General features: G+C 42.3%; 11 protein-coding genes and 1 pseudogene across 12 annotated transcripts; 9 read left to right on the top strand and 3 right to left on the bottom strand.

Moving 5' to 3' along the window:
- The first annotated feature begins 7583 nt into the window (after window positions 1–7583).
- On the top strand, window positions 7584–8603 carry LOC147314043 (lysophosphatidic acid receptor 6-like; annotated as a pseudogene).
- Window positions 8604–9833: 1230 nt separating this feature from the next.
- LOC147314042 (lysophosphatidic acid receptor 6-like) lies at window positions 9834–10807 on the top strand. Its single transcript, XM_086262757.1, has one exon. It carries the CDS (start codon window positions 9951–9953, stop codon window positions 10797–10799), a length of 849 nt encoding a protein of 282 aa, XP_086118883.1. The 5' UTR covers window positions 9834–9950; the 3' UTR covers window positions 10800–10807.
- An 854-nt stretch (window positions 10808–11661) lies between these two features.
- LOC147314041 (lysophosphatidic acid receptor 6-like) lies at window positions 11662–12650 on the top strand. Its single transcript, XM_086262756.1, has one exon. It carries the CDS (start codon window positions 11679–11681, stop codon window positions 12525–12527), a length of 849 nt encoding a protein of 282 aa, XP_086118882.1. The 5' UTR covers window positions 11662–11678; the 3' UTR covers window positions 12528–12650.
- A 31333-nt stretch (window positions 12651–43983) lies between these two features.
- LOC147314040 (lysophosphatidic acid receptor 6-like) lies at window positions 43984–55432 on the top strand. Its single transcript, XM_086262755.1, has 2 exons — window positions 43984–44053; window positions 54264–55432. The coding sequence occupies exon 2, from the start codon at window positions 54342–54344 to the stop codon at window positions 55197–55199; it is 858 nt and encodes a 285-aa protein (XP_086118881.1). The 5' UTR covers window positions 43984–44053; window positions 54264–54341; the 3' UTR covers window positions 55200–55432.
- A 4534-nt stretch (window positions 55433–59966) lies between these two features.
- LOC147314039 (lysophosphatidic acid receptor 6-like) lies at window positions 59967–61030 on the top strand. The gene has a single exon (XM_086262754.1). It carries the CDS (start codon window positions 60063–60065, stop codon window positions 60909–60911), a length of 849 nt encoding a protein of 282 aa, XP_086118880.1. The 5' UTR covers window positions 59967–60062; the 3' UTR covers window positions 60912–61030.
- Window positions 61031–69734: 8704 nt separating this feature from the next.
- Window positions 69735–71106, top strand: LOC147314038 (lysophosphatidic acid receptor 6-like). The gene has a single exon (XM_086262753.1). The coding sequence runs from the start codon at window positions 70023–70025 to the stop codon at window positions 70869–70871; it is 849 nt and encodes a 282-aa protein (XP_086118879.1). The 5' UTR covers window positions 69735–70022; the 3' UTR covers window positions 70872–71106.
- A 5675-nt stretch (window positions 71107–76781) lies between these two features.
- Window positions 76782–79756, top strand: LOC147314037 (lysophosphatidic acid receptor 6-like). Its single transcript, XM_086262752.1, has one exon. The coding sequence runs from the start codon at window positions 76844–76846 to the stop codon at window positions 77690–77692; it is 849 nt and encodes a 282-aa protein (XP_086118878.1). The 5' UTR covers window positions 76782–76843; the 3' UTR covers window positions 77693–79756.
- Window positions 79757–81086: 1330 nt separating this feature from the next.
- On the bottom strand, window positions 81087–86531 carry itm2ca (integral membrane protein 2Ca). The gene is made up of 6 exons (XM_086260823.1): window positions 86260–86531; window positions 84470–84613; window positions 84068–84256; window positions 82930–83040; window positions 82298–82448; window positions 81087–82135 (listed from the first exon to the last, which is right to left on the bottom strand). The coding sequence occupies exons 1-6, from the start codon at window positions 86350–86352 to the stop codon at window positions 82044–82046; spliced, it is 780 nt and encodes a 259-aa protein (XP_086116949.1). The 5' UTR covers window positions 86353–86531; the 3' UTR covers window positions 81087–82043.
- A 1726-nt stretch (window positions 86532–88257) lies between these two features.
- On the bottom strand, window positions 88258–102455 carry cab39 (calcium binding protein 39). 2 transcript variants are annotated; one of them, XM_086260820.1, is made up of 9 exons: window positions 102230–102455; window positions 99382–99537; window positions 99068–99232; window positions 96620–96738; window positions 94811–94979; window positions 93608–93667; window positions 93102–93167; window positions 92547–92690; window positions 88258–90532 (listed from the first exon to the last, which is right to left on the bottom strand). In XM_086260820.1, the coding sequence occupies exons 2-9, from the start codon at window positions 99493–99495 to the stop codon at window positions 90344–90346; spliced, it is 1026 nt and encodes a 341-aa protein (XP_086116946.1). In that variant the 5' UTR covers window positions 99496–99537; window positions 102230–102455; the 3' UTR covers window positions 88258–90343. The 2 variants fall into 2 exon arrangements, with proteins under 2 accessions (XP_086116946.1, XP_086116947.1); XM_086260821.1 differs by lacking the exon at window positions 102230–102455 and adding an exon at window positions 101365–101510.
- On the top strand, window positions 100974–107320 carry her8.2 (hairy-related 8.2). The gene is made up of 5 exons (XM_086260822.1): window positions 100974–101412; window positions 105520–105834; window positions 105950–106045; window positions 106125–106203; window positions 106625–107320. Exons 2-5 carry the CDS (start codon window positions 105772–105774, stop codon window positions 106957–106959), a joined length of 573 nt encoding a protein of 190 aa, XP_086116948.1. The 5' UTR covers window positions 100974–101412; window positions 105520–105771; the 3' UTR covers window positions 106960–107320.
- Window positions 107321–111320: 4000 nt separating this feature from the next.
- her13 (hairy-related 13) lies at window positions 111321–113586 on the top strand. Its single transcript, XM_086260819.1, has 4 exons — window positions 111321–111702; window positions 111973–112059; window positions 112170–112251; window positions 112841–113586. Exons 1-4 carry the CDS (start codon window positions 111613–111615, stop codon window positions 113308–113310), a joined length of 729 nt encoding a protein of 242 aa, XP_086116945.1. The 5' UTR covers window positions 111321–111612; the 3' UTR covers window positions 113311–113586.
- A 3907-nt stretch (window positions 113587–117493) lies between these two features.
- LOC147314032 (period circadian protein homolog 2-like) lies at window positions 117494–137334 on the bottom strand. The gene is made up of 22 exons (XM_086260817.1): window positions 137176–137334; window positions 132810–133360; window positions 130485–130577; window positions 130123–130277; window positions 129871–129992; window positions 127755–127956; window positions 126876–126927; window positions 126114–126256; window positions 125276–125354; window positions 125068–125174; window positions 124823–124976; window positions 124619–124727; window positions 124263–124542; window positions 123966–124122; window positions 123707–123843; window positions 123424–123630; window positions 123083–123328; window positions 121748–122778; window positions 121382–121601; window positions 121054–121285; window positions 120790–120940; window positions 117494–120439 (listed from the first exon to the last, which is right to left on the bottom strand). Exons 2-22 carry the CDS (start codon window positions 133250–133252, stop codon window positions 120284–120286), a joined length of 4476 nt encoding a protein of 1491 aa, XP_086116943.1. The 5' UTR covers window positions 133253–133360; window positions 137176–137334; the 3' UTR covers window positions 117494–120283.
- Window positions 137335–142089: the final 4755 nt, after the last annotated feature.

The following is a 142089-nucleotide window of genomic DNA, read 5'->3' as shown; positions in this document are numbered from 1 at the left end:
GTGTTGCGGGAACCCGGCCTGTAGGTTATGGTAAACTGAAACCTTGTGAAAAACAGGGCCCACCTAGCTTGGCGAGCATTAAGCCGTTTGGCTGACCGGATATATTCCAAATTCTTGTGGTCTGTCCAAACTACAAATGGCTGGGCAGCGCCCTCCAGCCAGTGACGCCATTACTGGAGCTTAATAGCCAACAGTTCCCTGTCCCCAACGTCATAATTTTGTTCGGCAGACGAGAGACGGCGAGAGTAGAAGGCACAGGGATGGAGCTTGCCTTTCTGTTCCTGGGATAGAATGGCCCCCACCCCAGTGTCCGAGGCATGCACCTCCACAACAAACTGCAGGCCGAGGTCAGGATGAACCAGGATGGGTGCGGAGGTGAACCGATCCTTCAGGAGATTGAAAGCCTTTCGTGCTGACTCCTCCCAGCAGAAGGGAACCTTAGGAGACGTGAGACGAGTTAGTGGGAGAGCCAGCCTACTGTAGTCACGGATGAAGCGTCTGTAGAAATTAGCAAAGCCCAGGAAACTTTGGAGTTGCTTACGGTCTGTCGGGACGGGCCAATCTACGACCGCCTGGACCTTAGCCGGGTCGGGCCTGAGGTTACCTTGTTCAATGATGTAGCCCAAAAATGAAACAGTGGTCACATGAAATTCACACTTCTCGCCCTTCACAAAGAGACGGTTCTCGAGAAGACGTTGCAAAACCAGCCGGACGTGGCGTTCATGTTCAGAGACGGAGCGTGAAAAGACGAGTATGTCGTCAAGGTAGACGAACACAAAGTGGTTAAGAAAGTCCCGAAGCACGTCGTTGACAAAGGCCTGGAACACGGCTGGGGCATTGGTTAAACCAAACGGCATGACGAGGTATTCGAAATGGCCCAAGTGTGTGTTAAAAGCCGTCTTCCATTCGTCCCCCTCTCGTATCCTAACCAGATGGTACGTGCTACGCAGATCTAGCTTAGTAAAAACTGTGGCCCCTTGGAGCAGGTCATAGGCTGAAGTTAGCAGTGGTAGTGGGTATTTGTTCTTGATGGTGATATTATTGAGACCTCGATAATCAATACAAGGCCGTAGGCTCTTGTCCTTCTTAGCAACAAAAAAGAACCCGGCCGCAACAGGGGAGGATGATGGGCGGATCAGACCTGCGGCGAGTGACTCGTTAATGTACGTCTCCATGCTATCCCGTTCAGGCTGAGAGAGACTGTATAAGCGGCTGGTAGGAAGTGGGGCGCCTGGGAGGAGATCGATTCCGCAGTCGTACGGCCGGTGAGGGGGAAGAGAACGTGCTCTATCTTTACAAAAAACTTGCTCAAGATCGTGATAGACTGAGGGTACAGACGAGAGATCGGGCGGCTCAGATGGTGGGGGGTTACTCAGAGGGTTCGCGGGTGGAGTTGCGGCTTTTAGACAAGACATGTGACATTCCTCTCCCCACCCCAGAATGCTTTCCCTCCGCCAATCCAGGACCGGGTTGTGTAGAAGTAACCAGGGGAATCCTAAGACCAGCGGTGTAAGAGGAGCCTTAAACACAAACAGCTGCAACGTCTCGGAATGGTTGCCAGAGAGGGTTAACGATATTGGCTCCGTAATATGGGTGATATCCGGGAGACGCTGCCCACTGAGGGCGGTAACTTGGAGTGAGTGAGGCAGCGGTTCAGTGTTTAATTTTAATTCCCGAGCAAGGGACTCGTCAATGAAATTCTGCTCTGCGCCTGAATCGATTAGTGCGTGGAGTGGATGAGAAACTGAACGAACCATTAGCTTAGCCGCAAGCATCAAGCGAGGGGGAGATGGTGAACAGGAAACCTCGCCCACCCGTACTCTCCCCTCTACTGGCGGGCGCGGTCTTTTGGCTGGTATGGACAGGAAACGGCCATATGACCTTTACGGCCGCAGTAGAAGCACTCACCAGCCCTCCAACGCCGTTGTCGCTCTTCCGGCGTTAATCGGGAGCGCCCTATCTGCATGGGTTGCTCACCCTCGTCTTCATAGTTCCGGTCCCATCCTCCCATTCCACTCGCCGTACCTCCGCCGGAAGCCGTCTCCTCTCGTCCTAGAGGCTTCTGGGAATTGTAGTCTCTAGTGCCGCGTCGCGCTCGTATGTTGTCATCCACCTTCACACAAAGGGTCATAACATCAGGAAGAGTAACAGGTAATTCCCTCATAACCAGCTCCCGTTTTAGCTCGTCACACAGGTTATTCAACAGAGTACTTATCAGTGCCGACTGCCCCCACCCGGTCTCCTCTGCCAGAGTCCAAAACTCAATCGAGTAGTCGGCCATGCTCCGTCTTCCCTGCTTCAAATTAAGCAGTTGGTGAGCCGCCGCTTCGGCCCCGGTGCCTCTCTCAAAGACATTCTTAAACTTAGCGAGAAAATCGGCATAGGTTATTTCAGGATCCGTTCTTAATACAGCCTGCGCCCAATTAATGCTTGACCACGTAGCAACTGAACAAAAAAAGCAATCTTAGCTGCATCGGTCTCATAAGTCCGCCGTAGCTGGTTGAACTGTAATGTCACTTGCGTTAAAAAACCCGCAGTCTTGCGGAACTCACCAGAGAATGGTTCCGGTACGGGCAGCGACCGCTCTGGAGGCTCCGCATGGGCCGGCGGTGGAGGAGCGGAGGTCCCGGGCACAGAGGGCTCGTGAGCCGGTAACCGTGGAACAACGGGCGGAGATGTAGTCGGCGGGCTTACCAGCGGTATCTGTTGAGCGATGGCTTGAGTTAGCGCTGTCAGCTGCTGATTAATGTGCAGTAACATTTGTTCGTGGCGGTCCAAGATAGCCTCCGTGGAGATGACCGGCTGCTGGGTGGCTGAGTCCGCTGAGTCCATGGTGTGGCTGGATCGTTACTGTCACGACGTACGGGGTGGACTCACGCGCTGGACTCCGGGGATGATGCACACAAGGAAATTTATTGTAGAACAATGTCCAAAGAGAGAGTATATACACAGATATGAGGCAGTGCTATTTACAAGGGGGTGCGAGGCAGTGCTATGTACAAAAGGTGAAGGGGGCAGGGCTCCGGGGAAAATCCAGGGGAACACGCTCGTCTTACTCCACACAATCCAGACACGAATCCACTCGCACACCCGAGGAACAGTCCAGGGAATCTGTACACAAAGAGACGCTTGTTAAATGCTGAACACATACACTGCATGGGAAAATACTTGCTGGGGCGCTTGACTTTCACTGACGCGATTCTCGCAATGATCCAGCGAAGAACAGCCGTTGCTTCCCCTCTTAAATACCACACTGATAAGGCACAGGTGTTTCTTCCTCCGAGGGCGTGGGCCAAGGGCGTGAACCCATAATGAGTTCAGCCCTGGCGAGAAAGCGGAGAAGAGAGAGAGAGAGAGGACTAGAGAAAAAGAGGGGGAGACAGCTGATCAGCGACCAGCTGAACCCCCAGGCCGTGACACCTGTAGTACCCCCGACCTCTGCTCCCCCAGATTCTTCCTCAGGCTCGGTCAGACAGTCTGAGGTGAGTAGCCACAATTGCGGGGAACAGCACGCTCCACAGCTGATCAGCACTCTAACATCCATCACTTGCCATGCCCTGCTGAATCCGGACCAGTCGCTAATGCTCAGCTTGCCATATTCAGGCCATGGTGTTAGTGCTTCCTTGAGTCATTGTCAGGGCGCCAATGCAAAAAGGGGGGGTAGATGTGGCCGGATGGGTTGTGTGCGTCTCTCTCGCTGGTTCTTTGCTTGCTCGCTTCACCTTCTCTCCCTCTATTTCCGATGCACTCGCTCCTTGTATCATGTGATTGGGATAATTAGGAACCCACCTGCATATTGATTACAGGGTGGTGACTGTCTGTATAAAGGGAAGCCGTTTTTTTTGTTGGTTCATTCCTCCCGAGCTTCTGGCGCAACACAGCAGTAAATGCTGGCCTATTGTTTAATTTACCGAGGCGATCAGATAGTGTGGCCCGCTACAGCACGGCTGTTTCTCTTTTCTTTACTCCAGCCATGGTGGAGAGACACGTTTGAGTTGCGTCCACCGTGCAGTACAGCGCCTCCAGTCTTGGGGTAAGCCGCTTATATTATAGCTGCTTGTATTTGTAAATCAGAAGATTAAGGAGGAGCCAGCTGAGGTGGTTCGGGCATCTGACAAGGATGCCCCCTGGGCGCCTCCTGGGTGAGGTGTTCCAGGCATGTCCCACCGGGAGGAGGCCCAGGGGCAGACCCAGGACACGCTGGAGAGATTATATCTCTCGGCTGGCCTGGGAACGCCTTGGTATTCCCCCGGACAAGCTGGAGGAGGTGGCTGGGGAGAGGGAGGTCTGGGCCTCTTTGCTTAGGCTGCTGCCCCCGCAACCCGACCCCGGACAAAGCGGATGACGATGGATGGATGGATGGAAGATTAAGGTTATCTTTGCCCTTTTGTTTGTAGGGTTTGATTGCTGCCGCACCCTCTCAGGGACCAACTGCCTGATTTTAAGCGAAGAATCGAGACGCCTGCCTAGCTGCTGTCTTGTCTTGTTTTGCTTTGTGTTCCGTTCTGTTGGCTGTCCAGTTTTGTTCCTGCTACTTTGCCTCGCCTCGCCCCTGGGGGCTTTGGGTCTCACTCTAAGCCCCTTCTAGACTATTGTTTCACTCCAGCTTTTGCGGCTGGCTATGGCGATCCTCAGCTGGATATCGGGCTGGTGCTACAAAACTGGTACTGCCTCCCCTTTTTCTCCCAGTTGTGGAGAGTTGCATGAGACTGAGTGGGGCTACGGGCAATCAAAACCTGCACCAGCTGTGGGCTGGCTCGCAGAGTCGAACTGAGGATCTACCAGCGGCCGTGGCAAAATTCCCCCCTGGTGGTACTGTCATTTTATTATTTCTTTCATAACCCCGCCAACCACTTGGTTACACTAGATAGACTTTGGTAAACAGGTATTACAAAGAGGTCATATATAAAATTTAAAAATTACCTGTTTCTCAAGTATCTTTGTGACTCTCTTATTGTACTTACATTATAATCAATCAGCTCCCTTTTGTCAACTTAAAATATATTTACAGAACTATTTTTGCATTTGTTGCAATTTCAGCTGTCCTCTTGGCCAGATTACTCTTAAAAGAGACATTTTTAATGTACCCCGCCTCTCGCCCTATGACAGCTGGGATAGGCTCCAGCGACCCCTGCGACCCTGAAAAGGATAAGCGGAAGCGAATGGATGGATGGATGCACAAATGAAGGATACATAAAACTCACTGCCAAAAACTGATTGCGGCTTCTACCTTATTACAGGAATGTTGTTTATTGCTCAAGACGATGTGATGTTATTAATGAGGGATATATTTGACATATGTTTCACATATTATACACCAAAAGTTATTTATAACAGTTTAAATACAAGCAATAAGTTTTTGGCAAATACCGGAAATCAGTTTTTGGCAGACAATCACTTTTTGGCACAAAACCAGCTGTATGCATACAGCAACCGTGTGTGAAAAGTGGTCCGTAAAGAGATGCTGAAAAGCATGTACAGTGGGGCAAAAAAGTATTTAGTCAGCCACCGATTGTGCAAGTTCCCCCACTTAAAATGATGACAGAGGTCAGTAATTTGCACCAGAGGTACACTTCAACTGTGAGAGACAGAATGTGAAAAAAAAATCCATGAATCCACATGGTAGGATTTGTAAAGAATTTATTCGTAAATCAGGGTGGAAAATAAGTATTTGGTCAATAACAAAAATATAACTCAATACTTTGTAACATAACCTTTGTTGGCAATAACAGAGGTCAAACGTTTACTATAGGTCTTTACCAGGTTTGCACACACAGTAGCTGGTATTTTGGCCCATTCCTCCATGCAGATCTTCTCGAGAGCAGTGATGTTTTGGGGCTGTCGCCGAGCAACACGGACTTTCAACTCCCGCCACAGATTTTCTATGGGGTTGAGGTCTGGAGACTGGCTAGGCCACTCCAGGACTTTCAAATGCTTCTTACGGAGCCACTCCTTTGTTGCCCGGGCGGTGTGTTTTGGATCATTGTCATGTTGGAAGACCCAGCCTCGTTTCATCTTCAAAGTTCTCACTGATGGAAGGAGGTTTTGGCTCAAATCTCACGATACATGGCCCCATTCATTATGTCCTTAACACGGATCAGTCGTCCTGTCCCCTTGGCAGAAAAACAGCCCCATAGCATGATGTTTCCACCCCCATGCTTCACAGTAGGTATGGTGTTCTTGGGATGCAACTCAGTATTCTTCTTCCTCCAAACACGACGAGTTGAGTTTATACCAAAAAGTTCTACTTTGGTTTCATCTGACCACATGACATTCTCCCAATCCTCTGCTGTATCATCCATGTGCTCTCTGGCAAACTTCAGACGGGCCTGGACATGCACTGGCTTCAGCAGCGGAACACGTCTGGCACTGCGGGATTTGATTCCCTGCCGTTGTAGTGTGTTACTGATGGTGACCTTTGTTACTTTGGTCCCAGCTCTCTGCAGGTCATTCACCAGGTCCCCCCGTGTGGTTCTGGGATCTTTGCTCACCGTTCTCATGATCATTTTGACCCCACGGGATGAGATCTTGCGTGGAGCCCCAGATGGAGGGAGATTATCAGTGGTCTTGTATGTCTTCCATTTTCTGATGATTGCTCCCACAGTTGATTTTTTCACACCAAGCTGCTTGCCTATTGTAGATTCACTCTTCCCAGTCTGGTGCAGGTCTACAATACTTTTCCTGGTGTCCTTCGAACGCTCTTTGGTCTTGGCCATGGCGGAGTTTGGAGTCTGACTGTTTGAGGCTGTGGACAGGTGTCTTTTATACAGATGATGAGTTCAAACAGGTGCCATCCATACAGGTAACGAGTGGGGGACAGAAAAGCTTCTTACAGAAGACGTTACAGGTCTGTGAGAGCCAGAGATTTTCCTTGTTTGAGGTGACCAAATACTTATTTTCCACTCTAATTTACGAATAAATTCTTTACAAATCCTACCATGTGAATTCATGGATTTTTTTTTCACATTCTGTCTCTCACAGTTGAAGTGTACCTCTGGTGCAAATTACTGACCTCTGTCATCATTTTAAGTGGGGGAACTTGCACAATCGGTGGCTGACTAAATACTTTTTTGCCCCACTGTACATGCAAACATCATCGGGTCTGCCGTAGTATGTTTACAATGGGACTTCTGCTCCCGAACCTCTGCACACAGCGTCTGTAAATCGGGGCTGTACGAATTCACTTTCATCTTTACGCAGGACTGTAAGTTGTCATCTGTGAGGCGTGAGCGGTGTTTGTTTTTAACATAGTTCACGGTGGAGAATAGCTGCACTTCAGCTAAATACATCTAATTTATTTTCCCAAACCACACGGAGCCACAGTATAAGGACTAAAGAGCCGCATGCGACTCCGGAGCCGCAGGTTGCCGAACCCTGTGCTGGGGCAATCTGATTATTTCAGACCTGCTGTTGGTCATTATCATCTCTTACTTTCATCTTGCCATAATTCATATCCTAATCAGTAGAGTTGTTAATATCAGCTGGTGTGTCATGTGTTGCATTTGAAAACAGCAAACTTAATTTACGTCAGCAACCACAACCAGAGTTTCCTGTTCCATGCTAGCTCTCCTCACGTAGCACAGATGAAGAGCACATAAGGACATGTTCACTGCTTGGCTGCAATACTTCATAAAGGACCAAAAAGAACGTCTTTTCTCATCATGAACACATCAAACAGCACCACAGAAGGTGAACAGGTTTATGCTTGGGTCTTTGGCTGCATTATGGTGATAGGTCTACCTCTCAATGCAGTCGCACTGTGGATTCTTCTTTGCCGCCACAACCTCAAATCACCAAACGTTGTCTTTGTGGTCAACCTGGCATTCTCAGACCTGCTACTCATCATCTCTTTACCCATGAGGATCTACTTTCATGCCACAGGCACCTGGCCTCTGAGCAATATGGCGTACCTCATCATTACGATGCTCTGGCTGTGGTTTATCCTCTGAGGTCACGCCATTTAAGAACCTCGTCCAATGCCTGGAAAGGAGCAGCATCCGTCTGGAGTTTTATGCTGGTGGTGAATATCCCAGAGAGTTTGGACTTTCTAGAACATTTGCAGAACCACACTCAACCTACCTGTTTTAAATCTTATGGCTCTTACGAGCTTTTATTGAGTAAAACTCGATTAGCAATTATTTACCTTCAGATTGTGTTACTGGTCACAATGCTAACAGTCAACATTGTTTGCACCGTTATGGTGTCTTGGACTCTGCACAGACACCTTATGCTGGTCTTTGTCATGAACTTGGTTTTGTTTGCCATGTTCCATGATCCTCTGCTGTATTACTTTTCTTTTGACTCCTTTTGGAAGAAAATGGAAGATGCAACGAAGGGAGGAGAAATGTAGATGCTAGACATGAATTTTTTTCTTTTTTGTTTTTGGTGAACTAACTTGTTATTGCACAAAATGCTCATTTAGTTCAAGCATAATATCCCAATTCCTAAGTTCTGAAACTGAGCTTATTGTACTATTGTGTGTCTTTTGACTTGCCTCTCTCTGCTTTCTTGTCTTTCCACTCACCCCAAAATGATTTGTGGCAGATGGCTGCCCTCCCTGACCCTGGGTTTGTAGGAGGTTTCTTCCTGTTAGAAAGGGACTTTTTTTCTACCCACTGTTACCACAGGTTTGATCAGAGTCATGCAATTTTGGGGGTTTCATTCTAATATTATTTTATAATATAAAGCACCTTTGGGTGACTGTCGTTGTGAATTGGAGCTATATAAATAAAATCGAACAACATTTTCACCAGTAACTCAACAATAATTGTCAGTTAAATGTACTTGTGAAGCTTAGGCAGTGGGATACATAGAGAAAAGACTTGTTAGCTTCACAGTTTCATAAAACTATTCTTTAAATTTAAAGCTTCAGGACTGTAGCTGATTTATTGTACATTTTGTACACTTGACGACTGAGGAAACAACCTGTCTTTATCTGCTGGAGAGTTTAAAAAAGACCTCCGGAAGTCCATACCGCAGAACAAGATACTGTCAAGCACGTAAAACAAACCACATTGTAAGTGAAACTTTTTAACTCTTCACACACTGTTCATCACAATGCTCTTTAACAACATCCTCTCAGTGAAAACATCATCCCCGTCATCAGCTTGGAACATCTGATGGCTCTGGTTTTTCCTTTGACGCCATGCCATCTTAGACCCTTGTCCTGTACCTGAAAAGGATCTGCGCTCGTCTGGCTCATTTTGCTGGTAGAGAAACTACAGACGATGTGAGGTTTTGAAAGCTTTTGAGCAATCTTGAATTTCTCAAGGCTCTAAGAGTCATAAAAAGGTTAATCTGCATCATCAAAGCTTTAAATAGCAAAAGAATCTAGGCTGTTTTATGAGAATTCATTCACTTTTTGCTAATTATTTGTAACATTTTATGAAATAAGCTTATTTGTGAAAAACAGGAAGTCTCAAGTTTACATGTCTCTATGCAAAATCCAAATCGAGAGCTCATAACACAACTACTGGAAAAAACAGGAAATAGCTGGCTCCGTAACTGTGGAAACACTTTTGTGCGTTGGTGTAGACCTGCAGCCTGTTTGGTTTGTCTTTTTCATGGTAAAACTAGTTTATAGCTGTAAAATAGTAAAAAACATTGTAAAAATTTGCAACTGGTTTTAATGCTACCTGTTTTTCATTGGGAGTTGGGAAAAATACAGCTTTTACAGTTAGCCTAGGCCACGGATGTTAATAGTATTGGTTCTAAATGTTGTCAGATTGTATAAAAAGTATGTTTGTTATTTGTCAAACACGATATTTCATTTAAAAATGTTATAACTATTAACGTCAGTGGCCACGATCTAATTGCACCACCAGATTTCCTGTTGCAATATTTCACACTCCCTAGTCTAATCTACCCTCACGTCACACAGATAATCATCAGAGAGTGGAAGGTTTGCTGCTCAGCTGCAATTCAGTTAATAAGGAGGCAGAAACTTCATCATGAACGCATCAAATGTCACTACAGAGGACAGGGTTTACGCTGGGGTCTTTGGCTGCATTATGGTGATAGGTCTGCCTCTCAACGCAGTCGCACTGTGGATTCTTCTTTGTCGTCACAGCCTCCAATCGCCCAACGCTGTCTTCATGGTCAACCTGGCAGTATCAGACCTGCTGGTCATCATCTCTTTGCCCATGAGGATCTACTTTCATGCCACCCGCAGATGGCCTCTGAGCAATAAGGCGTGCCAATTCATCACAATGCTTTTTCGCAACAACCTATGCTCCAGCGCCTTCTTCATTACTTTCATCAGCGTGGACAGACTTCTGGCTGTGGTTTATCCTCTGAGGTCACGCCATCTTCGAACTTCATCCAATGCCTGGAAAGGAGCAGCAGTGGTCTGGCTATTTGTGCTGGTATTGAATGTTCCAGAGACTTTGGACTTTCCAAAAAGTGCCAACGACAGTTGGTGTTTTGATTTCAGTCCTGAAAGGAAACCAGGTTTAACTAAAGGTATAGCAAATGTATATCTTGTGTTAATAGTCGCAATGCTAGCAGTCAACATTGTGTGCACCGTTATGGTGTCTTGGGTACTGCACAGACATCTCAGTGACTCTGCAAAGGTCAGCAACAAGATGAACGTAATGCTGATATTTGTCATGAACTTGGTTTTGTTTACTATCTGTTTCCTACCTTTGTCAGTAGGTGTAGTTACAGTTAAACCTACTGAATTAAAGCCATTGATATGCCTTAGTGCTGTGAACTGTTGTCTAGATCCATTCTTATATTACTTTTCCTTTGATGGCTTCTGGAAGAAAAAAGAAGATGCGGATCCGCCAAGAGAGCAGTGACCTTAGAACATGCTATTTCAACTTATAATTCCAGTCACATTAAGGTTTTCCTATTTTCCAAAAAAAAGTGATTGTGTGTGTGTGTGTGTGTGTGTGTATATATATATATATATATATATATATATATATAAAATATGAAACCAGAAATATAAAGCATCTTGCAGCATTGAACAAAAATTGATAAGAACTACTTGTTCAACAGTTTATTACAAGTTCTACTATGAAATTTGATCCCTGGCTTTTTATTCCTTAATAACCATTAGTGTCAATTATTTCTAAACTTTGTTTGATCTTATAAAACTATGTTAGTTTTTTTGTATAAGAAGATATTAATTAATAAAAAATTCTAAACCATGTGAAAAACAAATTGTTTTATTCTTTTACGTAAGTAATATGACTGTTAGATTGTATCATTACATTTCCTGTTGCAATACTTGACTTTTTAACCTCTCCAGTCATCTCACTTGACACAGCTAAAGACCACAGAGATACATGTGTGAGTGTTGTGCTCAGCTGCAGTTTTAATCAAGGGCATGTATACATTTCTTTTATCGCCATGAGCTCATTAAACATTCACTATGGCCGCACAGGTTTATGCTGGGGCAATCTGATTTTTTCAGACCTGCTGTTGGTCATTATCATCTCTTACTTTCATCTTGCCATAATTCATATCCTAATGAGTAGAGTTGTTAATCACAGCTGGTGTGTCATGTGTTGCATTTGAAAATAGCAAACTTAATTTACGTCAGCAACCACAACCAGAGTTTCCTGTTCCATACTAGCTCCCCTCACGTCGCACAAATGAACAGCACATAAGGACATGTTCGCTGCTTGGCTGCAATACTTCATAAAGGACCAAAAAGAACGTCTTTTCTCATCATGAACACATCAAACAGCACCACAGAAGATGAACAGGTTTATGCTTGGGTCTTTGGCTGCGTGATGGTGATAGGTCTACCTCTCAATGCAGTCGCACTGTGGATTCTTCTTCGCCGCCACAGCCTTAAATCACCCCACGCTGTCTTCATGGTCAACCTGGCATTCTCAGACCTGCTACTCATCATCTCTTTGCCCATGAGGATCTACTTTCATGCCACAGGCACCTGGCCTCTGAACAATATGGCGTGCCTCATCATTACAATGCTCTTTCGTGACAACATCCGTTCCAGCGCTATGTTTATCACCTTCATCAGTGTGGACAGATTGCTGGCTGTGGTTTATCCTCTGAGGTCACGCCATTTAAGAACCTCGTCCAATGCCTGGAAAGGAGCAGCATTCGTCTGGAGTTTTATGCTGGTGGTGAATATCCCAGAGAGTTTGGACTTTCTAGAACATTTGCAGAACCACACTCAACCTACCTGTTTTAAATCTTATGACTCTTACGAGCTTTTATTGAGTAAAACTCGATTAGCAGTTATTTACCTTCAGATTGTGTTATTGGTCACAATGCTAACAGTCAACATTGTTTGCACCATTATGGTGTCTTGGACTCTGCACAGACATCTCAGTGACTCTGCAAAGGTCAGCAACAAGATGAAAGTTATGCTGATCTTTGTCATGAACTTGGTTTTGTTTGCCATGTTCTTACCTGTGCCTATAGGAATGGCTGCACATGGCAAAGAAATCATGCCGCTGGTGTGTCTTACTGTTTCTAACTGCTGTTTGGATCCTCTGCTGTATTACTTTTCTTTTGACTCCTTTTGGAAGAAAAACGAGAACTGTAGATAAAAGACCTGCTATTTCCAAAAGTTGGTATTAGATTTACAATGGGATCTATATTTTTTAAGAGGAACAACGTGTTTGTTCACAAACTTTTCTGTAGTTCAACAATTTGTATGGCTTCACCAATAAACCAACATTAACATGTTTGTGAAGCTTTGCGTGTGAGACAGAGGGTGAAAAGGCTAGTTGAAGTAGTGGTTTCGTATTTTATTTAGACCTATGCTGCAGCATGACAGCGTCAACCACCAAAAGAATGGTTGCTGTATTAGAAACTGAAGCTTAAAAAAGACAGCTGCAAAGCTTTTTTTAGTTTACACATTCAAGAGGTTACTACTTGTTGTCAGCTTAAGAACTTCAAGCAATATCGTTTGTTAATTTTTTCACTTTTAGTTTGACTATTTGGATCTATTCATGTGCAAAGTTTAGTGCGCTTCTGTTATTTTTCTCCTAAACCCTTCTCTTGGATGATTTTTCTAAAAAAGAAAACAAAAACAAAAACAAAACTAACTGCTTGTCTTTTTCAAGTAGTTGAAAAAGACAGTGTGAGAAAAGGGTGTTGATTGAGAGCCTATTTTACATTTTGCTCATTGTTCAGTTGAGGAAGCAGACTGTTTTCATCTGCTGGAGAGCTAAAGAAAAAAAAACATCATGGTTTGTCCTCCGGAAGTCACTGCTGCAGTACAAGATACAGTAGGGCACAGGTTACAAACCACATTTTAACAGAAATGTTTCAACTTTTCATTGCAAGGCTTGTTCAATACAACATCGTCTCCTATGCTGCCTTTAGCAGCTTGCAACATCTGCTCGCTGTGGTTTATTCTCTGAGGTCAACTTCAAACCTATTTCTGTGTCTGAAATGGAGCTGCACACGCCTGGCTGATCTTGCTGGTGGGGAAAATCACAGAGGGTGTGAGGTTTCGAAAGCAGTTAGGCAATTTTGAACTTTCTCAGGGCTCTAAGCATCATGAACAGATTCTTGCTGCAACATCAAAGTGTCATAATTTGGCTGTGGAGTGGGCATGGAGTGGACCCACGTGCAGGACATATTGCTGATGCTAACCTAAACTGATACTAACTCAGGGAAGTAAGAAATCGGGAACTTATAAACTAAGGAACTACGAGGAAAATGGGGAACACACAAGGCAAATGACACACAACATTAAGGGACAACATGACAAATAATTGAGGAGAATTTAGAGCGTAAATACACACGAGGTCGCAAAGCAGAGTGGATTCACCTGGGGAACACAGCTTGGCAGAATCTAACTAGTGTGACAAGGGGAAGCAAAACTAAACATGACACACATGAGACGGGGGACTGTCAAAACAGAACAGGAAACATAATACTGAGACAGAGACAAAGACACAGACGAAAAGATAAACAGACACAGAGACACGACTTACTTGACATAACTAAACAGCGAGACCAGAAAACAACAGAGAGAGATTATAGACAGAGAGACATAGGACACAACTGGGGAACAAACAGCGATCACAAAGAGAACTAACAAAATTATAATAAACAAAAGCTAGAAAAGGCACAAAAACACTAAAGTGTGTGCCTGAGGCAAAAAGAAAAAACCCTAACCCAAAACTACCATCAGAAGACTAAAGACCTAAATATAAATCATTTCTTAAAAGCAAATCATTAACTCAAAAGAAAAACTCAAAACCGTGGATCCAGGACCTAAGGACCCTGACACAAAGTTTCAAACGCAAAAAAAACAAAACAATCCAGGCTGTTTTATTCAGTATTCATGCACTAATTAGTACATTCACTAATAATTTAAAACATTTTAGGAAATAAGCTTACTTGAGACAAACATGATGTCTTAAGTTCAAAATTTTATGGCAAATACAAATACAGAAGCATAAATATGGTACAAAAACTGGAATAGGAGAGACACCCATTTAGTATTAAATGTAAAAATGATCTAAATGTTTGGCCCTGTGGGAAACACTTGTTTGTTTTCTTGCAGAACCACAGCATGGGTTGGTTTGTTTTTTTCTACTTGCTGCTAAAAAAACAGAAGAGTCAAACTCAGCACCTTCTTGTTGTGAGGTAACGGTGCTAACCACTGTGTCACCGTACCCCCCCCCCACAAAATATACAAACATTTTTCATATGCAATATGAACTTGACTGTTAATCAGCTTATATCACCATAAATAACCATAGTAAAATTTCCATAATTGATAACCTATTGCAATAAGCCAGCCACAGAGTGCTGACCCACACAGGTGTGCACACGGGCATACGCTGTTCATAGACACAAACTACACCTATCTTGGCTGCTACCTCAAAGCACATTGTGCGCTATCGGTCTTTAGTATTTACTGTTATTCCCATATGGAAAAGAAATAGAAAAAACTTATAAAAGACTTGCATAAGATTTGGCTTACTTCATATAGTGAATCATGTAAGGCTTATATGATTTACTCATGAAAGTGGCCACTTTCACATTACTTTCATATATTGTTTTAGTAAGTATCCAAAACATACAAGTTTCATTTATATAATTTTTCAAGGGATCTTATATCCGTTTTCACTCTTGTATGCTTTTCATACAAGTTTCATGCAAGACAGATACAAAGTTTATAAGATTTATATATATCTTTTTCCAAATGGGTTTACATTTAGCTAGATTAATGCGATGGTGTTGCGTTTATTATGTTGCTCTCTTTTTTGCTTGTTTCCTCTTTTTCTCCCTTTTTTCCTCTCTCAACAGGTGATCCAAGAGATTTTGGTCTTTTTTAATGGCCTTTCTCACTGTCCCTCTTCCCCTCTGCCCCCCCCCCCCCAAAAAAACAAACAAACAAACAAACAAACAAACAAACAAACAAAAAAACAAATGCTGAGTCTACAAGAGTTTCTCTGAACTGGTGTTCAGAAGTTAGTCTTCTACACAGTGCAAGATGTGACCTTTGTTGATGGGGTGTAAGAGGCTACTGGGATCCCTGGAGGCAGCCTGTTCATTAGTGATGTGTCAGTCACGAACGAAACGGCTCTTAGGCTACGTTCACACTGCAGGCGAAAGCGCATCAAATCCGATTTTTTTGACCCTATGCGACTCATATCCGATCATGGTGTGACAGTGTGAACGGCACAAATCCGATATTTTCAAATCCGATCTGGGTCACTTTCGTATGTGGTACTGAATCCGATACATATCCGATGTCTCAGAAAGCGACTGCTGTGTGAACGGTCAAGTCGCATTAAATCCGTCTTTTACGTCACTGACACAAGACAGACGCCAATTATCAGCGCCAGAGAAGACATCGCGAACGCTTTCTGGCCATCCGGTGAAACTGCTGGGAAGACAACGTTGGAGAAACGTTAACATTTTATTTGTACTGCATAACCTGCAGGTTCTGACAGAAATCTGCAACTATCCTTTGAAGCACCGCTCCTCTAAAACAGCAGTAAGGATCATTATTAGGTTATCTACATTATTATGTAAATAACAAAATAACTTAAAGCAAAAATCGGGAAACATGAAGTCCGAAGTCTTTATATTAAGGGCCATCAGTCAAACAATATAGTTTGTTCTGGGTCTAAACAGAGCGCGTTGTGTATGACGTCTTCTTTTGCGCATGCGGGCCGCTTTGAGCGTTCACACTAGAGAGCGTTTGCTGTCGCATTTTATTTGTAGTGTGAACGAGCAGACAAAAAAATCGGATTTGATCAAAAAATCGGAATTGAGCATTAAGACCTGCAGTGTGAACGTAGCCTTAGAGCTGGTTCTTTGACACGAGCCGGCTCCTTATTGGGAGCTGTGGGGTTTTTTTCTTTCTCTCCCCCACTCTCTCGCACTTTTTTCCCGCTTCACTCCGCACGCAAGCCTTGTGCTTTGCGATGGGAAGAGGGGGGAGGGGCGGTAGTTACACTGGCAGTAGCACAGGAACAGAGCAGGAGGGAGAGAGAGAGAAAGAGAGCCAGGAACAACAACGTCACATTAGAAAGGTATAGTAATCATCCACAACTATTTTCAGTTGCGGATGATAAAGGATTCAGGAAGTTTATTCATGCAGGCCCATATGACAGAGAATGTGCATCTTCTTTTTGTTTTCATATTTTAATTTATATTTAATTGTGTTGTGGTTTGCAGTGTTTTGTGTTGTTTCACTTTAAATTGGTTTAAAAGGAAAAAGCTGAAAATTTAAATAGTTAAAAGTTGAACTGTGACTAGTAGGTTTTTGTATTATATGATTTATTTATTACATTTTATGTGGAGTGAATAAATAAAAGTATATTTACGGTGGCCCCTACAGACAAAGCACGTACAAACTCCAAAACATGTACAAACTCCGACGCCCGTACAAACTCCAAAACACGTACAAAAGACAACAGAAGTGCTCCAGGATGCTGGGCGCAGTGTTGAGCTTTTGTTACCTAGTGGCTACACAAGCCAGGAAGTACCAACGGCCGGATTCGGTGTGTGGTAATAACAGGTAAACATTTTTTTTTATTATTTGAATATATATGAGTGCTTGTGTATAAATACACAAACAATACACATATGCTTTCAATTGTGTAATTTAAGTGATCTAGGTAGCTCTGTTTTGGAAGTTCAGTTAACACTAGAAATGTGTTTTGGAGTTTGTACGTGTTTTGTCTCTAGGGGCCACCGCATATATTCATATATAAACATATATAAATAAAATGACTTTTTTTTTTACATTAGTAATTCCTTTTGTGCATAATTTTATATTATTGTTAATAATAAATTAATTAAAGCAACAAAACAACCTGAAGAGCCGTTTCGGAGCCGAAAGAGCCGGCTCGTTTTAGTGAGCCGAGCAAAAACAGCCAGAAATCCCATCACTACTGTTCATGGTGAGAAAATCTTTTTTGCCTGAGGTTCTTTGTTAGCAGGCCATCAATGGCACCCTTCATAGGCTGCGTCCACTGAGAATGCTGTCACGGTCCGCTGTGACGGACCGAGTGGAAAGTGCGTGGAGGACTCAGGTGCAGACACGAGTGATAAGGAAGTGGACTTAAACAAAAGCGAGCCTTTTATTCTGGCTGATGAATACAACAGAAGCAAACCAGAATAAGGGCAGCACAAGAGCAATAACTAAACAGAAACCTAAACTGGGAATAAACTAAGGTAAGGCTATGACTTGGAATATAATAGACCGGGCATGGAAACACGGAGGGTGGGAACACAGACGACGCGACACAGACTGTACGAAACACAGAGACTAAATACACATGAGGGATGATCAGGGGAAGTGGATGCACACGGGGAACACAGGTGACACTGATAATCATAACAAGACACGGCAGGAGTGAACGTAACACTGATGGGAGATGGGCAAAGTAAAGCAGGAAGTACACAGAGGTTCAAACAGGAGGAGAGAGAGCACGGGGAGAACGCAGACATAACGGGCTGGGGAAAACATAGAATAAAGCACAAAGAGAGACGAGGGCTCATAAATACACAGAGGGGCACACAGGGGGTAAGAGTCACGAAGGGAAAACACATAAGGAACAACGTAACAGATCAACCCAGGAAGCATGGCCTAAATAAAGAACAAAATACAAAAATACATGAAAACTAAGAATACTGGGCCCACATGGCCCAGGACCATGACACCACCCCCCCCTAAAGGGCTGGCTCCCGACAGCCCAAACCCGAGAAACAAAACACAAGCGAAACAGAAAACACCCCACCCAGGGCGGGAGGCGGGGGACCAGGACGGAGGGAACAAAACGAACCAAAAACAAGGAGCACGAGAACAAAACTGAGTCCACAAATACACAAAAGAGTCCAGAACAGGAAGGCGAATGTCCAAAGAGGCCCGAAGGCCAACCCGAGAGGCGACAACACAAAAGTCCAGTCCAACCGTTCCGGAGGCCGGCCACGGGAAAGGTGGCCACGGTGACAGAACAGATCCGGAGGCCGACCGCGCGGAAGGCAGCGGCGGCGGCGGAGCAGTTCAGGGGGCCGGCCGCGCGGAAGGCAGCGGCGGCGGCGGAGCAGTTCAGGGGGCCGGCCGCGCGCAAGGCAGCGGCGGCGGCGAAGCAGTTCAGGGGGCCGGCAGTGCGCAAGGCAGCGGCGGCTCTCCAGTGTCAGGCGTACTGGCCGAGGCCCGGTGGGCACAGGACCAGTCGAGGCGGGACCAGGCGAAGCACAGGCTGAGGCGGGACCAGGCGAAGCACAGGCTGAGGCTGCAGCGGACGAAGACTCTGAGGCTGCAGCGGACGAAGACTCTGAGGCTGCAGCGGACGAAGACTCTGAGGCTGCAGCGGACGAAGACTCTGAGGCTGCAGCGGACGAAGCACAGGCCAGAGCTGCAGCGGACGAAGCACAGGCCAGAGCTGCAGCGGACGAAGCACAGGCCGGAGCTGCAGCGGACGAAGCACAGGCCGGAGCTGCAGCAGACGAAGCACAGGCTGGACCAGGCGTAGCAGAAGGTGGCTGGATGGGCTCCTCGGGCCCTCCAGCAGACGAGGCGTGAGGCCGGATGGGCTCCTCGGACCCTCCAGCGGAGACAGAAGACTGAACGGGCCCCTCGGACCCTCCAGCTGACGTGGCATGAGGCTGGTGCGGTTCTCCAGAACCCCCAGCTGACGAGGAAGGTTGCTGAACGGGCCCCTCGGACCCTCCAGCGGAGACAGGAGGCTGAACGGGCCCCTCGGACCCTCCAGCTGACGTGGCATGAGGCTGGTGCGGTTCTCCAGAACCCCCAGCTGACGAGGAAGGTTGCTGAACGGGCCCCTCGGACCCTCCAGCGGAGACAGGAGGCTGAACGGGCCCCTCGGACCCTCCAGCGGAGACAGGCGGCTGAACGGGCCCCTCGGACCCTCCAGCTGACGTGGCGTGGGACTGGACGGGCTCCTCGGGCCCCCCAGCTGACGTGGCATGAGGCTGAACGGGCCCCTCGGACCCTCCAGCGGAGACGGGAGGCTGAACGGGCCCCTCGGACCCTCCAGCGGAGACGGGAGGCTGAACGGGCCCCTCGGACCCTCCAGCTGACGTGGCATCTGAGGAGGCCCTGGGGAGAGTCTTAAGCTCAGAAGCGACTGGTGAGGCAGCACATAGAACACTGTTAGCATGACAAGCTTTGAAAACATAATTTCTCAGGTCATGAACACTTTCGGTAACTCGAGTAGTAGATGCCAACTCCCTGTCGGTATTGTCAACACAATAGTTCATGGTAGGATTGCACATAAGTCCGTAGCTGGATTCAGAGTCACATAAAGAGGCAGGCATGCTTATGGCTGGCCTAACAGTCTGCGACTGAGAAGCAGTAGCATCAGAGCTCACGTTCCTGTGCATTTGGTCTTGAGCACTGTCTGCAATCCCACCATCAGGGAATACGGAACTAGACTCCACTACGATCTGCACGCGGGGGTAACACTCCGTCTCGGCTGTACGAGTTTGCTGCAGTAGATAACAGTCTGAGGCGGAGAGAAAGCTCACGCCATTCCTAGCAGGCTCAGAAGCAGACTGTACAGTCGACGTGTGAATCCCTTTCGCTGTCTCATGAACCTTTGCTCCATGTGGTGCGGCTATGGGAGCAACACTAGAAAAAGTCCTGGATTCTACAGAGACAAGAACATGGTCTGTGGTTTCGTTGTGTGCTCCTTCAAAACAGTTACACACAGTTTTTTCAGCTCTGGAGCCCAATTCCGTTATAGTCTCCGGTCCCGGCAAATCAACACTCATCTCACTCTGCTTCATAGAAGGGATGTGAGGCGCAAAAACGCAGTCACTCACCGGAGTTAGTGCGGTGCAACGCCGGCGCCGGCGCCGCCCCCTTCTGGTAGCTGGCGCGATGGGCGCTGATGCCACCACTGCAGAGGGTGGCGTAGCGGCAACATCCTCCTCTGCCCATATCCTCGCTAACGGCGAGGCAGGGGAAGCGAAGTCTGAGCGGGTTGGAGACGGCGAGCGGCAGGTAGGCGGTGCAGCAGGTGAGAGTTCCTCCTCTGGGATGAGCCAGGGTTTCCACCGGAGCTCGTCCTCCCGATAAGCCCGTAACACCTGCTGACGCTCATCGTCCCCGAAGTCCTCCACCGCCTCCGTGTGCCGGTTAGTGCAGCATGACGGTGGCGGAAACGAGGAAGCCGATCCACGGTGAGGCGATGGCTGAGTGGAAGTGGGCCTCAGCGTTCCCCCTGTCGCAGCCTCTGGCTCATGAGGCAGCGGCGCCGACACCCATTTACGGGGTGGAGGTGTGGGTGCTGAGGCGGCATCCAGGACCCTCTGGGCCAGCGCACGGGCACGAAGCTCCTCCTTCAGGGGGCCCAGGGAGTCAAATGCCTCGACGAGGCGGGGGAGCTGTCGCAACCGCGGCTCCCGCAACATAATGGCGTCCACGGCCGCCAATCCCGTGGAAACCACTCTCGGATCCGTGCATCCGATGATGCGATCCATTACGCGGCAGAGCCTGTTCAGCTCCTCTCCCACCTCCTCCGAAATGTCCGCTGAGTCCGACATGGTCGCGTCGTACTGTCACGGTCCGCTGTGACGGACCGAGTGGAAAGTGCGTGGAGGACTCAGGTGCAGACACGAGTGATAAGGAAGTGGACTTAAACAAAAGCGAGCCTTTTATTCTGGCTGATGAATACAACAGAAGCAAACCAGAATAAGGGCAGCACAAGAGCAATAACTAAACAGAAACCTAAACTGGGAATAAACTAAGGTAAGGCTATGACTTGGAATATAATAGACCGGGCATGGAAACACGGAGGGTGGGAACACAGACGACGCGACACAGACTGTACGAAACACAGAGACTAAATACACATGAGGGATGATCAGGGGAAGTGGATGCACACGGGGAACACAGGTGACACTGATAATCATAACAAGACACGGCAGGAGTGAACGTAACACTGATGGGAGATGGGCAAAGTAAAGCAGGAAGTACACAGAGGTTCAAACAGGAGGAGAGAGAGCACGGGGAGAACGCAGACATAACGGGCTGGGGAAAACATAGAATAAAGCACAAAGAGAGACGAGGGCTCATAAATACACAGAGGGGCACACAGGGGGTAAGAGTCACGAAGGGAAAACACATAAGGAACAACGTAACAGATCAACCCAGGAAGCATGGCCTAAATAAAGAACAAAATACAAAAATACATGAAAACTAAGAATACTGGGCCCACATGGCCCAGGACCATGACACCTGCTTGAAAACATGTATTAGACTTCCTGCCTGTAAACACACACGGGGGACAGGGGGATAGCTTGGGACTGCAGTTCCAAGAGGCAGCATTTCCAGAGTGTCTGCATGTGACATAAGACTAGCTCCTTGGTCTGACCTGTCACTATCACTGCTTTAACTCTGTGTTAAGCAGGAGATCAAGAACTGTGGGAAGCTTTACTTCAGACTGCTTCAGGTTTTCCGATGCAATGGAAATTCCAGCAGTACACCCTAGTCGTGCCCTGCAACTAAGAAAGATCTGTGGAAACACGAGTGCTTCTGGTCCATTTTGCCTGGAAATAGAAGCCCTCATGCTATCAAACATGTCAATATGCTGAGATTTGTTTTAAACCAGTCATTTTTACAGGCGATCCAAATACCAGTAAGTAGTCCACACTAAAAAATGCTGGGTTAAAAATGACCCAATTTGTAACCCAACGCTGGATCAAATATGGACCGAGCCAACGCTGGGTTGTTTCAACTTAACAGGGTTGGGTTACTGGTTTGACCCGGTTAGGATAACTATCCAAAAATTGGATTAAATTGACCAATGTTTAAAGTTGAGGTTACCAAAAATTGAGTCGAAACTCAGAACCCATCACAAGGGTTATATTACCATTAACGTTTGGGTTAAGATTCCTACTTAGTATAAAATTCAGCATATAAAAACTAGATTCAAAACAGATTTTCTCAAAAATCTTTTTATTGCCATATGATACATAGAACATAGACAGCAAAATTCATAAAAAATATATCATCGAAAGTAAAAAGCAAGTAACAAAAAAGTAATTAATTCATTATATCATATTCATTACTTCAAATCAGTCTTTGGTTACAGCACATACACATGTTAAGACACATAAAGACATGCTTTGTGAAGTTGACTCTGTTTTTAGAACAAATTACATTTAAAAACTCTTAAATTGATAAATTGATGATTTTTTTTCAGCCCCCAATATTTAGGTTTTTTAATTGTTGTTGTGTGTATCCATTGAAGTGTAGATACTTACATATCCGGTGCTACAGCAGTCCTTTAAACATGGACACTGATCTAATATTGATGATGCCAAAATTGCCTTTATTCCTGAAGTTGGGCTGCAAGCAAAAACAGTTGCATTTCATAAAATTGGATAAACAAAAACTTTACTTTTCTGTAGATTTCTTGTAAAATAAACAAATACCAAGAGCAGAAGCTTTGGAGAAAAAAAAAAGAAATCCAACATTTAGACTGATCCTCTTTGTTTTCATCACACAGCACACACACTTAAGGAACTGCCACTGGAATCATTTTACTTGGGCCAGCACAGGGCAGTGTCCCTGACGTTCTGGCCAAGAAGCCTAAATGTAGAGACAGTGAAAATGCCGCACAAACTACCACCACCACCACCAACAACAAAACCTATAACTGATTTCGTTTATGTACAAGAAATACTCACTTTTCTCCATAGTCCTCTATGAAGTGTAAAATAAGTATCCAGATCCTCCATCTTTCATGAATGGATATGTGCTGGTGTTCCTCAAGACTGGCAACTAAAGATATCCCCTCAGGTGCATCTTACGGATGTTCTAAAGTTAAATAATTAAGGTTAAAACATTTTCAATGTTAATTTTAGAATAATTTAATATACTTGTGATGGCTGCAGTTACAGCCACACAGTGGTAATATCTACTGAACATCAGTGTACATGTACAAACTCCAAAACACGTACAAATTCCGAAGCACGTACAAACTCCAAAACACGTCCATTCACCAGCCTCTTTCCTGGCAGCTATGTGGTCAGAGGATGAGGAGGTGGTCTCTGTCCTCCACTGGTTCCTGTTCCCTCATACCGCAGTAAACGGTGCCCTAGCCACTGCCACTCCTCTCCTCAGTCATCTGTTCTGCCACCTGTTCCGGCTGCAGGGTCCGAGGGGCCCGTCTGGCCTTTGTCTGTTGTTCCCGCTGGGGGTTCTGGAGAACCGCCTCAGCCTTCTGTCTCCGCTGGAGGCCCTGAGGAACCTGTCCAGCCACCTGTTCCTGCTGGAGGGTCCGAGGGGCCCGTCCGGCCTTCGTCTGTTGTTCCCGCTGGGGGTTCTGGAGAACCGCACCAGGCTTTGTGTGTCTCTGCTGGAGGGACCCAGGGGTCTGTCCAGCTGTCTGTTCCTGCTGGGGGTTCTGGAGAACCGCTCCAGCCGTCTTCCGTCTCCGCTGAAGGGTCCGAGGGGCCCGTTCAGCCTTCTGTCTCTGCTGGAGGGCTTGAGGAGCCTGTCCAGCCACCTGTTCCTGCTGTAGAGACCGAGGGGCCCGTCTGGCCTTCATCTGTTGTTCTCACTGGGGGTTCTGGAGAACCACTCCAGCCGTCTTCCGTCTCTGCTGAAGGGTCTGAGGGGCCCATTCAGCCTTCTGTCTCTGCTGGAAGATCCGGAAGGCCTATCCAGCCTTCGTCGCCTGCAGCACCACCACCTGCGGCTTCCTCGCCGTCGCCTGCAGCGTCACCTTCTGCAGTTTCCACACTGCCGCCTGCAGTGCCACCACCAATTCCATCGCCTGCGGTTGCCGTGCTGCCATCTGGTCCTGCTTCGTCTCTGCCTGAGGCCTCTGCACGGGCTGATTCCGCTTCGTCTGCACCAGAGGTCTCGGCGCCACCTCATCCTGTCCGGCCTGCACGTCCTCGTCCTGTCCAGCCTGCACATCTTCGTCCTGTCCGGCCTGCTCATCCTCGTTCTGTCCGGCCTGCTTGTCCTCGTCCTGTCTGGCCTGCGCATCCTTGTCCTGTCCGGCCACTTTCCAGGCTGGACATCATTGCGGCCGGCCTTCAGATCTGCTCCGTTGCCGCCGCTGGCTTCGCGGCCAGCCTCCAGACCTGCTCCATCACGGTCGCTGGCTTCGCGGTTGGCCTCTTGAACTGTTTTTTGGACTTTTGTGTTGTCGACCTCCAGGCTGGACCCCTGAACTGCCTGGTTCTGGACTCTTGGGCCATCAACCTCCCGGCTGGCCCCCTGAACTGCCCAGGTTTGGACTGTTGTGCCGTCAGCCTCCGGGCCGGCCCCCTGAACTTTTTTGGAACTGTTTTCCTGGTCGCCTGCACCTCTCGTGAGCCTGTTTTTGTTTGGTTTTTTTTGTTTCCTAGGCTCCTCTGCTGTTGCCCTCTGGGGCTTCCATACTCTTAGGGTACCTGGGTCGTTGACCCAGTGGTTTCAGGTTTGTACCTTGTAACATTGGACCCGATAAACATACGCTGGAGCGCATATGATGACAGCAGAACTTTTTATTTGACACTGTGGTTTTTGTATTGTTCATTGGGACACAGACACTCCTGCTCTCTCTGCTGTCACGTCCGCTCCCCCTCCGACTGTCACTGCCAACATATAAAGAGACACAATCACTGTCAGATCCCAGCACACCTGTTCACCCCACCCCTGCACCGCCCCGGGAGCTCACTGCGTCACCCCTCCTCTGCAGCTGGCCAGAGACCACACCCACGCCACATACCTTTTTATTGGTGTTCTTATCTTAGTTTATTTTTGTGAAGGTTTTGGTTTCTGTTTTGCATTTCTATTTTTTCCGTAGTTCTTCTTGGTGTGTGATTATGTGGTTCTCAAGTTTTGGTTTCCTTACTCCCTCTATTCTGTGTCCAGTCAGTGTCCGTGTCTGCCCTGGTCCCACGTCTCTGTTCCCTCTGTTGCAGTGCCTGCCTGTGAGTCTGCGTCTCTGTGTTATGTTTCCTGTTTTACTTTGAAGGTCCATGTCTTATGTTAATGTATCTGATTTTGCTTCCCCTGTTTCGTTAGGCCCGATTTGCCCCAGGTGTGTTTCCCTCCTGTTACCCATTCCCTGATTGCTCTCTCTGTGTATTTAAGCCCTGTGTTTCTCTGTGTCCGTGTTGTGATCTCCCTTATCTACCCTCATCTTACACTTTGCCAAAACAATGTCGGACTCTGTAGTTTTCTCTGGTCCCCTCCCCAATCAGACCAGGAGTGACATGTTTAGCCGCATGTTCTCCTTAAATTGCTGGCTGTCTGAGTGGTGTCCCAGAAACGATGTGGGCTTCATAGATAATTGGCAAACCTTCTGGAGGAAACCTGGTCTTGTTAGGAGAGATGGCATCCATCCCACTTTGGATGGAGCAGCTCTCATTTCTAGAAATATGGACAAATTTGTTAAACCCCCCAAAATATGACTATCCAGAGTTGGGACCAGGAAGCAGAGTTGCAGTCTTACACGCTTCTCTGCAGCTTCTCTCCTCCTGCTACCCCCCCAAAAACCCATCTCCATAGAGACTGTGTCAGCTTCCAAAAAGACAAAAAACAAACTAAAAACCAGCAACAAACAACTTAAACATAAACAATCACAAAGAAAGAACAATACAGTATCCACATCTGAACCAAAGAGTAAAACAGTGAAATGTGGATTATTAAATATTAGGTCTCTCTCCTCCAAGTCTCTGTTAGTACATGACTTAATAATTGATCAACAAATTGATTTACTCTGCCTTACAGAAACCTGGTTGCAGCAGGATGATTATGTTAGTTTAAATGAATCAACACCCCCGAGCCATTCTAACTACCAGAAATCTCGAAGCACAGGCCGAGGGGGCGGTGTGGCAGCAATTTTTCACACCAGCCTATTAATTAATGAAAGACCAAGACAGACTTTTAATTCATTTGAAAGCCTGATGCTTAACATTGTCCACCCCAGCTGTGAAACTCAGAAACCAGTCTTACTTGTTATCATCTATCGTCCACCTGGGCCTTACACAGAGTTTCTGTCTGATTTCTCAGACTTTATATCTAATTTAGTTCTGAGCTCAGATAAAATAATTATTGTGGGTGATTTTAACATCCATGTAGATGCTAAAAATGACAGCCTCAACATGGCATTTAATCTGTTATTAGACTCAATTGGTTTCTCTCAAAATGTAAAAGAACCCACCCACCACTTTAATCACACTCTAGATCTTGTTCTAACATATGGCATCGAACCTGAACATTTAACAGTGTTTCCTGAAAACCCTCTCCTGTCTGATCATTTCCTGATAACATTTACTTTTACAATAATTGATTACACAGCGGTGAAGAGCAGACTTTATCAAAGTAGATGTCTTTCTGAAAGCACTGTAACTAAGTTTAAGAATATAATCCACCCACTGTTATCATCTCCAATGCCCTGTACCAACACAGAGCAAAGCAGCTATCTGAACGCTACCCCAACAGAGGTCGATTATCTTGTTAATAATTTCACCTCCTCACTACGTACGACTCTGGATACTGTAGCTCCTGTGAAAACTAAGGCCTCAAATCAGAAGTACCTGACTCCGTGGTATAATTCTGAAACACGTACCCTAAAGCAGATGACTCGTAATCTGGAGAGGAAATGGCGTGTCACAAATCTAGAGGATCATCATTTAGCCTGGAGAAATAGTTTGCTGCTTTATAAGAAAGCCCTCCGCAAAGCCAGAACATCTTACTATTCATCACTGATTGAAGAAAATAAGAACAACCCTAGGTTTCTCTTCAGCACTGTAGCCAGGCTGACAAAAAGTCAGAGCTCTTTTGAGCCAACCATCCCTTTAACGTTAACTAGTAATGACTTCATGAACTTCTTCACAAATAAAATTTTTATCATTAGAGAAAAAATTACCAATAATCATCCCACAGATGTAATATTATCTACAGCTACTCTTAGTACCATTGATATTAAGTTAGACTCTTTTTCTCCAATTGATCTTTCTGAGTTAACTTCAATAATTACTTCCTCCAAACCATCAACGTGTCTTTTAGACCCCATTCCTACAAAACTGCTCAAAGAAGTCCTGCCATTAATTAATTCTTCGATCTTAAATATGATCAACCTATCTCTAATAATCGGCTATGTACCACAGGCCTTCAAGCTGGCTGTAGTTAAACCTTTACTCAAAAAGCCATCTCTAGACCCAGCAGTCTTAGCTAATTATAGGCCAATCTCCAACCTTCCTTTCATATCAAAAATCCTTGAAAGAGTAGTTGTCAAACAGCTAACAGATCATCTGCAGAGGAATGGTTTATTTGAAGAGTTTCAGTCAGGTTTCAGAGCTCAGCACAGCACAGAAACAGCTTTAGTGAAGGTTACAAATGATCTTCTTATGGCCTCTGACAGTGGACTCATCTCTGTGCTTGTCCTGCTAGACCTCAGTGCAGCGTTCGATACTGTTGATCATAATATCCTATTAGAGCGATTAGAACATGCTGTAGGTATTACAGGTACTGCACTGCAGTGGTTTGTATCATATCTATCTAATAGACTCCAATTTGTGCATGTAAATGGAGAGTCCTCTTCACACACTGAGGTTAATTATGGAGTTCCACAGGGTTCAGTGCTAGGACCAATTCTGTTTACATTATACATGTTTCCCTTAGGCAGCATCATTAGAAGACATAGCATACATTTTCACTGCTATGCAGATGACACCCAGCTCTATCTGTCCATGAAGCCAGATAACACACACCAATTAGTTAAACTGCAGGAATGTCTTAAAGACATAAAGACCTGGATGGCCGCTAACTTTCTGCTTCTTAATTCAGATAAAACTGAGGTTATTGTACTCGGCCCTGAAAATCTTAGAAATATGGTATCTAATCAGATTCTTACTCTGGATGGCATTACCTTGGCCTCCAGTAACGCGGTGAGGAACCTTGGAGTCATTTTTGACCAGGACATGTCCTTCAACGCACATATTAAACAAATATGTAAGACTGCTTTCTTCCATTTGCGCAACATCTCTAAAATTAGAAATATCCTGTCTCAGAGTGACGCTGAAAAACTAGTTCATGCATTTATTACTTCCAGGCTGGACTACTGTAATTCATTATTATCAGGATGTCCAAAAAACTCACTGAAAAGCCTTCAGCTAATCCAAAATGCTGCAGCAAGAGTCCTGACAGGGACTAGAAAGAGAGAGCATATTTCTCCTGTTTTGGCTTCCCTTCATTGGCTTCCTGTTAAATCCAGAATTGAATTCAAAATCCTGCTCCTCACATACAAGGTCTTAAATAATCAGGCCCCATCTTATCTTAATGACCTTGTAGTACCATATCACCCTATTAGAGCGCTCCGCTCTCGCTCTGCAGGCCTACTTGTTGTTCCTAGAGTATTTAAAAGTAGAATGGGAGGGAGAGCCTTCAGTTTTCAGGCCCCTCTTCTGTGGAACCAGCTTCCAGTTTGGATTCGGGAGACAGACACTATCTCTACTTTTAAGATTAGGCTTAAAACTTTCCTTTTTTCTAAAGCATATAGTTAGGGCTGGACCAGGTGACCCTGAATCCTCCCTTTGTTATGCTGCAATAGATGTAGGCTGCCGGGGGATTCCCATGATGCATTGAGTTTTTCCTTTCCAGTCACCTTTCTCACTCACTATGTATTAATAGACCTCTCTGCATTGAATCATATCTGTTATTAACCTCTGTCTCTCTTCCACAGCATGTCTTTATCCTGTCTTCCTTCTCTCACCCCAACCGGTCGCAGCAGATGGCCGCCCCTCCCTGAGCCTGGTTCTGCCGGAGGTTTCTTCCTGTTAAAAGGGAGTTTTTCCTTCCCACTGTCGCCAAAGTGCTTGCTCATAGGGGGTCATATGATTGTTGGGTTTTTCTCTGTATCTATGAAGCGCCTTGAGGCGACTTTTGTTGTGATTTGGCGCTATATAAATAAAATTGAATTGAATTGAATCTTGCTGTGTGTTCTGGCTCCCTGCCAGCCAATTCAGGTTATTGTTATTTTCTGTTTAGTGTTTGTATTCTCAGTTTTGCTAGTTCTCTGTTTGCCATCTAGCAATTAATCTGAGTTTGAGTTCACATTTTGCCTCCGAGTGTCTGCACTTTGGGTCCTTCATATCACCACTCCTGCCTGCACACAGCCTTCACATGACAGATTAGCCAAGTTTCCCCTTTGTCTCGTTTAGGTAGGTTAGTTTGTTTGAGTTAGTAGTATTGCTTGTTGCCAGCTTTTCTGGCAACAAAGAGTTCTGTTACTTTAACCTCTTTTATGGGCCCACGATTTTGAATTCTCTGTATAATTTAACCAAGTTTGTTTTATTTGACGCATAAATGGTTAGATTCTGACGAATATCTAACCATGCAGTTTAAGGCACGGTTTACAAATTTGAGTACACAATTCAATTCAATTCAATTCAATTCAATTTTATTTATATAGCGCCAAATCACAACAAAAGTCGCCTCAAGGCGCTTCATAGATACAATTGACAACATTTAACAACTTCAACCTAACACCCTGCCAGGCATAGCTGGACTTGCCATCGGGCATTTGCCCAGTGGGCCGATGGTGATTTTTTTTCTTTTTTTTCGGCCAATGGGGGTTTTTTTTTTTTTTGTACTGTTGTTGTTGCTGTTTTTGTAACGGTATAAAGAATGAAAGGTGGTGGATTGGCCAGATGCTGGCAGATGTGTAAAAATAGCTTCCACAGAGGCCAGCAGGTGGATGAGGGAAAGGAGAGGCAGGAGAAGGAGAGACCCAAGGCGGCCGCTGGTCCAATTGTCAGGTCAACTGAACTTCAGGTATGAAGTTCTGAATTGCAGTCTATCTGGGTCAGATATAAACCAAGTTTAGGTGGAGTTTATTTTCATTTTTACAGTCAGCTACAATAACTCGTACTGCGTACTAGCTAGCATGAGTTTCTATGCAGCTGGGTGGGTGCTATGATGTTACTGATAGTGAACTTTATTCTATTCATAAGGTTAATTAGTAGAGTTGCCAACCGTCCCCTAAAAAACGGAATTGTCCCGTATTCAGAGAAAATCGCGTTTTGTATTGAGCTGAAAAGCAATGCAGTTTGTCCCGGACTTCAGCTACAATGGGGAAAAAAGACACAAAGCTGAAGTAATTCTGGGTCTTTACGCTGTCAGCTGCTTCTTCTTCTCTCATTCTCCCCCCTCCCTCTCCTGTTGCTACTTCAATCATAAAACTGATCAATAATCAGCTGATCGGCTTTTCTGTTGCAAGTCCGGTCTCTCTTGTTTGTTTATCGCCCAGTTTGTGCCAGAATAAACCAGCAGATGCTAAACAACAGCAGCACGTTTAAGCCTGATCAGCTGTTGTTAGAATTTATTTAATATTACTTTCTAGTATCAGCTGATGTTTGCTGGAGCCACAGCTGTAAAAGCTGCTGGTCATGATATCGGTTTGGATATGTGGTGAGAGGGAAACATGAAGATGAAACCAGGAGATGTCCTTACTGAATCATCAGAGCTGAACAGGTGATGGAGAAACAGATTTACCTTTTAGGTCACATGAATGAGTTGAAGGGAAGTTATGAACTGTTTCTGAGAGACAAAAAACATCAGGATCCTTTTCTAAGTAGCTAACAGCTGGTAACTGTGCAGGGGCGGGTCTAGCAAAGTTTTGCCAGGGGGGCCAGGTAGGGCATTAACAGGGAAAGGGAGGCACAAAGAAATACTTTTCTTTCTTATTCTCATTTAAAATGTCTATCTTTTATTAAATAATTACCCGAATCTTACAACCAAAGTTTTCGTCTGATGTAAATTGTATAGAAATCCATTACTGTATATAGTAAAGTCTTCTCTGTCTTAATTTCAGGTTTCTACCATGTGTTGTAGATAGTTCAGGGGGTTAACTCGACCAAGCAGTCTTTTGCTTTCGGCTAAGTACTGTTTAGAATAACATAATAGGGAGGATAGTGTAGGTTTAAGTTGATTAGATTGATACATATATACCAACAAGACAGTGTACATTGTGGGAATGTAGGGATAGGGAGAGCTCTAATCCCAACAACATCACTGTCACAACAGTTTTTGTTTTCATTCAAAGGCTTTATGGCTTTTCCTATAATACCTGGTGGGCTGGTCTCTAGTCAAAATGCCCGGGCTGATTTTTTTTGTCCCAGTCCAGCCCTGCTGCCAGGTTAACTCTTTAACTTAGCCTTGTGTGTTGACTAAGAACCAAAAGGCTTAATACAAACGATATTTGTAAGGCATTAAATTAGTGTTTTTTATTTTACTTTGATTATACGTAGAGTGAGGATCAAAGATGGTGGATAAATATTGGGTGGGGGCAGTATAAATACTCAGGTATGTTGCTGTTACATCACGTTTTCATTAGTAGCAAGTAGTGGTGCAATGGATCATGGTTGATCCGAAATCCAAACCGATCCCACTCCACGGTTCGGTACACACGTGATCCGAAGATTTGAAAAAGAAAAAAAAGTATGTGTATGGTGTGCGTGGTGGGTCTGTCAAGCGGTAGTTATGGCCAGCGCTAGTGATCGGTGTGGCGGAGCAGAGGAGTTTGCGGTATTTAAGCAGCCTTTTGCTGCCCAATCCGACCGGGCTAAAGCTATTACAGAAGCCATTGGGGTGTTTAGCTGCAGACGGGAGGCCGTATTCCATTGTGCAAAACAAGGGGTTTAAACTGTGATGAACGTGCTTGAGCCACGCTATGTCTCGTTGTGCGTCCACTTCAGTGTGACACGATCGTTCCAAGCATGTATGAGCAGGAAAAGTTTAAAGTTATGGCTGAACTGTCCCAGGCATCTTCTGTTGCCCTAACTACAAATGGGTGGACCTCCAGGGCAACGGAAAGCCACGTGACCATGACCGCTCGTTATATCACAGTCGAGTGGTAGATACAAAGCCCTGTACTGCCCTATAGATTACATTAGATTAGATGAAACTTTATTTATCCCTTGGGTGGGTTCCTCCGGGAAATTCAGTTTCCAGTAGCACAGCACCGACAGAAGTTGCAGAATGTGAGCAGAAATATACCATATATACACACATATAAATACAGAGTATATAAAAGGGATAAATAGAATAAATAGGAATAAGAATACAAGGGAACAGCACATTTCAAGTATTGTGAGTCTATTACACCGTTGGATATTAACAAAAACTATTGCACAGTGAAAAGGCACTACAGCTTACTTGTTCCCCCTCCTTTATCCCCGTTTCCCCTCCCTCTCCCTTCCAGCGAGGAGTTAAACAGTTTGATGGCGTGTGGGACAAAGGAGTTTTTAAGTCTGCTGGTCCTTGACTTTGGGAGAAGCAACCTGTCACTGAACAGACTCTGGTTGTTTATGGCCGTGTGCAGAGGATGACCAGCATGGTCCATAAGGTCCATATTGCACCTTAATTTGTTTTTATATAACTGCGTGGAATGAGTCTTCAGTTGAATGTTTTTTAATAGGCAAAAAATACTTAAATAAGTAAATGGCGAGTCGAATTTTTGTCTTTTTTTACTACTTTTGCTGATCTGAAAATTGATCCGATCCATGACTTAAAACAGTGATCCGATCCGAACCGTGAGATTTTTGATCCGTTGCACCACTAGTAGCAAGCCAGCTAAGCACAGGGATGCGCATGCCCTTGGGTCAGAGGAGGTCGGAGTACTGGCGCAATCTCTTTAAAAAATCTAAATTGGACAAATTATCATTTCCTTTAAATTTTAAAATAAAAAGATGTTGTTATCAACATCGGGGTCATTTAGGTTAAATTAAATAATTGAATTAAGTTAAATAGTTTAGATAGACTATGCTCCTTTTTCTTTTTTACCTTTTTCCCACAAATGCAACACCCAATCTGATACTTTCTTTGTTCTATATACAGTGATCTCTAAAGAGTTTGTCAAACAGAGTGACCTCAGCCTCATTTCAAATAATAACTTTAAAAGATGATATCAAGCATTTTTAAGTAGAAATAACTTTCTTCGACACAAGCTAGCTGGTGTTATCTGTTAAAAGACCTTTAATGAGTAGGTAAAGTTCTAGAATAAACCAATAAATTGCGTTACCAACCCTATGATTTTCAAACTGTTAGAATTCACTTTTTACTTACCATGTTTTAGTTCATAGTAGTGGAGAAGTCCAGTGATATCTGATCAGGTCACAGTCTAGTTGAAAAAGGCAGTTTGTGAAGAATGATGTGGCTTCTTCTGAGGCTCATCTTCAACCCTAACAATTGGGTAAAATTTTGACAATATTTTATCAAAGCTTCCCACTCTACATGGCCGTAACTTTGTGCTGAAAATTGAGGGGAGGGGGGGGTCAAGATCTCCATCTAAATAAATAAATACATCTGGGTAAATTCCCAGATGATTAAACATGCAACTATTTTGCTGGTAATAACTGAAATGAGTAAAGAAAATCAACAGAGTTGCACATATTAAAAAGACCTAATACAGTGCTCTAAAAAAAACCCTTTGCCCTTTCCTGATGTTTCTTCTTTTTTTTTCATCTCTATTAGATGTTTCAGCTCATCAAACTCATTTTAATATTACACAAAGATAACTCAAGTAAATATAAAATACAGTTTTTAAATTTTGATCTCATTTAATAAGGGGAAAAAACACTATCCAAACCTACCTGATCTTGTGTAGAAAAGTAATCCCAACTTCTTAAATCAGTTAATTAATTTAATTGTTAAGTAAGCCAAAAGTCCAAATCTGGTAAACCACACTGAGAGCATTTTTCCACAAATGGAGAATTTGGAACAATGATGGACCTTCCCTGGAAAAACCAGCCCACAAAATTAATCCAAGAGCATGAGTGTGTCAAGAATTTGCTCTGGCCATTTTCATTTGAAATATCTGTGGAAGTGGAAAGTTAGTGTAATAATTCAGGTATTCTGAATCTGATGTTCTTGTTAGTTTGTAAATTTCTGATTGTTGACATTTCTGTGTATAATACAGAACTGTAAACATAGAATGTGTAGTAGCAGTTTTTTTTTTAATGATAAGCCTTGTTTGTTAAACAGTTTTGTTTCTCTCTTATTAAAATCGGTAGGAAAGTCAAATGCGTATTGTTTTTATTTCATTTTTTAGTTATAGAAGTTTTGTTTTGACTAGAAACTTAGCAATGGAATTTTCATGACAGCAAACCGGTTTATTGAGAGACGAGACAAGTTTTCACTTGATTTATTTACAATGAAGCATCTAGCCCAATTATTAAAACAACTTAACAGATGTTCACAAACCAAAACAAACAAACAACAGCAAAGAAAGAGAGAGAGTTCTGTTTCACTCTCATAAAGCCTCAGTTACTGTACAAACAGGTTTTTCCAGGCGTGCAGCGACCTGTCCTTTTTTAAGAGTTTGCAGAAAAAGGCTATTCTGGGCTTTAGTGCAGAATTCATAACATGAAAAAGTGATAAAAAACACTGCTCTGAATTAAATTGTCAGTATGAAAATGTTTTTCCTTATGAAAAGCAGATAGTCTGAGGGGAGGTTTGTTCCACTGGCTGTGACCCATGCCACACTGTGATCATGAAGGACAGTATATTGCCAAAAGTATTTGCTCAACTGCCTTCACACTCATATGAACTTGAGTGAAACCTCATTCTGAATCCAAAGGGTTTAACATGATGCCGCTTCACCCATCCAGTTATAAGAGCTTAAAATCTTCTGGGACCCTTTCCACAAGGTCTATGAATTTTTGAACAGAATCAGAGTTATCTTTATTATGCCAAGTTTGTGCACACAAGTAAAAAGTTTGACGCTGGTTTACTTTGCTCTCTTCATGCCAAAAAATCCATGAATGCCCTGCCTCCTGTTATGTTCTGGATCGTCTCAGGAGAATCTTTACACAGCCTGCACCTGGGGCCTTGTGTGGTATGGTAAACTCCAGCCTCTATTGATCTTGTGCTAAAAGCTTGTCCCTGTCTGCCATGATTAGTGCCTCTGTTCTGTCTTTTAGTCTTGCTTTGCCCAGCCATGGGTACGATGTTTGGATATCAGCCACTTCCTCTATCTGCCAGTGGTACATACCGTCCAGGGACCTGTCCTTACATAATGGTTCTTCTCTTTGTTCCTCTTTTATCATGGGTTTCTGTCTGAGGTATTCACCAAGCACATGGTCATTTGTGGCCATCTTAATGATGAACTCATGGATAGGGCAGGGCAATATGGCCAAAAATATTCATCTCGATATATATTTGAAAATTTGCAATAACGATATAACTGATGATATAGTGGATGCGAGACAAAATACTTTACAACTCCACAACTTTATTAGTGCAAAAAAACCCATCAATTTATTTTCACTTAAACAAGCAGCTGGGTTTTTTTGGAGATTATGTATCTGAATTTCAGGAGCGGGACCACGCCTCCAAACACACTCCTTCCGGTTGCCACCTATATAGATTCCCCCAGTTCTGCAACTGTTCATTCTCGTTTACGTTCCCCACCCTTCCTCCCTCCTTGTTATCAATTCTTTAACTTCTTCACTTCTATTTAGTACATGGGGATCTGCCAGGCCCGGGAGCCGTCGGCAGATCCCTTCGAGGCCTTCCCCAAACCGCAGCTCAATTCATGTCCAAGCATTCACCTCTACCTACTAAAACGCTGTCACTCCTAAAATGAGGACGTGTCCTTCATGTGGCTCAACTCCAGTCTTTCAAAAGACTTCATGACCACAAACATCATGGCAGCAGTCCTGTAGTTATTTAATTATGTAATGGTGGACTTCTTTGGGACAGAAATGATATTGGAGCATTTGAATCAGCAGAGGAACTTCAGAGACAACTTCGGAGACATTCAAGCACAAGCGGGGCACACCATCAGGTCCTGGAAACGTCCTGGTCTTCTGCCTCTGGACAAGCAGACACACATCCTCCTCACAGCTCTTTAAGCACTTTTCCATTAGTACCCACTCAGATCGACTTGCACAGATTGGCTTGGATCAACAGGTTTTCCATTACAATCAAGTACCACCTAATGTGTGTGGTTGTTGTCATAGCAACACTGCAGAACATCCCGTGACATGATTAGTATATGACATGAACGTTACAACAAAGGTGGACGTTGAGAAAAGAATATACCTGCTGCTCGGTCTGTGGCTTTCAGTCAGAACAGACCACAGTGGCGTTTTTTGTGCCCATTTCCCTCGTTGCCAGGTTTCAAAAATGGTCTTTCAATTTTTTGTGAAAGAGACACTCTCGTGAGCCATCAAATAACACCACTGTCCAGCCAATCAGTGGCATGCAGTCTGACAATATGCTATCACATTTTAGTACCTGTTAAGTCTATTAGTGTCACAGTCCTGGGTCTGCGACCCAGTGTTTTGTGTTTTTGGTTTTATTCTGGGAACTGTGGTTTTCTGTCTTGTATTTCCTGTTTTACTTTAGAGCAGGGGTAGGGAACTCCAGGCCTCGAGAGTTTCTAGTTTCTAGTTTCATGTTTAGCTGACCCCAGTTTGGGGTTTTGGTAATTCTTACAGCTGCAATAAAGGCTCATTCTCAGTTTGAAACACTCTCTCCTGCATCATTGTCTCGTAAACCATGACAAATAGACTATCTTTTTCTGGACAATTTGAATTGTACTGGGCTGTCAACAATTTGAAAGAGATTTAAAGAGTTATAGCTTTACAATCATCAGATATCAATTGTAGAAAATAGCAGTTTAAGCCCCACAAATATTTTATTATGCATAAAACATCTTTATTTAAAGATCTTTATTTATTTAATTGTTTAATTTTATTTAATTTAACGTTCACATTCATTTCCATCACACCACAATTTTTTTAGATCAATGTTATTAGCATTGTGTTATCCTCAATTGTTTATAAATATTCATTTTCATGATTTAAAAGATTGCATTTTTCAGTGGTTAAGCAGAATTCAATAAAAATGCAAGATGTTACAATCCCTGACAATGCATTGCTTCAAGTGGAGAAAGTCTTGAGGGATGGCTACTATGAGGAAGGCAGCCTGGAAACTTTACCTGCGAGATACATCGTTGTGTGCCTCCACTTCACAGGGTGTTTCGGTCTTTTATCACAAGCTATTCTGCCATTTTTTTTAGTTTCTTTTTACTTTCCTTGGTTAGGTTTAGGGATTCAAAATCTGATCTTGGTTATATTAAAATCATCAGTAGTGGACCTTGAATTTATTGGGTGTTTCAGCCATTATCACTAGATACACAGCAAATTCAAAAGTGTTAAATGTTTTGGTGTTAATAGTCTTCTTGCAAAAGTAGAGTTAATTTTACTCTAAGTAGAATCACATTCTTTTAATGTAACTCTGAGGTGTAAAATGATAGTAGTTAAAATCGAGTGTTAAAAATGAGTGTTTCTATGTCAAATCTGGAGGTGTTACAATGGAAACATTAACTCTTGACCTCTTAACTCTGAACTCCTAGAGGGGCCATGACACCAATAGAGTAAATTCACAGACTCCGCCCCCAGCACCATAGGCTCCAATCGAAGCTGAAGTGAAGCCGTTTCAGAACATTTTGCTCTACATATTTGAGTTGTTTGCCATGCTTGGTAAGTCATTTTTTCAAAGATTGTTTCAATTATTTCTATTAGCTTTTACTTCTGTGGCTCTTTGGAGTTGAGACAAAGCTGTGTGGAAGGCATTAGCCATGTTGCTCGCTGATAGCATAATATTCTGTTTTAGCTAGCTGAAAGGTATTGTTTGCGGGCAAATACCACAGCCTTGAAAAAAGCTTGCATGTGAATTTTCAGTCAAACTTTTGGTCAAATACACCTAAAACAATGTCTAGAATGTGAAATGTTGGTATAATGGTGCTACTTGAAGCCTGAAAACGATCGCCCATAAAGAAAAAACGAGCAAACAGCAGTAGCTGACGTCCTGACTGGATTCTACGTTAGCATAGATCCCTCCAGAGTTTTGTGCACACGGTTTAGGTAAAAATTAAAAAGGTTGAGGTTTGCATTTAGTTCAGTATTACCTGTTGCCTGTGTCCTTGTCTTCTGGGAAAATACTTTACACAAGTAATGGCTCAAAGAAGATTCCTTTTTTTTTTAACTGTGCTGCAATTGTTACTGGATTATTTGTGCCATTAATTAGTGTCAACTAATTTTTATTCAATCTCCACACAGGATATGCTTGTGAAGATGGAATATGGGGGAGAGCAGAAGTGCGTTGGAGTTCCACAAAGGGATGAATGAAGGACATGCATATTGTATTGAAGAAATAAGTGATGAGAATGCTGTTATTTGCATTTACCAGCTCACCTATGTCAGACCTTTTGATAAACAAAATTCTAATGAAAGTGAGAACATGTACACTGTTACATCTTTCAGAAAATGTTTTGAAATTGTGGTGCACAGTTCAGAATAAATGTTTTTCAAGAACCATTGCGTCTTTTTAGTAAATGTTTATTTCCAAAAGAAATTTCTAGAAGTTCAGAACAGTAAAATTCCCGCTTTTTAGAATGAATTAGAAGATAATTCTTACGTAGTTAAACTAAAATACTCTTTGAGAGTTAATATATAAACTCTTAACACCAAGTGTTAAATTATCAACTCCAGACAGATTTGGTGTTTAACACTAAATCAGAGTTAACGTACCAACTCTCCAAAAAGAGTTAAATTAACACTCTCTGGTGTGGACCCATATAGACACTTTAATAGTGTTGAAATCAAATCCGACAGTGTTAATTTGGACATGCTGGATTTGCTGTGTACCCTCATCAAAGGACGCCCTGTCAGGGTTGATCAGGCCTTGGAGTGTGTCACTGATTAATGTTAAACTGTTTTTTCTCTTCTACTTTCTTCTTTTTTAATTTTCTACAATTTAATTTCTTCTATCAATTCACTGCAAAACGAAAAGTAATACTTAACTATTGAATATTTAAAGAGCCTCACTTCTTGTGTCTCTCGGTTAGCTGACTGCCTTAGGTGCCTAAGTGATGTCAGCCCTATTTAGCCATAGCCAGTGATTGGTCCGCTCAGCAGTGTTAGCTAATTCTCTCATAGCCTGCTGTTGTGCCCGTCCTCTGACTCCAGACTCTCTAAGCAGTTTTGCTGTTGTACTGGCAACAAAGCCCCTGCACCCCACTTCCACCAGGTGCACCTCGATCTTCCTACCTCTGTCCTCTGCCTCAGCTGCCAAATTGGCATACCGCAAACACGTCCTCAATTGCATCCTCCCACGGTACCGTCAGATCAATGACATATGAAAGTTTTTGGGAGTTAGACCACAGGTCGCAGAGCTGACTGCCTTAGGTGCCCAAGTGATGTCAGTCCACTTGCATCTGCCAATCCCCGGCAACCTTCAGGAGGCTCAGGTCCAGGGTTGAAGGGCTAGTCCTCGGCTTGTATACCTCCCAGACAAATGTTGATGGATACTAACGCTCCTCTTGGTTCACGAAAGGTTGGGCGATCGTGGCTCAAGGTTTGACAGTTCGTCTTGTAATCGGAAGGTCCCGGTTCGAGCCCCGGCTCCAACAGTCTCGGTTGTTGCGTCCTTGTTGCGTTTTATCCCACACACACTTGAGAATTTTACCAATACTTTTTTAACTACATGTTCCTCGATTCTTAACACTGTTGCACCTATCAAACACAAACGCCCCAGAACCTACTCGCAATGCTGGTTAAACGACTCTGTCCGTGTTCTACGGCGTTTGTGCAGGCGCGATGAGAGGAGGTGGAGGAATGATAGACTCCAGTCATCATATGACATTTTACGTATTAGCCGCTCGAAATTCCAATCTGCTGCCAGAATGGCTAAAGCAGCCTTCTTCGCTAAGATTATTACTTCTAATGGTGACAATCCTCGCATCCTATTTAAAATTTTTAACTCAGTGGTGAATCCTCGTCCCTCTATGCCACTCTCGTGCTCCCCAGGTCTCTGTGAAAAATTTTCAAACTACTTTCTAGATAAAGTTTTATCTCTTAGATCTACGCTTCCTTTGGTGACTGACAGTATGTCTAATTCTGACTGTTCTGCTGCCTTACATCAATTTGAATTAATTTCACTTCCCACCCTGAAGCGTATAACTGAGAAACTAAACAATACTAATTGTGTACATGATGTTCTTCCATCTCGTATAGTCAAGGATTGTTTTAATGTAATTGGACCCTGTCTATTGTCTATATTGAACCTCTCCTTGCTTTCTGGTTATGTACCTTCAGTTCTTAAACATGCATTTATTCAACCCGTTTTAAAGAAAAATAACCTGGATCATAGTGATTTTGCCAACTATAGACCGATTTCCAAGCTTCCTTTCTTGGCTAAAATCCTTGAGAAGGTGGTTCTACTTCAACTGCAGACCTACCTGGACGAGAATAATATAAATGATAAATTCCAATCAGCCTTTAAACAACATCATAGCACTGAATCAGCGCTGCTTCGTGTTTTTAATGATCTTTTACTTATGGCTGATAATGGTCGTCCTTCTGTTTTAGTTCTATTGGATCTTTCATCTGCATTTGATATGGTTGACCATAACATCCTAGTCGCAAGATTAGAGCACTCTGTTGGCATTAAGGGCACTGCCTTGGACTGGTTCAAATCTTACCTCTCCAATCGGCTTTCTTCGGTACATCTGGCCTCATCTTCCTCTTCCCCTGTACCTGTTTGCTGTGGTGTCCCCCAGGGTTCTGTGTTAGGCCCGACCCTTTTCTCACTGTATATGCTTCCTTTAAGCGCTATCTTTGAGAAATACCACATTGCTTTTCACTATTATGCGGATGACATCCAGATTTATTTTGAGTTACATGATGATCTCGCTTTATCTTTAAATAACTTTCGTGAGTGCATGAGTGAGGTCAAGAAATGGCTGTTGGCAAATACTCTTATTCTCAATGAAAAAAAGACTGAAATCATGATTTTTGGCAGTAATGCCCTTCGCGCCAAACTTCAAGATGCCTTTGGCTTTCTCACTAGTTCTTTCTCTGATACTGTCAGGAATCTGGGTGTCTTGTTTGACAGCTCCTTTAAACTTGATAAACAGGTGTCTGCTGTTGTCAGATCTAGTTTTTATCAGCTTCGTCTCATCTCCAGGGCCAGACACTATATCCCGTATAATGACTTAGAAAAGCTCATTCATGCTTTTGTAACGTCAAGACTAGATTACTGTAACTCACTCTATTCTGGTCTCCATGTTACCCTTCTACATAGATTACAGACAGTTCAGAATGCTGCGGCACGTATTCTAACTAAAACCAAGAAGTTTGACCATATTACTCCGGTTCTTGCTGAGCTGCATTGGCTGCCTATCAAATACCGTATTCAATTTAAAATTTTGCTGCTTACTTTTAAAATTATCAATAATACTGCGCCAACCTATCTTAAGGAACTTTTAAACCCTTATGTCCCTGCCAGGGCTTTAAGGTCATCCTCGCAGTTATTGTTAGTTCAGCCCAGATCTCGGTTGAAATCTAGAGGCGATCGATCGTTTGCCTTTGCTGCACCTGAGTTATGGAACAGCCTCCCGATTGGCATTCGGGAGTCTGATTCTATTTTTTCTTTTAAAGCACGCCTTAAAACGTATCTTTTTGAACTTGCCTTCTCTACCCGTTAAATGCTGACTGTTAACTGCGACCTATTGCATTAACTTTTTACTATTCCTTCATTCTTGGTGTTCTCTATCATGCGGCACTGGGTCTGCTATAATCTATGTGCTGCAGTCCATTTTATTAGTGGCTTTCTACTGTGAACATTGTCTGCTGTTCTTATTATATTTGATATTAATGCTCTTAACTGTATTATTTTGCTCTTAACTGTATTATTTTATTGTTTTTTGTAAAGCACTTTGGTATGCCTAAGGCTTTTAATGTGCTCTATAAATAAAGGTTGTTGTTGTTGGGCAAGACACTTCACCCGTTGCCTACTGGTGGTGGTCAGAGGGCCCGGTGACACCAGTGTCCAGCAGCCTCGCCTCTGTCAGTGCGCCCCAGGGCAGCTGTGGCTACTATGTAGCTTACCATCACCAGTGTGTGAATGACTGAATGTAGTATAAAGCGCTTTGGGGTCCTTAAGGACTAAGTAAAACGCTAACAAATACAGGCCATTTGATGGATTTCCTCTTGCACTCAGCTTTCTCAGCTAGACACCTGAGGACCTGGTTGTGTCTCCATCTGTATCTGCCTTGAGTAAGGCTTGTCCTGCAACCAACCAAGATGTGCTTGAGCGTTGCTGGGGACAAGATGGGCCTTTTCCAAACCACAGCTGCAGATTTATCGGGGAAGGCAGCACATCATATGTGGCTGGAATGATGAAACTTAGCCTATGAGCCTCCATTCCACAGATTTCACTCCATGGGAGTTTCCTCTTTTCAGCACTCTCCCAATTCATCCAGCAATCCTGCTTGGCCAGCGCTACAGCTATGGCATACATGGCTGTTTCCTCCAATCGACGCACCGCCTCCACCACAATTTTTTGACATTTGGCTATAGATGCCTGTTGCCAGAGAGGTGTTAATGCACCAAGACCAAATCCTCCTCTCCCCTATTGGATGTGACCCACTACGTGACATTGGTAAAGAGCAGATTTGGCCTCTAGGCACAGCTGTGGCTGGGGTCCACTTCCCCCCTGTTGCTAGGTTGGGAGCAGCACCACAACAATAGCTTTCAACTGTCTCACTGAGGTTTTTTTAATCTGTTTCTTACATGGCTCAATTGTGAGTTTTCCAATTCAATAAATCAACTGTTGATATTACTGCACAATATTGTGTTTTTCTTCATAAAGTTGTTCTTTGTTTTTCTTAAGCTTAAATTACATCTAACACAATGAAACCGACATTTTATGTCAGGAATTAACTCTGGAATTATCGAGCTGAGAATCAAAATGAAATTGGAATAAAACAACACTTCTCAAAGTTTGACATAATTAAGTTCAAAATGAAATAAACAAAGTCTTGCCTCTAAGCGTTTAAAGCAAGTTTAAATGAAATATAATTTGTCTCTGGGCACCATCATTAGAATAGAATAGAATTCAACTTTATTGTCATTGCACATGTCACAGGTACAGGGCAACAAAATGCAGTTAAAGAGAAGATAGGGCATCACATTTAAGTATCTATTCTACTCTTGCAGTTCACCAACAGTGTTTTCAATTTTTATCCTCACTACCACACTATAGGAATTAGTTGATTAGTTTACTTGTAGAACTATGTGAAATTAAAACAAAACAAACAAACAAACAGAAAAGCAGAAGTCGCCACGGTATTTTTTGTATTATTTCTTCCACTCAGAACGTGTTATGCTTGCTGAGATCAAGCAAGCAAAACGTGTCAATCTAAGTGCGTTAAAGTCCTGACCATATTTTCGGTTTTGCCGTTTTGAATGGCACTGCAAGCATACAAAGCTCTGTAAAGAAAAGAAGAAAAGCAGTACAAATATGGGGCATGTCTGATGTCAGATACAAAGAAAAATTATTAAAGAGTCCAGTGGGAGCAAAAGGAGCGCAATTTTCCTTATTATGCGGAGTTTGGCGGAAACGTCTCACAATTTAAACTCCAGCGGCGGTCTTACGCATGGAAATGCAACCTGTCAAACTGGAAAACTTTTTGGTGTTTATGTTGTTTAAAGAAATGTCCTAAAAGCCACGCCCAAAACACAACTGTTTCCCTGTAAGTCTAACACGCCGACAGATGTGGGGGCTCCGTCGTTGGAAAGCGACAGCAGAAGAGTTGCGGACCCGCAGGTACGTAGGTCCACTTTTACGTATGGGAGATCGGGAAAAAGGAAGGCTTCCTGAATAAAGATACGCAAAGTAGATTACAGAGTATATTTGAAGAGATTGTCTGACTGAGCACAGTCCAAGCTGCAGTTAGGCGCAGAAACTTTAGTTTAAACCCCTCTTGTAGCTTGTAATCCGTCTTATCAAACACGCTTCTGACTGCATGGGCACAAATGGGCCTTTTTCGCGTTTAAAATGACGTTGTTTCATTAAGGCTACATTTAGACGAATTTAGTAAGTTTCCAAAACAAATAATAATAATAATAATGATAAGAAGAAGAAAAATAACTATAGCTATTAGGTTAAAACGCAAACTGCCAGCAAGACCTTCGGACGAGTACGCTCATAACTCAGGAGCAGGTTATGTTCAGACTTTCGGTTTAAAATCGACCAGAAGCGCCACGTTTGACTGATTTGTTTATTTACTATGTGTGGTAATAGCATGTTTTAAGCGCAGCACAGTAGCACATCCAGCGATAAAGTAATTAACTGGAATTAAAATATTTATTTTACCGGTCTGAGAATCCCAAGACTAACGGCAGCAGTAATCTCTTGTCTTATTTCTATGAATGGAAATACGTTTGTAAAATGTGGGAGCTTGCAGAATAAAAAAAAGAAAGAAAGAAATGCGAACTTTTATTTTGAAACTTTTACTTTTAAACATATTTTACATGCTTGTGTGTTTGTTTTATTTTAATTTGCAGTTACTGAAAAAAATATTCACAAATGTCTAGGTTGATACTTTCACAAATATACTGAGAGCTGCAAACTTGTGATTTGAATATTAATAATTTTTATTTCCCTTTTTACTACCTCATAAATCACAAATTCACACATTGACTTTTGACTTTGGCAACACTTCTTGCAAGGAAAGTTTTGCAAAACTCAAACTAATAGCTGCATTCATTAAGTGTTTTGTTGTCTTTTAAACGTGTCTCAGAAGTAGGCGACAAACAAAAAAAGCGTCACGTTTCATTAAAAGACCCATCAGACATCTGACTAACTGGCATCAGACTAAAAGGTTTCAGCCAAAACTTGGTTAGACTAAAAGGTCTCAGACAAAAGAGCATCAGACTGGTAACGGCCTAGGAGAAAGCTTGGTAGTATTGAGGTAAGTATTCAGTGTATCCCATTTATTTATGTAGTAATACAAATATTCCAGAAATGGGTCTATTATGGTATGTTATAATGTACACGGTATGAAGTATGTTGTGAATATTCTATAACTATAAGTATGTACAGGCTGTAGTGAGTACAAGCTATGTACAGGCTATGAACAGGATATAAATATGAAAAACTATACAGAATATGAAATAAATAACTTTACAGAATCTGAGATATACAGCTATATAGAAATGGGAACTATGCAAGTTGTAAACAGTTGTAGGATTAAAGATTATCGAATGTACAGAATGATTATTTACACAGAGCTATACAGTAGTGCAGTTAAGATAAGTGAGGGTGTAGATAGTTTCTACAGAGGCTATATAAAGTGCTAGTGGTTGTGAGTGGTGGTTCAGTCCATGTTATTATTGTGTGTTTGAGGGTACAGTTGTCCATTGTGGGTGTGGGTATGTTCAGTCCATGTGTTAACGTGGGTCAGATGTCAGGAGGCAGAGTTCAGGAGTCTGACAGTTGTGGGGAAGAAGCTGTTCTGGTACCTGGTGGTCTTAGTCCGGAGGCTCCTGTAGCGCCTCCCAGAGGGCAGGAGGGTGAAGAGTCCATGTGATGGGTGACTGGGGTCTCTGATGATTTTCCCAGCCCTTTTCAGACACCGCTTCCTGTAGATGTCTTTTATTGCAGGAAGTGGTGCTCCGGCAATGCGCTGGGCAGTTTTCACGACCCTCTGCAACGCCTTCCGGTCTGAGGCAGAGCAGTTCCCGTACCAGACTGTTATACAGTTGGTCAGGATGCTCTCGATGGTGCAACGATAGAAGTTCACCAGGATGTCTGAGGACAGGTGGTTCTTCCTCAGAGTCCTCAAGAAGAAGAGGCGCTGGTGAGCCTTCTTGACCAGCTTGGAGCAGTTGGTCGTCCAGGTGAGATCCTCGGAGATGTGGACTCCCAGGAACTTGAAGCTGCTCACATGCTCCACAGCCGTCCCCTTAATGTGGATGGGTGGATGTGGGTCAGCATTCCTCCTGTAGTCCACGATGAGCTCCTTGGTCTTCTCGGTGTTAAGCAGCAGGTTGTTTGTGTCGCACCACTCAGCCAGACGATCCACCTCCTCCCTGTAGGCGGCCTCATCGTTGTCACTGATGAGGCCAATCACCGTGGTGTCATCTGCAAACTTAATGATGGTGTTGGAACCATCAGCAGGTCTGCAGTTGTGGGTGAAGAGGGAGTAGAGGAAAGGGCTCATCACACAGCCTTGTGGTACACCGGTGTTCATTGTGATGGTAGATGAGCAGTGGTTATCCAGCCGGACATGTTGGGGGCGGTTGGTCAGGAAGTCCAGTAACCATTTGCAGATGAGGGAACTGATGCCCAGGTCTGTCAGTTTCCTGATGAGTTGTGAGGGGTGGATTGTATTGAACGCTGAACTGAAGTCTATAAACAGAATTCTGGCGTAGATGTTGTTGTTGTCCAGGTGTGAGAGGACAGAGTGCAGTGCGATGGAGACTGCATCCTCTGTGCTCCTGTTCTGGCGGTATGCGAATTGGTGGGGGTCCAGGGTGGGGGGGAGACAGGATTTGAAGTGTGCTAGGACCAGCTGCTCTAAGCACTTAGTGATGATGGGGGTGAGTGCTACTGGGCGGTAGTCATTGAGGCAAGATGGGATGGGTTGGAGTTTTTGGGTATCGGGACGATGATTATATGATTATATGATTATCTAACCATACCATGATCCACTGTCTGTGATATGAAACAGAAATAATTGCACGTTGGAGTATTTACTGAAGCTCTGTATTTGAAACTTCAATTTTACTGCTGTAATTTTTAAATTTAATTTAGTAATAAAAGAAATGTAATATTGGACATATCATATTTTCATTACACAAGTGAGATGACACTAGTCACATGAGCATTAGCTGTTATTTTCTAGCTATTATTATAATGTTTTTACAGTCCGTTGGTCGCTCAGCCTCAGATACTTAACATACATAAGATTAAAAATTTCTCCTTCATTTCTGTCAAAAAATGCAGTGTTAAGCAACTCGAGCAATTCAATTCAATTTTCAATACAATTTTATACATAGCGCCAAATCAAAACAACAGTGGCCTCAAATGCTTTATATTGTAAGGTAGACCCCTTCTATAATCAAAAAACAGCGTGCCGTAGGCTAAACCAGTCGCTTTTAACAGCCTCGAAATTCCGGCCTTTGCCGTCTTCGAAGGACCTGACCTACGTCGATCGCAAAGGACAAGTCTTTTGAAGGATGCAGACCCTGAATTGGCACACACTTTGATGCCCTTTTAATGACATTAATGATGTATTTAGATTTGGGCTGAGAACTGACAACAGTATCACCTGCAGGAAGATTCTCTCTGAGGCACTTTTATTTTGAGACCGTATGGTCTGATGCCTTTTAGTCAGAATTCAGAATTTTTCAATGAAAGCGATGCTTTTTTTGTCAATGTTTTGATGTCTGAGGCCTTTAAATCTGATGTCTCACAATTTTTTTCTCCATACCATCTGTTCTGTGCCCACCTTACTAGTGAATTAGGTGGAGCACTCTGAATTAAATCAGGATATAAAGCATTATCTTTCTCTTGCTTTAATGAACACTGTCGATCTGACAACTAGCCGCTTAATGAGGCTTTCTCCGGGGCAACAGCATCCGGTTCCAATGTCATCACATTAAGACATTATCCACATATCAGTACATGATATCCCCCTTTTCCTCTTTAGCCTTAATAACTTTGTTTTCTTTTTTCTCTCTTTTTTTAACACTGAACATTGTTTTCTTGTCTTACTTTGTGACAATTATTTTTTCTGTCTCACCACACCTGTACCTTTCCTTTCCCTAATATATACATATATACATACATATATGAATATGTCTGTGAAGGTTCTCAGTCATCCAGGTCATCGTAGTCAAAGGAGCTTGCAAAGAAAAGCGGCTGGACTTCTTTCGGATGAGAGGTGAAATGTCTTCAAGCAGCTTGAAGACGTTTCACCTCTCATCCGAGAAGCTTCTTCAGTTCTAAGGTCAAATGGTGGGGAGTCCCAGATTTAAGTCCTAGTGGGAGTATCACCCCAAAGAGGGACAAATACATATATGAACTTGAAACTTGTACATTTTATATTACCTCTACACATTAACATATTATGGTTTATTTAACCACAAAATCATGAAACCTCTCAGGTATCTTTTTAGCCCTCTGTGATCTACTTGGTCTCTCTGGCCGCTGGGGGCCCTCTTGTGGTTTTGGCGTGAAGGTGTCAATCTTTGTGTTTGTTTCACTTTCCTCCCTTTCATTGTGTCTTGCTCGTGTTGTCCTTCTCTGGTCTCATTTGTCTTGTATTTCTTCACATGTGTAGTATTCCGGTGATAGCGAGCTCCTGTTGGCAATTCAACAATGACTTGGTTTCCAGTTCTGCTTACAATTTTGTGTGGCATTGTGTTGAATGGTGTTGTAAACTTGTCCACTTTGTCTTGTTGACCCAGCACTGTCTCCCATGTCAACTTTTGAATACTCAGCTCCTCTTCGTTCATCAGCAGAAATCTTTGATTTTGATTTGATCTTCCTCTGTCACGCAAATCCAACTCAGTTGATTTTGACTCACAGGTGTTCGGTAACTTTCCTCTCATTTTGCAGTCGAACAGGAGTTCTGCTGGACTTTTGCCTTTGGTTGGATGTTCAATGCTGCGATAATCTGTCACATGTTTTCTCAGCTCTCGTTTCCAGTCAAGGCTGTCAGCTTGTGTGATCCTGATTCTTTTCATCATTGATGCATTTTGACGTTCCACTTCTCCCTTTGCTTGAGCCAATTTTGGTGTGGTTCTTATATGTTTGATTCCATTAGTTTCGCAGTATTCTCTGAAAAACTCAGATTTGAACGGTGGGCTGTTATCAGATTTAATGGTAACTGGTAGCCCATGTCTACTGAATATATAGAGTCAATGACTTTTTCAGCAGTTTTAGATGTCATTACACCATACTCATAGGGCGTGATCGTGGCTCAAGAGTTGGCAGTTCGTCTTATAATCGGAAGGTTGCCGGTTTGAGCCCCAGCTCCGATAGTCTCGGTCGTTGTGTCCTTGGGCAAGACACTTCACCCGTTTCCTACCGGTGGTGGCCAGAGGGCCTGGTGCCGCCAGTGTCCAGCAGCCTCGCCTCTGTCAGTGAGCCCCAGGGCAGCTGTGGCTATAATGTAGCTTGCCATCACCAGTGTGTGAATGTGTGTGTGAATGGGAGGATGACTGAATGTGTAAAGCGCTTTGGGGTCCTTAGGGACCAAGTAAAGTGCTATATAAATACAGGCCATTTATCATAGTACTTAGTACATCTTTCTATTCGTGCACAAGGTCTAGATCTTTGGCTGTATATGATCTCTATATGTGTTCTGTGATGAGGTCAAACTTCCTGACATACACATATGGATGTAGTCTCTCACATGCTCATACCAGTGCTAGGGCTTCTCTTTCCATTTGAGAATATATTTGCTCACAGTCTATTAAACTCCGACTTACGTAACACACTGGTACCTCTTCTCCGTTCTGTATTTGTATTAGCACTGCGCCCAAGCCTACAGGGCTTGCATCTGCTATGACCTTGGTTGGGGCTTCTTTGTCAAAATAGGCTACTGTACCTGCTCTGGCTAACTTCAATTCAATTTTAATTCAATTTTGTTTATATAGCGCCAAATCACAATAAAAGTCGCCTCAAGGCGCTTCATAGATACAGAGAAAAACCCAACAATCACATGACCCCCTATGAGCAAGCACTTTGGTGACAGTGGGAAAGAAAAACTCCCTTTTAACAGGAAGAAACCTCCGGCAGAACCAGGCTCAGGGAGGAGCGGCCATCTGCTGCGACCAGTTGGGGTGAGAGAAGCAAGACAGGATGAAAGACATGCCATGGAAGAAAGACAGAGATTAATTAAGTGTGATTCAGAGGAGAAGTCTATTAACACATGTTGAGTGAGAAAGGTGACTGAAAAGGAAATATTCAATGCATCATGGGAATTCCCCAGCAGGCTAAACCTATTGCAGCATAACTAAGGGAGGATTTATGGTCACCTGGTCCAGCCCTAACTATATGCTTTAGCAAAAAGGAACGTTTTAAGCCTAATCTTAAAAGTAGAGATAGTGTCTGTCTCCCGAATCCAAACTGGAATCTGGTTCCACTGAAGAGGGGCCTGAAGGCTCTCCTTCCCATTCTACTCTTAAATACTCTAGGAGCAACAAGTAGGCCTGCAGTGCGAGAGCGAAGTGCTCTAATAGGGTGATATGGTACTACAAGGTCATTAAGATAAGATGGGGCCTGATTATTTAAGACCTGTATGTGAGGAGCAGGATTTTGAATTCAATTCTGGATTTAACAGGAAGCCAATGAAGGAGAAATATGCTCTCTCTATCTAGTCCCTGTCAGTACTCTTACTGCAGCATTTTAGACTAATTGAAGGCTTTTCAGGGAGTTTTTAGGACATCCTGATAATAATGAATTACAGTAGTCTTACTTAGAAGTAATAAATGCATGAACTAGTTTCACAGCGTCACTCTGAGACACTTAAAGTTCATGTTTTAAAAACATGTTTAGTGTTTTTCTGTCAGTACAGAACATAATGTCATGTGGTTTGTTTTGGGCTATTAGACTTATATTAGTTATGTTAGCTAACTTGTGACAGAATAGATAACAAAACTAAAACCAAAAATCAGCACGTCAGCAGGGAAAGTAGGTCAGGGTGTGGAAGGGGAAATGTTTAATGCAATAGTAGAGCACTCATATTCACTGATTTTAGAACTTGTAGTCAGAGTTGTGGTTCTAAGTAGTAGTAGTTAAAAAAAAAAAGAAATAAATATGAGTATAATTTAAATAACAAGTTTGCTGCTCTCAGTATATTTGTGAAAATATCAATGAGAATATCAAACTTTTGAGTTAAGTTTTAACTTAAAAAGTGAAAGTTTCAAAATATGAGTTCACGTTTTCTACACATTCTCAATTCTCTGCAAGCTCTCACGCCAACATATTTAACTCTCAATTTGCAACAATGTTGCATTTTACTGATACATTTCTTATGTTCTTTTCACGTTTTTAATCATGATTTCATCGTCATCATCTGACAACATCTCGGTTTGGCGTAGGCGTCACTCATAGGGATCATTTCGCGTAGAAGAAGATTGATATGATCTACAAGTTGATAACAACCCTTGTGATACTCGTTATCTACAATTAGGGTTTTAAATGTTGTCAAGCTAGTTAATGCAAACAAAGCCAAACCAAAACCAAAAGCAGGGCTGACGATACTCTGGAAACACAAAGTATGTTTCTGTCAGGTAAATCTCAATACCTCAATACCAGATGCAACCTATAATTTCCTTCGGGATTAATAAAGTATTTCTGATTCTCAATTCATTATTTCCATAAGGTTCGTTTCACTTGCACTGCAACTTCAGTTACTCAACTCCAAGCGCTTTAATTTTATCTGCTGAAACAAGTAGTTCTTATACTTACGAGCCTGCTGGAATTAATTACACCAGCCTGGTTCCTTAATAAAAATTTGACATGATCCAGTCCAGTCCAGTCCTTTTGATAAAACTGTAGCGTGTGCTTAGCTTGATGTCACAGAAACACATAGGTACAAGTCCAGTTAGAGGGCTGTTTTTATTTCAAAATTCAAAAATATTTCAAAATCATTGCAAATGCTTTTAATCAGTATAATTTACTTTGTTATCTGAAGACAATGTTGACATGTATATGCATTTGTATGATCTAGAGAGCAACTTTTTTCTGTCAGTGAGGTCTTTTGTCAAGTATGACATACTAGCAGGTAGAAGCACCTACTTGTTGAAAATGAGAAATCTGCACATTTATTATCTGAAGCAGTTAGAGTGGAGTGTGTGATATAACAAAAAAACTTAACCAGTGTAAAATGAAAACGAGCTAAACTGGAACACGGGTTATTTTCAGGAACAATAGAATCTCTCAGTTAACAAACACACAGATGTAGAGAGACCTGCTGCCCTCTTGGAGATTTTAATAAAGCTGCAAGAATCCTTTAGGATTATTAAGAACCTATTTTTAGTTTTTTTCTCTTCTTTGCGGTTCACAGGGCCTTAAGTGAAATATTTATTTTCACTTTTATACTGTGATCTCTAGGGATGGGTATCGTTTAGGTTTTATCCGATACCGGTGCCAAATCGGTACTTTTGAAACGGTGCCGGTGCTTAAACGGTGCTCGAACCGGTGCTTAAAGAATGGAGAACACAAACTTTGTCCAAAAACCTCTCATGTTCAGCTGGGTTTTTTTGTAAAAAGATAACAATGTGTGCCTTTTCTGCAGCTATGGGGCATATATGGCATCACTCTTGGCTGGAAGCAGTGCTTAAACAATGGAAAAAACACAAACTTTGTCCAAAAACCTCTCATGTTTAGCTGTTTCCCACTTTTTCTTTGGTCATTTTAGCCTTTTTGGCCAGGGTGAAGCGAGTATCTGCCATCAAACAAGAAGACAGCCGCATGTAGCTATGATGATGTTTGCTAGTTCACCTTACATGCATTAATGTAATAACGTGGTTAGCCTACTCAACGTAAATTACACACGAACAACATGAAGCTACTCATGCAGAGAAGAACGGCTGCTGCTGCATCATCATCATCATCATTTCTGCTACACTGGCAGGGCTAGGGGCCAGGACTCTATTCTTCGGGTTTTTGGGGGATGTTGCTCCGGGTCCGATAACTGGCAACCCACCCGACGTGCACGGTGTGAGGTCTCGCAGCAAGCTATCAAATACGGCGCATTTCTCGGCTTTTAAAAAAAACGCTATGCTTCGCCAGGTGTTTAATCGGATTCTTGGTGTTACCTCCTTTGACAGTATCAGCTTAAAGCACTTGTTGCAGGTTGCTGAGTTTGCATATTTTGCTGTGAAGTACAGCCAGACTTTTGACCGCTTCGCCTTGGACATTTTTAATCTGTAGCTCTGCTCTAACTGAACGTACGTACCTGGCCCCGCCTACTATCCTCGGAAACGTAAAATGATTGGCTAGAAGTGTATCACAGCTCAGGAAAAAAAAGCACCGAAATAAAGCACCGAAATAAAGCACCAAAATGTGCGCTGCTTTTCGGTCTGGTTACTACCGTTTATGTCAGATGGCACCGGACACCGGTACCCATCCCTAGTGATCTCTGATTCATTCTCAAAAAGAACTCCCCGTCTTTTCTCCCACTCTAACTCTAGAGTTACAGTGGTAATCTATACTAACTAAAGTTAATTGTTTACACGTAAGGCATTTAAACAACTGGCACGTAATTAATTGTTAATTTCGTGTCCCTTTTTCGCGTTCAGTGTGTAATAGCCTTTAGCCTTGAGTGGCTAGCTGTAAACAGTTAGCCACTCTGGGCTAACAGTAAACACAAGATGCAGGGTTTACGCTTAGCTTAACTGTGTTGTAATGTAGTGTCACTTCTGTCAGTTACCACAAATGTTGAGTCATGTCACAAAGTTTCCTGTGCCCTCGCAGACTAACCTCACCTCATTTACTTAGCCTGGCAGGGCAAAAGACACTGTCTCAGCTGAACTCTGGACACACACACACACATACACTGATATGCACACACTGATCCCCCCTCCCTTTCCAACACCTTCGATGCTTGTGCCCTACCGGGGAAGATGGCAGGATGCTGCAGGACCGGATGCGCTGTCTACACCGGCTTTCTCTTACCCTTTACCCGCCCCTGTTGCTTGTCTTGTGTTTCTATGGTGTATTGATAGTCATGTGCTTTTTGTGCTGAGGTGTTTTTTCTGTTATCAAACTGTTCTCCCACTAGGAGCTCAGTCTGAGTGGAGTTTTTTTCTCCTCCTCTTACCTCATGTTATGTATTTTCGTTGTTGTTTTCCTATCAGCCTACCTTTCTGACATGTCTCCCCAATGTGATGTTTTTGTAAAGTTGGTCAGAAGGTTCCTTTGTTAGTGCGCATGCGCCATTAGCGTGCTGCCGCTATAACCCTAATTTCCTTTGGGATTAATAAAGTATACTGATTCTGATTCTGATTCCACACAGATAACCAGCACAAAGAGGAACATTTGCTGCTTGGCTACAATATTTTGTAAAGGACGCAGAAGGATTTCTTTTCTCATCATGAACACATCAAACATCACTGACGTGACAACAGAAGACCGGGTTTATGCTGGGATCTTTAGCTTAATTATGGTGATAGGTCTGCCTCTCAATGCGATCTCACTGTGGATTCTTCTTCGCCGGCACAGCCTCAAATCACCCAACGCTGTTTTCATGGTTAACCTGGCACTCTCAGACCTGCTGTTGGTCTTCACTTTGCCCATGAGGATCCACTTTCACGCCACAGGGGAATGGACTCTGCCCAGTGGGGTGTGCCTCATCATCACAATGTTCTTTCGCACCAACATCCGCTCCAGCTCCTCCTTCATCACCTTCATAAGCGTGGACCGAATGCTGGCTGTGGTTTATCCTATGAGGTCTCGCAATCTTCGAACCTCGTGCAATGCCTGGAAGGCTTCTGTACTCGTCTGGGTGATTTTGCTGGTGATGAACATCCTAGAGAGTGTGGACTTTCTAAAGCAGTTGAATAACCACACTCGCCCTACTTGTTTTGAGTCTTACGAATCTGCAAAATGTCCTTTGGAAGGAATCCGATTAAGAGTTATTCAGTTTATGATTGTAATATTGGTCACAATGCTGTTAGTCAATATTGTGTGCACCACTATGGTGTTTAGGACTCTACACGGACATCTCAGTGGTGACTCTCCAAAAATCAACAACAAGATGAATGTAATGCTGATTTTTGCCATAAACTTGATTTTATATGCTATATTCTTACCTGTGCCTATAACTATGGCTATGGATTGTGCCCATGTCAAGCCATTGATATGTCTTACTGTTTTAAACTGCTGTCTGGATCCTCTGTTGTATTACTTCTCTTTTGATGCTTTCTGGAAGAAAAAAGAAGATGTTGTGTAAATGTAAATAAATGGGGATACTGTCTGTGTCACACACTGCTCAGGCCTTTTACTTCAGCTGTGTGTGTGTTATTTTATAAATAAATGTAATATATTTTGTTTTTAAAATCAAGCTGTAGACTTGTTTTTTTTAAGCTCACTGCCAGTTGTTTATTGAGAGATGCACTTGCCACCGCAAACATATGATTTTATAGAATATGAGGCATTACCAAAAATTAAACACCATATGAAGCAGTTCAAATGAGGTCAACCCTAAACATCAGCAGCAGCAGTAATACTGATCAATATAACAGCATTCATATGATCAATATGGGGAACAGCTTTTCTGCAGTAAAAGTACTGCTGATGATTTATGTAGAATTTAGTGTAAAACACTTTCATGTCTAGTCAGGTATTTTCATATTGAATTTTAAAAAATTCCCCAACTACTTGCCATTGTAAGCTTAATGTAAATATCTATGTTGTCATAATCCTGAGTCCGTGACTCGGTGATTTTGTGTTTGGTGTATTTATTGTTATTATTTTCATTATTATTTGTGGGCTGTTTTGGGATGGTTTGTGTTTTGTGTTTTAGATACTGGGTTTCTGGGTTTGTGCTCCCTCTGTTGGTCCCTGGTGTTAGTGTTCCCCTGTCTCGTCAGGTTAATCAGGTCCAGCTGTGTCTTTCACCTGTGTGTGTGATTTTTCCCAGTGTCCCTCTGTGTATTTATAGTGTGTGTTTGCCTCTGTGTTACCCTGCGTACTCTGTATTTCTCCGTGAATCCCCTGTGTGCTCTCCCTGCTGTCCTCCCTTCATGTTCAGGTTTGCTACTCTTTGATTTAGTTTCTCCCAGTTTAGTTCATCCTTAGTTGTGTTTTGCCATCATCACTTTATGTTCAGTATTCTTAATAAATCACCCTCACATCTGAATAAGTGTTGCATTTGAGTCCTCCTTCCACACATCACACGGCTGCTGCCCCAATTGTGACAGACATGGTAGCTACAGAAGTTTTTACAACTCTTCATTATGTGTGTGTGTTCACATGTGTATATGTGGCCCTATAGTAGCTCCACTTGAGAAGCAAAACAAAAAAGTTAAGTGCTGTAGTGCTGGAGGGTTGGCAGCAGAGTTTCATAATTTCATTGCGTCTGTAATGTCATGAAAAGTAAACTTCACCAACCACAAAAGCTGAGTTTCCTCTTACATTTTTGACTAGCTGCTGCGTCACACACTAACCTTGCCTCACTTCACACAGATAAACAGAAAAAGGAAGAACGTTTACTGTAATACTTCATAAAGGATAGAGAAATATCTTATTTTCCATCATGCACACACCAAACATCACCACAGAAGACCGGATATATGGCTTCATTATGGTGATAGGTCTCGCCTCTCAAAGTGGCTCACTGGATTCGTCTTCGCTGTCACATCTCAAATCACCCAATGTCGTTTTCATGGTCAACCTGGTCATCTCAGCCTGCTGCTCATCCTCACTTTGCACATGAGGGTCCCCTTTCACGCCACAGGCACTGTGTGTGTGGTCAAATGAATGGCAGCAGCCTCATGGCCCTCTGCTCACTTCTATGGCTGCAAATAATGTGTCAGCATTATGTTTTGGGCATTGTCAGGAAAGATCTGTGTGAGCAGAGCAACTGGTGGAAAGTTAACATTAGGTATTCACATATTCTGACAGTTTTGTTAGTTTGTAAAACAATAATTGTACAGATCTACATAATGCTGCTTTGTAAATATAGACCATCTAGTATCCGCTTAGTACAAATAAGAGTCTCTTGTAGTGAAATAAGGGGAATTTTCAACCACACATTGGGCACAAAGTGGTAAATGGGTGATTGCTGGCAGATAAAGAGCCCACTTCTGGCAGTCGTCCAGTACTGTGCTATGCGTTTCCCATGTTGCTGACTGATATCTTATTTGGAAAGTTAAATGGGCAACATTTAGTTACTGTAATAGCTTTTTTTTTCTGTATTGACACATTATCATTTGCTAATTCAGTGATAAACTATACCTTTTACTCTACGCATAAAAATAAGACATGGTTAACTGGTAGAGCCCTATGAGGTATGTTTACTATATCATACCAACCATGTATTTATTTAATTTAAAGCAAAGCGGTAACACTTTGTTCACAGGCAGAACATTCCGTTTATAGTAGTGTTTTTTCTGTATTTTAACAGTTGTGGTTAGACAGGTTTTAAGTCCTGTCCTCTTTTTCTTTGGTTTTGCACTTAAAGTTTTGCATGAATTCTGATAAAACTTTGTAGGTGTGTGGAGTGGGATCATATTATTATTCATTAAAATTTGGCTTACATCCACCAAGGTCTTCAAGGTCAACTTTAATGATTTAGTGGGTGAAGAAAGCCTTATAACTTTAACTATGGTTCTTAGAAGTATGGTGTGTATGGTCAGCAAATAGAAAGCATTGCATAAAGATTTAAAATATCATGTCACATCTGATCCCTGACGTCTCCTTCAAGGTCCAGAGACTGATCTGAAGTGATAGCAATGCTACTGTAAACTGTAGTATAATATTATAGAATCAGCTCAAGTCATTCATGTCCTGTTATACACGTTACCCATTAGCCACTGCTACAAAGTCTTTGTGTAATCAAAGTCAATTCAATTCAAATTCACAATTCATTAAAAAGCAACTGTATTTGTCCCTAGGGGGCAATTAAAAAGACAATTAAATATCTGTCCTGCTACCCTTATCTGATTTTTGCTGTACTATGAACCTATTAAAGTATTTTAAAAAGAAAAGAACAAAGAGAACAAGATGGATATATGTAGAATACAGCACTGTTCCCTTATAGGGTGAGCTGGAAGGAGACAAACTTTCTGTCCGTGCTGTCTGGGTACCTCGGCTTTGTCCCACAGTCCAAAGGTATGCTTGTGAAGTTAACTGGTTGTTCTAAATTGGCTGTAGATGTGAATGTGAGCATGAATACTTCTGTCTCACTGCATTTGTATTGTGATAGACTGGTGACCTGTCCCTCCTCTCACCCACTGACAGCTGAGATAGACTCAAGCCCAAATTAGAAAAGATGGAACTGGATGGATGGGTTTACAAGCATACACGGGAACACTGGTGTACTGCCTGATGGTTTTCCATAAGACCAGAGATCGACAACCTACGGCTCTTTCGCCCCTGAGCTATGGCTCTTACCTGGCTTGCAGATTTGGGTAAAAAAAAATATTAAAAAAGTAAAATTAAATAAAACTAGGAACATTTGAAATGTTACAGGCATAGTCTCCCCTTTAGGAAAGTAACCTGATGGGTAATGTATTCTGTGCCAGAGGCTGAAGTGGAAGACAGGCACGTGCGCGCCAGCGACTGAGTGAAGTGCAATGAAGTTTACGGAGATTGGGAAAAAGAAACCTATGCTTATAGTACTAGCTAGTGCAACCAGAGGGGCATGTAAAGGACCCATTTCTAAGTGAAATGTTAGTAGGCTATACCAGACCAGGAAGCTATAGCAGCTACGAGATGAACTCTGACTCACACAGGCACTTGAACGCAGAAGCTGGCAGTGTTAAATTTACCTCAAAACCTACGTGGGCATACCAACGTGATCTGTGCGTATCAGGTGATTCGTCCACACGTATGTAAGGTTTTGTGAGCGAGCGAGAGAGCTGTTTCGTGTAGTCTTATACATTTGTACGCACAAAAAGGCTTTTGATAGTCAAAATGATCGGATTCTTGAAGCTGATCTTAATAAATTAATTATTTACTCAGGTTTGGATGTATGCGTTTGTAAAATAGTTTTACGTGTGGTCAGATATTTCTGTGTGGATTGAAGCACGCGCGTGAGTCCTCTAAAGTTACACACGCATCATTGAATACGTTTGTAAAGCTTAGTTTACGCTTTTGAGACATATTTCTCTCCATATTTCGGAGGCCTGCATATCTTGAGATCCGCATAGCAATGCGAGCAGGTTTTCTCAAACATAAACTACAGGAAGTCCAAACACCTTCTTGCAGCCCTGATATGGAAATCAAACAAAACAAAGTGAGAACACTATTATTTAATATGCTGTCATTTTCAATCACAAAATATCTATAATACCTTTTGCAAATATCTGTATATGTTCGACCCTGACCTCAAGCTGTTTTATTGTCGCCTGTTGAGAAGAGGACAGTACACTGAAATAGACTGAAGTCATAATTTCATGCAAAAAGCTTTCATGATTACTCTTTTTATTTTAAAATTATTACTCCACTGCTACGTTTTATTTATTTGAAAGTGGGCTGTTTGTTATTTGATGAATTTTCCATAAGGTGTGAACTCAAATAGACCTGTGGGTGGAGAGGCTAAAATGTGTTTTTTGATGTTAAAGGTTGCCGTCCCCTACATTAGACATAGCCATATTGCGTTAACAATTTGTTTAAAAGTCCTACAATGTCACATCCAAAAAGTTGGGACACTGTCCCAAATGTCAATACACGTAAAATATTTACAGTGAGAAAGTTGGAATCTGATTGCAGCAATATATCTTAGGAGACAGAGGCAACAAAAGCTAGAAAACAGAAATAATGAGAGCAATATTTTGCAGCTTATTGGGTTAATAGGCAACAGATCAGTAACATGAGTTGGTATAAAAGCAGCATCTTAGAGAGGCAATAGTTTCTGTGTAGTAAAGAGAGCCGCATGATAAAAGTGGCTCTGCCATCCAAGATCACAATATCGTCAAAGCACAAATGTAGAGGAAGAGCTTATGAGATGAGCTTGAGTTTCCTGTAGTGAGACTAGTTACAGTCACAAACTAGTCACGCCTCACTCACAAAGAAAAACCACACAAAGAGGAACCTTTGCCACACTGCTTCCGTTCTTTAAAAAGGACATTCAGACATTTCTTTTCTCATCATGAACACATCAAACAGCTCCACAGAAGATGACCGGGTTTATGCTGGGATCTTTGGCTGCATTATGGTGATAGGTCTGCCACTGAATGCAGTCTCACTGTGGATTCTTCTTCGCCGCCACAGCCTCAAATCACCCAACGCTGTCTTCATGGTGAACCTGGCACTCTCAGACCTGCTAGCCATCATGTCTTTGCCCATGAGGATCTACCATCATGCAACAGGCACCTCGCTGGGAATTATCACATGCCTCTTCAGCCTAATAATCTTTCGCAACAACCTCCGCTCCAGCGCCTCCTTCATCACCTTCATAAGTGTGGACCGACTGCTGGCTGTGGTTTATCCTCTGAGGTCTCGCCATCTTCGGACCTCGTGCAATGCCTGGAAAGGAGCAGCACTCGTCTGGGGGGTTTTGCTGGTGGTAAATATCCCAGAGGGCATAGGATTTGTAAAACACGTACAGAACCACACAGAACACAATTGTTTTCAATCTCATTATTATAAAAGTGTAACACGATCAGCAATTATTTACCTTCAGATTGTGTTACTGGTCACAATGCTAGCAGTCAACATTGTGTGCACCGTTATGGTTTCTTGGACTCTACACAAACATCACAGTGACTCTGCAAAGGTCAGAAACAAGGTGAACGTAATGCTGATTTTTGCCATCAACTTGTTTATATTCTGCACATGTTTTCTGCCCATGCCACTACACGCAGTTACAAAAAGCAAAGGAAAAATAGCTCCACTGGCATTTCTGACTGTTTTGAGCTGCTGTCTGGATCCACTGATGTATTATTTTTCTTTTGACTCCTTCTGGAAGAAAAAAGAGGACGTGGGAAGAGAACTATAGATTAGTGACCTGCTAGAGTTGCTATCAGATGTCCCACGATACATGCCTGTTTTTTGTTTTGTTTTTTTGTTTTTGTTTTTTACAAAGTAGCTCGTTTGTGCACAAGATTCTTAAGTAGTTCAACCACATGCAAAGTTTTCAGCAGTTAACCATCAATATTCATTTCTTCAGCAACATTTGCGTGAAAGCCAGAGACTGAAACAGCAAAAGCAAAGGCTTGGGTTAGTGGCTTCATATTTTATTTTCACTGCAACATGAAAGCCTCAGCTACAGAAAGTATGGGAAAAGGCAGCAAATCACATAATTGATTAAATCTACTTTATATTTGTTCACTTCACAACCAGTGTTGCCAACTTAGCAAGTTTTCAGACCCCTTAGCGACTTTTTTTTTCTAAAAAAAAAAAGTCGTTAAAAAAAGACGTGAAAGCGCGTATCTCTTTTACTCTCAACAAGCAGCGGGTGCTGTAACGCAGTCAGTTCTTCTTTTACTCTTTTACTCTTATGCTGTTTTGTGGATCACAAGGTTTAAAACTACTTATAAACACACACACACAAAGTAACTTCACCAGAGTGCCTATTTCGGGTCACTTGCCGGTCCAGGCCCGGGTAAAGGAGCAGGGTTGGAATTGTGACATTAAAAAAAAAACAATAATTGCTAAAAGAAATTTAATTTGTAGTTCTAAATAAACTCTAAATGCATTTAGGACGTTTTTTTACTCACTTTATGTCTCTTCCACGATGTTATTTCTCTCTCCAACAACATAGATTACAATTAGATTAGCATGACCAATTATGCAAATTAGGCGAGGACGTCATTTAGCGACTTCTAGCGACTTTTAGGACAACCGATTTTCCTTACTGAGGAGTTGGAAACAGTGTTCACAACTGAGGAAGCAGCTTGTCTAAATCAGTTAGAAAGCTTCTGGAAGTCACCGCTTGTTGAACTAAATACTGTCAGGACATGAAACAAACCACCTTTTAACAAACAGATAAGAAAAACAGAAGAAAAATCGTGTTTTTTCGTCTTTTTAGTCAGACTAGCTGCTTTGTTTTTGTGATAAGTTGTCTCCTTGTACATTTTTCAGTTGCATGAAAGACAGGTCAGTAATGTGGTATAAAAAGAGCATCTTAGAAAGGAAGAGTTTCATCAATCTATAAAAACTGCATCTCTAAATTGTGAAAAAAAATCAGAATAACATCCCTCAATGTAAAATTGTAAAGGCTTGAATATCTCATAATCTACAATACATAACACCATCAATGCATTATGAGAATGTGGAGGAATCTCTGTGCGCAAGGGACAAAGCCCAAAATCAACATTGCAGTCCTGTGATTTTCAGGCCTTAATATAGCACTGCATTACAAAAAAGTATGCCTGTGTCGTGGAAATCACCACATGGGCTCAGGAACACTTGCAGAAATTGCTGTATGTGAATCATAATCATAATTTACTGTGCCAACGACAAATCCAAGTTAAAGAAAAAGAAGAACATGGTCCAGGAACACCACCATCTTCTCTGGGCAAAATGCATTTAAAATGCACAAATTGAAAAACTTTTCTATGGTCAGATCAATTCTCTGGACTAAAGAAGAGATGGGCCTTCTAAAGGTTACACTTCTGATGGTATGGGTGTGCATTACTGACCATGAAATTGGCAACTTGCACATCTGGAAAGGCACCATCAATGCTGATAGTTATATACAGATTTTAGAGCAATGCTCTAAATGTTGATGACATTTTTTCAGAGAATTTGTTGCATAAGACAGTGATAAATAACATACTGGCTCTATTACAGCAGTGTGGCTTCATAGTAGAAGAGTCTTTTTATAGATCAGTTGCTGCCATCAAATTTAAAATGGGCTAATATTTGTCTTTAAAAGGTACATTTTCTCAGTTTAAACACTTGGTATGTTTTCTATGTTTTTTTGTGAATTGTTTATGAGTTCAAGAGCTTTTCATTTGGGGCTGTTTTTCATCTGCCTGAAACACACTTGCTTCTACAAAAAAGCCTCTCTAACCTTATGGCTGATTTAGTCCAATATACAATAATGTTACATTCTGCTTGATATTAGGGTTGCTAAGGTTTCATTTGAAACTTCTGTCGATACAAGTGATTGCTCAAAATGAATTTTAGTGGCAGCCCTGTGACATACTAGCGACCTGTCCAAGGTATACCCTGCCTGTCACCCTATGGTAGCTCGAATAGGCTCCAGCACCCCTTCAACTGTGAATTGGATAAATAGAGGTGAATGGATGGAGATTTTAGTTGCCACTATATCAGCCCACCTTATGGCACATCATTTAGAGAGGGAGCTGCTGCTGCTTTGCTCTGTATGGCTCTTTCTAAAATTAAGCCCATGTGTTTCATTGTGGTAATTTGTGCTGTCTAATTGTGATAGATATAGTGTCACATATAAAACTCTCCCACTGCCTGTTACAACTGCTGACAGCTAAATCAATCTTAGCATGTTAGTTATGCTGTGCTCGCCTTTCTTTTGAAAGAAATTTGTGAAGAATGAATTTCCCTTACTTGCTGCCTTTTCTCCCGCTTGTTTTGTTTTGATTCTTTGATTTTGCTTTGATTTGTTTCATCCATGTGCAGTGAAATTGATTTCATTTAGTTAGGTTAAATCTCCTGTAGATACGTTTCTATTGGTATTGTTAAACAAATGTTAGCTTGTGTATGTCGCAGTAATGTTGGGCTAATATATGTCAAAGTGTATAAAGATTTTAAATAAAACAAATATTTGTTGTTTACACAGATGCTTTTTTGTTTTGTTTGTTTTCTTTTGTGTAACAGCAAAATGTACATTACTTAACTGTCCTGTAGCTGATGCGGTGTTTCCTGGAGGAAAAGATTATAAAAGGATGAAGAATTCTTTTTCTACAGTTAAAGCTGAAGATTCATAAAACTTCCAGAAATACCAGTAAAGTTCACCAATGTTTGACTGGTGTTTGCTATAGATCGTGCATTATGCAGTTTTCTGTGATGTCAGAGTTTATAAAAATGGTGGCATGGAACAATTTAGGTTTATATTTTAATTTTGTGCTGAATACATTTGCTGTTTAACTTGGTTAACATGTGACCATGCACAGAGTGGTCAGTAGAAGAAGGTTTAACTCAGCTGACATAGCTGCAGATGAAGATGCAGATACATGGTACTGGACTGTGAGCACGGGGCCCACTAAAGGATGTTGGAACCTTGTGCCACCTTCACAAAACCTTTTCCTGACAGTTTGATAACTAACATGCACAGGAATAGCCTGCTGGAGGTCATTCTGTGGGAGTCTGGCAGCTCCTCCTAGTAGAAATGAGCAGACACAGATCTTGCCCTTTAGGGTGAGGCCTTTCTATGGCCCTGTCCAACTCTCTTTGTGCAACCTCCCATCTCCTGGTATCTCCTCCATATACTCAAGACTGAGCTCGGAGACACAGCAAACTTTCTTGCATGGATGTGCCATCCTGGAGGAGTTGGACTACCTGTGCAACCAGAATTGGCTGTAAGCATCTGGGCTACCAGCAGTGACAAGGACAGTAGCTAAAAACCAAACAAAAGGAAAATCAGTCAGGAGGGAAAGTAGAGAAATGGTCTGTGGATACTGTGGCTCTCCAGTGCACCTGTTGCCACTTTTATTTATCATCACCATATGTGATGATGGCGCACAAGCGCCACATATTTAAATGTTTTCCAGAAAAAGACTCCAAACGAGGAACATTCACTGTGTCCAGTCTAATCATTTATCATCACGCTGCCACATTTAAGAAATTGTTTCTTGTTCTTCTGTTTAGTTTTAGCACAGGTTATCTACTGTAATAACATGTCTTTACCTGTTTATTCAAACGGATCATCTCTCTTCAAAACTTACAAACGTATTAAAGGTAACTGAAAACAAACCATCTGGCATCCATCATTGTAAATTCAAATGAGCCTAGGCCCTGTAATGTTTCATACTTTTTATTTATTTCATGTAAAATTACGCTCTCTTTTTTTTTAGACAGTCCATATTTCATTTTTATGTGTACAGCTGAACAGTGACGAAAAATATCTTATTTAAGTATAAGATGGGGAAAATCTGCTTTGAGGCAGCAGCCAAGAAAGCTGTAGTCCGCGTCTGTGAATACCCGTGTGTACACCTGTGTGCATACCTGTGTGGATCAGCATGCTTGCATTCCAAAGGTTTCTCCATGTAACGATCTGCTAGGGAGTGTGGGGAGCCACAGCCCCGTCCTCCAGGGTATGAAGCAGGTATGGAGGAGATCAAAACTCCAGACATCCAGAGGTCCCCAGAACACAAGAGACCAAGGAAGACCAACAGAGGGGCAGCCGCGCCACTGTCCCAGTAAGAGCTGAGGAGAGTCCCAGATGAGGGCTCATTCAGCAGCCGCGGAGCAGAAGCCAGGGGGAGTTGCAGTGACGCGCCCGTGAGCTCCGCCGGCACCCAGCTGTGCCTGAGTGACCGAGCCCCAGGCCGAGAGGCCGGGGGCACCCCACCTCCGAAGTGGCCCGAGCAAGCCCCAGGCTCCAGGCCCCGATAAGCGGCCGCCAAGGAGTGAGCCAGTGTGTACCCGGACGCCCACCCCCAGACACAAAGAACCACCAACGCACCGACACCTGAGGGAGTCCGCCACTGGCAGGGGAAGTGGTGGGTGGAGATAGGCCTCCAAACCTTGGAGGGCCTGAGATGTCCCCAGAGAGGTGGCGTCTGATACCCAACCTGACATATAGACACAGACATATAGGCACACACAGACACAAACATCCATCCCCACCCTCATGCTCTCATATGCACTTACTCCACACTCAACCAACGTGGAGACAGACATAAAGAGACGCTGTACACACGATCACACTCCCCAAGCGTACTCTACGAACCGGGTCTAGGTACCCTTGCCCCTGGAGGGGGGAACTGCACCCAGACCCAGGTGGTGGTGGTCTTCTCTCACCCCCGTTCTCTGCGGCCTGCTGGAGCGGGGGGGCTAGGAGGAGTTGGCCGTCCAACTGCGGTCTGGAGTGTGGGGCCTCCCTGCTGCTGCGGAGTCGGGGCGGTCTGCCTCTCCCCACCGCAGGGAAAAGGGTAACACCACCTGGGAAACAGGACATGTTAGCTGCATTTAATTTTCAGTTACTCTTTATATAGTTAGGTAGGAGTCAGGCCATGTTTCTTTTTAGCTGAAAAACATTATAACAGGTAACCTGCAGTGTTGAAAACTTCCGACGATGTTTGCTACCCTACAATCCGTCCTACTCTGTAGTAAAACCAGCGCTATTTGACTGTCCTGTTGATGTCATTGAAATGTATATAGCCTATTTAAAATCTAAAACTTAACATTGTCCGTAGCCTGCTGTTGTTACCACTGTCCTGTTTGAAATGTAATGAGAGAAACTGGTTATTTTGTCATATGTGCATGTACCGATATTGAACCCAAGGTACTAACTAGCTAACTGACTGGATGCCCATTAACCTTATAGCTCCTGTTCTGTGTGTGTGTGTGTGTGTGTGTGTGTGTGTACACAGAGAGACAGCCAGGCTCATAATGGATATGAGGAAGTTTTTTCAAAAGAAGGAGCCACATTCTGTCATGGTCTGCGGTGGGTGGCTGGAATTTCCATAAGGCTCCTGATCTGACCTGGGATCCGCCCCTGGGCAGGGCCAACTCCAGCTCCTGCACACCTGGAGCCTATTGCAGGCAATCAAGCCAGAGGGATTTAAACCACACGTTGATGTTCATTCACTGCCAGTTCGTCATCAACACATGTTGGTAACAGGCCTTATACTTCAAGTGCTTGCTGTGATCTATCTTGTTAACAAGACTCTTGTGCTGCAGTTGCTGTATTCACCTTGGCTCACGCTCCACCTCCCGACTCAGGATACCAAGCAATCATTTTGAAAATCTCTCTGTGCCTCACCTGCCTGCCCTCCTGCCATCACACTCCATCTGAAGCCCCGGATCTCAGGCCAGCCTTTCCACGCCACTCAGCCTCCCCCTGGATTCTCATCACCCCCCTCTCAACACTCCATGTCCCCTACTGCAAGTAAGAATTGCTACTCTTACAACTGGCCACTTCAGAGCTGCCTCCAGAATCAGAATCAGAAAGGGTTTTATTGCCAAATGTTGAGCAGGTTTACAACATTAGGAAATTGCTGCAGTGCTTCAGTGCAAACATACTGTCATAAATTACGCTTAAATAGACATGAGAATAAGAATTAAAAGTGCTAAGTAGATATATACATGAGTGCAGGTGGTGATCAGTGCCAAACATGGAATGATGCAGTGAACACAGCGTAGGGTCATGTGTTAGTGGTGGGAACAGTCATACGGTTATTGTTCATGTGTCCAACAGCAGAGGGGAAGAAACTGTTCTTATGGGGAGAGGTTCTGGTGCGAATGGACCGGAGCCTCCTGCCTGAGGGGAGCAGGTCAAACAGACTGTGTCCAGGGTGAGAAGGGTCAGCTGAGATCCGAGCTGCACGCCTCCACTACCTCCCTAACTCCTCTATCTTCTCTCTTCAGTGTGACTGTTCCCTGCGCAGCTCCACTCCGCATCTCAGGCCTCATTCCCTCGCCCTAGCCACGTTCCCCAGGCCACGCCTCGTCAAACTCCACGTCTTATTGTTTTGTTTTGTTTTTTGTCTTTGCTATCTTTTCTTTTTTTGCACTTAAGCCTAATAAATTGTTACATCATCTGCTGTCTCTGCTCTGGGTTTCTGCACCTGAGTCCTGTTCAGTACATGCCACTCGGCCCCGTGACACATTCAGGTAAAAGTGTAAGATCAAATGATCCATCAATAACGGATAATGTTGGATCAGTGTTTCAATATTTGTATCCTTTATTAGATGTACATGTGGTTTGGTTATTTGCCTTTTGGTTGAAAATACACTGAGAGAGGACTTTTTTATTAGTGATCTTAATAGTATTTTTTTAATCTAATTGAATACAATCTATTTGTGTATGAATGTCAGTCCAAAGAGGAAAGAGGGGAACATGAGGAGAAAGTACAAGGTCAGGCAGAACCAGGTAAGAAAACAGACAGGGAGTACTAACAGGCAAAACAGAAACTGTTAAACTGGCAAAGGGGGAAACTGTTAAACTGGCAAAGGGGGAAACAACTAATTTTACTCATACAATCTGGAAGTTGTGTTCTCCCTATATTAAAGCTGCTCTACAGAATCTGCAAAACAAACTGGGTTGTCAGCCCTGGCACTGCATTACCATATTGAGCTTCAGTCAGAGGAAGTCACGGTTACCAAAGACTTTTTGAAGCTCAAGAGTGAGGCTGGTGCCATTCCAGATATGTTAACATTGTACAATCTTCTGGATAATCAGATCTTCCCCACACTGAAAACTGTTATTCAGGTTGCCCTAACAAACCCAGTTAGCAGCTGTAGCTGTGAGAGGTCATTTAGTTTCTTGAGTCAGCTCCATACCTGGCTGAGAAGGACCATGGGTCAAAGCAGACTCCAGCACCTGGCTGTGATGTCAGTTGAGAAAGAGATGCTTGAGAGACTTGACCACCAAAATGTGATAGACAGATTTGCCAACCTCAAGGTGAGGCGACATAGGTTAAAAGAAAAGAAAAAATCTGCAGAGCCATAGTAGCATCTGCAGTAAAGATCTTTTCATACATTATATACATTGTACCATAGGCCAAGGTGTCTCAGTTTTCTAATTTTTTAATAATATTTTGTACATTTCAAGGACTCTTCTATTTTTGGAGTGTATTTTTTTACGTATCCGTATTATATTATACATACACTTTAAAAGTGAATCTGTCCAAAAAATGCACTCAGTTTACTTTTTACTCACTATGAGCATCATTTTCATCATCAGTTTGTTTGTTTGTTTTTTATTCCAATCCATTCTTCTTTAGCAGCATTTAAATAACCTTTATCAGATTTGATGGTTTTGTTACAGACTTGTCAAAAAAGTGTTTTGCTTTTCTTTCACAACTGTGGGGATTAAATTGTGTTAAAATGTACAAAACAGTGATGTCATGTTTTGTGACGAGGACCCAGGCACAGAGAGATTTGATGAATTTAAGAATCTTATGATTTAATAAAGAAATTTGCAGACTTGCACAGAGAGGGTAAAATTATGATAACTGATAATGGAGATGAAGACAACAGACAATGAGGACAGGGAGGAACAGGGGTTTAAATGCACCAAGGAGACAGTCAGAGGGAACTTGGGACAACTGGAGACATTTAGGGATGCAGGGACTAACAGAGACAGGGAAGAAGTCTCATCGTGATGAGTAAAGTTTACCTTGCCTGGATGGGCAGCTCTCTGGGTGCTCAGCACCCCCAAAGCTCTGATCCTAGAATCGCCCCAGTATAGAAGTAAAGTTTATATTACAAAAAACCCCTCCCCCATTAAAATAAACTCAGAGACATTAAAAGAACTAAACTCAAGACTAAATGTAACGGTCTTTTGCATTTGATGTTTGTTAAGCTGTATGTCTGGATTTTGTTCTTTGCGCCCTCTGGTGGTGAATTGTGTAGGGTACAGCTTGATCTCCTCCCAGTTTCCTTTTTTGCTAACGCACATGGTGTCTGCATGCTGCAGCTCACAGTTAGCTCCACACATGGAGAAAATATCGTTCAAAGAGTAGAAATAATTGAGAAAGAAAATGGAGGATAAGGCAATAAGGCCATAAAGGACTATTTAGCACCTCCTGGATGTCAGCACATGAGGTTTGTGTGTTTTAAATGTTTTGTTTTCTGTAATTAAGGACTTTTGATTGATTGGCACTAAGTACAAGAGCGCATTTTGATGTGATGTTTTGTTTATTGTTTGTCCGTGAGCAGTTCTCACGGGTTGCCAAGAACAGAATAACCCCTGTTCTATAACTACATCGTGCGTACGTCAATCCTTGAGGGTGCTACACTAAACCACTGCAAAGGAAAGAATCAAGAATATAAAAATACACTCAAAATGCACAAATATAGAGGCAGAGCTTATGAGATGAGCTTGAGTTTCCTGTAGTGTGACTAGTCACAGTCACAAACTAGTCACGCCTCACTCACAAACAAAAACCACACAAAGAGGAACCTTTGCTGCTCGGCTTCAGTTCTTTAAAAAGGACATTCAGACATTTCTTTTCTCATCATGAACACATCAAACAGCTCCACAGAAGATGACCGGGTTTATGCTGGGATCTTTGGCTGCATTATGGTGATAGGTCTGCCACTGAATGCAGTCTCACTGTGGATTCTTCTTCGCCGCCACAGCCTCAAATCACCCAACGCTGTCTTCATGGTGAACCTGGCACTCTCAGACCTGCTAGCAATCATGTCTTTGCCCATGAGGATCTACCATCATGCAACAGGCACCCCGCTGGGAATTATCACATGCCTCTTCAGCGTAATAATCTTTCGCAAAAACCTCCGCTCCAGCGCCTCCTTCATCACCTTCATAAGCGTGGACCGACTGCTGGCTGTGGTTTATCCTCTGAGGTCTCGCCATCTTCGGACCTCGTGCAATGCCTGGAAAGGAGCAGCGCTCGTCTGGGGCTTTTTCCTGGTGGTAAATATCCCAGAGGGCATAGGATTTTTTAAACACTTACAGAACCACACAGAACACATTTGTTTTCAATCTCATTATTATAAAAGTGTAACACGATCAGCAATTATTTACCTTCAGATTGTGTTACTGGTCACAATGCTAGCAGTCAACATTGTGTGCACCGTTATGGTTTCCTGGACTCTACACAAACATCTCAGTGACTCTGCAAAGGTCAGAAACAAGGTGAACGTAATGCTGATTTTTGCCATCAACTTGCTTATATTCTGCACATGTTTTCTGCCCATGCCACTACACGCAGTTACAAAAAGCAAAACCAGCATAACTCCACTGGCATGTCTGACTGTTTTGAACTGCTGTCTGGATCCACTGACGTATTATTTTTCTTTTGACTCCTTCTGGAAGAAAAAAGAGGACACGGGAAGAGAACTATAGATTAGTGACCTGCTAGAGTTGCTATCAGATGTCCCACGATACATGCCTGTTTTTTGTTTTTTTTTTGTTTTTGTTTTTTACAAAGTAGCTCGTTTGTGCACAAGATTCTTAAGTAGTTCAACCACATGCACAGTTTTCAGCAGTTCAAGGTTCTTTATTTGTCACATGTATAGTTATACAAGTATAACACACAGTGAAATGTAGCCTGACACGCTCCTCGACATGTGCAAAAAAAATTGGGGGGGGGGGGGGGGGGGGGGGTGTAGAGGAAGAACATTATATATATATATGTATATACATTGGGTGTGCAGTAGTAGCAGCAAGCAGGTGAATTCTGTACGTTAATATGAATAGACATCTGACATCTGACTATTTTACAGTTAACCATCAATGTTCATTTCTTCAGTAACATTTGTGTAAAAGCCAGAAAGTAAAAGAATAAAAGCCTTGGCTTGGCCTAGTGGTTTCATGTTTTATTTTCACTGCAACATGAAAACCTCAACCACAGGAAGACCGGTGGCTCATCTGCTTTACTAGAAACTGTGAAAAAAGGCAGCTGCAACACTGGAACTAAGATGTTATTTTTGTCAAGTTCAGTTAATATCTCAATCAGTATCATGTAATAAGTTTGTCAGAATTAACAATCTGACATGAGAAGATGTATTCAGACACACTGAAGTTTTTTTCTTAAAGCCTTCTCCTGAAGTATTTCTCATGCAGTTGAGAAAAACAGTGTAGAGAAAAAAAATCACATAATTCATTAAATCTACTTTATATTTGTTCACTTCACAACTGACGAAGCAGCTTGTCTAAATCAGTTAGAAAGCTTCTGGAAGTCACCGCTTGTTGAACTAAATACTGTCAGGACATGAAACAAACCACCTTTTAACAAACAGATAAGAAAAACAGAAGAAAAATCGTGTTTTTTCGTCTTTTTAGTCAGACTAGCTGCTTTGTTTTTGTGATAAGTTGTCTCCTTGTACATTTTTCAGTTGCATGAAAGACAGGTCAGTAATGTGGTATAAAAAGAGCATCTTAGAAAGGAAGAGTTTCATCAACCTATAAAAACTGCGTCTTTAAATTGTGAAAAAAAATCAGAATAACATCCCTCAATGTAAAATTGTAAAGGCTTGAATATCTCATAATCTACAATACATAACATCATCAATGCATTATGAGAATGTGGAGGAATCTCTGTGCGCAAGGGACAAAGCCCAAAATCAACATTGCAGTCCTGTGATTTTCAGGCCTTAATATAGCACTGCATTACAAAAAAGTATGCCTGTGTCATGGAAATCACTGCATGGGAACACTTGCAGAAATTGCTGTATGTGAATCATAATCATAATTTACTGTGCCAACGACAAATCCAAGTTAAAGAAAAAGAAGAACATGGTCCAGGAACACCACCATCTTCTCTGGGCAAAATGCATTTAAAATGCACAAATTGAAAAACTTTTCTATGGTCAGAGCAATTCTCTGGACTAAAGAAGAGATGGGCCTTCTAAAGGTTACACTTCTGATGGTATGGGTGTGCATTACTGACCATGAAATTGGCAACTTGCACATCTGGAAAGGCACCATCAATGCTGATAGTTATATACAGATTTTAGAGCAATGCTCTAAATGTTGATGACATTTTTTCAGAGAATTTGTTGCATAAGACTGATAAATAACATACTGGCTCTATTACAGCAGTGTGGCTTCATAGTAGAAGAGTCTTTTTTTTAGATCAGTTGCTGCCATCAAATTTAAAATGGGCTAATATTTGTCTTTAAAAGGTACATTTTCTCAGTTTAAACACTTGGTATGTTTTCTATGTTTTTTTGTGAATTGTTTATGAGTTCAAGAGCTTTTCATTTGGGGCTGTTTTTCATCTGCCTGAAACACACTTGCTTCCACAAAAAAGCCTCTCTAACCTTATGGCTGATTTAGTCCAATATACAATAATGTTAAATTCTGCTTGATATTAGGGTTGCTAAGGTTTCATTTGAAACTTCTGTCGATACAAGTGATTGCTCAAAATGAATTTTAGTGGCAGCCCTGTGACATACTAGCGACCTGTCCAAGGTATATCCTACCTGTCACCCTATGGTAGCTCGAATAGGCTCCAGCACCCCTTCAACCCTGAATTGGATAAATAGAGGTGAATGGATGGAGATTTTAGTTGCCACTATATCAGCCCACCTTATGGCACATCATTTAGAGAGGAAGCTGCTGCTGCTTTGCTCTGTATGGCTCTTTCTAAAATTAAGCCCATGTGTTTCATTGTGGTAATTTGTGCTGTCTAATTGTGATAGATATAGTGTCACATATAAAACTCTCCCACTGCCTGTTACAACTGCTGACAGCTAAATCAATCTTAGCATGTTAGTTATGCTGTGCTCGCCTTTCTTTTGAAAGAAATTTGTGAAGAATGAATTTCCCTTACTTGCTGCCTTTTCTCCCGCTTGTTTTGTTTTGATTCTTTGATTTTGCTTTGATTTGTTTCATCCATGTGCAGTGAAATTGATTTCATTTAGTTAGGTTAAATCTCCTGTAGATACGTTTCTATTGGTATTGTTAAACAAATGTTAGCTTGTGTATGTCGCAGTAATGTTGGGCTAATATATGTCAAAGTGTATAAAGATTTTAAATAAAACAAATATTTGTTGTTTACACAGATGCTTTTTTGTTTTGTTTGTTTTCTTTTGTGTAACAGCAAAATGTACATTAATTAACTGTCCTGTAGCTGATGCGGTGTTTCCTGGAGGAAAAGATTATAAAAGGATGAAGAATTCTTTTTCTACAGTTAAAGCTGAAGATTCATAAAACTTCCAGAAATACCAGTAAAGTTCACCAATGTTTGACTGGTGTTTGCTATAGATCGTGCATTATGCAGTTTTCTGTGATGTCAGAGTTTATAAAAATGGTGGCATGGAACAATTTAGGTTTATATTTTAATTTTGTGCTGAATACATTTGCTGTTTAACTTGGTTAACATGTGACCATGCACAGAGTGGTCAGTAGAAGAAGGTTTAACTCAGCTGACATAGCTGCAGATGAAGATGCAGATACATGGTACTGGACTGTGAGCACGGGGCCCACTAAAGGATGTTGGAACCTTGTGCCACCTTCACAAAACCTTTTCCTGACAGTTTGATAACTAACATGCACAGGAATAGCCTGCTGGAGGTCATTCTGTGGGAGTCTGGCAGCTCCTCCTAGTAGAAATGAGCAGACACAGATCTTGCCCTTTAGGGTGAGGCCTTTCTATGGCCCTGTCCAACTCTCTTTGTGCAACCTCCCATCTCCTGGTATCTCCTCCATATACTCAAGACTGAGCTCGGAGACACAGCAAACTTTCTTGCATGGATGTGCCATCCTGGAGGAGTTGGACTACCTGTGCAACCAGAATTGGCTGTAAGCATCTGGGCTACCAGCAGTGACAAGAACAGTAGCTAAAAACCAAACAAAAGGAAAATCAGTCAGGAGGGAAAGTAGAGAAATGGTCTGTGGATACTGTGGCTCTCCAGTGCACCTGTTGCCACTTTTATTTATCATCACCATATGTGATGATAGCGCACAAGCGCCACATATTTAAATGTTTTCCAAAAAAAGACTCCAAACGAGGAACATTCACTGTGTCCAGTCTAATCATTTATCATCACGCTGCCACATTTAAGAAATTGTTTCCTGTTCTTATGATTAGTTTTAGCACAGGTTATCTACTGTAATAACATGTCTTTACCTGTTTATTCAAACTGATCATCTCTCTTCAAAACTTACAAACGTATTAAAGGTAACTGAAAACAAACCATCTGGCATCCATCAATGTAAATTCACATAAGCCTAGGCCCTGTAATGTTTCATACTTTTTATTTATTTCATGTAAAATTACGCTTTGTTTTTTTTTCTTTTTTTAGACCGATCATATCTCAGTTTTACAGGTCCTTCTTTAAAAATCAGCATATTGTGATAAAGTGCATTTTTTTTCTGTAATGTACTGATAAACATTAGACTTTCATATATTTTAGATTCATTACACACAACTGAAGTAGTTCAAACCTTTTATTGTTTTAATATTGATGATTTTGGCAAACAGCTCATGAAAACCCAAAATTCCTATCTCACAAAAATTCTGACCAATAAAAGAAAAGTGTTTTTACTACAAAAAAAGTCAACCTTCAAATAATCATGTTCAGTTATGCACTCAATACTTGGTCGGGAATCCTTTCTCAGAAATGACTGCTTCAATGCAGCGTGGCATGGAGGCAATCAGCCTGTGGCACTGCTGAGGTGTTATGGAGGCCCAGGATGCTTCGATAGCGGCCTTAAGCTCATCCAGAGTGTTGGGTCTTGCGTCTCTCAACTTTCTCTTCACAATATCCCACAGATTCTCTATGGGGTTCAGGTCAGGAGAGTTGGCAGGCCAATTGAGCACAGTAATACCATGGTCAGTAAACCATTTACCAGTGGTTTTGGCACTGTGAGCAGGCGCCAGGTCGTGCTGAAAAATGTAATCTTCATCTCCATAAAGCTTTTCAGCAGATGGAATCATGAATAGGTCCCCCAAGATCTGGAATCGGTTCTTCTCCACAATCTTCCTCAGGGTCCGGTCACCTCTTCTCATTGTGCAGCGTTTTCTGCCACACTTTTTCCTTCCCACAGACTTCCCACTGAGGTGCCTTGATACAGCACTCTGGGAACAGCCTATTCGTTCAGAAATTTCTTTCTGTGTCTTACCCTCCTGCTTGAGGGTGTCAATGATGGCCTTCTGGACAGCAGTCAGGTCGGCAGTCTTACCCATGATTGCGGTTTTGAGTAATGAACCAGGCTGGGAGTTTTTAAAAGCCTCAGGAATCTTTTGCAGGTGTTTAGAGTTAATTCGTTGATTCAGATGATTAGGTTAATAGCTCGTTTAGAGAACCTTTTCATGATATGCTAATTTTTTGAGATAGGAAATTTGGGTTTTCATGAGCTGTTTGCCAAAATCATCAATATTAAAACAATGAAAGGCTTGAACTACTTCAGTTGTGTGTAATGAATCTAAAATATATGAAAGTCTAATGTTTATCAGTACATTACCGAAAATAATGAACTTTATCACAATATGCTGATTTTTTGAGAAGGACCTGTATGTGTACAGCTGAACATTGACGAAAAATGTCTGATTTAAGTATAAGATGGGGAAAATCCCTAAATTACACAATACTTAAAATAACAAAACTCTAAAAATTTAATTGACTATTATTTTTTATTTGTTTTATTTTCAATGTTCTTGAAAGTTAAAAAAAAAAGTGAGGGAAGGAAATAAGGCAAGCTGACTGCAGATTAGTGAACTTCAGTTTGGAAGCCGTTCATGTGTGAATTCTATCATGGTCCTGCCTGCAGTGGAGGCACAGTGGTTGCAATAGCCTAGATTAAAGACTCAAAAATAATACTGTCATTTCCAATATTTCTAAACCATCATGATCTGAGGCTGCAGATTGTGTGAGACCAATCAGCGAGGACCAGAATGAAGACCACACAGGAGAAATTGGTAAAAGAAAACAAGACGTTTATTTTGTATTTTGGCTGACACAAACCTGACCTGGGAAAATACTTTATAGAAGTAAAGTTTATATTACAAAAAAAACCATCCCCCAAATAAATAAACTCAGAGACATTAAAAGAACTAAACTCAAGACTAAACCATATTGCAAAGGAAAGAATCAAGAATCTAAAAATAAACTCATTACAGTCAGAGCGTATTAAAAATGTGTATTACAGGAATCATAATCAGAGATCCTATCTTCAAAGCACAAATATAGAGGCAGAGCTTATGAGGTGAGATGAGATGAGATGAGATGAGCTTGAGTTTCCTGTAGTGAGACTAGTCACAGTCACAAACTAGTCACGCCTCACTCACAAAGAAAAACCACACAAAGAGGAACCTTTGCTGCTCGGCTTCAGTTCTTTAAAAAGGACATTCAGACATTTCTTTTCTCATCATGAACACATCAAACAGCTCCACAGAAGATGACCGGGTTTATGCTGGGATCTTTGGCTGCATTATGGTGATAGGTCTGCCACTGAATGCAGTCTCACTGTGGATTCTTCTTCGCCGCCACAGCCTCAAATCACCCAACGCTGTCTTCATGGTGAACCTGGCACTCTCAGACCTGCTAGCCATCTTCTCTTTGCCCATGAGGATCTACCATCATGCAACAGGCACCCCGCTGGGAATTATCACATGCCTCTTCAGCGTAATAATCTTTCGCAACAACATTCGCTCCAGCGCCTCCTTCATCACCTTCATAAGTGTGGACCGACTGCTGGCTGTGGTTTATCCTCTGAGGTCTCGCCATCTTCGGACCTCGTGCAATGCCTGGAAAGGAGCAGCGCTGGTCTGGGGGTTTTTGCTGGTGGTAAATATCCCAGAGGCCAAAGGATTTTTAGAACACTTACAGAACCACACAGATCACATTTGTTTTGAACTTCATGAATATAAAAGTGTAACACGATCAGCAATTATTTACCTTCAGATTGTGTTACTGGTCACAATGCTAGCAGTCAACATTGTGTGCACCGTTATGGTTTCTTGGACTCTACACAAACATCTCAGTGACTCTGCAAAGGTCAGAAACAAGGTGAACGTAATGCTGATTTTTGCCATCAACTTGCTTATATTCTGCACATGTTTTCTGCCCATGCCACTACACATACTTACAAAAAGCAAAACCAGCATAACTCCACTGGCATGTCTGATTGTTTTGAGCTGCTGTCTGGATCCACTGATGTATTATTTTTCTTTTGACTCCTTCTGGAAGAAAAAAGAGGACGTGGGAAGAGAACTATAGATTAGTGACCTGCTAGAGTTGCTACCAGATGTCCCATGATACATGCCTGTTTTTTGTTTTTGTTTTTTACAAAGTAGCTCGTTTGTGCACAAGATTCTTAAGTAGTTCAACCACATGCACAGTTTTCAGCAGTTAACCATCAATGTTCATTTCTTCAGTAACATTTGTGTCAAGCCCAGAAAGTGAAGGAGTGAAAGAGGCTTGGCCTAGTGGTTTCATGTTCCATTTTCGCTGCAACATGAAAGCCTCAAAAACAGATCGGTGGCTGACTTACTAGAAACTGTGAAAAAAGTCACCTGCAACACTTTTTTGTGTTTGCAAAACTGCGTCCTTACTTGTCTTCAGTTTACATGAAGTCAATATCCTGATCAGTATCATGTAATAAGTTTGTCAGATTTAACACTCTGACATGAGAAGATGTCCCCTCCCCCCAGAAAAAACAGAGTCTTCCAGAAGTCACGTGTGTGGAACTACATACTGTCAGGGACATGAAACAAACAACCTTTTCTCATATCGTTGTTGCTTTGGCCTAATATTTAATCAAGACGTATAAGAGTAATATCAATCTCCTCATTTCTCTTTTGGCAAATAAAACAGCATATACATAAGAATAACTCTGACAGATGGGTGTGTGTACGCATGTAAAGTACCACATGAATGAATAATGTTGAGGATAGATTAAGAATAATTAAACATTCAGCAGAAAAGCTGGTTTAAAATTGACTAATCACAATATTTTGTAAATATTTTTGAAAACATTACATACAGCACTGTTTAAGCCCATCTCTTCTGTATATTTTAAGTCCTTTCATAAGACTCAGGCCTTTGTTTTTTTTTGCGAGTGCCTCAGTAGTGGAGCCAACGGCTCAAGGCCTAATTAAGTCCCACCAGATGGAAGGGTGTTGGTGTAAGCCTACAACAGACTGTAAGACGACTGATTATCTCATCTGCAGATTTAAAATTATCCAAAGGTTATCACTGAAAATGCTATTAGACACTGAAGATTGGTTGAATTTCCCAGACTGGCCATTACATTTTACTGTTGTTAATGTTTACTATTGTACACGAAAGTTGATTGTGTCATATTCAATATAGTCATCATTTGCCAAGACCTAGTGATCATAATTGACTACAACTGGTAGTTTCTACTTGCCAGGATATAAGGACCAAGTTATCTGGACGTGTCACCACTTTGCCAAGTCTTGGAAGAAGGCCCAAACCGTTACATTCTGCTGGGATGAAATTGGTTTCGATGTTGAGGAACAACCCAGAAACCACAAAAGTTCAACTGTGGCATGAACAGGAAAGTGCTGTAATACTAGGGCCAATGTCCAGTGAGTTTTACTTCATGGTGAACTGAGAAGGTTTCAGAAAAAAAACCCTGCTACAAAATCAACACTTTCAAGCTGAAATTTACACCTGCCCACACGAACAGGACAAATGACTTCTGGAGTTTTACCAGTCAAAGAAACAATGATTGAGTTATTTGGCCACAATGGCAAGAGGTATGCTTGTTTAGGTATGTTTAAACCTGAGGCTTTCAAACCTAAGAACACTGTATCAGACATCAAGCATGGTGGTGGCAGCACTTCTGTTGTGCATGGAGTAATGAAGAACAAATGTCATGATCCTATGTCTTTGACACAGTTTGTGAGTTTATGATGGTTTTGTGAATCTTTCTTTTGGATTGAACAGATTTTCATCTTCTTGTCCTGTATTAGTTAGTCTGTAGTTTTGTATTTCCTAGTGCATCTGTGTTTAATATTTCTATTTTTTAGTTTTTGCCTGCTCTCATGTCTGTTCTGTCTTCAGCATCTCCTGCTGCTTTCTGTTGTGTGTTTTTTCTCTCCAGTCTGTCGTGTGTTTCCATGTTTATCCCCGTCCTAATGTCAAGCTTTTGTGTCCTTGTCTCAGTCTCTCGTCTCTTGTTTTTTGTTGTGTGTTTTCAGGTCTCCCGGTTCTGAGTTTCCAAGTTTAGCTTTTTACCTGATGTCTTGTATTTTTTTATACCATTTTTGAAACTTTTAAGTCACAGCATTAAAGTTGCTTTTTTTTCAAGTCATATCCTCGACTCAGAGTCCTGCATTTGGGTCCTAGTCTGCCTGCCACACAGCCATGAATGACATTCAGATTCTTCAGCTTCGCCTCAAATCAACACCTAGCTGTTTGAAACTTGGACACAGTTGGGTGTTCCAGTTGGACAATGATCTCAAAGACACATTAAAACTGGTTAATCGATAAAGCAGTCTATCATTAAGGTTCTGGAATTACCAGCACTATAGAAAATTTGTGGACTATGGTTAAAATGAACTCCCTCAATCTGCCAGAATTACAATAGAAGCTTTTTCATGGCTACCAAAAGCATCTTGCCAAAGTGCAACTTGCTAAGGACATTAATAGAGCCTGTATGAGCGTTTACGTATAGCTTTGACCCTGTGTGGATTGGAGAAAATCCCCCAAAAAGTCAAATGTCTGCAGTCAGTACTTGAGGCTTTTTTAAAGTCATTAAAGACAGAATTCATTAAAGGTTATCTGATGACATGATGGCATCAGATAACAATGTACAAGCTCTACTTCCAATATAAACAGAAAAGATAATCCTGAGACCAAAAGCAGTGGTTGAATCACAGTGGCTACGTCCATGTTTTATCCCATCTGTGTAATACAGTCATCATTTCTTCTAATATTACCCTACATTAACCTACTACAAGTTTCACACAGCATGTAGTTCAAATCACTGACAAAGACTGGAAGATGTAAAAAGCAACTATAAGGCGCATATGTCAAATACAAATAGCAGTTAAGAGCGATTTCATTATGCAACACAAATAACCAACACATCAAAGTCACCTCTTTTACTTTAAGAGATTTCTTTAGAAAATCTAGGGAGATTTTATGTTTTTGATTAATGGTGACTGGAAATGTAGTTGCTGGCAGAGCTGCAGGTTCACACGAGGATTTTACTATAGAAATGTTTAAATCGGTACAGAACACAAAATAGAAACCGTAAAATGAAAAATACTGGCAGCAGCCAGCGTCGACCCTCAGCCTCCTACTGGATGCTCCCATGGTATCGAATTCAAAATCCTTTGTCAGCTTTTTCTCCAGTTATCGCATTCACAGAATTTTCAAAAAACTTGACCTCTGACCTCCAACCTCGAAGTCTAGGTCACTGAGATTAAAATTTGTCGAAGATACACCTACGCTGTCACTTTGAAACTCCTGCATCGCTTCTTTCTTGAGTCATCGTATTCACAAATTTGGGTGTCAACATTGCTTGCCCACCCACCCGTATGGTGACAACAAAACCCCCTTAGTCTTTTTACATTCATAAGATACTGACTGAAGCCTAGTAACGTTTGAAATAAAGTAACATATGCCTCAACTCAGTCATTTTTTTTTTACTACTTTATTCACAGACAGATTTCATTGGCAGACAAAATATACAGATCACAGTTGGTTTTGTTCATCTAACATATAATACGCTCCCTTTCACTTGTTTTGACTTTAGTCCAGTCTCTGACTCTGGACTAAGGCTTTAAACGTGGTTTTACAAAACATTCTAAGAGTGCTGTTTCTCTTATACATAAACACATGCAAGGGAAAACAAAGGTTAGTCTAAAACGATTCAGAAAAGTAGTGGGGACGGGGGGGAAGAGAGAGAAGAAAAAGTGTGACAAATTAGAGGTCAAAAAGAAATATGGGTCTGTGTTTCAGGGGCAGAATATTATTCCCAAAGAAGAAAAATAGTAAGTGTAGTGCCCAATGCAGCCTGGTCTAAAGTCTACTGTGCGATAGTGCTTTTTAACAGGATGAAGGCAGAAGCGAGGAAGCAACAGGTAAGCAAGAGGCTAAAGATGCAAGCAAGCTACTAGTCATCAACAGTTACATTACACTGAACATGAGAAAATATAAATAAATGAATCCATGTTTGCTCAGGAAGGCAATACCTCATGCTTTGTGTAGATAACTAAGGAAAACAACGTAACCTCAAGGGGAGCACAACAAAACAACATGGGGAGAAAGTCGTCTCCCCCGGCAACGGTAACCATCATACAAATCCCCAAAGAGGAGATGTCTTGAAATCATTATTTTTGGCTTAAGGCCTTTGCTACATGGAAAATCCTGTGACATAACCAGCAGCTTAGTATTGCATCACACTTTAGGGTAAATATTACCTAATTCGAAACAGAATAAAGGGGAGGTACTGAAATAAAATTAAAAACAAAACAAAAACAAGTAAAGTGCAACTCAGACATGATCAGATCCACAGGAGGTTGCTACAGTGGCTGGAGACATGACTGGTGATGTGCCTTTGTGTGGGCGGGAATCTCACAGATGACAGTCGCGTTTACGCTTCATCGCAGATAACCGTCTCCACCACAAATGTATTCTCAAAGTGGCGGATGTGGTGGCAGTCCTTCGTGTCACGCTTGTTGATACCTATGAGGGAAAATGGGGCGAGACACAGAGAGGCGATCAGCCGAGTCGCTGAACTTCAGATACAATCACAGCTTAAACGATAAACCTCTTAATCCCCCAAAAGAAAACAAAAACACAGGCATGTATCAGCTCTTTTTAATGGCCCCATTAACCCCAACGTACGCCTGCGGGTGACGCGGCGGTTCAGGCGGTACGTGTCCTTCCCGTTGCACAGGCGATAGATGAAAGGTCCCAGCTGACGCATGTTGTGCACTTTGCCGGTCACCACCATCTCTTCATGGATGATGTAGGTCTGAGGCAAGTATGTGCCCTTCTGCAAGAGACACAGTAACAAGCTCGGTGGGAACACAAAGGGGCTGATGATGCTGCAATACTAATTCTTGAGGGGACTGACATCTGTGGAAATTTTCCCGAGTGACTTTTAATGCTGGCAAATTGTAGCAGAGGAATATTTCCAGTTAAACAACACCAAAATGGTGTATTAACTCAAATTAATTTTAACTTTGCCAAAAGTATCAACTCCTTCGAACATCAGCAAAGAAGGTTAAATTTTTTTTTCTTTAAATTAAAAAGCTTGGGAAGCTTCGACAGACTTACTAAGCCATGCTAGTTGTTAGTGTGTCCACATAATAAGCAGTGTATCAATACATCACAGAGTACACCAACGATATTACAAATAAAGGAAGAAAAGAAGTGGGGTGGTTTTCTTCTTATTCATTTCTTACACTGCTAAATATGTTAGCTTCCAGCATTTGGTAACAGCTGGAGATGTCGCCTAAGATTGGCTGTGTTACCTTGACATTGATAAGCAGCTCCCAGAGGTTGCGCGGAGGCATCACAATGGTGGTGTTGAGCTCGATAACGTAGCACTTGTCCAGAGCAATGTCATGATATGCAGTCAGTCCCTGGAAACAACAACAAAGCAATCTAATTATGACCAGTTCTCCATTACTGTAGCGTCTTTAGCTTACAATGTAAAGCACCTTTAGCTGACTAGAATTTCATTTGGTGCTTTAACAATAAAATTAAACTCTCATTCTCATTTAAAAACAAAAGCAGGTCAGTATTTCACTGACTGAACTTTGATATTTAAAGTAAGTCAGTAATGTTAGATTTTCTGTATATTTTGCAACTTTTGTGGTTGAAAGATAAAGCCAACGTGGAATCGGTGAAGACCGCAGTTCCTCAAAAGGCCACTTGTTTACAACACAGTTTTGTGTTTTGTAAAAAAAAAATAAAAATAAAAAAAAATAAAAAAAATTGTAAAAAGCCTTAAATATGAATGATTATCAGGCTCACTGTATAAGTGCATGGGGCTACATCATTTATTTACTTATTTTCTCAGCACCAAGTAGCAGGTGTCTGTGTCTGCAGTGCAATAAACCCATGTCGTCTATGGATGCACTTTGCTAACAAAGCTAGTTAGCATTAGACGACAGCTTTGCACTTTGGCCAAATGAGCAATGAGTATACAGTATAGTTAGAGTCCACTTTCTGCTAGCTGTATGCTTCTTTCCGATGCTCTGCACTCACTCCCTCTGATGCAGCCGAATGAGCAATGAAATCTGCCTCATGTTCATATTTTCCCCCAATTCTTGTCAGCTGACAAAGACAACGAATATGAAGTCTTGTTTTTAAAGCAGCCTATGAGCTGTGTGGAAAAACTCTAGCTGTTCTATACTCCTGGACTGCAGATTTTCATGAACTCAGACAAACTCCATGTTCACATTTACTAGAAGAAGAAAAAAAAAGAAGTTATCATACTGAAAAAATGTTACAACCCACATTTTGGCTCAGAACTGCATCTATGTGTGTTGTATTTGAGGCTGAAACTTGAAATAGACATTCTGGAGACATGCGAGTGTGGCGTTAATGTGTCTTTAAGGGGTAGAATATCAGACCTATATGTAACATGTGTATATTTGTCCTCACTCTGTGGAAATCATGGATTATATCAGCAGGGTCACTTCCTCCAAAGTGAGGCACGGGCACAGTGATCTTCTCGTAGTTGTCGGCCAGGTAGATGCCGACATTCTCCTCCAACTCCTGACGGCCACGCAGCGGAGCGTACACAGAGTCTTCATACAGCACCCTGCAGTGAAACAAGTTCTCCTCTGGGATCTACACACATGCACACAGATCAGCTTTTAATGCAACACAGCAGCCAAGAAACACGACTGCAGCAACATTATCTGTCTCAGATGGCAGTGATTACAATTATTTATTGTTTTTAAAAAGAAGAACATTTTCCCCCCCATTTTTTAGTGCAGTGTTTCATTGCAAGGCCAACAAGGGCACACATATGGCACACTGCAGAGCATAATCGAGTCTTACATGAGGTATGAAGTAGTAGCGGTAGACAAAGATGGAGGCTAAAACCAGACCAGCCATGAAGACCACCAGACCAAACGTCAGGCAGCACAGGCCATTGAGAGGAGACTTCTTGGGCCGCAGGGGTAGGACCAGCTCCTCCTCATCCTGGAGGACACCACAAATGCATACATTAAAACTTCGAGAAGTGCACAGAGCAGCATTTCTAGCCAGCTTCGATTCGATCGTGTGACGGGTGGCTGAAAAGAAATCTGAATTTAACTGCAGGAATTAGCAGCACGGATCTCGGACAGGAGGAAAGGCTGACGGAGACGGCGGGTAATGAAAACTTGACTTAGATAGTGAGTAATCTTCCCAGACGCCTCCAGTCTCGCAGCCCATCTGCTGATGCCACGCACCCAGCCAGTGTTTGGAGGGTGGCACTACACACAGTTAGTCATTGTTGTAAAAGGAAACGCGCACACACACAGCGAGTGGCTACTATCTGAGAACTGGCTCAGCGAATTACTGTAGATGTGCTGCAGAGTAACTACAGCAGGAGAAATTATCTTGTGAAAAGCAGACTGTAAGGAAACAAAGGGCTGCTATTCTTAGCTGGAGCTATGAAGGGAAAAATAACAACTGTGTGCATGTGAAAAAAAAGACTCTTTGAGGATACCTCAAAGAAAAATGATGGCAACTGTGTTTGCGTGTGTTCCTATTATTATTATTTTTTTAAAGGGAGATGACTTCAAAATGCTTGAAAGCTTTCACCAACCACCCCCCTCACCCCACCAACATTGCGTGGTATGGCCCGAGTTTCAGGACACCGCTTTTGCTATTTGAGCTGAATTTGATTCTTCAAGCCTTTGTTCTTTGGAGGGAGCATTTGGAGGGTGCACAAGGACAAGGAGACAGCAGTGTATGTGTGAAGGCAGACTTTTGCAAGTTCTTTGTGTTCCTCCGTCCCACTGAGATGGGATCGTGGCAGCAGCTGAGTGCGTGTCACACCATGAGGCCTTGTCTGTCTGTCTGTCTCCTGTTCAGTACATTTGGAGGAGCGCAAGTCACTCAGGGGCCGCAGCTCTGCACTCCTGCGATATTCACTTCCTATGCAATGCCGGACGCCTCCTCTGTATTCTGTCGGTGTTTGTCGTCTCTGCTGCTCAGCCATGTATTTTTTAATAAGAGTGATGCAGTGGGATTCCGCAGCACAGCAAACTTCAGGACTCCGCAGCTCTGCCTCCCTTTAGAGCTGTGACAAATAATCCTGCATGCGCTGCAAGCCTCGGCAACCCATCTGCCATTTTGTCATCCCAAAGCTCTGCATTTCTTGCATTCTACCCCCCCCCCCCCTTTTTTTTTTTTTTTTACCCCCCCTACCCTTTTTTGAAAGCTTGGGGGTTTTGTTTTTGCTGAATACATCAGCACTGCAGGGGAAATCGACAGATAAACCAAGTACAAAGCCTTTAAATTGGTACATTGTGGCTTTTTGCTGTGCTTTTTGCACATTGGAATAACTTGCATCAAACGTGCACAAAGCGCGCTGGCGCACAGGAAAGCGTCACAGCAATGACATGTTTTTGTTCCCAACCAAATGTCGATAGATGCTGTCAAAAAAAGGGGAAAAAAAAAAATCCCCCTGCTGCTGCTCATGACCGAGCAGGTGCAGGCTGCCCTGCGGACCAAGCAGGCAAGTGAGCCTGCTGGACACACAGCAGGCATCGCGTTACATAAAGACCATCTACACACAAGAGTTGATATCATGCTCGATTATAATGGGTTAAATGTGAACAGGCGACTCTTTTGCTCACCATCGGATGAGGAATGAGGATCTCGGTCTTGTCGCCATCGCTCTCTTTTTCCACTTTCTGTCCCGAGACAGCCTGGAAACTGATCTTCACCATGGCTCCGGGGTAGTGGGGCGGTCACTGCTCGCCTGTCTATCCGCTGCAGGTGACTTCACTCTCGGGCTGTGTTGACGATAGCTGGCCACCTTTCTCAGACAGATCCCTTACTCTCGCCCTCTTTTCTGCTGTCACCACCGGGGTGCCTCTCTGTTTTTGTCTCTGCCCACCGGAAGTGTGCTTTTTTTAATCGTCCTTTAAAGGACCAATCTGCCGCTTTACTGTCTACTGTTCAGAGGAACAGCTTTATTAACGAGACAAACAGTTTCCACATAAAACTAAGGCTGTAGCTATAATGATATTTTATAATAATATATGCTGATATATTCAAACTTATCTACCCTCAGCTTAAATTTCTGCTTGAAATTATTAAAATCTTTTAAAATTAACTAAACCTATCAACAGAATATGAAGAAACGGCTAAAGTCTGTGTGCAAAATATCCATCTATCCATAATTAACCTAACCCCACTAATTGCATGTCTTTAGACTGCGGGATCAAGCCAGAGTACCCAGCGATAACCCACGCAGACACGGGGAGAACATGCAGACACGGGGAGAACATGCAAACTCCACATAGAAAGGCCAGATGGTGGATTCAAAACCACGACCTTCTTTCTGTGAGGCAGAGTGGTAACCGTGCTATGTATGCACTGTGTTAAAGAAGTATGGAGTGGCCGCTGTACTACCACTTTGTACCACAAGATGATGTAGTGAGTAATTATTAGCCTTTTCTCACACTTCTGACCCTGATCTGGTTGTCTTCATCAGTGACTGTATGAAACGGTCATCGGTCTGCATTCACACACAGCTTAATGTGTTCATTTCTCAGCGTCTCAAACTTTTTCTCAGACTGGCTCTGATTTCATGCACATACATGATCTTGAAGAGCACTTTATGGTTTGACACTTAACTTTTGATACTTAAGTAGTGATAGGTCAGTTTTCCAACAGCAGTATTTCTACACTGGAATATTGCTACGTGGTGTGGTATAGGTCCTGCCTTAATATAGCGAGAAACCAGGGTTCTGTTTCTTCAGGAATAGTTCTCCAAACTCCTTGAAGGACATTCAAAACGCTTCTTTGCATGTTTCTGCCTTTTGGTCTGTTCTCTGTTAAGATGACCCCACACTGCTTTCGTAATGTTGAGGTCCGGGTTCTAGGGACACCAATCCGTGACTTGTAGAAAAACACACAGTGGAACACTCTCTAGATATGGGTTTACTGCACTGGCAGAAAAATGAAATTACTGCCAATCAGATGCTTTCTAGATGATCTTTCACAGTGGATCAAAATCTGACAGTTGTGTGTTCGTAATTCCATCAATTTTGGTAAAATCACAAACCATGACAGACCCTCCACTGTGTTTTACAGACGACACTACATTCACTGTTCTACCTCTCGCCTGAAGTCCTCCATAAACATGGATTCAGACACCGTTTATCTGTTGTAGCGTTAAGGCCTGAAACTTCTTTCATCCTCCACTTTTCTAGCTTCCTTATTTAATAAGGACACCCTTCACACCATGCTGGGATATTATACGTTTTGAGCTAACAGCTCCTTAGGAATCACCTTGGTGTTTCAGAAATACTATTTTGTGTCTGTCGCCATTTTATCTTTGGCAGTTTCCATAGGTTCAACTAAAGAATGGTAACAAAGTTCCTAAAGATTCAATTACAAATTTTGCTTTTTGTAAGTTGTCTGTTCTGCATAGACTGAGTGATTCCCATCTTTATGTTAGAAGGATTCATCAGTCAGTGTTAATGGTCAGGTACAAGGACTGGACTGAAAATGAGTGGAGAAATTAGAAAAGGCTATTTACAAGACACTTGACTTTGTAATGCTTTTACCAAGTACCCACATGAACCTTAGAATCACAGAGCACACATACAATCAACAGCCGAGACTTTGATAGTCAGAAGGAAAGCAACAACAGGCTTTGTTTTATTCCAAATACTTTTTTTGTTTGTTTTGTTTTTATTCCTTTATTTCGATTGTAGGGCCCAAGCCTTTGACACTTCTGAAAGCACCCACACGCTCGTTGCTGAAACTGGAGTCAAAGCCAGCGTACAGCCATGTAGCCAAGAGTTCAACTGGACATTTCAATGTTGTTAAATAGCTGGAAAAACCAATTCCAGTACAACATCTTTAGTACAGCATCATGCACAGCCAGTGGAGCAACATGCTTGTTCAATGCTCATGGAAGAACTATGGGCTTCTGGTTTCTGTCTAAATTGCTTGAATGTGTTGACCATAACACGTTGCCCGAGTTCAGTGTAAATGCAGAAAAATCTGTGGTTTCATCAGTTTTGCTCAGTACCATGAGGACAATCCAAGATGCCCAAAGTACTCTGCTACCCACAATGCTTTACGCTCACAATTGTACTGGAATTAAATCAACCCTCTGAAGAGACAGGCTCAAACACAAGGGAAAAAAAGGGTGTAGGGGGTGGGGTAAGAATGTGGAAAGATGTGCTGAGTTTCCAAAGTCCTAATGAGGTCACCCCAGAAGTACACTCACTGTGGGGCTGCACAGCACTCCAGGGCCTCATGCCAAACAGTGAGAAAGAAAAAAAAAAAAAAAAAAAAAAAAAAAAAAAAAAAAACACAAGTTAATGAAGAAACTGGGGAAATCTTCATCACCCTAACTCCAGTAAGTGATGCTGATCATCCAGTACTTCACAAAGTGCACAAACACACAGGCTTTAATGTTTCAGTAAATGCTCTGCGCCTACATCACCTCCCCCAATACATATTCAGCAGTCTGAGTCTGAAATACTCAAAAATGTAGATGAGAATAAAAAGAAGATTAAGAGATCCAGAGCTAATACAATGACATTCCTCTGCTGGACAAATTGTTAATATCCTATAAGGTTAGCTAAACGTGAGCTGGCCCTTCAAAGTATGTACAAAGAAACCCACCAGCAATCAGCAGTAAAATGAAATGCAAAAACAATGTCACTTAACTTGTGTTGTTTTTTATGGTTTAGAAAGCAATTTGATTACAATTAACCGAAAACATTATGTTTAAGGTAATATATATAATATATATTCATGTGTCAAGGTTAAACAAAAATCTACAAAGCAAAAGAAAAGAAACAAAAAGGCATATGTACATGTTCATCCTGTCCCAGAAAACAATAAAAATGTCCATGTCTTGGGCTTCACCAGAATTATACCTTTCCTCCCTCCCTGCTTTGCGCCTGTGCTTCATGTGCCCTGTGGTGACGAAGCACACGGGAGGTAAACGGTGCGATGGCGTCTGAGAGTTCGCCCCTGTAAAACGAGCCGCTGTTGCTTTGTTGGATGAAGGCATACATGTTGCTGTGATGCACACAAATTTCAGTTTGTGGCACTGAACGTGGGTGCCGGGCTCGGCAGGCCATCACAGAGCCGACGCCGGGCACAGCAATGGATCTGTCACATTTCGAGGCATGCAACGACCACACACACACACACACACACACACACACACACCAATGTTCAACTTGCTCGTACCATTTCCAAGACATACACACATTCTTGCAGCATGTGTGTATGCATGTTTTGTTTTTTTTGTAATACGCATGTTTGTGTAAACGGGTCCATTTTTGTTGCAGGAAGTCTGCCTTACTTTAAATGCACGGATATTTTCTGCCACTGTGTTTGATGGGCTGTGGGTTGTGTCAATATAATATACCGTAAATGTCTCGATGTGCAAGAAAGCAGCAGCAACTATTATTTTCTCTTTTGAGGGAAAAAGACTGAAAGGAACAAAAAGAAAAAAGTTCCGGGGTGCAGAGGAGCTGGCAACTTCCTGACGAGTTGATACGAGTAGATTTGTTCTTCTTTTCTTCTTTTCTTTTTTTTTTTCTTTTTTTAATTTGTTTCTTACATTTTGTTCAGAAACCAGAACAGCAGCTGCTGATGGGGTCCATTAAGCAAATGTTGCCTGGATGATGTCCAGACATGGTCCTGGTGGCTCCCCCCCTAAACTTCTGCACGCTCTTCGCCTCAGGCCTCCTGAGGTGCAGGCTTCTTAAGATCCCTGATCTGTTTGACCAGGTAAGTCTTTTCATCGTTGAACTGTTCGTCTTCTGTCCTGTCGTTTTGGAACTTGCTCAGAAACTCGATGAGTTTGGTCTGGTTCTTCAGCAGGATGTCGAGGATGGGCTGTGTCTTGTTCGGGTTGGCCACAAACACCTGTGGAGAGAGACAGAAAGAGGGAATTTTTCATGATTTTGTTTTCTACAGAATCTGTATCTGTGGTGCTAGCAGGACCACATGTGCTCACAAGAAGAGGCTCATCAACACTTCACCAAATAACTCACTAAATAGTAAGAATATATATTGCACTATTGATTATATTAGTAACCGAGTACTCTGTTATTCCATCGATTAATGAAAAATCTGATGAGAAATACTTTTGTCCTATTAATGAGCAATAATAAATATTTCAAAGAGAAAAGAGGATCTTTCAGAATAAAAAGCTCAGATTTGCCAAAAAACAAACAAAAACAACAACTAAACCCTTTGACTGTATGTAGAGGTCATATTAAAAATTTATTCTTTAAAGAAAACATTTTCTTAAATGCAAAAACATAAATATCTCAAGTAGAGTCATATGTCAGAGTTGAATAAAATTCGATGCATATACAACAAGGTAGAACAGGTGTGTGTTCATGTGTTTTCATTGTAAGCCTTTAAAGAAGAAAGTGGTGGCTGCAAGAAATGCGAGCATACCAGCATTTTGAAGTGTGCTCTGTGCTTTGATGCCAAATTCTTATACTGCTGCTATGAAAACATAAATGATAATAATAACATTAATATCAACAACCCTATCCCGGACAGGGTGAACTGTTCCCTCAATGGTCTTCTCATAGGGGTCTTCTGAATTGCTCTTTGTCTGGTCCCTCACCCAGAACCAATTTTCCATGGGAGACCCTACCAGGGGCCAAAAACAAACAAAAGGAAAAAAAAACCCTAAAAACAACATCGCCCCTGGGATCCCTGGGACACACAAACCCTTCAACCACGATAAGGTAGAGGGAATCTAAGTCTCTCCCTTAGACATAGGATGAGAAGCTCAGCCATCCGGGAGGGGCTCAGAGTAGAGCCACTGCTCCTTCACATCGAAAGGAGCCTTTTGAGGTGGTTTGGGCATCTGACAAGGATGCCCCCTGGGCGCCTCCTGGGCAAGGTTTTCCCGGCATGTTCCACCGGGAGGAGGCCCCGGGACAGACCCAGGACATACTGTAGAGATCATATCTCTAGCCTGGCCTGGGAACGCCTTGGTGTTCCAACGGACAAGCTGGAGGAGGTGGCTGGGGAGAGGGAGGTCAGGGCTGGGCTGCTGCCCCACGATCGATGTATGTATGGATGATAATAATACCAATGTGTCCAACCTAACAACCCTCAGGTCAGTGGCTCAGAGTTTTACTGGCCCATATATATTTTTATTTATTTTTTTTTTTTTTAAAGCTATTTTTTCTTATTTTTAAATATTAATGTAATTTAGTGAACACTATAATTTATGTTTCATTTTCAATCTGAAAAATGTTTGAAATAAATATGATCTAGTGCATCCCATGTCCGCCATGAGACTCACCCCGTTTGCTGCATGTACGTTAAACTGTGCCTGTGTCGTCATCACTGCTGCTGTTGTGTTGTCAGTGTTTGTTTAAAACTCTGTGGGCTTAATGTTGTCAGATTTCTTTATTCACACGTTGCTCCTAAATACGTTTGTACTGCAGGTCTGTTTTTAGTCACAAATGTAGTTGAAATGCTCATGTTTACATTGTTTAACACATCGATGCGCTGCACAGCTGTGCGTTAAATGAAGCACTGAAGCAAAACATTTGTGTCAGGAATTTTTTATAATTGAATTACTCCATGAACTGGTGCAGCTCTGTCTTGAACTGCAGGCAGTGACAGTAGTCTGTGCTCTGCATTGCAGGCTCAGTGAATTCAGCGTATTGGCACATGAATCAGTTCTCTACCTGCTGCTTCTTCCACTAAGCAAAAGAAAGCAGAACAGAACTAGAAATGATCCACATGAAAAGTAGAAGAAATTAGAAGAAAGTCTGCCTGATGTCTTGAATAATTTACACAACACTATTAAATCAGGAAGTGCATTAAGCACCTTAATATTTTCTTTACCCCCCTCAAGCCTTGCCTCTTCTGTAGAAAGGACTAGCATACAGTGCTTTGATTCTACCTTAAAAACGTGGAAAGCCTCGAACTGGATGTTGCGGCTCTTGTCCCGTAGCAGGTTCATCATGAGTTTGAGATTCTCTGGCTTGCTGATGTATTTTGTCATAATGGTGAAGTTGTGCCGGTCGAGGAGCAACTCCCCCAACAACTAGAGAGAGAAAAGAAATAAAAATGTATTCCATCAGTGTATTTCTTCTACTATATTTAAATAAGTAGTCACGCTTTACTCGTTTGTATATAAATCATTAGTGATCATGAATAAGGCAATAAAAATGTGTTTGAGAATCACCAGTGGTCAAACATCTGGATTACAGATTTAGTCATCAAGTACTCAGTCTTCAGACTGAAATCGAATTAAACACTCCAAATATGAGGCCAGTGAAGGAGCCATTAAAGCTCTTTAAATAACCACATAAGTTTGTGGTCTAACCACTAGATGGCAGTCATGTTAAGAGTGATTCAGAGAAACCCAACACTAGAAACCATTTTTAAATAGCTCTCTGAATAGAGTTGCACCACTACTTGAAACCTCTTTACTGGCACAATCCTGGGCTCTTACCTTGAGGGACTGCCTTTTAGTCACGTAGTTTTCTGAGTGGAGCAGCTTCTCATATTCACTAAAGAACTAGAGCAGCAGAGAAAGAGGCAGTGAGGCAGACAAAATACAAGTGGTCAGCGAGAGAGGCAGTCATCTAAATGCTTCAAGCGGTGTTTTCACAATTACATCTGTATCTTGTATCAAAACACTGTGACAGGAAAATGAGAGCTTTTCCTCTCACGGACTGACAGCTATGTTGTGCTCCCAGCCTGCAAATTATCGCCCAAATGGCTGGTTTGATGTTGTTAGAAAAAGAGATTGCCAGCATCTTAAACCGCCTGACTAACAGAGACAGACCTAATTCACACGTAATTGGTCAAAAGAAACTGTTTTTGTTTTTTAATCTAAAGCTTATAGTTGTCTCAAACACTATCCTTGGCAGGGGTGAGGCTATATGGTTTATTTAAGAGTACATTTTTTACATATTTTGATCTAATCTAGATATTTTTAGTTAAATGTGAACTTACTCTGTCATAATGTTGTTCCAGAAACTCTGCGCTGAGTAGCTTGTGTCTTGTAAGGAGGTCCTGGAAACAGACAAAGCCAACTATCAGCGACACATTCAGACCTGACAGTTATGACTGGGTCCCATCTGTCTCCTATTTGTACAGCGCAGATACAAACCACAACCCAAAGAAATCCATTTACGTTTTGTCACTAAATGAACCACTCTGAAGCTAAAAATTAGCGAGAAAAGACATGTCAGCTCACTGTCTGATGACTGAAACTGTTCCAAGACAGCAGACAAATGCTTTATTACAATGGTTTATCAAAGTTATCTCTTGCTGGATGGAATGAACACGTTTACTGTCAAGACTAACATGCCAGTAAATGTATTCAATAAGTAAAGGTGTGAAAGTCTTTTTGAATAGCACAAGATTTAAAATAGTCAAAGAACTCCACAGTAACTACACAGCTTGTTTGGTTTCTATCAAAGCTAACAAAGGGCCGTGCACTTAAAACACTTGACTACTTGGATTTATCAGGTTTTTCCTTTCTTTTCTTTTTTTTTTTTTTAAATATGTGTCTAGAAGAAAACCCCTCTCACTCACAGCAGTAATCATCCTGCTTCAGTTCACATCGCTGTCTTGTACTTAGTGACTTTGTTGCCCGATTTAGCCATTTTCAGATACCCTTTAGTGAAGAATCCCCCCCCCCCCCCCCCAAAAAAAGAATAAAATAAAATAAAAAATCTCTCAGCATGACAGAGAACAGCTGTGTGTCATGCCAGGGGAATAAAGTAATAAACTTTCTGTTGCTTCTTACACTCTCTTTGAGTGATTATTTTACATGTACTACAACTTGGCCCTCGATTTGCATGCTCAAAGCTGGCACTGGCCTGTCGTCCCCATCCTGAAAAAATACCATCTTAAACATGAGCTGCTCCAATGGGAGACTGAAGTAGCAAACTACAAGTAAGGGCTTACATAATAATATAAACAGCTATTTAAACTGTCATAAACATAAAAGCATGACCAGGTTTTCCCTTTTGAATCTAAGAGGCAGATCATGAGAGCTGAAGTGTTGAGATCTGGTTTTTAATTCAAGGCATTTGGTGACTGTGCTTTGTCAAGTCTGTTTTCTTTAAGCTGTTTAGGCAGTTACAGCTATGAGGAACCATAGATGTTTTAGAGCATTACTTCAATAGATTAACAACTTTGCTGACTTACTTTGAAAGTGGCAAATGCGTCTGAGGCGATGTCGAATGTGGACATCTCCACGTATCTGAAGAAGTCGTAGAATTGTTCTGACCACAGTGTGATTTTGGCCAGTGGCTCATGTCTGATGCACTCCCTCAGCATGATACCGCAGTTCAGTGCAATCTCTGGAGACTCATACCTGCATATAACATCAACATATGGAAAATGATTTCTCATTTTGTATTTCACATGCACGCAAACACAAGCGGTAGGAGGATGGATGGTTTCCTGAAAAACTGAAAACAAGAACACAGTGAGCTGCAAAATGTTTGGCATAATAATGGTGTACAGAACAAGAGCAGGCCGATATGACTACAAATATTTATCACGATATACATTGAAAATTTGCGATAACGATATAACTGACGATATAATTGACACTAGACAAGATACTTTACAACTCCACAACTTTATTAGTGCAAAAAAACTTTGTTGTGTAGCTGACGGACGAAAAGCTAAACCAGTTCCACATCACTGAAGTTGCAGCATTTTTACAAATCAATTCTGGTTCATCCGTTTCATTCAACAATCCGCTTTCGCCCTTCTCATTCTCCGTCGCTGGCATGCTTTTTCCGCCATGTGCATATGAAAACAAAGGCACTGCGCATGCGCGTTTTACCCATATTCTATGGCAATATTTCATTTTCTTATCGTTGCCCAACATTATACCGGTATTACCGTGAACGGTATGATATGGCCCCGCCAGTTTCACATAAAACAGACTTCCAGTGTTTAAACTGAGTGCAGCTAGCCAAAGATCCTTCAGTTTTCAGGAAAGACAAAGCAGGGATAGTGACTGAGCTGGGTGAAAGCTTATGATGTTTACACTACTGATAATGAGGATCAATTCCACTGTGCGACACACAACAAGGGAAATCCTCATTAGTCCTATCACAATGGGAGTATGCGCACAAGATGTATGTTCTTTCAGAGCACCACTTTACTGCAGACATTTAAATAGTTTCCCTTGGGATTAATTGAACAAACACAAAGAACAGAAAGCTTCAGTCACGTCAAGCTGTGCAGTACAGTAGTGCATCTATTCACCGTGCCCCTGGCACAAAATGACTGATCCTCGTGTCGTGTGCTTGGTTTTCACAAAACAGGTTTAAGAAGAGATTTTTAAATCCTTTGGAGTCGCTAGGATTTCTGCACAGGTGACTCCAAATATTCTCATATCTTCATCCAAGTCAGAAAGACAGAAACAATCTGACTAAACTGACAACATAAAACCAGTTGTGCTTCTCATGTGTTGTATAACCTCTCCACTTACCTTTTCAAACCTTCACTGAACTACTGAATCTGAGAAGCGCAGACTTCCAATTCTATCTAACTGAAACACCTGACATTTTGAGCACAGCGATTCACAAACTTATTCCAGCCTGGACTTGCATGTAGCTTGTTGTACTCTAAAAAACAAGAAAAGTGTAACTGTATATGTTACTAGTAGCTGCTCTATTACTGCAAAATTAGACAAGGTGAAGGGCAGACCAGGGGATATCTGTAAGCGTGGATGAGGTGCACAGAAACGAGCCACCTTCCACAAGGTGTAGCACTCTAGGATGCCTTATACTGGTGTTTTTATAATCTGTAGTGAACTGGACTGCTTGTTCTATTTTTACTTTTCTTATATAGGCAGCAGCTCTCATTTCCCTTTATGCTAGGAAGAAGTTACTTGGTTCCTTGGTCTTTTCAATACCAAGTACTGTTAACAACAACAATTATAATGAAATAATCATTGGGGGGGGGGGCAGTATTACTCCGTGTATATGCTCTTACCCTTTAAGCAGCATGAAGAGAATATTCTGCTGGGTGCAAAGATACTCCACCGTGGGTGTCCGAGTACCAATCTGACGCCTCAGGATGTTGTTGAAAATCTGAGCCACATCTTTTTTACCCTGACAGAAAAATACCACATGAAGGCTTAGACAGAACAGAAATGCACACAATAGAGAATTTATACATGAAGTCATTTTACAACAAGCTCTCTGGGTGGAAAGCCAAGGGGCCGTTGTAAATGTAAGGTGTGGTGCTTTATTGCATAACAGCTAATGAACGGCTAGGAATCTGCTGTATTTTTAATTTTCTGCAGTGTGGCAATAAAACCTTGATGAAAGATTCGTTCTCTTGAGGTTTAAACATATTGACAGGAAACAGCACTAAACAGAGGAGCCAAAAAGAGAGACACTGTCGTATACTGGCAAAACTGAACATATAATAAAAGTGTGTAAAGTTATCAGAAATATCAAATTACTGTCACACTTTGATATTGGACTCTTGTGCTTTGCAACTGTTCACCAGGCTTTTCTTTTGAGCAAGGGGGCAGTATGAGCGAGGGTAAAAGAGGAAGGAGGATCACACAGTACAGTGAGTCACACTGTGATGGGGTGAGTCAGGGAAGCCTGCAGCAGTTACCACACACACCATGACATATTGCAGCGAGACATGAGTTTGCTCCCATATCAAAACAGGCAGGTTTGTCATTAATAGCAAGCTGTCAATCCACGTGCACTTTTTCGAAACATCCTGCTTTTTCCTTCTCATACATAGTTTAGTTCCTGCACCATTGTTTTAAAAACAAAATGCTTTAAAAAACCTTTAAAGAGAAAAACAACAGTACTTTTTTTTTTTTTTTTTTTTTTAAACCAGTTAAAAGGGAGTACATTTCTGCAGATTTTGCACTGCTGGTCAAACAGAACAAGAGCTTTAAAAACATCACTTTGAAATGTGGTTTGAACCATTTAATGGTGCAGGGCCCTACCAGTCTGTTCCATATCAAGGAATCTAATATTTTTAGCTTTTATTTTTAAGCGATCAATTACATATTTACAAGATGCATACTTAAATAATTTTTTTTACCCAAGTTCAGGAACCTAATTTAATTTGCAGACCCTCTTTCGTTATTTTATCCATGCATCCATTCTCTCTATTCTTATCAGGGTCATCAGGGGGCTGGACCCTACCTCAGGTATTATAGGGAAAGAGGCGGATTAAACCCTAGACAGGTTATCCTTTGACACTAACACAGAGGGCATTTTATATTTAGTTATATCATTTGCTATACTGCATTTGATTTGTGCATTTGCTACTGTGAATTAGTGGGGAAAAAAACAAAAACAAATCATCAGTGAGTGTAAAGTTACTGCAGATCCACTGCCAACACACAATGATGACCAACAGAACACTGACATGTTAAGCATCATTTATGATCTTGCACATGTGTCTGTCTGCGTACACTTTTGTGTTTGGATGGGAGGGGTTTTCACCCATGGCAGATGCACTCCTCCTAAATCCTGACTGCGTGTTGCTGGAAGCAGATGACACATACTTCTGCCAAATGCCAATTGGTTGACAAGTAGACTGGAATAGGCATGGGAGCAACAGCAGAGTTAACCGGGAACTGCAGAACCGCAAAAAGAAATTCAAAGATAAAAAACAAAAAAAACAAATAGCATGAAAAGCACAGACAGTGCTGAAGTGACACTTTTCATAGTTCTTAACACTGTTTCACTTCAGCTCTTTGTTTATTGGAACTTCACTCTTCTGCACAGCTGGCAGACGGACAAAAGCATAAGCAAGAGTGGTCCACACAACGACTGTACAACAGAGCTCTCTGCAGGTAGATTGGACATCCCCAGAGTGCAAGCATACCACAAACGCAAGAATAATTTTTTATTTTCATTTACTGTTTCCATTTTGTGAATCAAAATAAGGCACATGTCACGACATAAAGTGATTCTTCAACTAATATTAATGTGAAGTGATTTTAAACAAATTAAAAATAACACCTGAAACAATTAGTGGATCAACAAAGTTCCTAAAATAAATAGCAAGAATGGGACAAACATTATGACTTAACACTGTTTTGCTTTCAGATCATCAATATCCATCCACTTATACTGACTGATTAATGTAGGCTTAATTCCTTGTGCTCTCTAGTTGGTTTTATTGTGCGTTCCCTTTATGTTTGCAGTGAGAAATAAAATGTATCCACACCTTTTCAAACTTTCTCACCACAATCTGAATCCTCTACATCATGTGTGCTAAGTGCTAGACCTTACATGTCACTGTAAAGCTGCTAATGGCTTCTAACTGCAGATATTTTATTAGGTTAGTGCCCCTGTAAGACGCATTCTTGCAATGCTTGCATACCTTGGATAAATTGAGACCACTGTTCAATATCTACCACTAGTTCCTGTTCTTTCAACTTCACATCAAAAGTCTCACCTCAAAGTCGATGAGCTGCAGGTCTGCTATCAGGGTGCTGAGTAATCCACTGTTGTAGAGTTCCTGGGCGAGCTGGGCCACTGCTTCTGTCTGGGGCTCTTTTTCATTAGTCCCATACAAGATCTCCTTCATGGCCACAAGACTCTTTGACACCTCCTCTGTAGCCTGAACACACAAATTAATCCAGGGCACAACATCAACATATCAGATTATCTCAAAGTTCAAACAAATTCCTTCAAACTCGTGTCACTAAGTACAGTGAACTCTCTTAGGTGACGGACACTGCACCTGACAGATGAAGAGATTCACCCTACCTTCTCTGCCTTTTTGTCCGAGATGTCGTGCTTCTCAAGCACCGTCATGCTGTCCTTAAGATTCTTGACGATGTCCGCCGGCGACTTGTGGGACTTGCCAAAGGGGAAAGGCATGGCGGAGAGTTACCACGAGTGACCAGGCAGCCGACTGTCCACCTGAGGAAAGAAATGTAAAACAAATCCACCTTTCAGATAAGACCAAGTACAATCACAGAAATGGTAAAACGAGCAGACACAAAACCCTGAACAGGAGAAGTTTGAAAGGTTAAATACCGCAGAAACAGGAAATGTATTGACTGCTGCTGCACTTACAGGTGTGCATGGTAGCAGTAAATGTATCCCTCTACTTGTTACTGTATTCAAGACAAGAAGAGATTTTTTTTTTTTTTATCTTATGAATTAGCGTTTTTGGCAAATGTTCATTGGATAAGCAGAAATGCTGCTCATGTCATTACTCTGGATTGAGCCTTTGATGAAGTTGTATTGTTATGCAACTTTGAGCTGAGAAGTAGAAGTTGGGTGGGGGCAGGGCAGTGGTGCACTCCATATATCCTGTAACAAACACTAACCTACGTAGTAAGTCCCAAAGAAGCTCTCAATACTAATAAAAGTCAAGCTCATGTTAGTTATAGAAATAAATTTGTGGAAATATGTTTTTTTAATGATTTGCACATATCTAGATCTGACCTTTAAAGCTTCATTTAGCAGCTGTAAAAGCTTGTGAAGTTTTTTGGTCATTATTAGTAAATGATTAACTGTGAAATGAGCTTACTATGACACAGGGCCACATAAATGAAGACACCACCTCAGACCTTTGTATGCCCGACTCCTTCACTTCAATAGCATACCTAAACAGACACTACATTGCCAAATATACTTTATCAGTTCAAATTTAGGTTTGTAAACACACCCTTTGAGTCACAAATCTATAAAACTAAATCCTCAAACGATACCAAAAAACAAACACTAAAGACCCTAGAAAGGCCACGGGTGATGCAATCGACTGATGTCACCATCTCATATCTCACTGCTGCTCCTGTTTAACTGTGTGACTTAACAAGGACCCCTTTCTACAAAATTCTCCGACCCACCCAACAACCCTAAGTTCACAGGGCAGGGCAAAAGTCAAAGTTTCATGAACAGTCACGAAGAGGCAACACCAGGCCAGTAAACTGTAATCCCATTCTCATGATCAGGTTAGCTGGAGGAAAAATAGAAAGCGTGCTGCCCTTTTAGGACATATTTCCACTTGATGTTTGGTGAATTTAGTGACCTAAAGGTACAAATCTGGCACTGCCACAAACCTGTTTTCCAGCCAGGATCCTCTAAACTGTGCACACAAACCCTGGAGTTGTCACACACTTCCTCTTATATCTTGGCAGGGAGTCCACATTTAGAAAGCAATGCTGGAGCCAGGAATATAAAACCGAGCAGCAACCAAAGTGGGGTGGCAGGCTGCTGCTGTTGCCCACCATTCATATATGATGTGTCATGTGTGACAGAGCTGAAACAGGAGAGCCTTATGTTCCCAAGCGGATGGTTTTTGCTTGCTCACAGCTTCGTTAACGTACACAGGCTTCAGCTTCGCCAGGTGGCCACATGCGTCTTTCGCGCAGGCTAATGCTCGTTAATGTAGGCAGCAGAAGCGCCTCTCTGCTCCTGACCTGATACAGTACCAGTGACGCAAATAGGAGGGAAATACATATGGTGCGTTCAAAATCGGTAGATCACATCTAACCCACAATGACTCCGGTACTAATCAGGAGTCCGAGTAAAATTGTGCCAACCTGACGTCTGTACAACCTGTCCTAACACAGACAAAAAAAAAAAAGACAAAAAGAAAATCCAAACCCGCTCGACCTCTCTTTGGGTAAATTAGCCTAGAAATACTTGTCGTGGCAAGTGACAGTGAATCCTGTCCTATAAGTACCTACCAGAACTCAAACAATACAGTGCCATAGAACAGCTCAACGTTAACCTCACCATCTCTCTCAGTCCAGACAGCAGCGGGTGCCCTGCTACAATCTGAAGGTAAGCTAGCAACCGCTACTCGCTGCTAGCAAGTGCTAGTCAAGTCCCCTGATTTATTTAAAACATTTTCCAAGCGATATATAAAATATATATATATTATACACATCAACACATCTATTTAATGAAAGTATCGTACAACTCGTACAACTTAAAAGCTAATTGCAAACCTACGGCCCAATAAGCTGTGCAACATAAACCTGACAGTGAGCACCGCCCATCTCTGTTATCCATGCCTGGTTTGTGATGGTGTGAAGTCTGCCAACTTTGCGCAATGTTAACAAAATGGATACTGAATAACATGGAGTCTAGCAAACAAAGGAGCGTTTACCGCAAAGCTGGAACAATATGCCACTTAGCTTTCTTTCATTTCTGCAGGACAGCGAACTTTATTTGTTTGCAAGGTAGCGTGGCCTATAGTTTTTCAATCACAGTCCACCAAACAACCGTGCTACTGTTGGCTGGCTTATGGAAGTGTGTATATGACTGTGTGTGTGCTGTCGACACACGGGAGGCCTCGGCAGGCCCACTGCTTACAAGCATTTTCCAGCTGCTAAACCTTCATTTACAGCTGCTAGGAGTTGTGGCAATATATTACCAACTCACTAGCTATCATAAGGTAAAAGTGGCTACGTTAATTAGCTAACTCGGCCTAACGTTAGCCAGGCCTGACTGAGGCTCCTCGCGTTAGTGCTTTGAAAACCATGCCTGGCTTTAGCAACTATCAGCAGCAGGCTAGGTTCAGCTAAACCGTTTCCACTTGCTCAGAAAGCTATGCCTGCAAACCACAATTCATAGGATAATATTCACAACACAATACCTTGCAAACGGCGTTTTCACTCGTTTCTCCCGGTTTGTCAAGACAGTAAAAGGCAATCCAGGTGCTCCTCGGACCAAAAACCGCTTTGTTTTCCTTGCTCGTGTCGCCTCCCCTTGTTTGTACTGTTGTTAATTGTGCAGCCCCTGTTTCCTCCTAGTGCTTTCTCTGAGCCCGACTGGTAATGTTAGCAGAGAGCGGCTGTCACTGCAGTGTCGTCTAGCGCCTCCGGTGGTCGCCTCGTGCAACAACAGTGGGGGTTACACTGCAGGGACATGCGAGATCACCGCATGAGGGCGCGCTTGCTCCATAGACAGATCATGGGACCTATAAGATGAATTAGGTAGAACCCCAAGCGACAATCTGCCTGCAAATAAATGTACGTATGAGGTGTCTTAAAAGCTTAAAAGCACTTCCTTTAGCAACAACAACCTTTCACTTGCACTGAACCATATGATCCCACTTCTACAGTTTCCCTGCAACCGTCCAGTGTGCAATATGAATACTAGCATCGGTCACAATCTGTACATGCACTAAACTTCAATAGAAATGTGTCTTCTTGCCTATAAATATCTTCATGTCCTCTGATCAGTAATAAAACGTTCAAGATATTTTACTTTATTACAAACTTTAGGATTATTGACTTAAAATCAGGAAATTTGAAATATTTGTCTTCCTTTTATAACTATTTCAGTGTACAGAGAGCATATGTGGAACGAAATCTTAGCACCCCATTTAAGGTTAGAAACCAAGGCCTTTTAGGATGCAGTTAGCATAAATCTGGAGTACACTGTATCAAATGTCACCTGAAGGAAATATTGTACTTACAGGTTATGATTTGAACTCAAAGCATTATTATTTCATCCAGTTTTGACAAATGAAATGATGTACATTAACACATTTGAAATAAGTCTACATTTTGCTTGAAATAACTCAGCCTTTTCCTTGAATTGTCTACATTTTGCTTGAAATAAAACTGAACTTTGTTTGAAATGGGTTTTTTTTTAAAGTTGTGTGGTATGCTCTCTCTATTAGCACAAACTCTTCCTTAACTCTAAACAAAACAAATATTGGATGCATTGCATCCTTCCAAATTTCTAAATTAATTAGTTGTACTTTAAGTTGTTTTCTAAGTGATGATGCAGTGTATTGCCAACAGCCAGAGTATTTTAAAGCCTCTTGTATAGGAAAAATGTTTTGTTAATGCACAATACACAAAACCATTAACTCCTTAGATATTAAGTTAAGAATGTGCAGGCAGTGGCTTGGGAAACAGACAGCTGTGATTCACTTTAATAACCAAAGCCTCAGGTGAGAGCTAACAGAAGCAGGAAGAGGCTTTAATTTTATAGCTGTCTGTTTAGCTGCATGAAGTGGAGTTTAGCAGCTGTTAGCTCCAAACTCTGTTTTTCATCTAAAGGTGTAGTAAGGGTTCACCTAGAGCTGAAAGTTACATGTTGGGGGATAAGACAGAAGGAGAAGGCTGGTTTCTAAACAAGAGAAGCCTCAGGTGGAGGATAGTGGTGGGATATGGCTGACTATCAAAAAGTAATTGCAGCAAATATGGCCCCCTCATAAAGCATTATCTGCTTTTGCTGGCAAACTTCTAACGAAAAATGAAACCTTGTTTCATCATTTCATCAAATGTTCATCATAATCATCAGATTTGATCTTAACCCATAAACAGTTAACTGAGTAAAGTCAATTGCAACGTAAAATTCAAAGCAACTACATCACCCAGATGGTTTGAGATACCCACTCCCCAAAGCGAACACTGATGGGATTGGCAGTCCTGCATGTCAAGCCCTTGCATACAGGTAACATACCTGGTGTATTTGTGCAGTCTGTTATACTGTAACAATTCAGATCCTCTGTGTTATTGATTCCATTAGAATTCAGAATTCAGTAGTACTGACATTACACTCGCTGACCATGCTGGTGCAGGGTCAGATTTCAGAACTGCTTTAAATCTGCAGAGTTTCCATTCCACTACAACCCAGAGGTGCACTAGTGGATTGAGATCTCAGAGATTCAGAGATTCACTTTCACATAATTTTTTAAACAACTGGTTATTGGAGTTAATGTTGCCTTGGTACTACTCAAAGCTATCTGGCCATTTTCCTCTGACCTCTGGCATCAAAAAATAATTTTCTCAGAGAGAACTGCAACTCACTGAAAGTTTTCTTTTTTCAGAAAACTTTTTTCCCTTTTTCTCTGCAAACTGTAGAGATGGATGTACGAGGAAATCCTAGTAGATCAGCAGTTTCTAAGATACTCTGACTTGTCTCTCTCTGTAGCTCATGAGCTGTTTCGGGGCCTATTTTGTCTTTGTTTTTGCCACTGTCTGCCACTGAACACTGGAAAAAGATGGATCAGTAAAATCAAAACTCTATTACAAACACTTTTGTTATAGTAGTGCGACAACAGCCCCACAGTGGCTTCAAAAACCCACTCCCTTTAAAAATACAGACGCCTACTTAACGCTTCTCTGAGGGATTGATGTATTTGGATTGGTTGCTATGTGTTACACCTGGCCTCGTCACCGGCTATCTACTGGTCACTTGCCAAAGGCCGAGCCTCCTCCTCGTCCTCCTCTGGTCGGGCCCTGTGTGAAGGTTATTACTCACTTCATGCTGATTAAGTTTGGGTGAATAGCGCTCTTTGTCCGACCTCGATTCCCACGACCCGGCATTCGCCTGGCAGTCGCGTGGCTCTGAAACAAGGGCTCCCACTTTAGGGGACCCAAAAGGTAGGAGGACGGGGAGGGAGCGAGAGAGGGTTGAAGGGGGAGGGGGTATCTGGTCAATCTGACATCTGCTCGTAAACAGTTAACAGCAGATGTCTCACATTTTAAAAACACCGAATGTGATCAAAGCAGGCTAAATACACAGCGTGTCCCCCCTCTTCTGCGCTTCCACGAAGGTACAACCTCTCCCAGTGCAACCAGCTTCTGTTAAAGTAATTCAGGGGTTTTAAAGGATATGATTATGAACTATAACAGGTGACAGAAATATATTCTCAGGTGATTTGTCAGCCTTTTTGTGTCGTCCCGTGAGCTCTGAGGAAATAGGTTTGGTCTTTTTTTGCAGGTGTAATGTTGCCCTTGAATAGAATAGACGTGGGGGTCCCGGGAGTAAAGCACGGTAATTGCACACTCTTGTTCATGCCTGGGAGAAGAGGAAACTGCAGTTTTTTGGTGTTGTTGTCGGGTGAAGAGGGGGGAAGGGGGGTGTAGCGCAATGGTTTCAGGCTGGACATCTGTCGCTTGTGAGCTTTTTTTTTTTTTTTTCTAGGCCGGGTCTCTCAGTTATTCAATGGAGCCAGTGACCTGTCAGTCTTGACTGATGGGACCCCGTGTGTGGGAAAATCCCGCAGCCAAAGAGTTGGCGCATTCACATGCTAATTGCGCCCTATAAATAAGAGGGTCGCGCCGCGCCGAGGACCCTAGAGACGAACTGAGATTCAGAGGAGAAGGGACAAAAAAGCGCGCACACAAACACACACATATACACATACACACACCATCACACACCACAGGTTAAAACATGACTGCTTCATCCATAGCGCACAACCTGGGGAAACATCCTAGCGCAAAGGAGGAAAGAAAGGTACTGGACATACTGAAGCCGGGTTTCTTTTTGACCAATTTTTTAAAGGAATCCAGCATAGTGCCTCTCCATCTTGTTTTTGCTGCTCTTACCTGATTTGGTTACTTTTTTACAGCTCAGAAAGCCGCTCATTGAGAGAAAGCGGCGGGAGAGGATAAACAACTGTTTGGATCAGCTCAAAGAAACCGTGATCGGAGCGTTCAGGCTGGACGTGAGTATTGTCCTTACGTGTCTCCTCTGAGCAAACAGCGAGGGCTCAATAATAACTGAGGTTTCTCCTCTCTCGACAGCAATCCAAACTGGAGAAAGCGGATATTTTGGAGATGACGGTGAAACATCTGCAGAACATCCAGAACAACAAAGTTAACGGTAAGGAGCCGGGCACTTGATTGATTACGATATTACGAGCTTTGTTACTGCTGTTATTCATCGTAATAAAATAGATTTATATCTCCGTTTTTTTAAATTTGGTTAGGCGTAATAAACCGATAACGCGTGAGAATGAAAATCCACTGACCCATTTGGCATTAGGCAGCAGGGGGCAGCATCAGCACATATCATGGCATATGTTGGAGGTCTGACAATGTTTTCACTGGGTGGTGGTTAGAGCAACGTGGTATGTGGAGCTGCTGGATGGGCGAAAGTGGAAAAATTAGAAAATGATGGCTGTCTGAGGTGCTGAGCCATGGATGGAAATGTCATTGCAGCCAACCGGTTATACTGGTTGTGCTGTTTCCTGTTACCACCGGGGTTCGCTGTGACACATGTATCTTTTTCTCTCTTCATTCAGACCCCACGTTAGGCCTTGAGGCCCAGCAGAGATACAGCACGGGCTACATCCAGTGCATGCACGAGGTTCACAACATGCTCCTGACCTGTGATTGGATGGACAAAACTCTGGGCTCCCGTCTTCTCAACCACCTCCTCAAGTCTCTGCCTAGGTCCACCGATGAGCACCCCCTCACCCTGCCCACACCCAGACTCGATGCTGCTCTTCCAGCCACCCAAGTTGTCCCAGGGTCCCCCCTCAGAGTAGAGCAGTTCCAGAGAGAGGCTGGACCTCAGGAAAGGCCAGCACTCCACAGTTCCCACCTGGGGACACTTGAGATGTGGAGGCCCTGGTGAACTGCTGGATTGATGATCTTGGTTGTCCATTCCGTTAGACCATCCTTTGTTATGTATCTTATAGATATGCTGCTCAGAAGACAAACATGTGGGGCGGTTTTTGTTCCAGTGATTATTATTGTAGGTGTGCTATAATGATTCTATACAGACCTTTTCTCAGTACTTCCCTTCAGAAGTTGACCTCTTGTAGCCTGCATTATAGAAGGCTCTTATTAATCTTTCGTGTATTTATTGTATTAACAGCTTTATTTATTGTTATTATAAGGCATGACTTTGCTTCTTAGACCACCTGCTTGGCCTTTGCATAGATTCCTCCTTTGCTGTACTATTAACCTAAACATTATTAATAATAAAACTTATTTTGCACTCACTCAGATTGTATGATCTTTGCAGGTGCTCTTTTCTGTTGGATCTTGACAGGAGTACTTTAAGGTCTAAGAGGCCTACAAGTGTTTATTGTAATATGATGTTACAGTAATATGGATTAAGATTTTTAGGGATTATACAGCATTCGACTGTGACAGGTTCCAGCCCTCTTGTGGCCCTGGATGCGATAAACTAGGAAAATGGATTCATGGATGGACTATTGTCATGTAATGGACATGAAACAAGTCAAATAAGTGCTAAACTCAACTGCCTAATCGAAACGTGTCAAAGTCAGAAAGAAAACACTTAAGTACTACATAGACTCATATCCTTATGCTCAGTTGTAGTTTAGCTGATTAAGCAGAACAGAGAAGCAGCTAATATTTGGACTTTTCATAAAGGGGTGAGAACAGATGTCAAAATTTCATTTCCACTACCCCAGTAAGCTAATATGTCTAACATGAACACCCTGGGACCAACAAATCTACAAACCGGATATCATAAAATCTGGCATGCTGCATAAAATGTAAATAAAAATAGAATGCAGTGATCTGCCCCCTAATCTTATTCACAATAGAGCTTAGAAAATATATCAAATGCTTAAACAGAGAAATTTTATCGACAAATATTAACTTGTTTTGAACTTTATGACAGTCATCTTTAAAAAAAGGGTAAAGTAAAAAAGAAAAGTAAGTGGCACTAACACTAAAGAGCTGGAAAAACATGTGAAATCATTAGGTTAGCGGGCCAGTAACATGACTGGGTAGAAAAAGAGCATCTTTGAGAGGCAGAGTTCCACCAATCTGTAAAAACTGCCTCTGCATATCGGGGAACATTTTCAGAGTTCTTGAATATAAAATTGCAATCATTTCAAATATGTAATGATCTACATCTACATCATGTCATGAAGAGAATGTGTAGAAATGTGCGCATTAGACAAGGCCCAAAATCAATACTGGATCTTCAGGCCCTCATAAAGCATAGCATTAAATCATGGAAATAAGTGCAAGGGCCTTAGAAAACTTCCAGGAATTACTATCTATGAGTAAAATTCACAGTGCCATCCACAAATTCAGGTTAAAGCTCTATGGTGCAAAAGAGAAGCCATTCCTGATCATGATCAGAAAACTCTGCCATCTTCTCTGAGCCAAGGTTTATCTAAAATCCACCGAGGTAAAGTAGAAAACTGTTCTGTGATCAAACAAATAAAAATCTCAAATTCTTGTGTCATCTGGACTAAAGAGGAGACGGACCATCCAGCTTGTTGTCAGTTTTCAGTTCAAAATCTCTGATGGTATGGAAGTGCATTAGGTGGATGACAAACTTGCACATCTCAAGTTATATACAGATTTTAGAGCAACACATGCTCTCATCCAGATACCCTCTTTTTCCTGATAGGCTGTTCATTTTTCAGCAAGAGAACGCTAAACCGCAACTGCACTTATTACAACAGCAAGTCAAGGGGATGAGCAGACATTTGAAGCATGATAAAAGGGAAAAAATGATGACAAATAAGACCCTGGACTGCAGTTAGAATCGGACAAGAATGAGATATTTCTCTCCCAAAAGTCCCACAGCTGCCTTTCCTCAGTTCCCAGATGCTTACAGACTGTTGTTAAAAGCAGAGGGATGCTACACAGTAGTAAACATGATTCCGTCCCAACATTTCTACATAATGTTGCATCAAATTGAAAACAAGCTTTTCTTTTTTTTTTCTCTTAAAATTGTACATTTTCTCAGTTTAAATATTGGATATGATTTTTAGATTCTTTTGTGAATCAAATGTGAGTTTATGAGATTCGCAAATCATTGCATGCTGTTTTTATTTACATTTTATACAGCATGCCAATAGACAACATGAGCTAACATGAGCTAAAACAACTTTGTGAGTAATATATATTAGAGCTGAGCTTCTTTTGCTCAACCCTAATATATATATTTGCACTGACTATAACTACAGTCAGTGCACCCAAATCATAACACAACCGTTTCCTGTCTCACCTCTAATTGTGCAAAGCAGATTCCAGTATGCAACTCAAATTCTGCTGAGGTATCCCCCCCACCCCCTCATATAAGACATTTCTAATAGGTCATGGCAATAAAAGAAGTGTGAAAAGAGAGTCATTTTTAATGTTTCTTTATTAGAACTGCTTCCAATGAAACCTCTTTGCAGAAGGTCTGTGGATTATTCTGAGATGGAGGAAGCTGCTCGACATATTTGTTCCATTTGACTTTATCCGGATACACCTGAACTCTGTATGTTTGTGGAAAACAACTCAGTCATAACGATTGTTTCTTTATGATTTGATGATTTGGGAGGATATGACATATAGATAAGTACCCACCAACACTTATCACTTGTGTGCAGGTTTGTCTGGCTAGCACGATTTGTAATTATAAATGATGCCAGCATTGTATAGTGCGTATGTGAGATGAGAGGACAAGCTTATTTATGCTTCATGCTATGTCGCCAAGCTTGATTAGCTTCGTTCCGAGTTCGCTACATTACAATAAGGGAAGCAGATAAATACAGTGAGGATCTAAACGAGTTGTGTGTGTGTGTGTGTGGGGGGGGGGGGTTGCCATCTGGAAGCAAAACAAACGTGTCAGAGATGGCTCATACATTCACGTTTTAATAAAGATGCAATTCATTATAAGCTTCTGAGAAGTGCAAACGTGCGAGTGTCCCATTCCCCAGCTATTATAGTCCCTGTGATTGGCCGCCACATGGAGCCAGGCGGCTGGTCTGAAGAGAGAGGGAGAGAGGGAGACAGAAAGGGGGACGCCTGGTCCCTCGGCGGAGCTCGCCAACAAAAGCGAGCCGAGACAGCTGCTCTCTCCACAGTCCACACCATTAAAGCTCTCTGGAACAAGAGATCTGGGGGTGGCGAGGTGCCAAAAAAAACCCCTTCACTTCAAAGGTCTGAAGGGCTTCATTCATTCGGGGCACGGGGCTTCAGTCTTAGCGGAAATGCTGCTGCGCAATTATGGAAACAGCGCGTAAAACACGAACTTAGCACGCAGCCCTGCATTTACCTGGAAGCTTTCACAGATGCACGCTGACCCAGCCACTCTGCTCTGCTGTGAGGGTGATCTGAATAAAAATGACGTAAACAAAACATGTAATAACCAGGCCAGAGGATTCTCTCAATGCGCCATATGCACGCTCACCAGCAAAGCACCCCAACGAATTCCAGGCGAATTAAATCATCAAAATTGGTATTATGAGAACAGCTTTTGACTTATTCACAGTTGTGCAAATGTGTATATTGCAGTGTGTTTGAACACACATAAAAAAGAGAGAGAAAAAAAAGTCGTCCACGTTGCACAGCAGCCAATGTGAGAATGCAGTTGCGCACAAATCAGAAGTCACAACAACAACGGGGAGAACAAACGAGGCGCAGGCCAACACCTGTCGCTTTCTTTGGAGAAGGGCCCTTAATTCCCCGAACTGATTTAGTTTTGGCCGAGGGGCCGCCAGCAGCAGCAGCTGCCAACTGAAGGCATCGCGTTACATCCGCCAAACAGACGGGTAAATCTGCTGAGGCTCGGACACAGAAGCCAGCAAAGAGGAAAAGAGGTCGGGCAGAAAAGAGACGGGGGCAGGGTTTAAATGCCTCGATGTGGTGTAGGTGCAGCGTCGTGCTGCAATCATTTTGGTTGGGCTGGTTTGAATAAGTAACTGACTGGTTTATATTTGACAGCCTGAAGAATTTCATTTTTGTCTTGAGTTAAACATATATTTGAGGCTTCTTCTAACATATGAACAGTCAAACAAAAACGAAAATAAAAACAAACAGCACTATTCTAACACTGTACTCTGTGTCTCTGTGCTGATTCGTTTTGTGCAGATGAATTATAAGTGCGAGCAGTTCACTGAAACTAACTGAAAGGGGGACAAAAAACGAACGTTCGTTCCCCTAACCCAAAAAATTGTCTGATTAAAGCCAGTCCAGCTCCTCGGGGCGCAGACCTGGGCTGACCGCAGACAAAGGGGGAGAGCGCTCATTGGCTCCGACCGTGTGCGCTCTGTTGTTCCCCAGCGAGAGCAGCACAGCCCCTATTCACATGTTAATAAGCCCCTATAAATACTAACAACAGCCACTCAGCGCCAGCAGCACGTCTGACTAGGATTACACAATAAACAGAGGGCGCCTCGCCTCGCCTACGAGTTTGTCGATTTTTTTTCTGCCTCTAACCGGTTCCGTTTGCCAGCTGCCCCTCGAGGACCACTCAGGAGGTACGAGCAGCGGTGGGAGAAGCCACAGTAACGGCGATCCAACCAACATGGCCCCCTCGGCTCGGCCAAACGGCCTCGGACTTGATGTGAAAGATGAAGATGAGTCCTACTGCGGGATACAGAAAGCGGATAGAAAGGTGGGGGACCGGTGGAGGCACTGTCCAGAGACACTTGGCAGTGACGCACTTGTCACGCCGCTTTAACGCTGCGTGTGCACAGTTATGAGGCAGGGATGGTTAGTTTGAGAGGAACCCCTCAATGATTCAAAGTTAGTTACATGCTTTAGTGAGAGAAGAATGACGCTGGGTTGCCTTTGCGCACCAACCGCGGACAGGTGGACGCTTATGACTTTGAATGGTGCTTCTTTCCTCATGTCACTGAAGTGTTTTCTTTCTGTGCTCCCGCAGACTAGGAAACCTCTGGTGGAGAAGAAGAGGCGAGCTCGCATCAACGAGAGTTTGCAGGAGCTGCGGACTTTGCTGGCAGACACAGACGTGAGTACGGAGCGCACACAGCTCCTGCACTGGAGTTTCACTTTTGCTCTGCGCCACAATGAAGGCGTAAACTGTGGCCTTGGTGGTGCTCATCTGGTTTCTTTCCTCAGTTTCATTCCAAGATGGAGAACGCAGAGGTGCTGGAGCTGACCGTGAAAAAGGTGGAGGACATACTGAAGAACCGGAAACAAGGTGTGCCCAAATTTATCCAGCCCGTGTAACTATAAAAGAGTAAAGATCTGTTTTGTTGAGCGCTCAGAGTGCCAAATAATAAAACGCTTGAGTATTGCATTATCGATAGAATTACTCTCATTATTATTGCAAGACAGGGGTACATTTTCACCCTGCTCTAATAAAAGAGCATGTGAAGAGTCAGGAAATGCTTGATTTAAAAATATAAACAGTGATGAGCAAACAAGAGCTCAGTGGGGTCTTTTAAATTACAATTTCCGTGTGTTTTATACCATTAACTCTCATCTAAATATCTTATACAGTATTTTACAAGAAAAAAAACACTTTTTCCGCAGAATGGTCACCATCGGAGGTTTGTATCAACATGCTTATATGTAGAGCTAGAGCAATTTGCAATTATCTTATAAGAGGAAGTGATATTTTATCACATAAAAGGCTGAAAAGTAACATTTTTAGCTGTTAAGTAATTGTAGTGTAGTGAAGGAGAAACATTTAGCTGTCACGTGTCTGCAGTCAATAAAGTAGGAGTTCTTCAGTCTTGTATTATCAATGCTTTGGATGCTGAGCAGTCGTGTCTCTCCTCTCACAGAGGCAGAGACACTAAACCGAGAAGCCAACGAGCGGTTTGCAGCTGGTTACATCCAGTGCATGCACGAGGTCCACATGTTTGTGTCCAGCTGTCCTGGGATAGATGCGACGGTGGCGGCTGAGCTCCTCAACCATCTCCTGGAGTGCATGCCCCTGAATGAGGACCACCTGCAGGACATGCTGACGGATCTAATCACGGACACTTCTGAGGGCAGCAGCAGCAGCACTTGGCATGGAGGCAGCGAGGCACTCTGCGCTTCTCTCACTTCTCCTGGTGAACGGAGTTTCTCCTGCGGGTCATCTTCTGCCCTCTCCCCAGCCCCTTCCTCCATGTCCAGTGAAGACTTGTGCTCTGACCTGGATGAGACTGACAGTGATCACAACCAGAGCTCTACAGAGGGCATGGAGAACAGGGAGCCTCCCAGTATGCCCACCATGACCTACCCCTGGTCTATGTGGAGACCTTGGTAGAGTAGTGGTGGGAGTTTGGATGGAATACAGTTGGGATGTGTTGAAAGGGGGATTATGGGCTTTCATTTTTATGGTGTGACACAGCACGTCCCACTGAAAGAGAAAATTCCACCCTACAATACAAGAGGATTTTGTGGCTGTACCAGTTTTGGCCTCCTATAAGACCGGTTAAGAAGGCTGACTACATGCATGGATTTTTTTTCTTAGGCCTCCTGAACTCATGGCACTGATGTCCAATAATTAAAGTCTGTTCTCTTGAGACCAATTTAGGCACCAACAAAACTCTGCAGTGATTCTGAATACCGGCGTGCAGATGGATTTTCTTCACAGTCACTACTGAATACAAGTTTACAGAGATTTCCCCCAATTCTGGGAAATGTTTGGAATCAGAAAATGTAAGAGAACATTTCATCAGAAGTCCTTCCTGGAGTACTTTGGACATTTATATATATTTCAAATTAAAAGTGGATTCTCCTTTATGCCATCAGAGGGATCTGCTACACTCTGCTACGCTTTCAGCTGGAGGCTCAGAAAAATAGCCCTCCTGTTCTTTTCAGTAGTAACACCCTGGCTTTGAGTCCTCTTGTGACTTGTCTTTACACCTGGAGAAACAAAAAGCAATCCCTCTCAACACCCAACAAAGCACAGAAAAGGCAACAGTGCAGGACTCTCCCTCTTGTTTGGTCTATACTTCAGTGTAAATAGGATTTGTACAAGGAGAAAAGCTCTTTCTAGAAACTGAGAAGTCGGGCGATGCCCCAATTAATATAAATATTTCTATTGCATTTCAGAGGTTCCTTTAGTTTATCGGACCAGTAGTTCCTTTAAGAATGACCATTTTATGTTGTAAAGCTGTTTAGAAATGTCTTGCGAATAAAATGTCTGAATTTTTCTAAATAAAATAACGTAACTGAAAACTTCTTTGTCTGACGTGACTCCAGCTTTGGAATAGAAGAGAGAAACTGGGTCAACGTGTTTGTGTCTGAAAATACTGATAAAGCAAACCGTTTCTGAAAACAACAGCAACCCAAACACTTGAATAAGTAGCCCAGTGCATTCAAAAGGAAAAGTATGTCCTTCACTTAAACTTTCATTGATTCATACAGTGCGTGCATGCGCGCGCGTAAAGCAGTCGCACCTCTCCGAAAGTGTCTTCGCTCTCACCTCTGTCACAATGACCGTGTTAACAAATGCGTGTTAGATCCTGTCTGGACCAGTCACCCAGACGCACCGTCGGAGGTCCTCACAAAGGGGCAACTCCCCTCATCCCTCCTATAATCGCATGCAGTAAGAGTCGGGTGTTGTGCCAGAAAGTGATTTCCGGTATTTGCCAAAAAAAAAAAAAAAAAGATTTCCCCCATTTAAACAGCTATAAATGACTTGCTGGCGCATAATCTGTCAAACATATCTGTCATCACACCAACAACAAGTCATTCTGAGCCACAATCAGCTGAAATCCATTTTTGGCAAAGTGATGTTTATATATCCTTTATTTATACTGCTAAAAAGTCTCGTTGACATTAAAATGCCTTTTTTTAACGAGTGATCTGGCCGAAAGGGCAGCGGAAATTATAAACAAATATAACACAAGACTTCTATAAAGATATTTTCGACTGGAATGATTATAGTGTAGGTATACTTACGCAGAGCCATAAAGATACTTGCACCTGTTTCTACTCGTAAAAGTAAATAACATGTCATATTTCACAACCATTAGGTTACAGCTAATAACCTAGGTGGGGGAACCGCACGTTGAGCACGTTGTTCACTGTCTGATGATCCTGGATTACTGGAGGAGGAGGCAGGCCAATTATCAACCCCCGGTGGAGTATGGGGGCTTGGAGGCTCTGGGTGTGAGCGTCGGAGGAAACATATGCGAAGAGGAGCTGATCAAAGCTTTGAGCCACTGTTTGACAGCGGAGCGTCAAAGTATGTGGAGGTTTGGGGGGGGGGGGGGGGGGGGGTACTAAAATGGTCCAAGTGCATGCTGAGATTCTTCACCAGGGCACAGCACACACACATATACACTTGCAGGGATATCTGTGTGAGGACATCTTTTGACATAGTGCACTCCTTTCCCCAGTCGTTGCAAATGCCATAGTCTAACCCTAAAGCCTCCTAACTCTGAAAGAGGAGGTGTGGAACAGGAAAATGATCTAACAATGTTATGATCTAAAGGTTGAAATGAAACAAATGAATCACACTAGAATCAAACTCAGACAACTACACTTGTGCTAGTTTCACTCCCCTTTGTCTGGTATTTCTGTTCCTCTCAGTATTATTTTGTGTGAACTAACAGATTCAACGAAAACATGATGAGGGAGGTCAAATTATTTTTAAAATAAGGAAAATTTGGAGCAGGCCGTTTCATCAGCTAGCTAGCACAAAAATGGCTCAAAACCTGGGATGTTATGATAAATCCAGTGCCTGTCTAATGTAGGACTGTTAGCCAGTCATATCTGGTTTCAGACAGTTAAGTCCATAAATGTATGCTTCTTACCCAAACACACCTTTAAGATGTTATCAAAGGTATTTAGACACATTCAATTACACCCACACACCCATTCTGTCTACCACAGGACTCCACAGAAATCCCCAAAGCTTTCATTTAACCAAAACGTACCTGATGCAAACTCACAGCATCATAGGAAATGTATATTTTTAGTCAGATATTTCCAGTAATGAGATCAGTGTACATACAATTAACAACCGTGAATCAAAAGCTGAGTCTTAAGACTTTGTCCTTGGGCAAGATACTAACCCTAGGTTTCTCTCCAATGCATCCATCAGAGTATGAATGTGTGTGAATATTGGAAGCACTTGTACAGGGAAAAAAAGAAAGAAAAAGTTCTTGCATGAACAGGTGTGAGTGGGTGTAAGAGGAAAGTTGCATAAAGCACCTTTGAGTGCTGAATTACAGTAGGAAAAAAAAGAACCAGTCCATGTACCATTCAGATATTACACATCGTGAATGTGTGGTCGGATTTTATGCTGACAGGCCGACAACATTGAGGGGAGGGAAGGCGATCAGTCATGAGGAAGACTTATCTGACCAAATACATCAGCTGTGGGTTTGCGACTACGCTTGTGAATTCTGAGGTTAAAGGTCAGTGCAGTGCAACAGTTGGTGTGAGAGAGGTTCAACAGCAGAAGAGAGCATATGGTGCTGAAACAGATCCCCAGGGGACCCTGAAAAACACCCTCAGGACTCTCAACTGTTTTTGACTGTTCGAGAGAACAATCGCCTCTTATGAGCCGGCGGGGGGGGGATGCCTCTGTGTCCCATGTAAGACACAAATTTATCACATTATGCATTTGCTTTTTAAAATAAATGTCAAAATGTCGTTGCAGCCCTTATGCTGCTACGATCAAACCTAATTATTCAGATTTCCAGCTCCAATAGAGGATTGTTACAGACCCCCTCCCTTCCCTCCAAATTCACCTGCTTGTCTGAAATGATGCATTTCAGCTTCTCTCCATTTAAGCCAGTTTCCTTGGCTGCCCTTTGCAAGTTAAAGGTTTGAACAGCAAGTGGTTGGAGCTCTGAAGCTGAGATGAACGTATTAGGGTATCCACTCTCCCTGACATCATACAGAGCCAGGAGTAGGAAAAAAGAACCTTTGTGTTAAGAGCAGTCTAAACTCTTAAGTCTCAGCTTTTGATTTACAGCCATTACTCGTACATACACTGACCTCATTACTGAACATTTTGGACATGCTTAATATGAGCATCCACCACTGTAACAGCATGTTTATGACAGGAAATAAGGAAACATAGGTCCCCTTCAAATTAATGAACTTTTACAGGCTCAAGATATTTTTGAATAATCGTAGTGTGTCATGATATACACACACATTTATCCAACCTCTGGAGCATTGGAGCCTGTTTCAGCTGTCAGCGTGGCAACACAACGCAAAGATAAGTTTTAACTTCCCTCTACTTAAAAAAAAAAAAAAAAAAAAAAAAGATTTTGAGTCATTCAACATTTTGCAATGTTGAATGACTGAATTTTGATGCACGTTCGTTTCAAGTGTTAGCAGAAACATTAAAAAGGAGTCAAGCAATATTTTTTTCTAGAATTTAAATGTGATTTGTGTGAATGCCAAACATGAAAAGCCATTTAACTGGACTCCATACGCCCTCTTTAGTGTTTAGCTTCATGTATAATAAAACAACACACAAATCAGAGTGGTTCTATTTTTGCAGCTTTATTACACAATCCCACTTTCCAAAAATGTTCGAACACTGCATAAAACAAAATAAAAGCAAAAGCTACACATTTAAACTCTCTCTTATACATATGTATAAAGACAACATATTTAATGTTAAAACGGACACATTTCAGAAAAGAAAATGCAGCATTTTGAATTTGTCTCTAGGATTTGCAGGTCCATGCTTTAAGTTTTCATTTAAAATTTTATGCCACATCCCAACATTTTTGGAAATGGGGCTGTTCAACATTGTCAAACAAGACATCTCACCTCAAAATTTAAAAAAAGCACAGAAATGTGCCAGATTCTTATACCACAGACTCACAGTGGTAATGAGACAGGCTTATATAACCATACACGACATCACGTGCCGATACTGTGTGTACACATTTACAGGTCAAGGAACGTCCAACAGATCACCAGTGCAGTGTTTAAAATCAGTCTCTCTCTTTATGGAGACTTATGAAACAAAGTCAGTTTTAAACATGACTTGAGACATATCCGGTCTTTTATACACAGGTGAGCGTTGCAGGCTCCATGGAGATACTTTGCACAGAAAAAGAGATTAATGACAGAGAAAGATGCAGTTACTAAAGGTGGTGAGAGGCGCCGTACTCTCCTCAGGAGGAGTCCATAAACCTTTGCCAGTCCGAGGCAAAGAGTCTCCGTACGAGCCCTCAGTCACTGGAATCACTCAAAGTATCTCACCACTCTGTCCATTGCTCTTTGCCCACAGGTGCATACACATTCCACATACGTTCTGCTTACAGTAACATGAACCCGGGATTTATAAGAGGTAGGGTTCGTCCCCAATGACAAACAAACAAAATAAAGACACACAAATAAGAGAAATAGAAAAACAGAATATTAAAAAAAAAAAAAAAAAAAAAAAAAAGGACTGCCAAGTTAATGAGAAACCAAAAACCATGAAAAAAAAAAAAACTAAGTTGGTGAGATGCTCTTGGTCCAGGTACACTTGCAAGCCCTGCCCAACAGTTTCTCTGCCTTAGCACCAGAGTGGTCTCTACTTCTTGTACGGTTTGTGTCAATTAAGCAGAGGCAGGGTGGACCCATTTACTTCATACTTCAGGAGCTGATGTTTCTCAGGCCAAAGTGTAAAAAACCCCACTTTCACCCAAAAAAAAAAGAGGAAAAAAATAGCAGGGAAATATCATCCCTCTTATTTGCTACACATGTAATACTGCTTTCCCACCTTCATGCAGACGTCAGTGCCAATGCTGAGCAATGACGTCAGCGCCGCGCATTTGCTCTGGCCAATAGGCTTTACAGTACTCCAGGATCTGTATTGCTGCACCTGCAGATACTCATGATTTAGTCCTTTCGACATGCATTATTTTTAAAAAAAAAAAGAAAAAAGAAAAAAAGATAAAAAAAAAAGAAAAAGAAAAATTAGGCATTGGGTTCTAATTTTTGATGCAAAAATAGATCCAGAAAAAAAGGAAAAAGGACTGCATTAAAAACAAAAAAATTCCCTAAAAATGTAGTTATTTGTTCTAAAAGTGAAATTATGTAGTGGAGCTGCACCACACTGACAGAAAAGATATTACTCATCTTTCTAGAAAATGTACGGCTGCAAGTTTCTCTTTAAAAAGAAACAAAAAAGAGAGTTGGAGTTTGAAGTTTCTACAAGTCCTCGCTCTTAGTGCATCGCTCCTCTGTCATTTGCTTCGTTTTACAAAAATACTTTGGCAGCTTCTTGATCTTTGATGATGCCCACTTTTTGTTATAGCACCTGAGCTGCTCTGTAAGGTCTGCAGAGGCCTGCAACACTTACAGACTGTGCTGTGAAAAAAGGAGAGGCTAGCTCTGCTGCTTAAGCGACTTTAAAATTCCTGTAGCGTTTCCAAGCTTTTAGAAATGCAATACATTAGTCTTTCAGATGAACAGATTCGGCTTAAAAATATTCTGGCCAGATCCTTTGCTAGATAATAAATAACACCCATAAACGGATAACTTTTATCATTAGGCATAAGATTGTCAGAGTTGAGGAAAGTTCCGGCCAGCCTCCGCATGTCACTCTGCTGGCTGTTGTCTGGTGCTAACACTGCTGCGCCTGCGTACTTTGAGTACTCAGGTCCAGGACGAGCAGTGACATAAAAACTCATTCAAAATACAAAAAGTGCCAATCCCCACCCACTGACCTTCATCATCCAATGAGAATCCCCATTATTCTACTATTCAGCTATTCCTAACAAGAAAATGACGTGGATCCCAGGCTGTGAAGTTTTTTGGGGTTTTTTTGTCGTTTTTCCGTTTTTGTTATTAAATGGGATCATGTGGGGAGTCAGGAATAAACAAACAAAATTGGGCAGGAGAAACTTCTAACAGCAAAGCCTGGCTGCTTCTGACAGCTTGACACTTAGAATAATAAAAAAAAACATTTCAAAATCTTACATATTTAAAAGTAGTAGCTCTCAGTCATTAGCTTTAGATTTATAATGTGCTCTGCCTTTAAAAAGAGAAATAAATAAAAAAATAGAGACAGGTCTTTTCAAAGAATGTGTGTGTGAGAGATGGAAAAAGTGACTTGCTGTGACAGCACTACTGCCCCCTGTTGGGGTGCATTAGGAACTGGACCACAGTAGCAGTCCTACACCCACACACAAGCAGTGTACACCCTCCTAACCATCACACTCACAACACAGAGTTCTGCTTGTAGTGTGCATGTATGTGTTCTTCAGGCACACAGCTGTTTGTCACATCCATAGTGTCTATTTATGCACATGCCCTCTGCTGGCTGTTTAGGAGCCTGATTCCATTTGAGGCTGAGGCTCCCCAGACTGGCTCTGGGTGTTCTGACTGTCTCTGCTCAGCTCCTCGCCCAGCTCGCTCATGTCCATGTCAGGCAGATCCTCTTCGATGGGTGCCGCTGCCGCATCCTCGCAGTACACACACTCCTGAACACAAACACATGCCATCGTTACCTTACAACATTTATAGATATACATTTAGCTCATTTGAATCCATTTTACAGTTATATTTTTAATTGTTTTGCTTCATTACATTTGTTTTGTCTCATTATTGGCTTGTCAGTTATCTGTAATGACTTTGAGCAGCACTAACTTGCATGAAAACTGCCATCTTCCCTATAAAGTTCATTTGCAGAAAGTAGTGTACAACTATTGTGTTTTTTGCAGAACACAAGTCACGTTATTTTCCATGGTATACTTTTTCAAATTATTTGCAATGGGAGTGCTGTGTGTGTGTTTTTTTTTAAACTATGCTTAAAACTGTGTCTGTCCCCCACCTTAACGTTGATGGCAGCAGGCAGGCCTCCCCTCCTCATCCAGGGGTGTTCCTCCACTAGCTCTCGTCGCTGGTCTGATGTGAAGTGAGGCTGGCTCTTCTGCATCTGCCTCAGCCTCTCCTTGTCTTCCCTCAAAACCCTTTGAATATCTCTGATGGTCAGAAAACAAATACATTTGTGTGAACGATATTTAATGGAGTTAAAAGGTTAATACTTCATACAGGTGGTGAAGCTTATAATATTTAATTCCACTTAGTGACTCACCTGGATGGCATTTGATATGTCATCATGACCTTGTCATCAACGTTGGCCATCAGCAGCCAGAGGGGCTCCTGTAGGACATACTTGATGAAATGCTCTCCCTCCCCTCGAGATGAGACTTTGTCCTGCGGCTTGCCGCCTTCAGACCCGCCCTCTCCCCTCATCTTGTTTTTAGACTTGGGGTCGTGCTCAATAGAGTCGACACTGCCAAAGTATTTGCTGGTGTTGCTGCTCCCTGTGGGGGAGACAAAGACAGAGTCACAAAAACCCCCCCAAAAAACTCTTAAATTTTGTGGAAACTCTTGTCAGACCTCAATGTTCAACTACTGACCTGTTCTGCTTCCAGAACCGCCGCTAGCTGAGGTACCACAGCCAATGCAGCCTGAGCCTAATCCCGAGCCCAGTCCAGAGCCTGACCCTGAGCCCATGGATCCAGACGTGGCTGATCCGGTACCAGAGTGAGAGTCTTCCTGTTCCTGCAGCAAGATGTCCAGCAGGTCGCAGGATGATGAGTTCCCGTCACTGTGAGCCCCGTCTCCTGGAGACTCCACCTAAGACACAAGGTGGTGCACACATCAGAGATAATTCCACACTCACTCTCCACTGGCACGCTGTGACACAGTTTGTGTTTAAGTGCTGGCACTTGTACAAGTTAGTAACTTTGTGTTAGTATTTGTAAATGTCCTGTGGCTCCTACCTGCTGTTGGCTATCAGGCTTGGAGGCGCCTCCGTTCTTATCCCCTGTTGTTCCCACTCCTACAGACGCTGTTGCCGCACTGCCGCCCTGTCCTCCAGCAGAGGCTACTGTAGTGTCCTGACGCTCCACTGAGCGCTGCCCCTCCTCCATGCTCAGCAGATTGAGCTGCAGGGGCGAGCTGCAGCGGGACTCAAACAGCGGCGGTGATGTGGCGGGCTCTCTCGCCCCAGAAGCAGGGGTGGAAGATCGTGACGCCGCACCCTCGCGAGGCTCTGCTGCAGGGGTTTTGGGAGGCTCGCTGGAGAGACTGTAGGGGAAAGGTTGAGGTGGAAAGGGGGCTTGAGCTACAAACTGGGCCTGCATTGGGAAAGACGGCTGGGCGGTGAACGGCTGCTGAGTAGCGAATGCGGACTGAGCAGCCTGGAAAGGCTGCTGGGGGGTGAAGGCAGTCTGCACAGGAAATGGCTGTTGGCTGGTGAAGGGGGGTTGCGTCTGTATCGTGTAGGCTGGCTGAGGGGGCTGAAAGGGCTGCTGGGTAGCGAATGCAGGCTGCGGCTGGGCCTGCTCAGGGAAAAATGGTGGTCTGGGAGCTGCTCCTATTTGTCCTATTTGGGGGAAGATGTAATTGGGTAGCACCAGAGCTACCACAGGTGTAACAATGGGTGCAGGAAACGGAGTGGCAGTGGGCGGGGCTTGGGTGCTCTGCCCTTCTCCAAATCCTGTAGAGAGAGAGCGGTCCGGTCGGGGAGCCTGAGCTGGAGCAGCAGGTGTTGGTGGGTAGAGCGGATATGCAGGGACCATGGTGGGGTAGGACACATTAAAAGCTGACTGCGATGCTTCTGATGGGGACCAAGAGGTCTGGTTGAGGCCCTGGAGAGGGGGGCGTGGTTTACGGTTTGACACAGCGCTGTCTGATGAATCGGGATGCTTCATCCGTGGCTTCTTGGACTTCCTGTTGCGGTTACCCTTCTTGGCAGTAGTTTCTGGCCTAACGGTGCCTTGTTTAGCAGTGCCTCGTGGTCCAGGTGATTCTGAAATGAGGACATAGACGCAGAGGTCAGAATGTCATTTTTGTTGAGCTGGAGAATAAAAAAAATGCATGTAGATGCGCACTAACTGGAGACCAGGAATATACTCCCCACATGAACTGGGAATTTGGTAAAATCATGAGATTAAAAAAGATAAGATTAAAAAAAAGATAGTCAATGTAAAGGTGAGCCTTATTTCCTCTTTGTAGAACTTTTATTGTGTTTGGTTGCCTCAGTTGTTAAGCTTCTAGCTAAAGTATATCTTCTCCCAACAAAGCAGAAAAGCTAAATTTGAAGCTCACAGTACCTTCAACACTGGGTGGACCTCTGTGCTTGTACAGGTATGTGGAACAGTCCCTCTGGAAGCTCCTGGAATTACGGAGCTCTCTGCATCGGTTGAGGAAGGCCTGCTCCTCTTTCTGGGTATGTGCTGCCAGCACCTGCTTGGTCAGGCCCAGCCTCTTGTAGGCCTCCTTTCCTTGGCTGGGTGGAGACACCATACTGACAGGCAGCGCAGGGGGTGCTGGGCTCTCTGCAACATCCTCAATTATCTCTGTACAAAGCAGTGCCATAAACATCAGTCAAATAAACTCATTAAAACACGGCTAATGACAGTCCTGCTATGTTTCTACGGACACAGAAACTCACCAGACTCTGGCTGAGGCTTCTTGTCCCCCACATGTACGATGGTGCTGCTATAGCTGCACTGAGAAGTGATGGACACCACACTCTCCGCCTTACTGGGCAGAGTGAGGGGTGCCAGGGGGCCTCCCACCACAGCAGCTGCCCCAGATGGAGGCTTCTTTAGTGCTTTCATGTTTGACAGGCCTGACTGAGAATCCAACATCAAGGGATCTAAATGAGAAAGATTCTGTTAGTGCTGAGCCAGTACCTTAGACTTTGTGTGCACAGATGCATGATTACTACATACCTGCATTTGTATCCTGAGGCACTTGCATGCCATCCTCTGAGCCTTTCTTGTCATCATCTGAGTTGGAGGAGGTGGTGTTTGAGGAGAACTGGTATTTTCTTTTCACTGTGATGGGTATATTACAACTCTCCAGATACCTAAGAAACAAGAAGGCGTTTTAAATGAGAGAGCTTTGATATTGTGCAAACAGAGCATGATCTCTCTGCCTTTGCACAGGGATTACTGTGCAGATGACTTCATGACCAAATCTATGCCTGACCTGATGACACTATCCAGGCAGCTAATCTGCTGGTAGGAGCACACAGTCTGGTCTTTGTAGGTGAAGCCCTCCATGCTGGCTGCAGTACTGTCTCTGGCCTGCAGAGGGGGCACTGAGTCTTTTGGACGCACAGTTGAATATCTTTGAGCTGCCAATGCTAAAGAGAAGAGGAGATAATATGAGAAACACACACGAGAAGACAGACAGGAGAACCAAAAGACACTCTGCGTGTGTTTCTGCTGTACTTAAATTAATAATCACTTTATTTTGAACTTAATAGTTGCCAACTGGACTCACTCTCATGGGTCTTCTTCTGCTCATGTTTGGGGAGAGAAGGTGACGGCGCGGGAGATGGGGAATGCAGACCGATCTGAGGGTCCTGATTCCTGAGCATGTGGACATCTTTACAGACCTCCTGGAAAGTCCTGGCGGGCTTGGTCTTGCCTGTGTCCTCTGCTGTGTTCCCTGCTGTAATGTTCCCATTGCTTTCACTGGATGAGCTGATGCTCACCAGCTGCTCATGGGATCCATTGCTGCCATGGCTACCATAACCACTGGAGCCCATATTGTGGACCGGCTGCAGAGAGAGTAGCTGTTAGAGGAGCTGTCAAATGCCTCTTGTGTGTGTAAAAGTGAACCGTGTGCGTGCATACTTGAAGCAGCAGCCGGTGAATCTGTTCACTGATTTCCTGGATGTCTGAATCTATGATCTTCCCTCCATGGAAAGCCGGTGCTGCGAAAACATCTTCGTTCACAGGACCCCTGAAACATGCAGGCATAGAGCTGTCACCTAATGTCCTCATAAATACAGATGTCCAAAAAACAACAAAAAACCCCACCACAGTGGGAATACTTACATGCGCACTTTGTGCCTGCCAATGACGAAGGACACCTTGCGGCTCCAGGGATTGACAAAGCTGGACCAGCTGGTGTCGATTGTGATGTACTCACCGTTTCTTGCACAGAAACGTATTGAAGAATGATCGAACGGCTGACCAGCGTACTGCAGAACTGTTGGTAACAGAAGGTAAAGTGTGAGCGGAAGAGCTCAGAGTATAAGAACGCAGTGAGACAGTCCAGGTATGCATGCAAATGTTCGTACTTTTGCGATGTATTGCCAGCATCAAGGGTCGGTCACTCGGGTGTAGGTTGAGCAGCACGGGGGTCCCTATCAGGTCCTGAGGGAGGTACCCCAATAAAGGCAAAGCCCTATTGGGAAAACAGTAATTACTTTAGTAGAAAACAGGCCAGCAGGATGACTTCACACAAGGCACCACTGTAAGGATCATAGAAGGATTCAGTCCACTCACCTCTCATCCACATCCTGGAACACACAGTTAGGGGTGTGTGTTGTAGTGAAGATACGCTTGTCAGGAGGTATTCTGGGAGCTAGGTGTGCGAAGGGAAGGGAAAAAATGTCAGTAAACAAAATGATTGTACAGTAATCCCCTGAAACAAAAGGATGATAGCATCTCTTGTTTCACATTAAAAGGATTAAACTCACACGAGCTGGTTTTGAACTTTCAAAACATGAGCAAGGGGATTGATCGGTAATAAACTGATCAATTGGATTTAAAAAAAACAAAAACAACTATGAAACAATGAATCTATTATTGAATCTTAAGCACTTTCTGAAGGCTGCTTTTGTTATTAAAGCAGACCTGGACCCTTGTCCAACTAATTAGTTTAATTAAAACCTTATTTAAAAAAATGTGACACATTAAAAAAAAAAAAAGTTAATCAGATTCAAATGGCCTTGCAGAAAAAATGTAACACTATTTCCTTGTTTTCCAGGTGATCAGTTTTTATAGTGGCGACAGTATTGGGTGGATGATAACTTGTTTATAGAGATTATCATAAGGCTCACCATCTGTTCAAGTACACACATGGATAAAAACAATAACTAATAGAAAAAACCCATAAGCATCTTTCTCTGGTACATTTCAGGCTGTCATCTCTGATTTGCATAGTCTAACTAGTATAAGTTTAACTAGTCTGTGCCATCTATGGTTCAACTTCTAAACGTGTGAAACAAATGACTTTATTTTCCATCTGATACATGTCAGAAGTAACTGGTAAACAAAATAAAACTGCATTCATTATTGGGTGATACGCTTGAGTGCTTTATTAAAACAGTGCAGTTCTCACCTTCATATCCAGAGTGCACCCTCTCAGCCAGCAGGAGGCAGCAGAACTGCTCCTCAGCCAGCTCAGCGTCCTGGACCTTCATCAGGTACGGAGTCATCCGGAAAGGATAGTATTGGAGGTCTCCTTTACGGTCCTTGCCACCACTAGAATGCAAACACACAATGTCAAGACCCTTTCATAATAATGAATATTGGGTTTTTTTGCCTTTCAAAATAAAATATTTAAAAAAAAAAGAAAGAAAAACGAGCTAAAAGCATTAAGAGATCCTTTTACCAGTTTATCTACTAATCATGTAGTGAAATTACTGTAATTATTTAGTTAACTGTGGTTTTAGTCCTAAGCTCATCATTTCTTTCATAAAAACAACATTTGTGGTAGAAAATACTGCATCTTGTAGAAAAATTAACTCAAACTTACAATGCTCAACCTAACCCTCTTCTGTCACACCAACAATCCTCTTTCTACATCCATGAACCTTTCTTTTGATCCTCCTGTTATCCATGTTCAGGCATATTCCTCCTCTATACATGTCCAAACCAGCTCAACCTATATTATATAAATATACAACTTTAAAGTTTAAATGAGCAATAGCAGGTACCCCATCTGGCCACTAGATGGAGATGAAGTTCAAAAGCTCAAAGCTGCTGACTTCCTTCCTCCCTCTCACTTTTCCCCTCTCCTACCCACCATCCCTCCTCTGACTCAGAGCTTGCTTGGACAGGAAACTGTGACTCAAAGCAGCTGCCGACTGCTGCCACTCACCTGATGCGGCAAAAGAAGGATTTCTCCTGCATGCACTCCGTGGGAGATGACTCTGAATAAAAAGAAGAGGGGAAAAAGGTCGGATGAATAATTGAATTAGCATGAGTAGTTCCCACTCAGCCATCTGTCAGTCATCAATATTCAAAATACTCTTCAGCAGACCTGAGATGTTTGCCTCTCATGTGTCATAGATAAGAATGCAAGAGATGCAATTATACTACAAAAGTTTTTTTTTTTTTTTAAAAAGTCATTTTTGAGACAATTTACAAAAAAAAAAAAAAATTATAGATGCTTATGAGTGGAAATGCTGGAATTCACTGGACTGATACCAGCTTCCAGTTGTTAAAGTGGGAGTGCAATCAACTATAGAACATAAGTCCCTTTGGAGAAAATTTTTGAAAGATAATGCACAAATTTGTAATCTCTGAAATGAGTTTTAGTAGAATCTATATGACCACTGGGCAGAAAATTATATTACAACCCACTAATTCACCAACTCTGTGATAAGAAGAACCTAAATGCAATACAACCTGAAGGTGTACACATCATCAGTTAACACAGACCTGACTGCCAAACATGCCACATTTGTTAGCGTCATACATGTATTAATGTGTGATTGAGAATGCTAATGAAATATGTGCTATGCATGTATGAACATGAGTATGTGGAGGAAATACTTCCATGTGCAGGTGGTGCATGTGTTTCATATTGGTTTGCTGCGTGACCCTATTTTGGAAATTTTACCATCCGTGTCTACAGTGCCCCTTACCATACTGTACGACCAATTATGTCAAGGAGGCTAAAATTTATCTAATTTATATTTATACATATACACGTGTGAGCTTTTGTGGAGCTCAAACCTGCATTCGTCATCCTTACCTGCTCCTGTGCACATGCTCCATGAGGGCAGGCGGTATGGTGTGGTGAAGCTGTAGAACACGCTGACATCCTGAGGAGTCAAGAACTCCACAAACTTGGCGTTGTCGAACACTTCCCGCTTGCAGTTCAAGATGGATGCTGCCTGGTCAGAGATGTAAACAATCTTCCCCGTGATGAGAGACACTGCTACAGCGAATATATCCTAAAGGCAAAAACAAAAAGATATTAATCATTTAGGATTACCAAATTAGGTACTTCTAGCCCTCTCAGAAGATTTAAAAACACATCTTCAAACTGACTACTACTCAGATGACAGATCGGCTGCTCCTTATCATCCCCCACTTTATTCTTTATCTTACGTCTGTTATTTTTTCCACATCAACTTCAAGAATAAATAAACAATAAAGCTTGTTCTTTTTCTTTTTTATAATGGTCATCACCCCTGTGGAGAAAACTCTGCCTTTTCTGGCTTCCCTCTTGAATGCTATAATTAGGTTTCTTGAGACAGACTTTCTCCTGCTTTTGTTGCCTTAACAGTGCAGGGAAATGGGGGTGGTGGTGGTGGTATCCAAATAAAACTGTAAGATTGTAGGTAGTGAGCCTAGAGTCTTAGGCTCACTACCTGCAAGCCCATGGATGCGTCTGATTTACTAACATACATACATGCACTGACACACACTTTACACGAATAAAAGTGTTGGGCCACAACTCTTAATCTGTAAATTCAGGTGTTTTCAGTCTCATGGCTACGAGTGTATATAATCAAGCATCTAGTTATGCAGTTATGCAACTAGATCTACCTAAATTTGAGTCTGGCTGAGTGTTACTGGACTAGGATGCCACTGTTGTAACAAGTCAGCTTGTTAAATGTCTTCCCTCTAAGATCTTCCATGATCAGCTGTAAGTGGTATTATTGCAATGGGCGAGTCACAGCATATCAACCACAAAGCAGCAGACCACATAAAGTTAGAGAGCTGTATTGACTGTAAGTGCTGAGGTGCATAGTGCAAAAGTAAAAGTCGTCAATAATGTGCTGATTCCGTAACTGCAGACTTCCAAAACTGATATGGTATTAACATCAGCACACAAACTGTGTACCAAGAGCTTCATGGCACAACCTTTTATGGCTGAGCAGCTGTATGCAAACTTTACATCAACAAGCACAAACTCAACCGCTGGACGGAGCGGCGTCGAAAGTGAGCGATAAATTGCACCTCTCTTTAGTGAAAGAACTTTGACTGCACAGAGCCCTGACCTGAACCCCATCTAACATCTATGGGAAGAACTAGAAATTGGAAGTTGTATCCAATATTGCTATCTAACCTCACAAAGGCACTTCTGGATGAATGGGAAACAAATTCCCACACACGCACATGCGCACGCGCACACACACACACACACCAGCTGACTGGCCATATCTCACTTGCCAACTTCATTGCTACCAAATCTAAGTAGAAATGAAAGTTGGCTAACTTGCCAAGTTACTTCACCAGCTAATATGACTCATGATACAAACTTCTGAATAATGTTGAAAAAACACGGACGATACTTAACAGTAAATCATAAAATGTCTCAAAGAAAGAAAATAACTAACAGTTGTTTTCTATAGTAACAGCTAATAGCTAGCCAATTAGCTATATAGCATGTATCTGATATTGGTAGTTTGCTCATCTCCATAACTTTTATATCACTGTTATCATTAATAACAGTAGCTCAGGTGGCAGAGCAGGTCAGCCACTAGTCAGAAGGTCGGTGGTTCGATCCCAGGCTGCCTCCTGGCTGCATGCCAAATATCCTTGGGCAAGATACTAACCCCATGTTTGCCTACTGGTGGTGGTCAGAGGGCCCGGTGCCGCCAGTGTCCGGCAGCCTCGCCTCTGTCAGTGCGCCCCAGGGCAGCTGTGGCTACAATGTAGCTTGCCATTGCAAGTGTGTGAATGTGTGTGTGAATGGGTGAATGACTGAATGTAGTGTGAAGCGCTTTGGGGTCCTTAGGGACTAGAAAAGCGCTATACAAATGCAGGCCATTTACCATAACATTGGTTTTCACCATTCAGGCATAAGACTGGTTTAGCTGTTTATCCTTTAAGATGAGGTAAAGAGCGGTGGTACTTACGTTGTTTTTAAGGGTGTATTCCGAGGTGATGCTGTTGATTTCCTCAATGGTGTAAGATGTTACATCAAACCCTGGTGGCTGACTGTCGTTATTCATCAGCATCTGGTAGTACTCCTCATTGGCTGCAACCAAGACAATATGGATAAGTGAACACGTGAGATAAAAGTTTATTTTCAGTATGTAAGTAAGTATAACATCAGTCATACAACATGAACACACAGATAAAAACAATGCACACAAGGCAAGTCTTACCTTTCACCTGTTTGATACAGCGCAGTGCATACTTGAGAGTGTTGACAGTGCTCGACTTGCCCTTGCTCCTTTTTTCTGACGGCAAGTGCACCTTCAGCTCCTTGAGCGTCTTGAAGAGCTCCTTCTGTGTCTTAGCTTTGGCTGACTGTTCACTGCTGCAGGACCCAAATGAGACAGAGACATGTGTGTCAACATGACAAGATCTCACCATTGATGTCACACTCGGCTTTCCAGCAAAGGAAGCAGAACAGGAGGGGAACGTACTGACAAGGGGTTTTAGACCTTTCTGTTCACATTTCCAATTGTTGTTGCATTAAATACCAGTAGATTTGGGCTGGGCTTTTTTTCAGAAGTGTACTAACCTGCAGCCACTGGTTGATGGGTTGTCCTGCTCGGAGCTCACCAGACTGAAAGCATTGGAGCTGCTTGGCGGGGAGGGGCTATGAGAGTTTGAGCTGTAATCACAAGGACAATGTCATGTTATGAACAAAGGTGTGCAGGAAAACCAGAAAACGCATAACAAAAATGAAGAGCAAACATTTTAAGTGATTCAGGAATTTGATGCTATAGGCTGTTCTTAGAATTGCACCGTCATATGAGCTGCTCTTTTTTTTTTTTAAATATTGGAAGGACAAATAAAGAAAGTGAACAAGTGTTAAGTGTAATTAACCAATTATATTCACGTGCGCTTTTCAAGTCACATGAAAATTTATATTTAAAAAGAAAATTTCAAGTCCTTAATTAATTTAGTTACCTCTGAGGCAAATACTAAACCTTGAAAAGAAGACTACTATGATAATGTATAGTGGAAAAAAAGAAAGAAAAAAAAGGAGCATTCAAGAAACGCAAAGTGCAATGGAAAATTCTGTGGGCAGTTAAACAACCAGGTCAAGCCACCCACAAAAAGCTTTTTTTGAACAAGTTATAAACTGACTTTTGGCATAGACTTTTTACAAACATGCATTTTATTTCTCTTGGATGTTTGCCTCAAATTTAAATCGTGACACAAAGGTTCACAAAGTTTGTTCTTAAACGTGATAACGTCCTATTTTGAAACAGAGTATGAAGAGTATGACAAACGGATGTGGTTCTGTGGACACTGTACAGTCGATGCACAGACAGTATAAAAGATGGATGCAGCTACCGTGATGTCATCCACTGGTTTCTGATGTACCGTTTAGTCTCTTAAGTCTCGAGATTAGCACTTTCACCTTTGCAATCTTCTTTTCCCTTTTTAAATTTTAGATGACATGAAATTAGTCACTGAAGCAATAAACTTATTAAGAAGGACATTAACTCATTCACTGCCAGCCATTTTCAAATCAGGTAACTCCCCACTGCCAGGGTTTTTGAGCATTTTTACTCATTTTTGAAGAGCCACAGAAAACTGTGTGTTATGATCATATAAACGCTGAACCTACCAAAATGAAGAACAGACTCTCTTCTTTCATCCAAAAAAAAAAAAAAAAAGCTTTTTTCTACCATTTACCATTCTTTAGTAATCAGCTGTAGAAGAGGTGGGTTCCACCAAAAATGCCTGTTTTGACCAAAAAAAGGGAGAAAACGAGCTTTTTGTGAAAAATACATTTCAAGCAGAAAAGTGCCTTTGACACTAATATTTCTTGCTTTGTGACACCTCTAACATATAAAATAGTTTCTCACTTCTATAAAACAGAAATAACACTGAGAAAGGTTATGTTTTATCAAAACAATTTATTTACAAATATATGTAAAAATAAAATTCACTGACAAGCTGCCCGAGGTTGTATTCTAGCCCCTCCCATTGAAAAACGTAATTGACGTCTATAGACGTCAATGGCAGTGAATGAGTTAAGTTAGAAAGACATTTTCTCATATACTTCTAAGGAATAGGGCTTTTAAGCAAGCCCTATTATAAATCCCAAGTTCAATCTATCAGAGTCAGTGGAATGAAGGAAACACAGTATTAGGTGTGGAGTCTAATCAAGATGAGGCGTCACTGTTGCAAGTATAGCTGACATGTGTTTCCAGTATTTTCTCCCCCCTCGTGGATGTAAATGGAGATGGAGACAGCATCAGCATTGGATATGTAACAACAATCTTCACCAAGTGTGCCATTTTCTTCAAACAAGACTATTATTTAAAGGATTGCATCTCAGAATCCCATATGGTTAATCAAAAAAAGATGAGGCCACCAGAAAACTATAAGTGGGAACCGAATTGAAATCAAATTTAATGACATGTAATTATCAGGTCCAATAATATGAGTGTGAGCTGAGTATTTCACACCCTAATGAGTATGGGAAATAGTGAAATATCAATAAACTAGAAAGAGTCTCAATAATATTCACTTTTCCTGCAGTTTCTCTTCCAAAAAACAAAACAAAACAACAACAACAACAACAACAACAACAACAAACAAACAAACAAACAAAAAACCCCAAAACAAAACATTTTGATATGAACCTATATGTCATGATTAGGAATAAACACCAATTCCCAACTTGCTTTCCTCCAGCTTAAGCAGTCTACTGGACTATAGCAATGACTCAGCCCAGCAAAACTCAAATAGCCCTTCAATGACTTTAATGAACCTTACTTCCGTGACCTAGTTGGTCCGCTCCCCCACCGTGGTGGGAAAAAGAAAAAGAAAACAAAAAAAAAAAAACTTCATTTACCACGATTCAGTGGTTTCGATGAGTTCTCACCTCTTGTTGCTCCCCGAGGACTCCATGAGAGCGGAATCCTTGCCATTGCCGTTTGAGCTGCCCACCGACTCGTTGCCGTGGGACTCATTGCCATGTGACTCGTTGCCATGGGATTCTGTCCCGCTCCCGCTCGAACCACTGCCACCCATCTCCACATCCTCGTGCAAAGGTGGGCGCGGTCTCTTCCTGTCATCATGCGGGGACCCCGGGTGCTCGTGGCTGCTATCGCTCCCCTCGGAGGCCAATCCTAACTCTGGTTCGAGTTCGACCCCATCTTGCCCGCCACAACCCTCACTGTAGCTGGCCATGCGGTGAAGCTGGCTAATGGAGCTGCAGGGAGTGCCCTGCGCTTCCTCCACGTGCAAGCCTGCCCTTTCCCGGTTCCGTTCACACCCGTCCAGGGTTGAGTACAGGTACTGCTTTGGATCACTATCCTCAGACATGGGACAAGTTAGTGATGGAAGATTAAGTTACCTTCCACATGGCAATGCCACAAAGTTGATGGAACTGTAGCATAAATGGGGTTGTTGTCTCAGGAGTGGAAATGCAGTCTGAAATAAACAAACAAGACAAAAAACAAAACAAAAACAGGTGAAATTACTCATACCAACACTTTACAGCACAGTACACTTCTAATGATAGAAGATCAATAGCAGAAGGAACACAACTCTAATATTAGAAGCAATCAATGTGGATTAAATCAACCCATCTATCAAAGTACAGTAGCCATGACTTTGATCTGATCAACCTGTGTGGCCTCACATCTCCACATTTTCAAAAGTCAACCATAAATAAAAAGGGCACCACAGCACAGATAGAATGATCTTGCTGTTACACAAACACTAACACAGTCACACCAAAGGAGCTGCCATACAGCTTTCAAAAGGTTTGCACAGTAAATAGGCCAGTCGTTTGCCCTTTCCAGGTAGACATCAGTCCCAGCTTAATCTGGTTCAGTTTTTCAAATAAAAGGTGAGTCTCCAGAGATGAAACACAGGTCTGCTGACACAGTACAAACAAAAACCTCCGCTGCCTGCACATAATCAGGACCAACTTGGATGTGAGAAGCAGAAACAAAACAAAAGCATGAAAATTGGGTTTTATTGTTTAAATAGTCTCCTGTATGGATGGCTGCATCACAAATTACACAATGAAGCAGTAGGAGGAAAACCTGACAAGCAGTCTTTAAGAGAAACAGCCGTATCATTAATGTTAAAGATACAGCTCCCACACATACACATTAACTGTCCATATTAAAAATCAAAGATAGCCTTATGTAACACAGTACAGTGACCGTGGATGCACAGTCCTTTTAGCAATTACCTTTAAAAAAAAAAAAAAAAAACATATTATATTTCATAATTATTTAAGTGAATATATATGGCCTGTGTTCTCATTCAAGTCAGTGTTAGAACTGACCTGGTCATTGTGTGGCCCCTAGACCACATTAGGCCCTTTAATTGTCCCTGAGCAGCCCTCATGAGTTTAATGGGAAATTAGGACTTCCCAATGCTTCCCATTTTAGCCACCAATAGCACTTTATACTATATAATACTGAACAGAACTAAGTTCAGCTTATTGGTGTGACCCTCCAAAACAGTGGCCCTTTGAGAAAACTAATTGTCCACTTCTGTGTTAGAAGTTCAGCCATGCTGTAAATAAAGACCTTTTTTCACTTGCTTCTGGAAAGCCGCAATTAAATAAGAGCCTTTAGAAGATCTTGGGGAGTAAAAGCTGGTCTCCAAAAGACAAATACAAGATCCAGTTTTATCAGTTTTTATCCTCCTACAATTACCTCAGCAGTGGTTGGAGCTATTCGTGTCTTTCAAAGCTGAACAGGAAATACCGGCAACAGGTACTGAGGCCAAATCCAAACTATTTTACTGTTTTGCTGCTCTCCAGTGTCAGGTTGCAGCTATTTATGTAAGCGCGCACATTCAGCAGCCTGTCTATTCTTCTCTCTCTTTACATAAGCACTTTTACATAACTTCTCAAAGTTTTAAGAGTAGGTTCTTCATTTTTTTTTTTTAAACTAGAAATATATATAAAAACACAACCCAGCAGACTTTCCAAACCACCCACTCCACTTAGAAAATGACCCACTCTTGTTTAAAGGAGGCAGCAGCCAGGCGCTGTGAAGAGATGTTTTATTGGCTGCTGGAAATGACCAATCGGCAGAGAGCAAGGAGTTACAACTGGTTAGAATAATGTCACCCAAACAAAAGAGAGACCACAGCTTGTAATCATGGCAACAAAATATTTATTCCTATTACTATTATTTACATTCTCTTTAAGGAAATAAGACCAGCATTTCCTAGAATTGTGTCCTCTAGTTACTTTCTATACATGTCAGCACATATCTCATAAAATCACACGGGTAAATTTTGTTTACAATATACGAGCTAAAGTTAGTTTTATTGCTCAGATTATTTCATATAGGGAGCCTGAAGAGCTAATAATAAATGCATAAAAAGAGAAAAAACATTAGGTTAACAGACAAAAAACTAAGTAATTGAAGTATGTTTATGTAAATCATTCCCCACATGTGCTTATGTGGGAGCAGTCCACTATGGATAAACTGAAGCTTTACTAAACTGTAAATCACACACAAACACGACCATATGTTAAGCACTGATCCCTGAAACTCGTGCAAACTGTCATAACACCGGCTCCTCTGTGGACATAACACAGAACAAACCATACATGAAACTGCTGAAGAAAATCTGACTACTATCCTGTATTTTAAAGTGTGTTCAACTTCAATGAAAGACCATGCAGTGCAGACGTTGGCTTACCAGTGACCCCCCCTTCCTCCATCAACATAACAAGAAACACCAGCATCCAAGCACAAAAGTACAACTCCAACCACCAGAGAGTCTTCCCAAACTCTCTGCAACACTGCCGAACACGTCACTGAGCAGAATAATGACATAATGAAACTGAACTCCCTCTGCTTCCAGCTCAGCCCTCAACTAGAGGGCTTCTACAGCCAGCACACTAGCACAGATCTCAGGCATTATACAACCCTGCTCCAGTCACATGGATTTGGCCATAGCGCAGCACAAAGCTATGGTAGCCTTGTTTCATAAAACCCACATGGTTTGTCTTGTAAGTAGCTCCTCCTGAAGTGCACTTTTTTACTGGCATGCGAAACTGAAATCACATGAAGACCAATAAAGGCATACTGTTACATTTTTGAGAAAAATTAACTCATCTGACAATCCACACAAAGTTAAAACATGGCTTAACAAATATTAGTGGAAGACAACATCAATATAGATGTAGAAAGATGCTGCACATACGGTGGCAAAACCTATCATTTTTACTTAACCCCCTCCTGTTATGGCCCATCTCAATATGCAATAAAAATGGCATCAGACCGAGTGAGTTACATCACAGTGTAGGCCACCAACTTAAGATATTACTTATTAATGATGACTGCTGACATACAAGTTGTAAAAATTGTTAAAAGAAGACACCGGGGTGTGTGTGTGTGTGTGATTATTGTCACACACTTTTTTTCCTGTAGCTGCATGTTGCCATGGTATAATCACTGTTTTGGCCTTGTGGGAAACTGCTTTGTAACATGAAAGCCACACGTTTGGGGTGAAAAATAAAAGACAGCTCAAGTGACATTTTTAGGCTTCAAATAAATGCTTTTGAATAACATGCGCGGTTTCTACTTTTTTTTTTTTTTTTTTTTAAATCTGGCAAAAGTAGTAGTTTTAGGTAGAAATAATCTTAATCTGATTATTCTTCTTCCCCTGTCTGTCAATCCAAACATTTAACAAACACTTTTAAAAATCTTATATAAAGAAATTAAACCACTTCCTCGGGCCATAATTGTGCCAACAATTCAAAGCCATTTTGTAAAAGTGTTTCGAGTGCGAGCAGCTAAAAAGTAAACCTGACGAAGAGCCTTTTTATACGTCTAATATTACACTTCCGTGCATATGAAATTTCTCGTATTAGATAACGTTTATATTAAAGGAAAAAACATTAAAAATGACCCCCCTTCCCCCATCTGACTCCCATTGACCTGCTATTTAAAATCCACACACGTTGACCTGCAATCCAGTGCACGGTACACTGACACAGTTATGTAAAAGTAACCGAATCGTTAAAAAGCAGCCACGAATCCACGGCGAGATACCCGCAGAGGACATATTTCATAAAAGCTAACATTTATCTAGCTGTCTGACTGAACAGAAAAAATATAACCGGCATTTTTTGGTTTTAAAAGTACAAAAAGTAGAGCAACTCGGGGTTCACGCATGCGCAGACCGCATTTTTGTTATGCAACTTATTTTTTCGCTCGTCAATCTTTTTTGCTAAAATGAAAGGGCGCAAATGAAAGCTGACCAACCTGAGCAGTAGTTGGAAAAATCCTCTCTCCGGTGGTCTCCAACGAGATGTAAAATCAAAAGCGACACGTAAAAACTATCCAGTTATACCGTTCAGTATTCCTCAATGGGAGCAGAGCTTCAGACGGCTTGACACAGTAGTGAATGGATCCTCCCCGGTTCTCTCCCGCACAGGCCTATCAGCGAATCGCCGAGCCCAGCTCGCGACCTCAATTTAGACTCCTCCCTGTGCTTTTTCCGATTGGCTGGATGCAAGGGGTTTCCATGGAGAACGTGACGGAAATGCGATATCGGAAGCTTATTGGCCTAAAGTGCTGTCCGTCGTTTTATATAAACAAGGCTTTGACTGCACGTGGAATCTCATGTTGTGTGAGAGTGGGGCAGTTACGACTGCGTGAGCAGCAGAATCCACAACAACCTATCAAATGTTAAAATTACATAAATGAAAAAATGCAAGGAGGAAACGAACAGGAACTGATGATGACAGAGAGAAAAAAGTGTCACAGAAAATGACAGTCAGTCTAAAAGTTAGAAACTCATTTCGGGAAGGCAAGTGCGAGTTATTGCGTGATTGCTGTTGGAAGCCTTGAAATGTTTCACCTGTGTGACCTTTTCAACAGATGCGCAAGCATCGATAATGCAGTGAAAGTGTTTATCGAAGCAAAGGGACAGGTCTGTGGTGGGGAAACTTGACACATTCTTACTTGCGTCACATCTATTTCTACCCTTCAGTTGTGGCGAGGTTTTTTTTCCATTCAGAGACCACAGATAAACCATGCCCACATACATTTGTTAGTTAACGTACAGATGTGTATCATATGCCATGCAAACAAACCAAAGCAAACTACATTTTAAAAACGGCCTTTACGTCTTGATTGCGTCATTATGCTTTGAAATAAAAGGTTTGCAGTCTTTTGTTACATTTTTTTAATGGGCTGCTATGTGCCAAGCTTATTCATCACTGTTTTTCTGGGACTGGACAGCACCTGCTGGATATTTTTTCCCACAAGCTGGCATGATAGCCACAACACAATATTTTCTCTTTTCTAGCCAAGATCCTCCACAGAGCAGTTTACCTGCGTAAGCAGGATTCTAAGCTTTGTAACTGCTTGTCAAGTGGCAGCCACCCACCCTGGCTCAGGTAGCAACACACCATGCAAAAGCCTGCACTCCTTAGAACATGTGAGAACGAACACCCTCCTTCTCAGCCTACACTTTATAAAGCCACTTTTATGATATCACCCAGAGCCCAGCAACAGGCTCTCCTGCTGGCATGTTTGCTTTGTGTTTTTCTCAGGACATCTGTGTGGATCTGACTCTGTATAATTAGACTGATTCATGAATCACCCCTCCTTTAACTCCTCCCTAAACTACGCGCATTTTCTGGCAGTGGGAGCAGGCTTGGAGATCCTGGAGGTGGGTGGAAGTCCCTAAACAAGACTGAATCATGCTGTGTATAGCTTCATCTGCTTTGACTGTTGTTCATGATTATCTAACCAGAAATCCTCTTCATTAATTGCCCCACATGTGAAACTACACAGTTCATATTAGCCATTTGTCTGCTTTAAATTTTTTTAAGATGTATATATTTGGATTCTTAAAGATATGGCTAATGAATAAGAAAATAAAGTGAGGCGTGAAAAGTGTAGAACATAACTGTTTTGCCCTGAAATATCTGTTTGGATGCAAACATAATTTATATACAGTGTTATCAGGGTGTAAAGGATGACACAGCAACCTCTGGATGCTGGAAAATGAAACCACTGCAAAATTTCTAAAAACTGCAGTACCCCTAAACGCCACACGGGCTGGCTCCAAAAGCAAATCACTAGTCATATAATTTCACGTGAAAATGTCCAGTTTTACAGAATTTAAAAGCATTCAGCATTAGTTTACAGCTATGCCATTGTACCTGACACAAGCTATGAAGTCACAGAGGCCTGAATTTTGGACCCTTTTCGAAACAAGGCAGGAAAGGCAGGAAAAAACGGCATGAATCAGCGGGTGAAACTTTCTATGGCTTTTACTTTGAAAAGTTTATGGTATTCCTACAAAATGATGGCTTGGACTAGAGTCCCTCTTACTGGGTTTAGGGGGCTAAGCTGATGCATACATCATAAGCAATTTTTTTGGAAGGTGTGACTCAAAGGCACAGTGGGGTCAGAACCAGTAACTTTTCCCCCTTATACTATTTTAATGCCAAATGAAGGAATAATTCTGTATATCTTTATATATACAGTTACTTCTAAAAACTAGGGAGGATGAAGTCCTTTCAAAATTTCTAGTTCTTATTGTATTGCGACTCTAGCTCATAAGTCTCTTCAGAAGTGTTGCCATTTGTACTGATAGGTGCTACATCTGATCAGTTCTGGACTTAAGTAGTTCAGTGTCCTGAACATGACCTGTGTCCGTGTGCTTTTTGGAGCATTTCTAATGGAAGTATATGATAGACTGTGTGGTGCAACCTATCTAAAAGGTTTGTGCTTTAAATTTCAGTAAGAAAATCTACTATTTTATTAGTCTGATACTTGGCACCAATTAGTCTGTGTATTGAACTTATATAGTTTATTAATGCAGCTTACTAACATGGCTAGCCAGCCTTAGCTGATAACATAGCAAGCCACCATCCCATATAAATATGGTCACATTTGTCTCCAAAAAAACCTACCATGGTGGCAGGACAAAATGCTAATGTTGAGCCTTCTAAATGCCCACAAACAGTCACATCGAAGTAGCTACATCTATCTGTAATATACAGTCTGTGGTGTAGTGTGAAGTCATCAGTGATGTAATACTAATTATATTAATATGAAGCTGCTATTACAGATTCGTTCCTAACTTTTACACATTTTAATAGTTGAAAAAAAAAATATACACACACACACACACACACACACACACACACACACACACACACACACACAAAACCAGTCAAAAGGTTGGACACACCTTTATTTTCATGACTGTTTGCACACTCCTTGCATTGGATGAGCTTCATTATGTAGTCACCTGAAGTGGTTTTCCAACTATTTTAAATAAATCCCCAACAGTGTCAAATTTGTTGAAAATTTGAAGAAAAAAAAAAATTATGTTTTCACCCAGTATACACAATATCTGACACTGTGCCTACACTCCCTACGACCAAAGCTTCTACAGGTTACTGTATTATGTAACTGCACTGAAGAACAACACACGTACAGCAGATGAGTCACACAGAGCACTGATTGTAGCCCAAGTGAAAGAGAACTGATAATTGATGATCTCTGGAGGTAGTGACTTTGTTAGCATTGCCCACAGAGAAAAATAAAAATCAGTCCCCGAGTCATCCAAACAGCAATAAAGAGCATTTTTGTACCGCTCAGACACAAAAGGAGCTTCATGATGAGCAGGGTGGCATTTATAAAAATCCCCTTATGGTCCTCTAACTGTAGAGATAGGTGAAAAACAGCGCTACTGACATGTGCAAGTTTGATGGCTGATTTCTATTTGCTTTTGTTTTTCAAGTCTACACTTAACAGCTAATTTCACTGGTGGAAATATTACTTTTTTAACTACACTCAACAAAAATATAAACGCAACACCTTTGTTACTGCTCCCATTCCCCATGGGATGGACGTAGAGACCTAAAATTCATTCCAGATACACAATATAACCATCCCTCCCAAACAGTGGTCACAAATCAGTCCAAATGTGTGGTAGTGGGCACATCTGCTATATTGAGATAATCCATCCCACCTCACAGGTGTGCCACATCAGGATGCCGATCTGACATCATGAGTAGTGCACAGGTGTACCTCAGACTGCCCACAACAAAAGGCCACCCTGGAATGTGCAGTTTTTTGCACTATTGGGGGTCTGGGGACCCAGAACCGGTCAGTATCTGGTGTGACCACCATTTGCCTCATGCAGTACAACACATCGTCGCATGGAGTCTATCAGATTGTCAATTGTGGCCTGTGGAATGTTGGTCCACTCCATTTCAATGGCTGTTGGATATTCGTGGGAACTGGTACACGCTGTCGTATACGCCGGTCAAGCACATCCCAAACATGCTCAATGGGTGACATGTCCGGTGAGCATGCTGGCCATGCAAGAACTGGGACATTCTCAGCTGCCATCTGCCCTGAACAATGTGAACCATGATTCATCCGTGAAGCGCACACCTCTCCAACGTGCCAGACGCCATCGAATGTGAGCATTTGCCCACACAAGTCTGTTACGGCGAAGAGCTGGAGTCAGGTCAAGACCCCGATGAGGACGACGGGCATGCAGTTGAGCGTCCCTGAGACGGTTTCTGACAGTTTGTGCAGAAATTGTTTGGTTGTGCAAACCAATTGTTCCAGCAGCTGTCTGGGTGGCTGGTCTCAGACGATCTTGGAGGTGAACCTGCTGGATGTGGAGGTCCTGGGCTGGTGTGGTTACACGAGGTCTGCGGTTGTGAGGCCGGTTGGATGTGCTGCCATATTCTCTGAAACGCCTGTGGAGACGGCTTATGGTTGAGAAATGAACATTCAATGCACGGGCGACAGATCTGGTTGACATTCCTGCTGTCAGCATGCCAATTGCACGCTCCCTCATTGCTTGTGGCATCTGTGGCATTTTGCTGTGAGACAAAACTGCACATTCCAGGGTGGCCTTTTGTTGTGGGCAGTCTGAGGTACACCTGTGCACTACTCATGATGTCAGATCAGCATCCTGATGTGGCACACCTGTGAGGTGGGATGGATTATCTCAATATAGCAGATGTGCCCACTACCACACATTTGGACTGATTTGTGACGGATGGTTATATTGTGTATCTGGAATGAATTTTAGGTCTCTACGTCCATCCCATGGGGAATGGGAGCAAAAACAAAGGTGTTGCATTTATATTTTTGTTGAGTATACGTGCAAATTTATGCATGCAGCCAGATCAT

Source organism: Aulonocara sp. 'chitande type north' Nkhata Bay, linkage group LG14, assembly GCF_057382095.1.
Source record: "Aulonocara sp. 'chitande type north' Nkhata Bay isolate Kocher_YH1m ecotype deep benthic linkage group LG14, A_spYH_male_GT1.1, whole genome shotgun sequence".
Lineage (NCBI taxonomy): Eukaryota > Metazoa > Chordata > Actinopteri > Cichliformes > Cichlidae > Aulonocara > Aulonocara sp. 'chitande type north' Nkhata Bay.
This window is presented reverse-complemented; position numbering and strand designations above follow the sequence as displayed.

What these genes read in the sequence shown, in the direction of transcription:
- LOC147314042 (XM_086262757.1), top strand. Translation starts at nt 9,951, where the DNA reads ATGAACGCATCAAATGTCACTACAGAGGACAGGGTTTACGCTGGGGTC.
- LOC147314041 (XM_086262756.1), top strand. Translation starts at nt 11,679, where the DNA reads ATGAACACATCAAACAGCACCACAGAAGATGAACAGGTTTATGCTTGG.
- LOC147314040 (XM_086262755.1), top strand. Translation starts at nt 54,342, where the DNA reads ATGAACACATCAAACATCACTGACGTGACAACAGAAGACCGGGTTTAT.
- LOC147314039 (XM_086262754.1), top strand. Translation starts at nt 60,063, where the DNA reads ATGAACACATCAAACAGCTCCACAGAAGATGACCGGGTTTATGCTGGG.
- LOC147314038 (XM_086262753.1), top strand. Translation starts at nt 70,023, where the DNA reads ATGAACACATCAAACAGCTCCACAGAAGATGACCGGGTTTATGCTGGG.
- LOC147314037 (XM_086262752.1), top strand. Translation starts at nt 76,844, where the DNA reads ATGAACACATCAAACAGCTCCACAGAAGATGACCGGGTTTATGCTGGG.
- itm2ca (XM_086260823.1), bottom strand. Translation starts at nt 86,352, where the DNA reads ATGGTGAAGATCAGTTTCCAGGCTGTCTCGGGACAGAAAGTGGAAAAA. An exon ending in AGCTGCTTATCAATGTCAAG is followed by an intron (nt 82,449 to 82,929) that starts GTAACACAGCCA and finishes TGTCTCTTGCAG; the next exon opens with AAGGGCACATACTTGCCTCA. An exon ending in CCGCCGCGTCACCCGCAGGC is followed by an intron (nt 82,136 to 82,297) that starts GTACGTTGGGGT and finishes TTTCCCTCATAG; the next exon opens with GTATCAACAAGCGTGACACG.
- cab39 (XM_086260820.1), bottom strand. Translation starts at nt 99,495, where the DNA reads ATGCCTTTCCCCTTTGGCAAGTCCCACAAGTCGCCGGCGGACATCGTC. An exon ending in TGCAGCTCATCGACTTTGAG is followed by an intron (nt 96,739 to 99,067) that starts GTGAGACTTTTG and finishes TTTTTCTGTCAG; the next exon opens with GGTAAAAAAGATGTGGCTCA. An exon ending in ACGCATTTGCCACTTTCAAA is followed by an intron (nt 93,668 to 94,810) that starts GTAAGTCAGCAA and finishes GTCTGTTTCCAG; the next exon opens with GACCTCCTTACAAGACACAA.
- her8.2 (XM_086260822.1), top strand. Translation starts at nt 105,772, where the DNA reads ATGACTGCTTCATCCATAGCGCACAACCTGGGGAAACATCCTAGCGCA. An exon ending in GCGCAAAGGAGGAAAGAAAG is followed by an intron (nt 105,835 to 105,949) that starts GTACTGGACATA and finishes ACTTTTTTACAG; the next exon opens with CTCAGAAAGCCGCTCATTGA. An exon ending in CCAGAACAACAAAGTTAACG is followed by an intron (nt 106,204 to 106,624) that starts GTAAGGAGCCGG and finishes CTCTTCATTCAG; the next exon opens with ACCCCACGTTAGGCCTTGAG.
- her13 (XM_086260819.1), top strand. Translation starts at nt 111,613, where the DNA reads ATGGCCCCCTCGGCTCGGCCAAACGGCCTCGGACTTGATGTGAAAGAT. An exon ending in TACAGAAAGCGGATAGAAAG is followed by an intron (nt 111,703 to 111,972) that starts GTGGGGGACCGG and finishes GTGCTCCCGCAG; the next exon opens with ACTAGGAAACCTCTGGTGGA. An exon ending in ACTGAAGAACCGGAAACAAG is followed by an intron (nt 112,252 to 112,840) that starts GTGTGCCCAAAT and finishes CTCCTCTCACAG; the next exon opens with AGGCAGAGACACTAAACCGA.
- LOC147314032 (XM_086260817.1), bottom strand. Translation starts at nt 133,252, where the DNA reads ATGTCTGAGGATAGTGATCCAAAGCAGTACCTGTACTCAACCCTGGAC. An exon ending in GGTGCACTCTGGATATGAAG is followed by an intron (nt 125,355 to 126,113) that starts GTGAGAACTGCA and finishes TCGCACACCTAG; the next exon opens with CTCCCAGAATACCTCCTGAC. An exon ending in TTCACCGGCTGCTGCTTCAA is followed by an intron (nt 124,543 to 124,618) that starts GTATGCACGCAC and finishes CTCTCTCTGCAG; the next exon opens with CCGGTCCACAATATGGGCTC.